Raw genomic sequence first — 144,179 nt, forward strand, 5'->3', positions numbered from 1 at the left:
TGAGGTAGGTTAGGCTGAAAATGGGTAACTGGCTAAAAGTCACCCAGCGGCAGAGTGGTGATTCAAACCTGAGTCTCCCAGATCCTAATCTGAAATTCTAACCTGGTCTCCCAGATCTTAGTCTGAAATTCTAATCACTGTACCAAATTGGCATGTGGTATATTTCAACTGCTGTTGAAAACAGCAAGAAGCCATGCTTGATTGAGTCATGAAAATCATATTATATCAGACTTCCTGGTGGTTCTTGGTGGGCCTGGCCCTGATGAATTCTATCTTAAAGGTCAGAACAGCCGTGAAAAGGGCCCTGCCTTTTACTGGTAGAAGCCAAGGATTGAAAACTGGCAATACTTTTGTGGTTGCGCAGCAACCCCTACAATGGCCACTGAGAGGACATTCATTTATGGCTACAGGCTCTGCCTCTATTATTTCAGTTTTGGGGGGATATGGGGTGGGATTAAATACCTAATTAATTTTTTTTTTAGATTTCAAATGTTTCTGCAGACCTAGGCATTTTTGGGGTTTGAAGGAAGACCTGTTTTGTCTGTTCATGGCCCCTGTCTGTGGATTTAATTATCCATAGAAATAGCCACATTGAGAATTAAATTTGATGATGATGTTGGTTTTTTGGTCATCTTGCATCCAGTTTGCAGATACTCAGCTGTTTCATAAAGCCTACCTGAATTACTGCATCTCTCCAGTAAAATCTGTAAAACTGAAGAAATGTTCTTTCCTTTAGGTATGCGTCGATCTTTTCTTAGGAGCCCTTTGTTGGTTTATCACCAACAAAAAATGAATGAACAGATGGTATTCTGTTCTTGAATGAGGCACTGTCTATGTTATCTCAGTAGTACCATTTTTACAAAGCAACTCATGGGTTGTAGTTGATTGGATTAGTCTGAAACTTTTTAGGATAGTCTGAATTGATTCATTTTACATGCTACAATCCATTCGATAGCTTTCAATATTTGTAATGCCAAGTAGAAGTGGATCCTTTTCAAAATTATGTAATCAATATGATGAGTAGAAGACTGTGTTTTTAAACAAGTAGATCTTACTGCTAAAAGGAATTTCTTGCAATGTTGATTGACACTGATAGCTATGATTTTGGATAATGGTTCTTTATTAATTCTGATAATTCTTATGGGATGACCTTGGTTCCATTTCTGGCACAGTGACAGTTAAACAAATTTGTCACCTGGAAATGAGCAGAATCTTCTACACCCTAACTTAAAGTTATGCCTGCACATTCATTTATGAGATATAATTGCGATAGTTGGTGTGGTGTGATGGTTAGATCATCAGGCAGACCGGATCTACATGTTTTTTGAGGGGCGGGAATTAAAAAATGATGCCCCCTTTTGAGCCCATTCTATATTATGGGCCCACAGAATAGAATGGACTCCATACTCCAATTTGGTGCCCCCCCTCCAGTGGCACCCAGGGCAAGCGCTTCCTCTGTGACCCCCCAGATCTGGCCTTGTCATCAGGCCAGGATCTGGAACTTGCAGGAACATTCCCCTTCCCTCAGGGAAAAAAGGGATTGAATGAAATAAAGATGTTTCTGAATCAGGTTCCCTGCGCTGAAAAGGTGTCTATTGTCTTCACTCAGAGTAGGACCATGGGATGATTCAGAAATATAATTTTCTGTATATGATGCATAGCAAGTGTCCTTGGGGATTCATTCAATTCAAATCCATCCTAGAGAACTGCAGTTAAAAGCACCTTTATTTTAAAAAGGCAGCTGTGGGCACAGAAATGCAGGAGCACGTTTAGTCCACATTAAGGGAGACAAATTAGTATATTATACTTCGTTCTTTTGTGGAACTCAAGGCATTGGTCACAGCCTTCTTGGGAAGTTTCCCTCCCTAGGCACTGACCAGACCCTGACTTGCTTAGCTTTAGCAAGACTGCTGTATTACATGCCTTCAGACTATTCCCCTAGGAACTGAGATGGCTAGAACAATTTGTGCAGAGAAAATTGTAAATGGCAGCCTTGCTCCCAAAGGCATCTAGGATCCCATACCAATCCACCTTTTGCTTCAGACTCCAAAAACAGAAGGGATTTTTTTGCATGTATATCCTGTCAAGGAGCACATCACAGTGTACACAGATTTCCCAAAATCCTGTGCTGCCATTCTTCAGACCCACTTAGTTTCAACAAGGTTGCTGTTTCATCTCCCCTCCAGCTATACCTTGGAAATGTATTCCCCACCTTTATTACTACTGCCTTTCTTGATGTGGCATACCAGCTAATACATGTAACTTGTGGGAAGGCATGTAAAGAAGCAAAGGCAATTGTTCAAAAATTATGGCATAAGAAGTTCTTTCAATTTTCCTCCTTTGTTCCACAGTGTTTATAATGAGAAAGTGGTGCCTAATGGAGAGGAATGATGCATTTGATGGTGGCACTGTTTGAGTTAAGCTTTGAATAGAAATCCCACGCTGCCCATTGAGATCTTTTGTTTGGTATTCATCCTGTAGGATGCAAGTGGCTGTATTTACCTCAGTCTACAGCTTTAGCACAGACTACCTTGCAGAATTCTGTTATTCGCAGCATACATCCACTTTCAAACATACACTCTAAGACACAGCCCTAAGCCATGCATCCTTGGCAACACTCTGGCTGTGTGTGAGACTGATCAATCCCTCGCTTGGCTTTTCGTGGCTTTATAAGTGGATGTATTGGCACAGAAGCAAAGTTTGCTGTTTCTTTTGTCTATTCTCTCTGTTGCTTAATGAAAACAATAAGAACTGTCCATGCTACTATATGAAAAGGAATCTCTGCTTTGGAATTGCTATAGTAAGCTTTCTCCCCATCCATTCCCTTTGCAGTTTTACTGTAAACTCTAACATATAAAAATTAAAAGACACATTTTATGGATCAGTTCCAAAGAGTATTTATTTTTCTCTATGTGATTGTAAAGTGACCTCTGTATCACTGTCCTGCAGAAACAAACATAAACCCACCCACATCTTAAACAAGTCAATGTATGCAATACAGCTTTACTTCCTGAATTTTCCAATATAAAAATGGAGGCTGTTCATAATGTACAACAGGCCACAGTGAATGATTTCAGCAATGTGTAATTAATTATAAATCTGCACACAGCTAATGCTGTGGCTCAGAGTGGTAAAGCTGCAGTACTGCTGCAGTCTGAGCTCCCTGCTCATGATCTGAGTTTGATCCCAGTGGAAGCTGGGTTCAGGTAGTTGGCTCCAGGTTGACTCAGCTTTCCACCCTTTCGAGGTCGGTAAAATGACTGGAGAAGGCAATGGCAAACCACCCCGTAAAAAGTCTGCCATGAAAACGTGAAAGCAACGTCACCCCAGAGTTGGAAACGACTGGTGCTTGCACAGGGGACTACCTTTTACCTTTAATGCTGGAATGGTCTCAGCAAAGGACCACCCTAAATCTTCAGAACTACTTTTCCCTAGACTCCCAAACTGCTAATTAAAATGCAAAAAACAAAAAAGAAGTTAGGGAATAAAAAAAAAGATTATACAGAATACTTACATTTATCTAGGACACCCATAGTATGCATATTATATAAAAACCAGATATTTTTAAAAAATCTCATTTGCACTGAACAGTTACCTCATGAGGGCAGAGAAATAATGAGGCAAAATAATAAACAATATGTAAGCCAAAATGCCCTCAAAAGTGGTTGGGGAATTGACAGGTGGGCAACTTTGGCTCAAAAGGACCTAGAATCTATGTATACAGGATTCCACTTCCAGAAATCATTACTTAAATTTACCAAGAATACTAATTAAGTAAAACAATTATGAATTTATTACAGAAAAATATAGAACACACATACAAGATAATAGATACGTATAACATACATACAGCCCTAATTAAAAAATAGAGAGAAATATATAGAGGTAACATAGGGATGGACAAACAGGGTGATAATTACCGATTGTATTCTTCAAGGAAAGCTCCAATGGCGACAAGCTAGGGAAATGGGGGAAGGGACCCTCAACTGATCAGGAATCGGGGATGTATCTAAACAGCAGGAAAGGGGCACTGCTAGATGCACACCTGGGGGGAGCTGGGTCAGAGGTTATAAGGACTACCTTGAGCCCTTAGGGGATGGGAGGTGTAGGGGTGGATGACAGGAGGTGACCTCAGAAAAATGGGAAGTTCCGCAATGACCATAAGGGCTGGACTTTTGCGGTGTCCAATGGCCAGTTTATTGGGGCACTTGATTGGGTACCCATACCTGACCAATGAGCATACCTGACCCTGGTTACCTGATTGGGCCTTCAGGTAACAATGGGAAAAGGGGGAGGCTCCAGGGTGACCATTAGAGAAAAGAATAAGTAAAATTATTGTGGTGGAAGGGATTAACAAGCTATCAAAACTTATCTAAAAGGTGACAATAGATGGCCAAATCACTACTTAAGGTAACACCCGATCTATACAAAGAAGCTTGGCTCTAGATGAAGATGTTCTTCCTCTTCTTCACTCCTCTACTGGCACCATCCTTTGTCTTGGGTTCTGTTGGACAAAAGCTTAGGCAGTCTGACAGGATCCACGCCTAAGATAAGCTTGATTGCCTTATGCATAAGTGACAGCTGTTGAGTATGTGAGCTTCTCGCTTTGCTGTTATGGTGTCTGGCACTGCAGGAAGATAGTTGCTGATGATGTTAGCCTACCAACATGGACTTCGTGGTCAAGGCTGGACACCATCTGCCCAGACAGTTCCTGGTGGTGCAACTTCTTCTGCTGCAACGGCTGAGATGGTGCGCGCACGGAGCGGCTGGAAACCCATCTGTTCTCCTGTTTAGCACTCTTCCAGAGATACTGTGTGTTGCTGCAATGTTGTGGCTGTTAGTACACACATAAGTCCCTTACATTCTGGTAGACAAAACCCACATTTTCCTGGCAGATGTGTGTGAGCTGAATCTCCAGGACCCCGGCAACTAAACGGGGGGTGATTATGATGTTCTGAAATTAGGGGTCTTTTCCTCACAATTCACAAACAATATATATTTTAAATCTACTTAGATTTCCATTTGTGTTATATACCTCATAAATAATCAAGACGGTGATGAATTAAAATTAACATTTTACCAAACCTCAAATGATATTAGTCAGAATAAAGAGACAGCCATTAGATTGGGTTTCTCAAAGGACCACTTTATTAACTACTTACATTTTTGCAGCAAGGGCAACCCCGAGTGTGGAATAGGCCATGGCCTGGGGTCACCCAAGACCCCTCCTTACCATATATTGGCTAAACCATCTTGGTTCCTGGAGCACACCATCCCTTTGGCTCACTACTGGCCAACATACAAACAGGGTGTCAGCCTGGAGTCCCCTCCCCCGCAGGTCATACAACTTAAAGGGAGGATCCTAGCCATGACTTTCCCCAAAAGGCGGTTCTCATTCCTTACCCTGGACCACAAAATCTGAAGGCTGATCTTGATAGACTCCTTAACCCCAAACAGGCCTGATGCCATGTGGTGCTTACTGGATCTACTTTCCCTTTTTTGTACTAACCTGCCAAGTGACCAACCTATTTTACATAACAATCCTGTCCATTTCCCCCCTTAATCCATTGACCACAGTTAGGCAAAAACACCCCTCCTTACATGCCAAAGGAAGGGCAAAATTTTCCTACCTGGTCCGCAAAAGGCAACCAGTAGAAGTCTGTACTGCATACAGGGTGGGATGGTGGGCCAAGCATACTGCAAAAGAAGATGGGGGGAAGGCAGACCCAATCCCTGCTAGGTCCGCTCTGCTCCATGATGCAGACATTCTGTGTGTCTTCCATTCTTTCTTCCTCCTTCTGGAGCTGGCAAATTGGCCCTGCCTACAATTGCTGTTGGCTCTATGGGCAGTAGGAGATCATATACCTCTATTGATAAAATAGAGAAATAATATAAAATTGTACTGCATATATTATTATTGTAAGAAAAATATATATTAAGTATTAACACTATCCCAATTCTTCACACTTCCAGTCTTGTACAAGTTCTTCAAATAAATCATATATTTCAAAATATTTATTTGCACATAACATCTTCAGTGAATTATATTCATTATTATGATATAAAATATGAATAATAAGTTTTCCATTTCTTCTGAAATTCTTTGATCAGTTTTCTATTTACATAGCTCATTAGCTTTGCCATTTCTGCATATTCTGCAAAAGAACAATGCTTACTGAGATAAATAAAATTAATGCATTTTCAAGAGTCTTGCATTTGTCCTATACAAATATAGGGCGTTCTTATAGCCTTAAACACAGTGGCTATAGTCTATTAAACATTCTAGTTGATAGTACACAATCTTCTTGAGAATGAATTCTCAATAACAAAGAATTCTCTGAAAAATCTCTATATGCCACAGATATATTCAATCATCAAAGTCGATTTATAAAGAATCCATTGACCCAACAAGTAACCATGTATGCCATGGGGCTTTGTATCCCTATGCCAAAATTTCCACTGCATGGTTTACTGTCTATTAGAACTCATCACCTGTCAATGCTATCATGAAACCAGCTGTAAGGTGGGGAGGGACTTGACTATGTTCTCCCTAATGGGAGACAGTTCTAAACATCAGCAATGAAAAAGATTGCAAAATAGCTGTTAAACACAACTACTTCTTATAGATTAATTCTCATAGATGAAATAAACAAGAGTCTTGACATGTCTTAAATAAATCAATATAGCATAAGGTTTCATAAGAAACATGATGCAGCTAGGAGTGAGAAATTTACTAGAGGGATGCTGAGCCCCATGATTAATGAAATATTAGAATAGCTCTTTACTTTGTGGAATTCAAAATATTCTTTGTTCTCTCTGGCTTCAAGTAGTTTTAAATCAGTCATCTGGATTTCTTGTCATGCATCTATTCCAGAACTGTGTAGATGTTTACCTTGTTTTTTCCCCTAATGTCCCTTTTTCTTCTAACTGGCTCCAAACCAGTTTGCTTATATTTGCTTTTTTTCTTGTGCAACTCCAATACTTGGTACCAGTGTTTCTTCTAAGCTGAGCTGGTGTGAGCTAGCTTGCAGGTTTTTGTCCTCCAGCTCACACATTTTTGTCTTAGCTCAGGAAAAATGGTCTCAGAGCAAACTAATTTATGCAGTAGCTCGCAACTTTAATGCAAGTAGCTCATGAAGTAGAATTTTTCTCACATGACTACACAGCTTAGAGAGAGTATTGCTTGATATCAGGGCTTGTAGAAAAAGCCCAGCAGGAACTCATTTTCATAATAGACCCCCCCCAATGTCACCATTGTTTCACACAGGCTTTTTTTGTAGAAAAAGCCCAGCAGGAACTTATTTACATATTAGGCCACATCCCCGAAACCAAGCCAGCTGGAACTGTGTTCCTGCTAAAAAAAAAAAAGCCCTGCTTGGTACAAACATTTAACACCTCCCCCTCAGTTTGGTGACTCTTTTGCAAAAAGTTCCCCCTTACTGACAGTCTTCAAATAGTTTTCAACCCCCCAAGTTTCAAATAGATTGGATTAGAGCATCCAATTCTATGAGCCCCAAAAGAAGGTGCCCCTATCTTCCATTTTTTCCAATTGAGGGAGGCATTTAAAAGGCATGCAGTCACTTTAAATGTGGTGGCTAGAACTCCCTTTGAAGCCTAGGCAGGGAAGATCTGTTCATGAACTGCTTCTGTTAGCTGCAGATCAACAGATCTATCCAAGTGATTGGTCTGCGGTTTGGTACTATAGCCTCCCAAGGGCTACAGAAATGCCATTTTCTGCAGTTAATCGAGAGCATTGTAGTGATTAGAGCAAGGGTGCCCAAGGTGGTGCCATCAGCATCTTTACTGGTGCCCACTAGGTGTTTTTAGAAAGTCTGTGGGACCAGGTGGGGCTCTTGCCTATCAGTGCTTCTGGTTAGCTGCTAGAGATCTGACTCTAGCAGTGGGGCAGTGGGACCCTTGGATGACCAAGGGGTAAAAGGATTACTGAAGAAGGATAGTGAAATGGCTGAGAAGCTGAATGCATTTTTGCCTCAGTCTTCACTGTGGAAGATGAGAAGTGTTTGCCTGCTCCAGAACCACTAATTTTGGAAGGGGTGTTGAAAGACCTGAGTCAAATTGAGGTGACAAGAGAGGAAGTCCTACAACTGATTGACGAATTAAAAGCTAATAAGTGTGTGTGTATATTGGCCACTGTGTGGCACAGAGTGTTGGACTGGATGGGCCATTGGCCTGATCCAACATGGCTTCTTTTATGTTCTTATGACTGGCTGTACAGATTAAAATAATGTTGTTTCAAGGGCAGCTGTCACCACAGTGTTGGTTTTATTAAGTCTCACTGCTCTTCCCCAGTGTATTTTTTTAAAAAATATCCCTCTTCTCCCCTGCAGCTGGGCTGTTTGGTGTGGTGGTTAAATGCACAGACTCTGATCTGGTAGAGCCAGGTTTGATTCCCCACTCATCCACATGCACCTGTTGGGTGACCTTGTGTCAGTCACAGTTTTTGAAAGAGCTGCTCTCTCAAGAGTAGTTTTCAAAAGAGAACTTTTAGCCCCACCTACCTCACAGGGTGTCTGTTGGGTAGGGGTAGGGACAGGAGATTGCAAGCCACTTTGAGACTCTGAGCGAAGGGTGAGGTATACATCCAATCTTTTCTCTTCTCTTCTTCACTGTACGTGGCTCTACCTCATGTAGAAACCATTTTGTGATTGGCTTTGCCTTCTGTGGCAGCCATTTTGTGGTTGCACCCACCATCCTATTCCTTTACTTTACTGTTACTTCTTACTGTTTTTACAACCTAAGTCATAGACATAATTCCAAAGGTGCCAACAGGCAGGACCAGCGCGTGGGAGTAGGCGAGGTAGGCCTAGGGTTGCCAATCCCCAGGTGAGGGCAGGGGATCCCCCGGTTTAGAGGCCCTCCCCCCGCTTCAGGGTCGTCAGAAAGCGGGGGGAGGAGAGGGAAATGTCTGCTGGGAACTCTATTATTCCCTATGGAGATTTGTTCCCATAGAAAATCATGGAGAATTGATCCGCAGGTATCTGGGGCTCTGGGGGGGGCTGTTTTTTGGGAAAGAGGCACCAAATTTTCAGTATAGCATCTAGTGCCTCTCCCCAAAATACCCCCCAAGTTTCAAAAAGATTGGACCAGGGGGTCCAATTCTATGAGCCCCAAAAGAAGGTGCCCCTATCCTTCATTATTTCCTATGGAAGGAAGGTGTTTAAAAGGTGTGCGGACCCTTTGAATGTGATGGCCAGAACTCCCTTTGGAGTTCAATTATGCTTGTCACAGCCTTGATCTTGGCTCCACCCCTAATGTCTCCTGACTCGACCCCCAAAGTCCCCAGATATTTCTTGAATTGGACTTGGCAACCCTAGGTAGGTCTCATACCCACAGCCTAACTTGTCTAACTGGTGGTTTAAAGGATAAAATGGAAGACAGGGGAATTATATAAGGCGCTATGGGTTCTCATTGGGAAGAAAAATGTGATATAAATACATTTTAAAACAACATTCTTTTGCATTTCTACATTTGTAGGCAACCATAACTGTACTGCTGACCTTCAAGCCTTCATCTCTGTTAGTAAAGGGAAGGTGGCAGGGCCCTTTCCTGGGCTGTGTTGGACTTTGAGGGAGGAATTATTAGGGACAGGTTGGTAGCAACTGTGAGCAACTTGATATCACATTTGCCCGACTCATAAGAACATAAGAGAAGCCATGTTGGATCAGGCCAACGGCCCATCCAGTCCAACACTCTGTGTCACACAGTGGCAAAATGTTTTATATATACACGCACACAGTGGCTAATAGCCACTGATGGACCTGTGCTCCATATTTTTATCGAAACCCCTCTTGAAGGTGGCTATACTTGTGGCCGCCACCACCTCCTGTGGCAGTGAATTCCACATGTTAATCACCCTTTGGGTGAAGAAGTACTTCCTTTTATCTGTTTTAACCTGTCTGCTCAGCAATTTCATCGAATGCCCACGAGTTCTTGTATTGTGAGAAAGGGAGAAAAGTACTTCTTTCTCCACTTTCTCCATCCCATGCATTATCTTGTAAACCTCTATCAAGTCACCCCGCAGTTGACGTTTCTCCAAGCTAAAGAGTCCCAAGCGTTTCAACCTTTCTTCATAGGGAAAGTGCTCCAGCCCTTTAATCATTCTAGTTGCCCTTTTCTGGACTTTCTCCAATGCTATAATATCCTTTTTGAGGTGCGGCGACCAGAATTGCACACAGTACTCCAAATGAGACTGCACCATCGATTTATATAGGGGCATTAAATCGATGGTGCGGTCTCATTTGGAGTACTGTGTGCAATTCTGGTCGCCGACTCACTCAGGCCAAGATGCTTGCTGCTGTTTAACAAGAGTCACCCCACAAAAGCCAATGTGATGTAGTGGTTGGAGTCTCAGACAAGGATCAGCGAGATCCAGGTTCAAATCCCCATCAGGCCCGTAGCAACGAGGGGGCCTCCCTGGGCACAGCCCCCTGACTTATTTGTGAGGCCCCCCTAACTTTCCAGCCCTACCTGGCTTCCTGACTTGCCCCCTGACTCTCGTGATTCCAATCACACGCGGGAAGAACAAGCGGGAAGAACAACAGAAGCAGTTGTTGGCTCCTCCCCTTTAATGTCTTGTTGATCAGCTGATCGCGGGTCCTTTAAATTGCACCAGAGGCTGGAGGCTGCCTCAGCCGCCCCCCTGGTGCATGATATGGAGGGGGGGATGCAGCCATGGATGGCAACAGCAACAAGAAAGGAAGGGAAGCTAATCGTGCTGGGTGCACAATTTGAGTGGCGGCGGGGGAGGAAGGAGGCAGTGGGAGCAAAGAGAAGGGAAAAGATTTGTGCCAGAGGCTGCCTCAGCTGCCCCTCTGTTGCGGGATTTAGGTGGCGGAGGGAGGGAAGGAGGAGGAGGCAGCTGTAACGAGACAAGACTCAGAAGGAACTTAGGAAGGGAAGGGAATTGCACTGGAGGCTGCCTCAGCAACTGCCCCTCTGGTGGGCGATTTGAGTGGCAGAAGGGGTGGAGGGAGAAGGCAGCCGCAACAAGACTCAGAAGGAACCTAGGAAGGGAAGGGAATTGCGCCGGTGGCCAGACTGCGGCCGCTGCCACCTGAGGTGCCTCTCCCATAAAGCCCTCTCCTCCCACCTCTTGGATACAGGCTTGGGCAGGCAGCATGGCTCATCCCCACGGCCTCAACAGACTCTGCAGCACAGAGCTGGGGGTGGGGAGGGGAAGCAAGGCAGTGGGAGAAGGCTTTCCCCAATGTGTGGCTGGGAGGTGCGCGGGTTCCTGCCTGCTGTGTGAGGATACTCCTGAGTTTTACATATGTGTAAACTGGGCCGTCCGAATAAAGTGGTGTGGGGACGAGCTGCCCAGAGGCAGTAAAGAAAGTACAGAAAATATATTTAGTAAAAAAAAAAAGATCCAAGCATCTCACACTTCCCGTTGTAGCTGGCAAAGTAGCCCTGCCCCAGCAAGGAGGAAAGTCCCACCTCCAAAGCTGCCTAGAAGCCAATCTATTGCTCTGTTGTGCCTTCCCTCTCTTGCTGGCAAGCCTTTAACTTCGCCTACCATCCAATCACACACTGGCGCTACTTTATTTGTTTGTAGCCAAAAACTTCTGTTGCCTGCTGACACTTTCCCTCTCCTTTCTCTTGCCATTGTCTCTAGTGGATAAGCCTGGTAAATTGAGGGTAGTCCAGGGCAGTGTAAACTGTACCCTAAGACTGTCTGTGGGGATACCAAGCTCCAGGTGGGACCTGGGGATCATCATTTAAAGAGCCATTACATTTCTACATCATCCTGGGGTGGTGGGGTTTGGAATGGAATGGGAATATGGGATGCTGCTGCCAGAGTTCTAGAGATCCCCTTCTCTGACTTGCTTTCATGGATTTGCTCACTCTCTCTGAGCTTTTGCCCACCTAAGAATACTGTTCTTGATGGACCAAGAGGCCTGATTCAGAATACTGCAGCTTCACATGTCCCATGGTAATAAGTGAGCTGATTATATAGAAAAATGTCAGACTGGAGGTGATCCAGTTGGTTGGTGAGGTCTTTAAATTGTTCCTGGAGGCTGGAGGCCACTCTTGTGCTACACAGCTCCAGAGTGATTTTTAGGTGAGGGGCGACTTTTTAAAAAATCAGGTGCCCCCTGAATTTATAAAATGCCCCCCCCCTTTAAATTTCTGGCTATGGCCCTGTTCCCCATTCTGATGTGGAAGCCTTCTGGGTGACTTTGGGACTCACTGGGTGACATTCTCAGCCTATCCTGCCTCACCAGGTAGTTGTAAGAATAAAATGGAGAGGAGAATAACATAAGCTGCTTTGGGTCCCCATTGTGGAAAAAGGTATGATATAAATGAAGTAAATAAATAATCAACATAGCTGAAGATAGGAAGGAGATAAAAAACAAGATCAGCTGGTAGGTGGAAAGGAGAGAAGTCACCAAGGAAAAGTGAGGATATGGCAGTTGCTAGAAGGGAAAGAAGAAATTGTGTGGGGAGAGAGATCTAGGGCTTTTTTTGAGTAGGAACGCACAGGAACACAGTTCCAGCCGGCTTTGCATCAGGGCTGTGGCCTCATATGCAAATAGGAAAAGGGAAGAGGGTATGGGTGTTTTCTGGGAAGGGATACTGTGGGGGGGGGGGATGAGATTCCCCCCACAAGTTGTTGCAGGTCTCCTGCTTGTTTAACCTTATTTTTTTAAAATTCAGCATGAACAGTGAAATAAACTAAGATAAAAAGAGACATATGCATGTCATATCTCAACTCTGTTAAAAGTTTAATTTTTGTTCCAGATGTCATTTTCACATGCTAGGCTGTTTGTATCACTTGGCTTTTCATCTTCATAATAAGAGCATCATGACCCAGAAAAGATGCTGAAGATTTCTTAATACGAACAAACATTGTCCACCTCTTTTCCTCAGTACTGTGAATGCTTGTTCCTTGTCCTGGAAGCTTTATTCATCCTAGTCTGTAAATCCACAACCTGACAGGCTAGCTTTGGATATGTCAACCATAAGCCATTTTGTGGAACACTGTGTGACTATGGGTGCTGTATTCCTGTACAGGAACACATCAAGCATTTACTGTGTACAAAACTACTGTTAGTTTTTGAACTATTTGTTAGAAACCATGTTCTTTCTGGCTGAGGATCTTGTAGATAGTGAACTGTGTTGCAGTATCTGGTTTCAAGGTAGTGGAGTAGGCAATGGACAACTGTAGAAGAAACTGGGATACACTTGGCAAGCCACTACAAACAAGAACAAGTGAAATCAGGGCTTTTTTTTTTTAGCAGGAACGCACAGGAATGCAGTTCTGACTGGCTTGGCATCAGGGGTGTGGCCTAATATGCAAATGAGTCCCTGCTGGGCTTTTTCTACAATAAAGGCCTATGTGAAACAATAGTGACATCAAGGGGTGTGGCCTAACATGTAAATGAATTTTAAAGTGTAAATAAAGAATTTAAACATCTTGGGGAGTTCCCAGATATTTCTGGCTAGGCTTGCCATCTGTTTCTTATTTCAGGAAAGTCTTCCTTATTCATTTATTTCAGAAGTACTCATTAAAAAAAAGAGATAAGCTATTAACTGCAAAAAACCGGTGGGTGCCATAGAGCAGCCACGGAGATTGACCACACCCCATTTCATCAAATGAAACCACAAGGGGGGGATGAGCCTATTCAGATACGGCGCAGGAGATCTAGCCAATCCGGGAGGTGACTGGCTGGCCAGGTAGGGCAGAAACACCATTACCGGGTCAGTCTTTCCCAAAGCAAGCTCTGAGGTGGGGACTGACATTTTCTTAGCTGATCTGCAGGGTGGTCTGCATGAACTGGTGGTCCCTGGTTGGCGGGAGGGGAGTTAAGCCAAGGCTAACCCCTCTGTGGTGGGAAAAGCATGGGTTAAAAGGATTTGGAACTGGCAAGCACCCCGAAATACCAGCTATGGAAGGGGGTCCTCAATTGGGCTACCTAGAGGCTTGGCAGTCCGGGTGGCTTGGTTGGGGGCCTCTTTGGGGTTGGGGGAGCATACGACCGGCCCTAAGGCTTCACAGTCGTGGACTGGGGGTATGTGCGCCCATCCCCTCTACGCACTGGTGTGCGGGCCATGATGGGTAGGGTCTGGAATTTTCCGGACCTGGCCCTGAGCCGGGGTGGATTTGCCCTGTCAGAAAACTTGCTTTGCAAGCTCAAGACAACCCGTGCTTTATGATGTATGTAATGGTGCAGATCAGCTTTTGTGTAAATAAAGTCCCAGTTTAACCCTTAACGTGTGGCGTTTCTTTTGAGGGGTGGGTGGGCAATACATGCTTTCCATGCTTAAAGTGGCAACCTCTGTTCTGGGGGCACATTAATACAAGAACATGGAGGCCCTGTCTTCTTGGCCTCTCTATGCAACAACTACTCACCTTCATAGGAGTTGAATTCCATAGCAAGTAAGAGATATATCTGCAAAAGCTTTCTGATATGCACATTGCAAGGGCTTTTCAACTAGGATTATGGAGTGCTTTTTTTGTTTTTGTTTTACAAAGTGGCAGGTTTTTTTTAAGTACATATTCCTATTTTTTTACTGTTTCATCAGAATAATTTTTTTTGCCTCTTGTGCATCCAGTCATAAAACTAGAGGCCTCAGGTTCTCTGAGTGTGGGTTTGAGTCAATAGCAGAACGAAAACAAGCCATGATGTTTGAATCCAGCCTCCCCCCCTTTGACTTAGATATAAAGGTTATACAGAACAACAGCTTCTGTAGGATGAAAGCCATAGCATCACATATGTGTTTGTGTTTATATGTTTGAACACTAAATTCAAAATGTTTTAATGTTTGAACACTAAATTCAAAATTTGGAAACTCTCCCTGGGGAAGATAAGTATCTTTTCTCTTGGCACATTTCTCCCTAAAGTTTCTCATGCGGCTCAGGGATGATAACCTTCCTGTGGGCCACTATATTCTCTACAGAGGTCCAGATTCTGAAGGGATGTTGCGTTCCCACCCCCCCATGTAGGAACAGGCTGTGTGCAACACATTTTTAAAATTGCTATTGGGCAAGACATATATAAAGCCCCAACAAACATGTTACATTATAACTTGAAATGTATCTCATGCAACTTAAATCCTCCTCGCCCCCCATTTGCTTCTGAGTGAAACTGTGGGTAATATAGTTTGTTACACTTTGATTACAGTTTTTTAGGTCTGAGAGAGAGATTGCACAAACCAACACTTGGTTATCTCTAATGGACTGAAGGCTTGTACTGATGTTTCTGCCATTCAGTATGGGCTACAGACCCTAATATGTTCATAGGGCTGGAGGACAGATGTCCTGCGGGGGGAGTGGATTTATGAATAAACTCTGTAGAATGAAAGTTGAATCCCAGTAGGCAAAGTGACATCTGAGTTCACAGCAGGTCTTCCAATGTATACATTTTGTAGGTAGAATCATCATGTATCCAAGCACCAAAAGAAGAAAAAAATCTAGGATATTTCTTCTCTGTACAATATTTGAGATCTTTCTTCTCTGTTCAAATAATTGAAGGAGATGATGATCACAAGCATTTCCTGATCAGAGACTATACAACTGAAGCACAGCAATTAGTCTCCACTGAGACCATAGAGATATGCTTTATTGCAGGATAGACGATTTTAGATGATTAACAGCTTGCTTTATCTCATCAGCTCCATGGTTGCTTAAGCCAAATTTACTTTTATCTGCTAACTTCTGAAGCTCATACTTGGAAGATTTCAGTGGTTCCATTGCTTTGTAGACATTTCATGTTGAGTCTTATCAAAATTATATATAAATGATGCATTTTTGTGGAGGTAAGTTGACTAGAGAAAAGTTTTAATTCAGGCTTGGCACTTGTTAGTTATTTAAGGTCTCCCAACCACAAGGGCAGCTAGATTTCCTGTTGCAGCCCTAGCCAAGGCTACTTTCTTGTGCCTCCACAGCACTGATAACATCACCAAGTCACAGATGCCCAATTCAGTGCCCCCAGATGGCCAGCACCCTAGGCACTCATCTAGTTTGCCTAGTGGCAGGGCCGGCCCTGGCCTAGGGTTGCCAACTCTGGGCTAGGAAATCCCTGGAAATTAAGATGTGTGTGTGTGGAGCCTGGAGAGGGGCATGAGTGTCTCATAAGGCCATTGAGTCCACCCTCCAAAGCAGCCATTTTCTTCAGGGGAACTGACCTCTGTTGCCTAGAGATCAATTATAATTCTGGAAGATTTCAAAGACCCACCTGGATGCTGGCAACCCTACTTGCTACTCATCCTAGCTAGTTTGGTCTCCTTGTATGGGCTAGGGAACAGGCAGAAACTGTTCAGGAGAGTAGAACAATTGTATGAATAATTTCCAAACACACAGTAGCAGATTCTGAAACACATTAATTACACTGGAGGAAATAGTGGAGGCAAAACTTTAAGCAACCCCTGGTCCTAAACCAAGCTTTCAAGAAAGCCTTGTCATTTGCTGTGCTTTGAAAGGTCTTGCTTTATAAAATTACGATTTTTTTTTCTCCTGACAAAAATGTTGGAAAGATACATGATTTTCAGGTGGGTCATGCAAAGCTTTTCTTGGCAATGAGAGGCAGAAGTGTCATCTGTTGAATTTTTGTTGCTCAGGTAGTTGTTCAGGTTGTGGCAGGGAAAATGAAGGTGTCAAACTTGAGATTAGCTTAGATTGTTTTCTTGCAATATGTAATGGGAGAATGTATGGAAAAGGGACATGTGCAGAAGTCCTCATGTAGTGAGCAGTGTTTCCTCTAAACTGAGTTAGCATGAGCTGGCTCACAGATTTTTAGCCTCCAGCTCACACATTTTTGTCTTAGCTCATGAAGGATGACCCCAGAGCACACTTAATTTATGCAGTAGCTCACAACTTGAATGCCAGTAGCTTACAACTTTAATACCAGTAGCTCACAAATTAGAATTTTTGCTCTCAAGACTCTGCAGCTTAGAGGGAACATTGGTAGTGACAGTGATGGGAGACATTCTGTGTAATTCAGTTTAGCAATGTGCTTTACAAAGTATGAGAAAACAGCCCATGGCTTCACAAAATCTCCTGCTGTTTTGGTCTCTAGCTGCACAAAGGCAGGACATTTTAAAGACTAATTATGGCTCGAGTCATATAGACAGCAGCCTACTCCAAAGGGATGATTGGAATCTGGCTCACATAAGTATAGTCACTGCATGGCAGGGATTGGGAGAGAGTCTGGATTGCAGAAGTCCTCTGTGAATAACCTGTGGTGGGAACTGGATCCAGTGCACAGTGGATTGAAGGAGACTTCTACTCTAGCAGAACAAAGCCCTATTCTATGTAATATGTATGCCTGGGGTAAGTGCAGAAGCTCAGGACCTGCTCCAGTACTACGGATAATGCAAGGGTGTATGTTGAACTATGCCTCAAATGTTAGCATTATTGCCATTTTTGAAATATTACAATCTACTTCATTCTCTGGCAGTGCAATTCACTATAGTTTTGTTCTCTTTTTTAAAAGTTGTAGTGGCTATGTCCAGCTTGGCTTTCGGCAGCAGAACAGTCGCTTAAATGAGCTTCTCAGTTCTGGACTTCGAAATGCATAAATCATTGGGTCAATAACAGCATTACACATAATCAATATGCCATTCACATGGAAAATAGACTGGTAGCAAATACAGTAAGGGTTGTGTGGACAGAATGTCACGAGGAGCATGTGAAGGACAAAGGGAGCCCAGCAGCAGAGGAAAACTCCAAGTAATATGGTTAAAGTGATAGCTCCTTTCATATTAGCTCTCTGGTGAATGGTACTTGTCGGAAGCAACGCAATCTTTCTGGCATGAGAGTGTGCCAGTAGGAACATATGGATGTAAAGGCAGAGGATAAACACAAGCATACAGCAAAACAGAATGCTGAAAGAAAGAACTGTGGCTGTTTCATGGGAGAAAATGACCATTGCTATGCCACTCCCAGCACAGAATACCCAAATCACCACCAGGATAATTAAAGCACACTGCAGTGTCATGATGTTGTGGTATTGCAATGCATAAAAGATGGTTATATATCGGTCAGCTGCAATGGCTGACAGACTGAAAATGGATCCTAATAATGACAAAATGAACATGAAATCGATAATGTCATCCACTGTCTTCTCAAAGTCCTCTTGACACCTCTTTCTGCAGAGGATGATGAAGATGTTCTCCAGAGTCTTGTACAAACTTCCTAGCATGTCTGAGACAGCTAAACTGCAAATGAAAACGTACATGGGTGAATGGAGATTCTTCTTCTTCCACACTGCTATCAGAACAAGCAGGTTTTCTAATATTCCAAGAAAAGCAATGGTGAAGAAGACTTCTTCTGGCATGATAATCTGTTTACAGTCTGTGGTGTTTACTGGGAACTCACTGATGTTTTCAGAAAGATGAATATTCTTCTGGCTTACAAGTCTTCTTATTTCAGAAGCTCGGTCAGTTCTCATCTTTTCAACCTTTTTTGGGAAAAAGTGCTACAGTTACTCCCTCTTGCTTTTCCATAGGAAAAAAACTTGTAAAATTTTTTTAAAAAAATTAATGGTGAAATCTTTGTGGGTATTCCTGCAATAACTGCTAATTGTTGACTGGTAAACAATGATATATTAAAGTGAAGTAAATAAAAAACATTTAGTTGTTGTAGATTTTCTGGGCTGTATGGCCGTGGTCTTGGCATAGTAGTACCTGATGTTTCACCAACAGCTGTGACTGGTATCCTCAGAGATATAACACAGAAAGATAGCGTTCTCTCTGTGTTAGTTAGAGGAAAGAAAGAAGTGGTAGGATTTTATATCTACTCAGGAAGGTGGGGTAAAGCTGAGTCATTATCTTGTCGAAATTTCCCAGACTGTGACATGTTCATGGAGGAGCTTTCCAGAGGAGGTTCTTTTGTATATTGAACCTTGCTCCATATACAAAAGAACCTCCTCTGGGAAGCTCCTCCATGAACATATCACAGCCTGGGAAATTCCTACAAGATAATCTCAGCCTACCCCACCTTCTTGAGTAGATATAAATTCCTACTATTTCTTTCTTTCCTCTCACTTTGACACAGAAATAATCTTTCTGTGTTGTACCTCTGAGGATGTCGGTCACAGCTGTTAGCGAAACATCAGGTACTACTATGCCAAGACCACAGCCATATAGCCTGGAAAATCTACAACAACTAATGAACTCCAGCCATGAAAGCTTTCAACAACAAATCAAAAACTGATAGTAAGTTACATATTCCCAACTTCTCCTTGCAATAAAAAGTCATTAGCAGTGTCCCTCACAGAGATATAAGAAAGAAAAGATATATCTCCACAAGGGAAGGAGTTAGCTACCCCCCGTTTATATAAAATGAACATTGGGAATTCAGAGAACCTGTTTAACATATCATTATAACTGTATGCTAATTTATCAATATTTTAATGACTTAAAAAATAAAAATGAAAACATTTGTCTTCAGGGAGGGGGGAGGAGAGCCAGTGATTTGATGATGACAACAGCCTGATCATTCAAAAGTAGACTGGAGATGGGTGAGGGAGAGGAAACAGACATAAACATTAAAGGTAATACCCTATGCAAGCACCAATTGTTTCCGACTCTAGGGTGACATCGCATCACAACATTTGCACGGCAGACTTTTTACGGGGTGGTTTGCCATTGACTTCCCCAGTCATCTACACAAGCTGGGTACTCATTTTACCAACCTCAGAAGGATGGAAGGCTGAGTCAATCTTGAGCTGGCTACCTGAACCCAGCTTCCGCCAGGATCAAACTCAGGTCGTGAGCAGAGCTTCGACTGCAATACTGCAGCTTTACCACTCTGTGCCACAGGGCTCTTTTTGATGGAAACATTAGGCACAAGGAAATAGGCAACTCAGAACTGTCATCTAGAAAAAAGATCAAATAAAAGTGGCCTCAAAAGATGTTCCCCCACCCCCCCAAAAAGTAGGGAGAAAACAACAAAAAAGCAACAATTAAAGGCACAAAAATGTGTGTAGAAACACTATAGGGCCAGAACTGACACAAAACAAAACAAACCCTGAAAAACTCTACAAACAGAAAACAAATAGAGGCAAACAGGCACTCCCCCAAGGCAGCAAATTCACTACTAGACATCAGATCCAGAGAGAAACTTCAACTGCTAATGGGTGTAGTCCTTGTATGACTGGTCATCAGGTTAGGGGCCACAGAATGATAGTTAATATTAATCTGATGACCATAAAGAAGTGCAGTTACAAGAACATTTCACTATGGAAGATTGAAAGGGAACCACAATTTAACCTCTTTCACACATCCTGTTTACAGGAAAAAATGCTTATGTACACAAATGACATCATGGGTTGGACTCAAAGTTCAGTTTCTGTTACTGAAAAATGCTTCTATCAATTGAATAGAATTTTTCTGGCTCGCTCCTTTTGCTGCAACCCAGTGAGCTTCCCAAAATGACCCCTTGCCTCCAGAAGCATTTTTGGCAGATCAGTGAGCTACAGCAGTAGACATGCGGAAGAAAATTTCTATTCCACTGACAGAAGTACCTTCCATTAAGTCTGAATTCAACCCATTACCCCAAAGCTTAACACATGCATTCATTGACAAAGAAACAATGTTTCATTTATTAGTTAATTACGTTTTAATCCTGCTCTTCAGATTAAAAAATTATTCTAAAGATGCAAAGAGGAAGTTAAAACTAGACCCAAGGTGATAGTTCCAGGTGCAATACAGAAATAAAATAAGGCTTAAAGTCAAAATCACTAGATGGACAGGAAGGAAGGAAGGAAGGAAGGAAGGAAGGAAGGAAGGAAGGAAGGAAGGAAGGAAGGAAGGAAGGAAGGGAGGGAGGGAGGGAGGGAGGGAGGGAGGAAGGAAGGAAGGAAGGAAGGAAGGAAGGAAGGAAGGAAGGAAGGAAGGAAGGAAGGAAGGAAGGAAGGAAGGAAGGAAGGAAGGAAGGAAGGAAAATAGATGGGGAGAGAGAGGTAGGGAATGGAACTTGACAGAAAAGGTCATGAAGGGAAATAGGATTGCCAGGTCTGACTCAAGAAATATCTGCGAACTTTGGGAGTGGAGGCAGGAGTCAGGGTGTGACAAGCACATTGAATGCTGAAGGAAGTTCTGGCCATCACATTTAAAGGGACCACACTTTTTAAAATGCCTTATTTCCTTTGGAAACTATGGAGGCTAGGGGCACCCTCTTTTGGGGCTCAAAGAATTGGACCCCCTGGTCCAATCTTTTTGAAACTTGGCATTTTCTTTGAGGAGAGTCACCAGATGCTGTGCTGAAAATTTGGTGCCTCTACCTAAAATAACAGCCCCTGCAGAACCCCAGATATTCATGGATCAATTTACCATTATATCCTATGGGAATCAGTCTCCATAGGGTGTAATGGGGTGCCCAGCAGAATCCCCCTCCCACTTTCTGATAACCCTGAAGTGGGGAGAGGACCTCCAAACCAGGGGATCCTTTGCCTCTAGCTGGGACTGGCAACCCTTGAGGGAGATCAGTTTCAAATGTCTGAATAAAATGATGAACTGTTGACAAACTTACATCCAGTTGGGTCAATTGATCTTTCCTTGACTTGATAGAGGTGAAAGTGCAACTACTTAGCAGCCCTTGGCTCTCTGGCCCACAGTAGGTCCAGACTTTCCTTTTCCCTCACATCTGCTCTCCCTTGATATCAGACAGTAGGAGCAGAGTACGTTCTGGCAGCAAAGGAGGAAGCAAGTTTGTTACTATTGTTCATACTTTAGCCCAGGGGGTGGCCAAACTTGCTTAACATTAGAGCCACACAGAATAAACAGCAGATGTTTGAAAGTCACAAAACATGAATGTCAGATGTTTGAGGGAAGGAAGGAAGGAAGGAAGGAAGGAAGGAAGGAAGGAAGGAAGGAAGGAAGGAAGGAAGGAAGGAAGGAAGGAAGGAAGGAAGGAAGGAAGGAAGGAAGGAAGGAAAACAAATAGATGGGGAGAGAGAGGTAGAAAGAAAGTAATTTTAACTTTAAATGGATTCTCCAAACCACCAGCTGGTTTGGCTTGGAGAAGCTATTTAAGGAGGGAAATGCCTTCTCCAAGCCAGCCAACGGGGTGGTGGGGACTTTGAGAGCCACACAATATGTTTGACCATCTCTGCTTAAGCCTAACAGCTGTGCTAGGGTAACTTGTCATGGCTATTTTTTTTCCTGAGAGGGATGCTACCTCTCAGTGGCCTGGGGTCCTCTAACTAATTATATAAGTAAAACACATTAAGCATTTTTAAGCTGCAGTAGACTTTAAATACTGATCCTAAACCTATAAGCAGTTTGAAATTATACATGTTTACTCAGAAGTAAGGTGTACTGAATTTAATTTGTCAAAAGAGGCTGGATAAATATCTCTTTTTTGCCATTGGCAAGCTTTAGTGCTCCAGGTTTTTTCCTTTAATAATTTTGGAATTTCTTACAAGGCTGATGATATTATTAGAAACAAATTAGAAAAATACTGAAGCTGCTACAAAGAGACTAATAAAGTACCTACTTACTGCCACAAAACCATCACAGTCCCTTGTTAATGTATGCTGAATATCAAATTTGTAAATATTGATGCAAGCAATTTGGGGATGCCAACTGACTGATCTTTTTAAAAATCTTGCCTTGGGTACCAGCTACTCCTTGAATGTAAATGTGTAACAAAGACCAGTGGTCAGCTTTTAGTAAATAAAAGCATTGGGGAGAAGCAACTTTACACAGAGAAATTATGGGGGGGAAGGAGTTGCCTAACATACTAACTGTCCAGCTGAAACCTATAAAGATCTAGTTGTCTGTGGCCTTGTAAGAGAAAAGGAACGTGGAAGGGAGTGGTGGTGGATGAGCTGTAGAAAAAATAGGAAATGGGTTAAGCATGCCCTCTCCCTAGCATTTCCCCCCCGCAAAAAGGCTCAATTCCAAAACAACTAAATTGGAATAATTTCAAGGAACATGTCATGGATCTGTGGTGAAGTTAACCAGTCTCGGTCTATGCACTCCCTGGATGGGAGATTGTCTAGGGACTTCATGCACACTTAAGTTATGTGGAACAAAGGGAAGGTATATTTCTGTAATAAAGCTTATATTTAGTTCAAAAATCTATACAACGGGGCCAGGTAGAAAATGAGAGGTGTTTCAACAAATGTGGGGGAATCTGTACCCATGTGGACACTACAATTCCAGTCCAGAGTTGTGTTTCCAAGATCTTGAAGCCAAATGCTTCTGAGAGCTCATAAGTAGGACATGAAGGTAAAGAAAGAATTTCCTTTATTTTCCCTCAGTACACAGTATTTGGAACCATACTATTTCCAAAGATAAAATTTTCATTTACTGATGAAACTGGGTGGGATCTGGCAGATCCATTTGATGGATCTCACTATCAATTTATGCAAAAGATCAATGTCTTTTTCATTTACAGACATTCAGCTGCTGGGATTAGTTCACAGGCAGGTTTATTTTATTGTTTTACTCACAAGAATGTGGCATAATAGGGTATATATGTTGACATCAAATTTGCTTGCTCAAATACTGTAGAGAAACACAACTTATTTAAAAAGTTCATGTTCTTATAGAAATGAAACACGTACCAATACTGAGTACAAGGGTGGCTAAACTGGAAAACATGCCAACAGATTGCTCAAACACAGAGCAAATCCCTCCTCAAGATTTAGTGCAGTGCTCATAAATCCAGTTAGCATTGTCCCCTCAGATCATTCTTTCTTCTATCAGGTCTATGCAGAAGAACCTGGTGAAAACTGCCACATATTTTTGAGGTTCAATTGATTGAATTCGCCTCCATTGTTCTCAATGAGATTCTGACATTAAGACATGCATTGTTGTGTTATTTCAGAATTCAGGAAAAAAGTAAACAAATGAGTTTCTTCACTTTTTCATAAGACCCTTGAACTGTTAGTTTTTTAAGCTATTGTCCCCACTGTATTCTCCCATCATCAGCAGAACTTTCAGACTTTGTGACCATCTTGGGTATCAAGAAAGACATCTGATTTGAAGGAGACTTTGCACACGTTAAAAGAGGCACCTCTGCTTGGAGCCTGGGTCAAAGAATGCAGGAATAGTTAGAATTCTCTGGTGATGGAGAGTAAACTGGAGGCAGCAAAGCTTTTTGCTAGCTCCATGCTACTCTGAGGAGGGACAAAGAACATCATAGAAATTGTAAGAGTTCAGTGAGATAGTACAGTGACCAAAACAATGGATTATCTCATTTAGTTTCTCACCAAGACACTGGTTGTTATTAATGAACAGTATCTTTCCATTCTCTTTGTCTCCATGAAGCTGAATGCTGATCTGAAAACATACATATCACAATTTGCTGATCGTTGATGTTGTGAGAATCTAGGCAAGTTATTAGTGCTCAATAAGAGATATCATGAACTAACTGACAAGCTGGGAGCTACTGTATTTCCATGGCATCTTCTTTGATGTTGATTCTTAAAAGGCTTTTCAACAGCTAATGTCAAGGGGTGAGTAAGAAACTCAAGTCCTAGATGAAAGCCAAAACAGTTTGAGGGTTTAAAGAGGGTTTAATGACGGGGAAGGGGTGGGGGTGGGGGAAAGCATGTTTTAATATGTTTGTTGAATAAAGAACATTTTCTTCATCTTCTTTCTTTGTTTGACCTGCTGGATCAATACATAATTCCTACTGGAACTGCAAAAAATCTGACTGAGAACAGAACCTTTTGCGTTAGGCTGGGCATTGGGAAAAACTTTCTGTGTTATCTTTTAACTCTCATAACAGACCAACTGCTAAGATAAGCTTAAAAACTTCATTGGTTTTAAAGGTGTCACTGGACACTAACCTTGTCCTAGGGCTGTCCAAAGTTAGTATTCAAGGAGACTAAAATGAGCATCTCCGCAATACAGATAAATTATTTTTTTCCTTATCCTTCTGTGCGAAATTGATAGCGTTCCTGTGACATGAAAGTAAGTGGGAGAATCACTGTAACATACAACTTTACTGGAAATTAAAAGCAGGGTTTCTGTTGTTATTGTGATGCAAATTAACAATGGCAGTTTTCTTCACAACTATTTTTTTTTAGGTTTTGCATTTCAGATGATAAAGAACTTTTAAACTGAGATAACTCTGAAATTTCCTTTTAGTTCCATAGAAAAACACACCATGACAAGAGGTAGCCGACCACATTGTTTATGGCATCCCAAGGAAAAGAGAATGAAGGTTGATCAGAATGAAGATACTAAAAGGTGGTTCATAGTGAAACTAAATGAACATGTTTTATACATACTGAGGAGTGAACATTGTGTTGTCCTAAGTCACAAAACAGTTAAGTCCTATGGAGTATCACCATATGCCTGTTTTTTGTGGTGGTCAGATTGCATAGGTATTCTCATTCCCACAGATGCCAGTTAACAAAAACTCTTTTAAATAGAATAGAGAGAATTGTATAAGGGTTGGAGCTTACTGCAATGATTTACATACACATCCATGAGAAATTGCACCTTAATGCTGTTGACGTTCACATTCACTGACTACTAGCGTAATCTTCCAGTGCCCTGTTTTGGGCGCCCCTGCCTTCTGAGATCAGGTAGGTTGAAACCTGGGAGAAGGCCTTCTCAGTTGGGGGACCCCTTCCCAGGGAGATTCATCTGTTCCCCTCTGCTGCTGTCTTCCTCCAGCAGGTGAAAACTTTTTTAAAATTTTGCTTGGCATTCCCTCAGGGACCTCTCCTTTCTGACCAATTTTGAATTGTTATTAAGAACATAAGAACTGCTGGATCAGATCAGACTTTTCAGTTTAGAAAAGAGACCACTAAGAAGAGACATGAGAGAGGTGTATAAAATTCTGCATGGGATGAAAGAGTGGATAAAGAGAAATTTTTCTTCTTTCCAAAAATACTAGAACTTGAGGGCAACCAATGGAACTGATGGGCAGTAGGTTCAGGATGGACAAAAGGAAATACTATTTTACACAGAGAGTGATTAAAATGTAGAATTCACCATCAGAGGATGTAGTGATGGCCATAGAAATAAACAGCTTTAAAAGATTCATGGAGGACAACTCTATTACTGATTGCTAGCTATGGCGACAATCAGTAAGAGTTGTCCTCCATGAATCTTTTAAAGCTGTTTATTTCTATGGCTATTGCTAGCTATGGTGACGAAGAGCCCTGTGGCGCAGAGTGGTAAAGCTGCAGTACTGCAGTCGGAGCCCTCTGCTCATGACCTGAGTTCGATCCCAGCGAAAGCTGGTTCAGGTAGCCGGCTCCAGGTCGACTCAGCCTTCCATCCTTCCGAGATTGGTAAAATGAGTACCCAGCTTTCTGGGGGGGGAAGTGTAGATGACTGGGGAAGGCAATGGCAAAACCACCCTGTAAAAAGTCTGCCGTGAAAACGTGAAAGCAACATCACCCCAGAGTTGAAAACGACTGGTGCTTGCACAGGGGACTACCTTTACCTTTACTTTAGCTATGGTGACAAGAGGGGAATCTCCACATTTAAAGGCACTAAACCTCTGAAACCCAGAGCCAGGAGGCAACATTAGGGGAAGGCCCTCAGCCTCTATGCCCTGCTGTTGGACCTCCAGAGGAATTGGTTGGCCAATGTGTGATATAGAATGCTGGACTAGATGGGCCATTGGTCTGATCCAGCAGCGCTCTTCTTATGTTCTTAAGCTGCTTCATACTGAGTCCAGTCATGAGGACCTCAGGCAGTTTTCCCAAGACTTGCTTCTTAGGCTTGTCATCACGCAAAACCCTGTCTTCCTCCAAATGCAGTATTTGGAGCTCCCAGGCCAAGGGAGCATGACTGCCAGTCAGCTCTGGAAGCATGATGGCAGCCAAGGCACCTTTTGAAACATCTGCTCAGCATACTTCCTCCTCTTGCCCCTAAGTGTTCAAAGCAGGAGAATGGCCCTAGCCCATCCTGCCTTAGCTGGGTCCCCTCCTTCCTCAATAATATGGCTTTCACCAAAGGGTTTGTGTTTGTTTCACTGCAGGACAGCACCAAAGTACTGCTTGGCTTCTCCGCTCTTGTGTCAGTCCATAACAACCACTGATCCAGAGAGCACAATCATGGTGGCACTCCTTGACAGCATGGTAAATGGAGACAATGTGATCTCAGAGGTACTCTTGTCACCCTTACAACAGCCTGGTCAATGAGTTTTTGCCATTTTATTAGGTGGTGTTTAGATATGACTTGTCAACTTCTATTGAAATTGCAACATATATTTGTATCTAAATATGGCCTTGAAGAATTATGTGTCTTAGAGCCCCCTTTGCTACTGGAAACTCAAATTAATGCAGAGAATGAAATTTGTTTATAAATATTTGATGTTGATTGATGAATATGATATACAGAGTCTCAGGAATAAATGGAATAAGGAGCTAGATCATTCTATTTTGCCAAAGCAATGGGATATAGCCTTAAAGTTTATACCTGTTCTCTATGGTGCTTGTGACTTATTCAGCAAAAAAACATATGGTTAGCATATATTGGACCCCACAGTGACTTTTTAGTAAAGGAGTGAGTAAAATGTTTAATTGCTGGCATTTTAATTTAATGGACACATCCCTTAAACATATGCTTTGTGTCCAGTCATTCATTTTTTTCCTGCGAAGATATTATTTGTATCAATTTTGTTTTAGAATGTTCATTGATTTTGGAGGATGCTTATGTACTTTTAAACTATCTACTTGTCTCTTGGAGATTTTCTTTGCCCATAATACAGTTAAACTGCTTGTATTACAGCCCTGGAGAAATAAATGCCCACCTTTGGTAAATCAATGGATCGAGTATTTTATAACTTTATCAATATTTGAATGCATGTTGTACAGACAACAATTGTGTATGAATATTTTTAGATATTTGGAAACCTTTTTCAGAAACGTATGCTCAGACCAGCCACAGCTGTTGTTATCTCTTATTTATTTATTTTATTTTGTCAAATTTATATCCTCCCCTCCCCCTAATAGGCTACATTATATAAACTTCTCCCCCCTTTTTCTTTTCTTTTTAAAAAAATAGTTGCTGAGTTTTTTCACCTTGTTCTTTTTTCCTGGTTTTTGAAAGAGACAAAAATGTGATTTTATTATGTATGTTTACATTTATTAGCCACTTTGGTGGCCTTTGTGAGGGCAGAAAGGCAGGATATAAATTATGTAAAAAATGAAAACAATTGGAGAATAAGGGTAACCCTCTTCTTTAAAAGGAATTACTATAACATTCCTTTCTGTGAACAGTATAAGAGTTAAAGAAAGTTAAGGTGGGTTTTATTGAAATAATTGTTCAAGTCAATATGCCTAGGTATTAGATGGGGAAAGACGGATTAAAGTTCAGAAGTAAACTCTTAAATATCCCACAATATGGAAGACTTTCATAACAATATGGATGTTAGTATGTTAAAAATCCTGGAGGCTGAATTTGACTGAACTAGATCATCAATATATGTATGCACATTTTTTTTTAAAAAACAACAGTTTATCTGAAATTCAAAGTGACTCACAACATATATGATCGGGGGCCTATCTATCTTCAGGACCGCCGTTCTCCACATGTTCCCCAGAGAGCACTGCGTTCAGGGATGCAACATCTATTGTCCATCTCTGAACCAAGGGAGGCCAGGCTGTGCTCTACACGGTCCAGGGCCTTCTCAGTGGCAGCACCTGAAATATGGAATGCACTCCCGGAGGCCATAAGGGCCCTGCAGGACCTCTCTCAATTTCGCAGGGCCTGCAAAACCGAGTTATTTTGACAGGCCTTTGGCACCTAAACTGGGAGAGGACTACCACCCTACACTACTGAGAAACTGGAATTACTACGGGTTCACTGTTAGTAAAGGACGATCCCGCCTAGGTTGTTGCTTAATGGCACCATAAAATGTTTTAAAATGTTTTAACTGTATTTACTGCTGAAGTTTTGAATGTTTTTAACTGTTTAATTGTATTTATTGTTTGAAGTTTTGAACCGAATGTTAGCTGCCCTGAGTCCGCTTACAGAGAGGGCGAGATATAAATTAAAGGTAATAATAATAATAATAATAAGCAACAAACACTTCTCGTTATTTAAATAAAGCTAGAGTCTAAAACTAGAAGCAAAAGCTAATGAAACTAGGGCTTGTTCTATGAAGTATAATATTGGTAGCCATGGCAACTGGATGCCATACTCAGGTATCTTACAGTACAATCCCATGCAGAATTTCTCAAGAATGGAAATGATTCCAAAATTATTTTTCATGGGAGTGTACTGCTGCTCAGTGTTCCAGTAGCCACTGTCATTGTCCAGGGACCCTGTTGTACTGCCCCCAATTTCCAGCCACTCTGATGTCCCTTGTCCCCCAGAGAATTGGAAACTATGATTGTGTGTGAGTGAAAGAGAGAATCAAGCATGGAGCCAGGTCCTCCTTCCTTCTGCTGCTTGGTCATTTACTAATCCTCCTTCTGTAACCTAATAGATCCATTAGCAGTTAGTGTGCAGGTGAGTTTCCTAAGTAGTCACATAGCCAGCCCATAAAACAGAGAAAAGGATATTTAATAGTTAAGCATACCATTCTACTGTAAGACACCCCCTCCCCCCCAAACCCTTCATCTGCTACAGTGGTATAGCAACATGATTGCAAGATCAAAAAAAGAAAATAAGTAATGGGTGATGCCAAAATAAATGGTAAGCAGCTCACAAAAAAGAAGAGGTGGCTATGTTATGAGGCACACAAGGGATATGGGTGGGACATTTAGAAGAGGAGCAAACTTCCCCCCACCCAAATGCATTGCATATGTTCCTTCCAGAAGCATAAGGTACAAAGATGGTCTGAAAAAACACTGGCAAAAGTTTGGAGGAAATCCACAGAGGAATGGCTGGCAAATGTATGTTTGGAGAAAAACTGATGCAGTTGGAGCAAAACTCCATCCAGAAATCATATAGCTCAGATACAGTGGATGCCTCCATGTTTTATTTATTTATTTATTTGATTTTCTTATTAATTAGATTTTGTATAGCAGCCTCTCAGTCAGTCAGTTTATTTATACATTCATAGACTAGAACATGTAAATAATTTAGAACACCCTTAAAAGTGCCTTATAAAAAGTCCTACAAAGAGTCTACATATTAAGATTTGAGGATTTGAGGGTTATAACAGTAAAAAAAAAATTACAGATTATTATTTAACCCTTTTAAATCTTTTAAAAATTACTTTAAAATTTGTTAAAAGATTTACAGTTTGGCCTATTTGTCTCGCTTGTTGCGTTCTTTATAAACCTTGGAACAGAACCTAACCACCTGTCTTGTTGTCTGGTGTTTCCTATCTAACTCTAATGTTATAAACACATGTGTACAGATGAAGCTGCCTTACACTGAGCCAGCCACAGGTCAAAATCTTTCTTTCTTTCTTTCTTTCTTTCTTTCTTTCTTTCTTTCTTTCTTTCTTTCTTTCTTTCTTTCTTTCTTTCTTTCTTTCTTTCTTTCTTTCTTTCTTTCTTTCTTTCTCTCTCTCTCTTTCTTTCTTGTTCACAGAGCTTTGAACAATGATAAAATAAGATACAGTGTTCATAACAGTATTAAAATTATAGTATAATTTAAGCTCTGAAATACTCATTACATTTTAAAAACAATTTCCAGATGGCGCATAAAGTTATCTTTAAGTGGTTCCAGACTGTATTGTCTCACAAGAAGGGGAAGGAGGAGGTGGCAGTAATGAAGGAAGAGAAAAAAAGGGGGGGGTGCCTACCAGATAAAACTCATTGCTGTCCTCAACTTAAAGCCTGGTAAAACCTCTCTGCCCTGCAGGCCCTATGGAATTGCATTAAGTCCCTCAGGGCCCTGGTGTCTTGCGGCAGAGAGTTCCACCAGATTGGAGCCAGGGCCGAAAAGGTCCTGGCTCTGGTCGAGGACAGCTCAATGTCTTTAGGGGGTATAACAGAGGAAATAGTCCCAAAGACACATGGGTTCTAGACTGGTCAAGGCCCTGAAGGTCACTGCTAGAACCTTGAACCTGACTTGGTACTCCACTGGGAGTCAGTATACCTGGTACAGCACAGGCTGAATATGTGCTTTTCTTGTCTCCTTTGATTGACAGAAGCTATCCAGGGTCTTTCTTGTCAACTGCTTCCTGTTCCTTTTTACTGGAGATGCCAGGAACTGAACCTGGGGTCTTCTGCATGCAAAGCAGATATTTTGCAACTGAGCCACAGATCTATCCAATATCAGACAAGCACTTATTTTTGCCTCTCCCTCCCCAACACAAATATAACATTTAAATAAATAAATGGTGATGGGAGGATATTTCCATTTCATTTTCTGCTAGCAACTGGGTCCAGAGATCACAAAAGTACTTGGGACCCCACCCCCATCTTAGTTGCGTGGCAACTTTAGTACTGATTCCACCCCTAACATTGCTGTTTGTCTTTTGTTCTGCCTCTCTCACTCTATCAATCTTTCTTTCCTCTCTGTTTCTTCATTTCCAGCTCTCTTTCAGCCCTCAACCCCGCCACTATTTTTCTCTCTTTCTTCCCCCACCCAACCACTCTCTGTCAAGCATGCTATTTCTAGGCCTTATTGAATTATGATTTCTTCCTCTCTAGTCAGAGCACTGTCCTTCCTCATAGCTGCATATCAAAGCTAAATCCTCCCTCTACTTTCTCACCTCCCTTTCTCCTTTCCCACCCCTCGGTAGCAAATGTTGGAATGCTGTAACTTTGATGATAGAAAGAAAGGCGGCGCCTCCCCTGAACAGTTCCCATCCATTGTTTATCAACTGTAGCAAGAATGCATGAGACCGAGGGAAGTTTCAACTGCAAGATAGTACTTTGCATAATTGTAACAGTTCACACATACTTGTTATGTCTTGAAGCTATCGTTCCTATACTCTTTGATGTAATCCTTAAAACACCATGCTATGAGCAACTCTGTATCACTTTCAAGGTGCTGCACCTTGAGAAACTATGGATTATCAATAAACTAAGACTTTGTATTCAACAATTGCTTGGTTACTTGAAACACGTATGCTTGACACTCTCTCTCTCTTGTCTCCTCCATCCTATCACCCTCTTTCTCTTTCATTCTGCCTTAATGGTGGTGGCAACCCTCCTGGCTACCTAGAAGCTTCTCACAACAACAGTGGTGCCAGCACTTCCAACTGCCAGCCCACCCAATAACTTCCTCTTGGATGCACCCCCCCCCATGGCAGCATTGACTTTCCCAGTTACTTGTCTGTTTGCAGCTTCACACAATTTCCCCTCCCCCAACACCAACAGCAGCAGTGACTCACCTGGCCACCCACTCATTCAGAAACTTCCTTCAGCTTCCCCTCTACACTAAGTGGCCAGTTGAGTGTAGCAGGTAGGAGCACAGACTCTAATTGGAGAGAATCCACTCCTCCACATGCAGCTGCTGGGTGATGTTGGGTGACAGTTCTCTCAGAGCTTTCTCAGCCCCACCTACCTCACAGAGTGTCTGTTGTGGGGAGTAGAATGGAAGAAGATTGTAAATCTCTCTGAGACTCTGAATGAAGGTATAAATCCAATCTCCTCTTCTTCTTCAATGGTGGCTATGACTCTGCTGGCCACCCACCCTTCTGCTTCTCTCCATGCACACCAACAGCGCCAGTAACTTCTCCACCTGCCTTCCTGGAGTTTTACCACCTCAGCAGGGGCCTTCCTGGAGCTTTGCCACCTTAGCACAGGCAGGTGCGGACAAATCTCATGTTTGGGGGAGATTTAAACCACTCAATGGCTGGGTACAGATGGGCAGCTTTGGGTGCACTGGAGGTGCCCCAAACTGTGCCACCCCAAACTGGAGCAGACAAAGAGTGATCAGATGCTCCTGAGTAAGGTCCCATTTCTTGCATGAGGGGCACTTCAGTGCAGATGGTTGTTGTGCACCATCCCCTCAGTGTGGTTTGAGTTTCCTTTTGTTCCTTACATTTTTTTTAGTGGTCATGCACACATACACCCATGTGCCTAGGGCAGCTTTTTTTTTTTAAGAATACTAGTGAGCACCTAGAACGGTGCTTGTGCTCTCCAGTGTTCAGAACCTTGGAAAGGCAGATGACATGGAGGAAAAGAATTTGCTACCACTTCATAAGTGGTAACTTTTTGAGGCACTTCAGAGCCACTGGAGGAAGTGGTGAGTACGGGAGCTGGACAGGAGGCAGATGTGCACATTTGGACTTGATTTTTTAATCCATCTGAGAACCATCCCTGCGTAAGCTTAAACTTCTGGTCTGGAGTGGACCCAGCCAATGTATTGTTTCATGTTCGCAGATTTTTCTGCAAAACATGGGGTCTTTCAAAACTGTAGAAATATGTTTTCTCTCAATGTGGGCCAATGTACAGGTTTAGATACCCACAGATTGACCCTCACTTGGCTATTAGATATATAGATATTTTAAAAGTTTTGCCAAAGAACAACATTAAAAACATTTGAAAACTTCAAGAACCTTTTCAACTACTGCATTTTTCATAAAACCATATTTTTTTCCACTTTCTTGCCATGTGTTTCTAGGGAAGAAATAATTTCATTGGTCCTTGAGAAAGATTCTCTGAGGCCATTATGGTTGTTATAATAGTTATTATAATTCATTAGTGTTCCTTTTTCAGTCATCCGTATACTCACATGTTAGAGGGGAGGGTCTTTTTCCTGTGTCTTTTCAAGAAGACAGAGAACAACAGAAGTGGACTAATCAGGAATTCCAGGGATATACATATGTACTATGAAAAGACTTCTTAATCTGCCATTTTGCAAGGGGAGTCATTGCCCTAGACAGAGAAGACTGTTCCTTTTAACTTAAGAATCACTTTCCCACCAAAGGGACCATATTGTTGTACTGATTCACCCTCAGAACACCGTCAGAAGGTCTTCTCCCTCTTGATATTGGCATGGATTATTTGGCTTTTATCATTTTAGGCATGCTTTGAATTATTTTCATCAAAATATCAGGAGACGTGTTTCAGCAGGATCAGCACATTTGTCATAAAATCTCAGAGGAATGCTGATCACTTCATTCTCCAGCTTCAAAAATAACCAAGACGAAAATGACGGCTTAGAGGCTGGCTGACCAGCTTGCTTCTGATTGCTCCCATGTAGAGCTGATTCAAGCACCCTCCAGGCTTTTGAGCTCCTTTCTCCAAGAGACCCTCTGCTGAGAGCTGGTTTAGAAATCTGCATTGCTTTACTTTCAGTTTTCCCAAATGATGGCAAATTAGCTTTTCTTCTGAATCCAATATAACAGAAGAATGTGACATATGCAGCTTGAAATCTCTGAAGAGAAGAGATTCTATATATCTGAAAAACTCAGGGCTTTTTTTTTTTTTAGCAGAAACGCACGGGAACGCAGTTCCAGCTGGCTTAGTGGCAGGGGATGTGGCCTAATATGCAAATGAGTTCTTGCTGAGCTTTTTCTACAAAAAGCCCCATGTGAAACAATGGTAACATCAGGGAGTGTGGTCTAATATGCAAATAAGTTCCTGCTGGCCCTTTTCTACAAAAAACTAATACCCTTACAACTATCATATCTATTTTTCAGCTTCAAAAAGGGAAAACAAGCTAAGAATTGATGTGATTATTGATGACACAGAGTTCCTCAAAATCAGCTTGACCTAATATTATGGAGCAATACAGCCCAAATATGATTAATGCTTTTATATATCCTCTCTTTATATATATCCTCTCTATCCATGAGTCTATACTGCTCATAGATGTAAAAAAAATCCCATCCCATCAGCCAGGATAGGCAGAGAACAATTGTTTGCATGATATGACCAAGGCAGCATTTAAAGTTTTGCAGTCTGAAAACTGGTCCATACTCCTTCATCCTATTGAATTCAATGCAATCATCAGTTCAAACAAGAAGAAAATGTGGGCATGGAATATGCAGTACACAGTGCACTGAAACCGTAGTGTGCTGAACGGTGTTTCATTCTTTATCCATTAAACGTTTCAGGGGAGTCTATTATGTTCTATGATTGGGCATAGTCTTGAATAAGGTACATGCAGATAACATAAAAAAACATCATTTACATTAAGAAACAGCTGGCAAACCTTTTATTTATGAATGATAATAGTAAGCTGGCTCCAATATTCTATTTCAGTTCTGTGTGGCTTTTAAAAAAAAAAGGTAGGGAGAACATGGTACTGGCCTACCGTAAAAATGAGAATAGTTTTGCAATGTGGTATAATGGAATGAGTGAGACATACTTGCCATCAAAACAATCAGTTCTGAATGGGCTACAAGAGTTTGCAGGCCATAGGGTTGCCAAGTCCAATTCAAGAAATATCTGGAGACTTTGGGGGTGAGGCCAGGAGACATTGGGGGTGGAGTCATGAACAAGGTTGGAACAAGTACAATTGAACACCAAAGGGAGTTTTGACCATCACATTGAAAGGAACTGCATGCCTTTTCAATGCCTTCTCTCCATTAGAAATAATGAAGGATAGGGGCACCTTCTTTGGGGGCTTATAGAATTGGCCCCCCTGGTCTAATCCTTTTGAAACTTGGAGGGTGTTTTGAGGAAAGGTATCAGATGCTATGCTGCAAATTTGGTGCCTCTACCTCAAAGAATATCCCCCCCACCAGAGCCCCAGATACTCGCAAATCAATTCCCCATTATTCCCTATGGGAATCATTCCCATAGGGAATAATAGAGTGCCCAGTAGACATTTCCCTCCTCCACTTTCTAAAGCGTGGGGGGGGGGGACTCCGAACCGGGGAATCTTCTGCTCCCTCCCTCCCTCCCTCTCTCTCTCTCACACACACACTTACTGGGTCTGGTTCCTCCACAACTTTACTTGCTCTGAAAATGAAAGCAAAACAAATGGAGGGTCTGTGCTTTGATGAAACTGCTGCTGCCCCTTCCCCATGAAGTGCTTCCTGTTTCCTGCTCAACTTTAAAGGCACACATTTTAAAAACGGACCTGTTTGCAGGTTTCTAAACCTGCTGGATCTCTAGAGGTACATGGTGACTTTGGGGGCAGGGCTTCCTCCCACTGGCCAGCTGGCTGGGGGTGGGGGGAAGCCTGCAAACCTGGGGGATCCCCTGCTGGGACCTGGGGACTGGGAAGCCTAGTAGACCATTACAGTATTCTAGTTAAACCATTTTGGACAATTCATGAAAAGTGAGAATGGAGTTGGCATTTGGATGAAGGCATTTGTCAGTATTAGCTTCCTAGAAGGTAACTGGGAAGACCCCTCCTGGGCTAGACCTGGATACAGGAAAAAAACTCCTTATTCAAGGATGACCCAGGGGCAGAACAAGAGTTCTAGGTGAACCTGACATCACTGGACTCCCCTCAGAACTAGAGCCCCTGGCAATCAAGGCCTCAGACAAGGGGCCTGCCTCAGAAGCCTCAGCTCCAGATAGGGTTCCAAACAGCCCTGGAGCAAAAGCATCATGCCACTTTAATAGAGGTGAAATTATGGAGATAGGCAGTTGAAGTATTTTATGGTATGAAGGTAAATAATATTTGATTAAGCCTCTGTTAAAGGGACAGGACACTGTACAATTTAGTCCTTCCTCCCACTGTGATATAAGAGGATCATGAGGGTTTTACTGTTGGGGAAATTGCTCTCCTCTTTCCACAGCAACATGGTTCAGATCTAATCTCCCCCCTAGTTGCTTTGTAGGATTAAATAAATAATTAGAATTTGTGATCATGGATCTCCCAAATAATGTACAGTCTGGTCTTTGGAATATAACATATTATAAACACATGTATGTAGGTGCCATGAACCAATTTATGGTGACCACCTTAAGAGCTTTCAAACCAAGTGAGATGGACAGGTGCTTTGCCATGTGCCATGTGCAGGGTGTACCCTGTTTAGCTTCTGAGATCTGAAAAGATCAGGTTATATCATGCAGCTTCCTATTACAAACAGCAAAGGGATTTAAATGCATTAAGGAAATAACAAATAGTGAAAATAGGGGTCTCAGAGATATTGGGAAATTAAGTACTTTCTCTCCAGAGGCCAATTCACTTCAAGTGCCCAAAGGAAACTTTATTTAATTATAACATGAGTAGTTATTTTAATAGCTATTTGTCTGAATAAGGCTGAACAAAATTACAATGTAAGGAGACTGAAAAGAGCATCTCCAGAATACTAATAAAATAATAATGCATTTAGTTTATCCTTCTGGGCTAGATTGACATTACTGCTCTGACTTGAAATTAAGTGGGAGAATCACTGTAGTATAAAGATCTACTAGTAATTAAAAGTGCAGGGGGAGTTGTTACTATTGTGATGTAAATGTATGCCACTTTGCTTCATAACTATTTTCCTTTTTCAGGTTTTGAATTTCAGACAATAAGGAGAACTGGAAGAACACTGAAATTTCCTTTTATGTTCCATAGAATAATAAGCCATAATAAGAGAAGTTGGTCCATTTGTTTATGGATGACTCTTGTCCTGGAATCCTAAGGGAAAGGGAATAAAGGTTCATCAAAACTAAGGTACTAAAGGCTGGTTCATAGTGGAACTAAACATTGAGGAACTAAACATATATGTGTGCTGATATACAGGAGTGAAAGCTGTGCTCTTGTGCTGTCCTGAGCTACAGAACAGTTAAGTCCTTTAGAATCTCTTTCACAGACTGTCTCCATCCCCCTTTTGGGTGGTGAACAAATTGCATAGGCCCACAGGTGCCAGTTAACAAAAAGTCTTTTAAAGAGTACAGAGAGAGTATATTTGGAGGCTGCTGCAATGACTTGCCTACAGATTCATGAGGAATTATACCTGAATCCTGTTGACATTCACATTCTCCAGGCAGTTGGTGACCCAAGCTCGATGCTGTTGCCAGCTCATAAGACCCCAGACCACCCCCATTCCCCCAAGTTCTCTCCCTCCCCCCAATTTGGCTGAAGCAGACAGTGGTCCTATGAGGAGACAGCACACTGACCAACCAAGTGCTGAGTAGCGGTGGGAGTTTCAGACTAGGATGTGGAAAAACCAGGGGCAAATTTGCACTCTACTCTGGAAGGATGGTGGGGCCAGTCACACACTCACCTTCACCTACCTAACAGTTATTTTGAGGATGGAATGGAGGAGAGGAGAATTATGTAAATTGCTTTGCATCCTTACTAGCCTCACTAGTGGATCTCTTGATGGCACCTAAGTTTTGGCCACTGTGTGATGCAGAATATTCGACTGGATGGGCTATTGGCCTGATCTAACATGGCTTCTCTTATGTTCTTAAGGCAAGGTATAAATAGATACAATTTAAAAAGTGATAGGCTAGTGCCTGTGTTGGTGCTACTAAACTTAGGCATGTATAGTGCTTTGCAGATCAAGGCTGGGTCACTCCCAGGAGTAGGTGGTACTTCATTCTCTTCAGGATATTTAAGCACTGGGTTAAGCAGAGAGCTTTACTAATATAACCAGTTTGCGTAGCCTGTGATTGAACTAGGGTTGCTAGACCTGAGTTAGGAAATTAATGGAGCTTTGGGGCTAGGGATGCCAGTCACCAGGAGGGAACAGGAAATCCCCTGATTTTTGGGGCTCCCCCAGAAACCTGCCAGCTGGCTGGTTGGGAAAGCCCCACCCCACAGTTCTCCATGGCCCCATGGGCACCATGTGTTACTGCCCCACAAGCTGCACATTTGTGGCTTGCAGGGCAGGTGCACTGTGGTACTTGCTCTTTCCAAGTGGGGGCCATGCACACCTACCCCACAAGCAATCCATTTGCGACTTATAGGGCAGGCATGCACAACATCTGCTCTTTCCAAGCATGCGCCACCAGCTCCTGCCCTGCAAGGTGTGGAAGGCAGGTGCACAGGGCGCCCACTCTATTCAAGCAGGGGCTGTGTGCACCTTCCCTGTGAGTGGTGAATTCATGACTTGAAGAACAGGCATGCAGGGAGCTCACTTTCCCCTAACCATTTAAAGGGAAGGTCCCTTTAAATAGTGGGGAAAGCAAGGGGGGGCACGTGTGCAGCGCTGCATCTCCAACATGATGATATTATTCTGCATGATGTCATTGCATCAGAGATGGCCCCTCCCCCTCCCAGAACACTGCCCTCCGGGGAGAAGATAGGACCTGGTATCCCTATTTTGGGCAGGAGGGGAAGCCAGGGGAAGACACAGTTTTGGGAGGGGAGGGACCTCAGAGATGTATAATATGGTACCACCTTTCAAAGCAGCCATTTTGTCCAATGAAACTGATGTCTGTATCCTGGAGACCATTTATAATTCTGGGAGCTCTCTAGTTACCTGGCAGCTTGGCAACCCTACTTTGAACCTGTACTCACCTTAATCCAGATTGTAACCTTGACCTAGCCTTTCTTAGTGGTGCTCTGAAGGCCAGACCCTGCCTCCAGCTACTAGGTGAATCCTTCTGCCTGAGAAGACATGACCATGCTGCTGAAGTCAGAGCAATGTCACCCAATGTCAGCAGCCTCTGAAACTAGCTTTGAAAGGTGTTAGGATTCATAGGGTTGCCAAGTCCAATTCAAGAAATATCTGGGGACTTTGAGAGTGGAGCCATAAGCAAAGTTGTGACAAGCACAACTGAACTCCAACAGGAGTTCTGGCCATCACATTTAAAGGAACTGCACACCTTTTAAATGCCTTCCCTACATTAGAAATAATGAAGGATGGGGCACCTTCTTTCGGGGCTCATAGAATTGGACTCCTGGTCCAATCTTTTCGAAACATGGAGAGCATTTTGAGGAGAGTCATCAGATGCTATGCTGAAAATTTGGTGCCTCTACCTCTACAGCCCCTCTAGAGCCCCAGATACCCCCAGATCAATTCTCTATTATACCCTATGAGAATGGATCTCCATAGGGAATAATGACGTGACCAGAGGACATTTCCCTCCCCCCCTCTTTCTGATGACTCTGAAGCGGGGGATTGGCATCTCTACTCACAAGTTGCTGAAGTTTCAACTTCTTCAAAGTAACACAGAGCAACTAAAGGTTCAAGTTTACCTTTCCTATGCAAAGGACCTCCAGAAAGATTGTGCAACCAAGGGAGGGTCTAGGCTGTTTTCACAGCCACTGGGAGCAGCCATGTTCTTCTGCCTTCTCCCCCCGCCCCCATTCAGCCTTAAACACACAGACACACCATCCCAAGAGGAAGCTTTTCTCAGTGGAGTCTGAAGCCTCCAGAGGTAGAAAGGCACATGGTGGCTGTGGGGGTGGGGCTTCCCCCCATCGGTCAGCTGACTGGGAGTGGGAAGGAGCCTGCGAAAGTGGGAGAATCCCTGCTGGGGCCTGGGGATTGGCAAGCCTAGTTAGGAATGGTTAGAAAAAGGCTTAAGGAAGGGCTGATAAGGAAAGGTCCCCTGTGCAAGCACCAGTCGTTTCCGACTCTGGGGTGATGTTGCTTTCACAACATTTTCATGGCAGACTTTTTTATGGGATGGTTTGTCATTGCCTTCCCCAGTCAACTAAACTTTCCCCCCAGCAAGCTGGGTACTCATTTTACCGACCTCAGAAGGATGGAAGGCTGAGTCAACCTTGAGCCGGCTACCTGAAAACTCAGCTTCCACCAGGGATCGAACTCAGGTCATGAGCAGAGCTTAGGACTGCAGTACTGCAGTTTTAACACTCTGCACCACGGGGTGATTAGACAATACATTAAATGCAAGTTGGGTTGCCAGTGGGGTTACCCCAACCCAACTCTCATTTAATGTGTCACCTGGCGTACACCTTAAAAACAATGTGTGTGGGGCAAATCAACTCCTGAGTACATGATGGCAGAAGAGGCTTTATCATTTTCTTCCTTCTACCCAGTACACTTTTGCTACAAGTGGGGAAGAATGGCTGTTTGTCTTACTTCTGGTTCCATGTGTCTGCCCAGGAGACACATGGAACTGGCAGTAAGACAAACAGCTCACCTGCATGGGCCTTTTATAACAATATCCCCTTGATGAAGAGCTATGCAGTGCTGTGGAGCATCCTTCAGTTTATAATGATAATCACAAGACACTTAGTACATTAGCTCTTTTGTTTGGACCCCACATAGATTCTATATTTGGTCCTCTACCATTCACTCATAGTATTTAAATTGCACAAGAAATAACTGAATATTTTTTATTGCTGATTAGCTTCAAACTGTGACAAGAAAACTCTAGTGAATACTTTGCTGTTCTTTCACATGAATATATCCCTTAAAATAAAAAAATATATTAAATTAAACAATTTATTAAATTAAATTAAATAAATGATGTCAATCTGCTGTAATGTTTCCAGCTCTATGACACACATGGGCTCTTTTTTTCTTTAGGCAAGCATGTACTCCTGAAGCTCACCTGCACACACTTCTTAGATCTGTTTAGTAAGAAATCATGAAAGAGAGTGAGCAAAGCCAAAGACTGTTTTTCCAACTTGCCTTGACATGTTTTGCTTGCTACCCTCTGTTAAAATCATAAGGAATTACAAGCAATGGTCAGCCGACAGCCGTTCTTATGGGAATCTTTAAAATATTAATCAAAGCACTGGGTTTTTTACCCTGTTGATGCATGGCAGGGAAAAGCAAGTGGAAATACTACACCGTTAATGTTCATTAAGGCTTCCCTGTAGAATGTTGGAATTGGCTTTGGAAGCTGAGTAGAGAAGAGGTCCACATACCTCATTAGACTGTCTGAAGCATACAAATACCTTCCCTTAGGCAAATATATGTATTCCAAATACAGAGATAGCACATGAATCTTCTTATTGTGGTGGTGGGAATATTTAAGGGGTCAGCTTTAGACATTGTGTAAGTGGGGATCTGCCACATTTTCTTATGTGTTTTGTACTAGGTCACTGAATTATGTCACCTAATTCCATATATACGGTATCTGAGAACTGGGGGTTATCGGCATAGCCAGCCCTGAATCTAAAGTTTGGAGTCCTGTTCTCCTACAACACTCTCAAGAGAGTCGCTAACCTTCAGAGACAGTTGAGGAAGAGAGCACTTATCACAACCTGTGTAAATGTCTAAAATAGGCTTTTGGTGAGCAAGCTGCTTGTGGTTTTGTACAATCCTATCCAGGACCTGGTTCAGGTGATATTCCTCTGTACAAACAGCATGCAGGGATGTGTGAGATAGTGCTTTGTCTCCTGTTCACCCACTTTGCTGATTTGAGTGAAATAGGCCTAAAATCCAATACATATAGCTCTGGATAGTGCAACTGATAATCTACTGCATGTCTAGGAATTACCATAGGACATGTGGCAAAGTATATTGGTTTTTACCAGCATAACCTCTGTTTAAACATTAGCTTGGATTCCATTGTATATTTCTGTTGCCGGAATGGACTTGACTCAGTGGAAAGGAATCTCCTCTTCTAATTGCTGTTTAAAATGATCCTCAAAATGTTGATCCTGGGGGACAGGTGATCCCAAGGAACATCAGGAAATGGGAGTTGACATGCTGCAGCAGGATGGATGGATGTGTGTCACAAAATCACTCATCCCTTCCATTAAGGGAAATTTTCTGCAGGATCCAGGCTATTATACTCCTGTATGAATATCCTGTGTCCTCAAAGGTGAGACAGGTGTGCAGGGAGAGAAGGAATTATTTATTTATTTATTGAATAATCATGCTCTTTTACCATGTGCAGGAGTGAGATGAGTGGGAAATATTATCTGAACATTATCACTAAAATGTTAGTGCCGGCTAATTAAAGCTATGTATAAGACAGCAACACAAGAAAAACTACAATAGTGGTAATGAAGATAGGAGAGACATGATTGGCAAAGAGTAAACGTGAGGTGAGGTTACTTATCCTTTCAAAACAGTTGTAGACACAAATAGATAGCTGACATTTCTGTGGAAAAGGAATAGTTTAGTCTGTTTCCAAGGTAATAAATCTGGAGGTACAAAGATGCAAGTGAGAAAAGGAAATTAAGGATGAAAATAACGGGACATTCCCTTGAGGTACAGTAGTCTTATAATCAAAAGGTTGGGTTGGCATAGTTCACCTGAATAACTAAGATTCTTGTGCCAAACTCAAAATAGAAGATTTTTCTAAACAAAGGAGGTCCAAAAGCAGAGTGAAAATGGGAGGGGAGGGAGAGAGAGAGAGAGAGAAACAAAGATGTGGAAGCAAATTATGGGGGTGGGTAGAAGAATGGAAGAAGTTATGCCAAGCCCTGCCTGTCTTGCAGAGCATCCATTGTGTCATGCTGTTGGAAGAAGGTTTGAAGAAAAAATCTACTCAAAATGCTGCAGACAAAGCAGTCTTTTTATACTTCATACTGGTGCCTTTTTCTGTCAACTCTATGAGTTTATGATTCTATTATTCTAGTGTAGAAAATCAGTTTGGGGACAGAGCTGAACCAGGATTAAAGGTCTGGTGCAGAATTGGCCTAATAGTCAGGGTACTTGATTAACTGAGAAGGAGGTGATAATGGGGCAGAAGATGACATTATTTTGTTGAGGGGCTTGATTAGAATTTATGGTGGAATACAGAATTGTTATTTTACAGATGCCAGCTATTCATTCTGGTGGATCCTGTGAGTAGGGGTATCCTACAGAGTCATATGAAGAGTCCTTGATGGGGTGGTAAAACACCTTTTTCATGGGAACCTAACTATATCACCAGAAGTTGCATTTTATCTGCACATAATCCTGATCAGGAGTAACTGTAGAAAAATAGGTGGTGGACCTCATCCAAGAATTGTTATGCAGCTGCACCTATTATTCAATGGACAAGGTGGTGAGGAGGAGGGGGAACCCTTAGAAAGGTTCAGGACCTGTGCTCCTGTGAACTCCTGCTGAATCCGAGGCCTGATCCTGATCATGATTCACTGCTCAGTCTAAGATGGAGGCTGTTTTTACATAGGATATTTGTTCCAGGTTTGATGCTGTTGAGAACTGTTTGTTTTAAGCTTTTGCACGGCATTGTGATGCATTTGTGTATATCCAGGGTTTTCCCCAGCTTTTCTCTAATCTTTTTCAAACCTGTTTTGTTGCACAGTTTTGGCAAACTCTACAGTAAAGTTTGGATGGCTGCTGTGTAGGTGGGAAAGATCAGATTTTTCTCAGTCCTGCCCACATGGCAGCCATTTTCTCTGGACCCATGATAACCATTTTTAGCAACCAAAATAATGTGATGATCAGGTCTCTGAATTCCCAGCTTTCAGTTTTTAAAGTAAATCTCTAGCTCCTTATTGTTGCAGAGATATAGCTTCCCCATTTTTTCTCTACAACAAATCCAAAAAATCTGATAATGTTATAACAATATCAGATGTTTAAAAAAAACCTTGAAAAAGCACTGGTGTAGTGATGGTGGGAAATAGCCAGGGAAAATATGGGGGAAACAGCTAGGCAGAAGCCCCTTTGCTTCTGCAGTGTATCAGCAACTACAGCAGAAACCACATAAGCTTTTTCCTATGTGGAAAACACTGGAATCTCCCTATATCTCTGGCTCAAGGTTGCCAGATCAGAGTTGGGACTATTCTTGGAGACTGAGGGAAGAGAGGGACCTCAAGCGGGATGTGATGCTGTTGGATCCACTCTTTGGAGCTGCCACTTTCTTCATGGGAACTGATTAATGTAGTCTGGAGACCAATTTTAATTTCTGGAGAACCTCAGACCCTGCCTGGAGACAGGCAACCCTGCCTGGCTGTGTACATTTCTGGGAATGAAGGGAGCGCCAGAAATCATGGCTTCTGTCAGGGAGGAGGTCTTGGTGTAATAACATTGCATTAGATCCAACCTGGCTTCTTGTTGCTAAAAAAAAGGGAAATGCTATATTGAAGATTATGGGATAGGGGGTATATTAAAGACAGCAATTAGGTGAGACTGAATGAAATATATATATATATATATATGGCTGGATGAAATATATATATATGACTGAATGAAATATATATATATATATATGGCTGGATCCAGTCCTTTATGCAACATTTGACTAAAACTACATATCACAAATATTTTCAGTGAGGGAAAAAACTTTACTTGGTTAAATATATGAACTTGAGGGTTGGTATGATATATTTGTGTAACTAATTATTGCCTAAAGGAGAGGAAGAATGTTCTGTGAGGTCAGCACAAAGAGTCTTTGGGGTTCAGTGCAAAATTAATCAAGAGGCCTTCAGCTGACAGCTCTGTTTGGCAACAGATTCTATTCTTATTTTTTTTCATTAGCCCATTCAATATTTTAGTAGAAGAGCTGACATAAAGAAACAACAAGGATGCCTTAACTTAAAGGAATCTTATTGGTGAAGGGACAGGAATTGGTAGTTCTGCCTAGCAGTTCCATAAATGTTGCTTTACTGTTTAGATTTAAGGGGCTGCTAGTACTGTCTACAAGATGGATGTAAGCAAATCATGGAGCCATGGAGAAATCTTATCATAGGGGAAAAAACAAAGAAACAGAGTTGCTTATTAGAAAAACTGAATACACATTTAGTGTTTAGAACTTGAGCAGAAAATATTCGCAAATAACCTACCAGTCCACTCAACAACATTTGAAACCTTCTTCTGTTTTAGGAGATTTATTCCCTTTTAAGCTTTAAGTGGCTTTTTCTCCAGAGAAGAGCCACTTAAGCCAGAGGCAGGCTTCTTAGACTGAAGGACATTTCAGACTTTGCTGATTAGTGTGGTAGGATACTGTGTCTGTGTTAAATATAGTAAATCCGTGTTATGTTATTCTAAGTCCAACCAGAATTCATCCCAATCTTGCAGAATTGCAGGATTCATCCCAGTAGTAATAGTTGTATTTTTACAGAAGTCAGAATATTTTGGAGAGGTATGAGCAGTGAAGAGAAAACAGGTCAGGAGTTTGTTATTTGTCAATGGGTGGTGGTAGGGTGACCTAGTATCTGGAAGTTCTAAATCCTCTTTAGTTTCTTATCTATCTGAAAAGGTTGTTTTCATATTTTAAAACATTGCTATGCAACCCAGAAAGCAAGATGTTTGCTAAAAGAGAAAACTTAACACTTCCAGGGAACAAAAAGCCTGTGCACATTTCAAACATCACTCTCTTTTAACAGGTGCAAAGATGGATTCCAGACACCTAACCATAAGATTGCAAAGAAGCAAAAGTCATCGTTAGAATTCTTATGGCATCTTTCCATAAAGGAAAAGCTACTATTCAAGAAGTTATACTGAGCCTGGGGGGCTGGAAAATGGAGAGCTGAACTGCTTCTCACAAGGGAAGCAGCTGGAACCTCTGTGTGGGGGTAGAGAAGGCAATTCAACTCCTACTACCTACTTTTCTCATCTAGAGAATAGTCCAAGACACGCTTGGGAAACTTGGAGGAGATTTACTTTGGCGGAAAGGGAGCTCTGGAGGGGGCTCCTTTGTAGCTTTGAAGGATCTCTGGCGACGAGTGCATTACATCGTCTGTAGAGGGTCTCCAGAGTCATTAAATTGACTTAAACTCACGAGGATCCAGCACCTCTATACGACAAATAACATCTGGATTACAACTAGGACAGTGTCCACTTGGATAGCTGCTGCTGAAGGTATTGATTTTTATCTTTCACTCCGGGACTAAAATAAGGATTTACAAAAATAACTAAAAGGTGGCAAAAAGACTATATCATGCTTATATAAAGAAGAGGAGGAGGGGTGAATTTGGGACTATTTAATATTAAAGAACAGAGTTTAAAAGTGAAAAAAACAAGAATGTTTTGAATACTTGTGGTTTCTGAAAAACACCCCCATCGTCACAGCATTGCTGGTCAGTATAATTCCATAGGAAGTGACGTTTTGTAGCATCGCATGATTTGATTATCAGTGAGAACGGGATTTGGAGGCAAGTAAAGAAGGAAGTAACCATTGGAAGAAGGTCAAATTGCAAGTCAGCCAGCCTACTCTAGGACTGAAAAACCATAGAAAAACATCGGCAGCCATTAAAGAAAGGGCAAAATAAAATATTATTTTAAAGTGTTTGGGACTTCAAAAATTGGTGGAATTGGCATATTTGGACATTATAAAGTTAACACTATTGGACAGTATTGTTGAAAGCAATTATAAAGGCCTGAAAAGAAAGAAATTGTTTTGAAAAAAGAAGTAAGAAAAGTCATGACCGCCATTTTGGATTTTTTTTTAAAATTGAAATATTAATATCTTGGCTTGGAGTGCCCCAGGAGCAGCGATTTTAGGCTCATTGGAAAGATCAAGGCTTGCTCTTTTAAATCTGATATATAGTTTCAATTTGCTGAGACCAAGTTTTCAAGTATTTTTTAATGTCAGATCACAAGGCAATACGTACAAGGGCCATGTCAATGGAAAAGATGCAGGAGCAGTTAGAGGCTATGGAAGCAAGGCTGATGAAAGGAATGAAGGAACTCAAGAAAGAAATTAAAAAGGACATTGAAGCTAGTACAGTAGCTTTAAAGAAAAAAATTGAGGATCTTAAAAATGAAACTGGTAACATCAAAAAAAGTGGATGATGTGGAGAAAAAAGTAAAAGAATATGGTTCCACCTTAAAAAGTGTGCAAGAGAAAGCTGTTTTGCAGGACTGTAAGCTGATGGAAAACCTGGTATGTCTGAGAGAAGTACCTGAGAATGAACAAGATCTGAAGGATGATATAATAAAAATTATTGTGGATTTTTGGAAGATGACTTAGAAACATCAAAATACCAATATGACTATGTATATAGAGTCAATTCTCTCTATGCTAAGAAAAATAAATAACCAAGAGACGTGGTAGTAAAATTTGTGACACGGGATATGGTGGGAAGAATTATAGTAAAAGCTTTGAAAAGAACTTCGTGGTGGAAGGCAGCGTAGTGAGGATTATGAAAGAGCTGCCAAGGAAAGTACTAACTGATAGAAAAGCCTATAAAAATTAACAGGAAAATTACAGGACCATGATATAAGGTATAGATGGATTCTACCAGAAGGTTTGAGCTTTGAACTCCAAGGATTACAATTACAAGTGTACAAGAACTGAGAAGATTTTTGGAAGAACATAAAGAATTTGGCAACACAGCTTAAAGAAGAAAACACAATGGATTACAAATTATTATCTTGGAATGTAAATAGACTAAATTCACCTCAAAAAAAGAAAAGCAACATTTCAGTGGATTACAAAGTAAAAATGCAACATAATTTGTTTACAAGAAGTTCATATTAAACAAATTATAATTTTTTATGGAATGAGCAATTGGGTCTGGAATTTTATTCGTTGGCTAAGCAAAAAAAGAGAGGTGTACTTTTCTATATTAAACAGGAATTGGAGCCAAAAGAAATTTTTAAAGATAATGATGGGAGATATTTAGCAGTGGAAGTAACATTAAATAAATAAATAAAAAACACTGCTGCTGGGACTATATGCATCAAATGGTGCGAAAGACTCTTTTTTAAAAGAAATAATGCAACAGCTTGATCAAGTGTTATATGATCAAATTTTGATAATGGGAGATTTTAATGGTACAATTAAAAATACATTGGATAGATTGGGGAGGAAAAAAAATAATAAGGAAGGGAAACTGCCAAAATCTTTTTTTGAATTAATTAAACAAGAAAACTTGGAGGATTTATGGATGAAGTTCAACTCTGAGGTACAGGACTATACCTTTTTCTCAGCAAGACATAACGCTTTTTCAAGAATCAATATGATATGGCATACAAAAGACTTAGGACTTATAACTAAAAACATAGAGATTCTTCCTAAAGTAAGAGCAGACCACAACCCATTAATGTAATCAACTAAGTCGATTAAAAAAACAAGAAGGTGGAGGTTAAATGAAGATTTACTACAAAACAAAGACATAGGGATATCTCTAGAAAAAGAAACTAAAGCTTTTTTTCAAATAAATGAAATGGAGGACATGGAATTTCAAATGGTATGGGATGCATATAAAGCAGTGATGAGAGGTATTTTTTAATTACATTGAATAATAAAGATAAAAAAAGAAAAAACAAATGCTAGACATTCAAAATGAAATAAAGAAAAAGGAAATGGAACTAAGGAAAAGACCCGGGAAGAAGAAAATTATTAGGGAGATTACAATGTTGCAGACACAACTGGGACATTTGTTGAATAAAGAAGTAGAGTGGAACCTGAAAAGACTGCAAAAGAAATCTTTTGAAGGAGCAAATAAACCTGGTAAATATTTGGCTTGGCAATTGAAAAGAAAAGAAAAGAAAAGCTAAAATTATAAGTAAAATAAAGGTTGGTGGAAAAGAAATTGTAGCTCAGGAAGGAATAAAAAGGGAATTTTTTTTAATATTACGCCAAATTATTTAAAAAATCAAAAATAAGTAAAGAAAAGTTGGAGGTATATTTGCAAACAATTAATGTGGCTCCATTGACAGAAAATATGGAAAAAGTCTTAAATGATCCGATAGAAAAAATGGAAATTAAAGCAGCAATAAATGTAATGAAAATGGGAAAAGCACCTGGTCCAGATGGATTTACAGTAAAATTTTATAAAGTCCTCAGAGAAGGGTTAATACCCAAACTGCACAAGTTGATGACTATTGTAAGAATGGAGGGGAAAGTACCGAATACGTGGAAAGAAGCAGTGATTTCTTTGATTCCAAAAGAAGATAGAGATGCCACAGATGTAAAAAATTACAGACCAATTTCATTTTTAAATGTGGATTATAAAATATACATGAGAATACTAGCAGAAAGACTTAAACAATTTTTGACGAAGTTTATTAAAGAAGAGCAAGCAGGATTTCTTCCAAGGTGACAAATAAGAGACAATATTAGAACTGTTGTAAATATTGTAGAATACCATGAAAGACATCCTCAAAAAGAAGTGGCGCTATTCTTTGCGGATGCAGAGAAAGCTTTTGATAATTTAAATTGGGACTTTATGTTTGTGGTGATGGAGAAATTGAGATTGGGAGAGAATTTTATTAGAATGGTAAGAGCAGTATACACTGAACAATGGGCAAGACTTTGTATTAATAAAGATTTAACGGAGTATATGAGATCAGCAAAGGAACAAGACAAGGTTGCCCTCTATCTCTGTTGTTGTTCATAATGACTTTAGAAATTTTGCTGATGCAAATACAGGAGGATACAGAGATAGAGGGACTGAAAATGAAGGGATTTTCCTATAAATATAGAGCATTTGCTGATGATATGTTCATAAATGAAAACCCATTAAAAGTAACGCCACGGCTCTTGAGTAAAATACAAGAATATGGAGAACTGGCAGGATTTTATATTAACAAAGAGAAATCAAAACTTTTGTGTAAAAATATGAGAATTGAAAAACAGGAAGAATTACAGAGCTTATCTGAGTGTGAAGTTACGACTAAAGTAGAATATCTACGTGTGGAAATTACCATGAAAAACATTGGCTTATATAAAAATAATTATGAAAAGTTAGGGCATAAAATGGAAGAAGATATTTAAAATGGAATAGACTCAACTTGTCATTATTGGGAAGAATAGCCGCAATAAAAATGAATATTCTACCAAGAATAATGTATTTGTTCCAAACAATTCCAATTGTGAAGGATAATAAACAATTTATTAAATGGCAAAGGAAAATTTCAGAATTTGTGTGGGCTGGGAAGAAACCAAAAATTAAAATGAAAGTGTTAACAGATGCTAAAGAAAGAGGTGGATTTCAGCTACCGGATTTAAAACCGGATTTCAACTACCGGATTTGAGATGGTGTGCTTGGTGTGGATAAAAGAATGGATAACTTTGTTAAATAAAAAACTTTTAGCATTAGAAGGACATGGAAACAAATTTGGGTGGCACGCATATATGTATTATGGTAAAAGTAAAATGGATGGCTTTTTCTTGCACCATTATATAAGGAGAAATATGTTAAATATGTGGGTAAAATACAAAAAATATGGAGATGAGAGAAAGCCGCTGTAGATAGTGCCAATGGAAGTAATAAAAATATATGTTGAAGGTGAAGGAAAGTTGCTAGCATATGGTCAAATATTGAAAATTCAAGGTGGTAAAATTGAACTAAAGATGGAAGAATTAAGTAACAAATATGATTGGTTTAAAATTCAACTAATTAAAAATCTGGTGGAAAGCGACATTAAAAGTGAAGGAATAAGAAAAGAGCAAATCGAATTGGAAAAAGTTCTGCTTGGAGATAATGAAAAGTTGATTTCAAACCTATATAAACTATTACTGAAATGGTCCACTGAAGATGAAGTAGTAAAATCTCAAATGATAAAATGGGCAATTAATGTTAATAAAGAAATACAGATGGAAACATGGGAATACTTGTGGAAGAACTCTATGAAAATTTCGACATGATATAGTATCAAAGAAAACTGTTATAAAATGATGTACAGGTGGTATATGACTCCTAAAAAGTTAGCAAAAATGAACAATAAGATGCCAGATAGATGTTGGAAATGTAAAAAGCATGAAGGTTCTTTCTACCATATGTGGTGGACTTGTGAAAAAGCAAAACAGTTTTGGCAAATGATTCAACAAGAAATTTCTAGAATCTTGGGATATGAATTTAAGAGAACTCCAGAGACTTTCCTATTGGGATTACAAATGGAGAAATTTCCAAAAGAAGATAGAACTGTAATTTGGTACTTGCTTTCAGCTGCTAGGACAATATATGCGCAGTTATGGAAGCAAGATAAAATACCAGAAAAATGGGACTGGATTGTAAAAGTTATGTCATGGAGTGAAATGGATAAACTTACAAGAATCTTGAAAGACTATGAATTAGAGGGATTTAAAATGGATTGGGATAAATTCAGAAGATATATAGAAAAAAGAATGGAAAGTAAAAGGAAATTGGGTGATTTTTGAGAATACCACTTAGGTTTTTAGAAAGAAGATGAACTTTAATAACTGGGTGGGACTTTATAAAGTATAAGAAATGGGTGTTTTTTATTTCTTTGCAAAATGATATATGTATATTTTCTTTTTTTCTTCTTATTAAGATTCTTTTCAAGTTAAAGATACCTTTTGATATTAGACTTTTAGGCAATTGGCACTGGCGGAAGTCAAGATTTGGGTGGAGGGGAGGAGGGGAAAGTGTAATGTATGGGGAAAGTAGTAAGTGTTTATTAATATTTTATTAGTATTGGATATAGTTACCATATATTACCAAATAAAATTGTTTAACTAAAAAAAAAGAAATCATACTGAGCCTATTAAGGGCCTATTGGTGGACTCCATATTGATGAAAATGGTAGTAAACACAACCAATTAGCAGCAAATTGATCCATTAGATCAGAGAGTGTCAACAAAGTGCAAAGAGGGTCTGCAGCTGACTCAGGCAAGCCAGAACAGAGGAAAATAAGGGATCCCCCCTCCCCAGTTGTCTAAGCAATCTGCACTGTTGTAAATTTCTATGCTTGCAGGGCAGGACTGGATCTACATGTTTTCTGAGGGAGAGCAAAATTAAAAAAAATGACACCCCCTTTTGGTCCCTTAGAATACAATGGACTCCATACCCAATTTGGCGCCCCCCCTCCGTTGGCGCCTGGGGTAAGCACCCCCTCTTGCCCCCCTGGATCCGGCCCTGTTGCAGGGAGATCTGGAACTTGGCAAAAAACAACAACAAAGACTGTGGAGAAATTTATCAGACCACAAGGCTATTTTGGTTGAATTTCATGGTATCCTATAGGAAAAAAAAGTAGAAGATTGAGGACCAAGAGACACAAAGGGGCCACTACAATAAAACACCTCATAATCAGAAAAACCACAAACCTGTGTATACTTTCACATGTATGTAAAATTTCCTTCTTTTCTCATTGCCATTAATTTTTATAATGGCATCATCAGCGCTGCCTTCGCACCATCCTCAACATCCACTGGAGTGACTTTGTGACCAACACTGAAGTCCTCAAGCGGGCAGAGGTTACCAGCATCGAGGCACTGCTGTTGAAGACGCAGCTGCGCTGGGCAGGGCATATTTCTAGGATGGAAAACCACCGCCTTCCCAAGATTGCCCTGTATGGCGAACTCTCCACCGGCCATCGAAATAGAGGGGCACCAAAGAAGAGGTACAAGGACTCCTTGAAGAAATCCCTTAGCACCTGTCACATCAACCATCACCAGTGGTCTGACCTAGCCTCAGATCGCAAAGCATGGAGGCACACCATCCACCAGGCTGTCTCTTCCTTTGAGAACGCAAGCATAGCTGGTCTTGAGGACAAAAGGAGATTGAGGAAGAATCGCACTGCTACAGGACCAACCCTAAATCAGACTTTTCCCTGCAGCCGCTGTGGCTGGACCTGCCTGTCCCACATTGGTCTTGTCAGCCACCAGCGAGCCTGCAGCAAACGTGGACTATTGCACCCTTCTTAAATCTTCGTTCGCGAAGCCAAGCCGAGAGAGAGAGAGAATTTTTATAGCATTAAAAAATAGTAGTCACACTAATTTTTATATGGGGATTTTATCAATAGATGTTTCACTTTTGACTTCTGTTGACAATCAAAAGAATGCAAAGAGAAGCATATGTGCATATGCATTTGGAAGGCCCAAGCAACCAGTAATGCAAACATGTCCCATTTGTATTTGACATAATTCTTCTATAGATTGTAGTACATGTGTTGGAAAAGAAGGGGTACATGAGAAGTAGTACTATCACCACTCAGAAGTCTGCCATTTTTATAGTTTGTCACATAGCCACAGAGAAGACAAAGCAACATGAAATCTCAACCTATAGTATCTCTGGCAATGGTTAATTAGGTAATAATACACAGGGACTAGCTAGCACTGTCTTGTCACTATGTCTATGCAGTGCAGGTTAGAGCTTTGCAATTCTCTTTTCAAGCTGGCCTACAAGACTAAAAAGGAGCGGTGGTGATCAGCTGCCATAGCTTTGTGGCCAATTTTGTATATGCAGGAATTGTTCCATATATTCAAGCATGGCAGTTTCCTCAACTGCAACCTGAAGGGGTTCAGTCCAGGAAAACCTTTATCATTTGATTCTGTTGAATGTGTACGCAGAGCATTTTATCAAAACAGAATGAAAGAAATAACATGGTTACCTGGAATAACTTTTTGACCATCGTGGATACTTAGGTGAATGTCTAATTACAAGTTTGGTAGAGGCTATTCTTTTCATCCATTGAACCCCATGGCACAGAGTGGTAAAGCTGCAGTACTGCAGAACTCACGACCTGAGTTTGATCCCAGCAGAAGCTGGCTCAGATAGCTGACTCCAGGTTGACTTAGCCTTCCATCCTTCTGAGGTCAGTAAAATGAGTACCCAGCTTGCTGGGGGGAAAGTGTAGATGACTGGGGAAGGCAATAGCAAACCACCCCTTAAAAAGTCTGCCATGAAAATGTGAAAGCAACGTCACCCCAGAATTGGAAAGGACTGGTGCTTGCACAGGGGACTACCTTTACCTTTTTATTCTTTTCACCCAATGGAAGATTTTACTGTTGTGACCTTCATTTATATTTTCCATGCTGAGCAAGAAAGGAAAGCAATAACCATCACCACTACCACAGAACAAAGTTTCTGACTTTCAAGCATGAAAGCATCACAGAAGTCCATAGGACATATCCCACAGAACTGCAGTATCTCTTTCCTCTTGCAGCACAGTTTGATCTGACTGTTTGAAGGCAGGAGTTCTTGATGATGAAGTGAAAAACTGTCCTCACATTCTTGAGGGGATTGTGGCTGCCCGTATTTTATGCCATCTCATTTTCAGTCTCTCCCCCCCCCATCCATATAAAATTCATTGACACTTGGGAATGACATAATAAGACAGGGGTCTGAAGAGGTAAATTGGAGAGAAATTGCATAAACGCACATCTACAGAAATGTCCATTTCTCACAATCTATTCTGCTAATGATCATAAAGGACAAATGCATGTAAGCATGAAAGCTCTGGCATTGTTTCTGGAGCTTAGTTGTTCTAATTGTTTCTGTAGGACAACTCTCCAGAAGTCCTGGCTACTGCTTTACAGAGTTAGAAACTCCTCGGGGAGTGCACAAGCTGTGCATTTGATTTTATTCCAGTTCCACACAGAGGAAGAAATTAATTTTAGCTAGCCAGCCAAATCCACTGGAAAAAGGTGACTATTGGTTATATATGGAGACAATTCTGAACATGCAATAAAAATAGAAACCGAGATAAATAATTATTTTCAAGAGGAAGAAAGGGAATGGGGAAGAAGAAAAGAAGTGCTCATATACACACGTACCTTCTCAATGAGAATAGCAACAGTCCCACAAAGGAGAGAGAAATGTCAGCAGAAGATCTGGCAGAGGAGAGAAGTTTGTGAAGCTTTCAGAGAGTATTAATCTTTTTTCCAACTTTTCTTTCTATAGGCCATGTTGCATTATGCTCTTATTTTCCTGTCCAAATGAAAGAAACAACCTTCAGGTCAGAACTACAGTAAAGCATGGTGGTAATTACCAGGAGGAAGATTGCTTATAAAGAAATGAAGTCAGCAGAGTCCTTGTGTGAGAAACAGACTAGAACATACAAATCAGAGGAAAGACAGGCATCATGTTATTAGAACCTTGGTGGAAGTCACTTTAAAATAAATTATCAGCTTTGTGCCAAATAACATTAGGCAGGCATAGGAGGAAAAAAATAAGCTAATGTATAAACAAGGAAAAGAAGATTAAGTCAGAGGAAAAGATTCACTTGCTTCTATCTGGTGGCTCCTCTTAATAGCACAATAATAGGACCAGTAGTAAAAAAGAATAGAGGGAGCAGGGTTCAGAAAGGAAGGTTCTGTGGTTCAGAGTACATGTGTTACATGAAGAAAGTTCCAGGTTCATTCTTTAGCATCTCCAATCCCAAGCTTCTCAAGTAAAAGATACTGGAGAAAATCATGACAGAGCTGCTGCTAATCAGAACAAACTCTTGGCAGCTTACAATATGATCAACTATGGTATCTTTCTGGAGAGAAGGGCTGAAAAAGGGGCGGGGGGGGGGAGACACCACACTTTAGTGATTCCACTCCCACCTTTACTCCTGTTTTCAGAGGCAGGGCAATGCTGTGCTTCTTAGTCCCATTGGACACGTTATGCAGCCCTACAAGGCTCTATTCTGCTCTCCTTGCTGTTCAGCATCAATCAAAAACAGACTGAGGTGATGTTGATCAATGACAAAATTGCACAGGAAATGAGAAACCAGCCTCTCCTGGAGATAGCTGCATTGCCCCTGAAGAACTAATTCAAAGTGGGTTTTTTGGAGGGGGGTGCTCCTGAATCCTATGGTTGGAGGCTCAAGTCTCCTCTGTGGCGTTCAACACCTTTCATCAGCTTTGGCCGACATATCAGCTATGGCCATTCCTTGACAAGTGAGATCTTTGCTGTGATCTAGGTTAGTGCGCAGGAAGCTGTTAGGACACTCCACTGGCATATTTCTAAGAAGCACGGGCAAAGTACCCCAGCAGTGCTGTACCCCGGCTTGGCATTGGTATGACAATATCAAGGAGCAATGTTGGAGCAAGCTGCTGCACTGGCGGGGAAAAGTTAACAAAAGCAGCATGTGAAGAGGTGAGAATAAGCAAGCGCCAAGAAAAGAACCGTCAACAGCTGATAAAAATGATAATAAAAGCATATTAAACAATTCTATTCAATATGTCTTCCCCCATAATTTTTCTGAAATTCAAAAAAATACATGCTTCTGTTAGGGTCATGCTGTTGCTGGGTCTTACATCCCTGTACACTGGTCCATAGTGTTGGGGGAGTGTACTGAGGGGTAGTAGCCATGCAGGCAGATGGTGATTGCCTGCACCCATGAATGCCACTTATGGGGGTATCTTTCATTGCCATTTTCTGAATAGTGGATATTGTTGGGGTTGCTACAGAGTGTAGCATGCCTCTTATGCCATCTGTGCCTTACAGTTTTTATTATTTCCCCATGTGGAATGTCCATAGGGAATGACCAGCAGCACCAATTCTGCATCAGCTGCTGGCTGCCACCTCTATCACACCCTCAGGATTGCACTGCCCAGTGCTGTAATATGCTTTCTGTATAGGATGCTTCTGGAAACTTCAATTGGTCATAAGTGTGGTGGTTAGCGTTGTCAAGAGCTAGATATTCTGAAAATCTGTACTGGCTGCCTGCAATGGGCATGATTCACAAATTAAATTCTTAAATGACTTAGCCCTGGAGTACCTGAAAGACTGCCTTCCCTGTATTGTCCAGCTAAGATCTTCATCCTGAGCCCTGCTCACTCTGCCCCCAGCTGCAGAAGTAAATGCATGCATGTATATCTTTATTTACTTCATTTATCAATTGCCTTTCTTCTTGAGATTCAAGGTGGATTACAGAACTACAAGAACAAAGCAATATAGAATAGTATAATAAAACAAGGGCAGATCAATCCTGAGAACCACCGGGTAGCTGCGCTTGAGTGTGGAACTAACTTAGGTGGCCATAGTTGGCTTCCAAAGGGGAGACATTATGCCAGGCTGGGAGGGGGAGCATGGGCAGATGAATGAGAGAGAAGCCATTGTCATGGTGATCCCACCCGTGTCCACGCCATTGGCCTGCTGCTGAGGCGGGGTGGGGGGAGGGACAGGGTTGCACAGGACCACAGGATTGGCCAGTTCGTTGCATGTGACTGGGAGGGGGGTGGAAAGCCTGTGCCTGAGAGGCCGTCAATCCCTGCACACCTTCCTACTGTCAGAGACTCTGCCAATGGCAAGCAGACGGGCAGAGGCACGTGCAGACAAACAGGAGGCACAAATTGCCGGACTTTGCTGCCATAGACAGCGGCCGGAATGTGTGTATGGGCACAACAGCCCTGTGGAGTTGGGCAGGCTGTGAGGCTGGCCAGGCTGAGGGGAGGCAACCCACCATGTGGATTCGGATTCTGCGCAGACTCGGAGGAAGGCAGACACTCCTAAAAACATTAAGTTGTTTTCAATCTTCTAACTTTTATCTTGCCTTGATAGAAGGAATTGTTTTTAAATAGTCTTATCTTATCACCTCACTTTTAATTTTTGGCGCAGCTGTTTCGTTTTTCTCAAGCTCTGGCTGTTTAATCAGTTAATAAGCTTCTGCGTTCGCTTTCTGACTCAAAAGCTGTTGCAGCTAACGAACTACAGCTGATGTTTTATAAAGTTTTACAAAGTCTTACGTTGTCCCTTAAAGACAATTTTTTAGAGCCTCTTAATTTGAACTGTGAATCTAACTGAAGGTTGAAATTAAGTGAAGAAATAGATAAAATGCAGCCCCACAAACAGAGGAGGGAGAGCAATGAATCTGTACTTCCTGATTCTAAACAAACTAAGATTGAGGACTTTTTTTCCACAGCCACCCTAGAATCATCAGATGCCTTCCAAATACCTCTTTCCAGCCGCTTTTCCTTGCTAGGAAAGGACACCGTTGACCTTTCTGAGAGTATATACTTTGATTTACCACCTGTAACACCCAGCAGTGGATTAATTAACAGCGATAATGATGCTCCTGACTCCTCCGTTATCCACTCCGAGGCAGCTTTTCTGGTCAACAAAACCCCTGCAGACTTGCTCCTCTTGGTGACTAAATCAATGGACTTTATCTGCGGAAGACTAAATTCCCTGCATTCAAAACTTTAGAATGTTGCTGAGTCACTATCAAGCTTAGTCAGAGACAAGGATGCTGGAAGTAAAAACAATTCAACTGATAAGCCCTCACCTTCACAGACATCGAATTTGAATCATCTTAAGCATGACCTCGATAGTCAAGCTACTACAAATTTGAGGTCATTTAGTTTTTATCATCAATAACCCAAGCAAACAACCGAAGACATATGGCAGCTGACTAGGCTATCTTATTCAGTTTGCTTGACTGTTTATAAATTCAGAGGAGCATTCCTGTCATGGAAGACCCCTATCCTGGTCAGGAGATACTTACATAATTTATTTGGCTCCCAAGCTGGAATTGTGGACTTAAGGTCGGTAGAATTGCTACATAGCCTATTTCCAACTCAAAGGGTCCTTTTATCATTTAACAGTTCAACCTTACCTAACTTAATTAGCCGCCCTGAGCCTGCCTCGGCAGGGAGGGTGGGATATAAATAAAAGTTATTATTATTATTATTAATTATTAAGGAAAAAGCTTAACTAAAGTCAAAAGGGATTTTTCCTACACGGGTCTTTTGCAATGCTAATATTGTTCCACTCATTCCTGTGGGCACAACTGGGAATTTTTCAGCTAGTCCCAATGTCATCCATAAAAATCTGCTACTGTTTTCTGAGACCCAACTCAATGATATCGATCCTTCGGATCAAGAAGCTTTTGATCAAGAGGTCCGGAACCTCTTTAGTGGGCTTCCTATATCTGAAAAGGCAGCGGTAGTTGATAGACTGGAAACAATGGCAGCCTGCCTGCGAAGGAACATTTCGGATGTTACAAACCACTCACCTGTTACACCATCATCCCCAGCAGACACCGCTAAGGACCCCCAACAAGCCCCTGAGAGGATCATTCATCTTTCAACTCAAGCTGAGATACATACTACTATCTTGGGGACTTCAGCAATAAGTAATTCAGCAAAACCTGCAAGGAACAATCTCCGACCTTCAAAGTGGTTTAGCCAAGGGCTGTGTATTCCATGATATGAACAACTCACTTGACCAACTTTCTGCAGCAAACTGACTTTCAATTACTCCTCCTCCAACTACATTAAAAATAATTTCCTGGAACATTACAGGATGGAGGTTAATGACATGGATTTTCTTAGTTATTTAAAAAGTTTTTATATCATACTTTTGCAGGTGCAGCCATGTGGGGGCAGCATGGCAGCTCATAGCCCTCTCCCCACCCATCCCAAGAACCAAGTGTGCCCACCCTCCAATTCCCTTGGGGAGCCCACTGACAGAGTGGTGGGGGTTGGGGGGACACAGGGAACATGTGGCAGATGCCAAGCAGAAGAGACAAAGGAGGGCACAGCTCAGACTTTATTTTTCTGGAACAGAGTGCAAAGGTATCCCCCAGTGCACATCGGGCAGTCTCGCCAAGGGTGGGGCTCCATTCAGAGTGGCAGGCAGGAACAGTTGAGGGGGGGGGGGTTAGGAGCATCATACACTGAAGCCTCTGTGCTGCATTCCCACCTGCAAAACAGAGACAGAGATAAAAAGCACCTGCAGGGGCGGCAGCTGGAGGAGTAGGCTGCAATTCAGCTGGGGGCTCTCTTAAAGGGACAGTCCCTGACCCACCTCCCTGGATTGGAGCAGCTGCCAGACCCACCATGCCCTGCTAGGGGTGGGAATGCGGCAGAAGACAGACCAAGGGAAGGGGGCCAGCAGCAGCACTGGGGAGCGAAGTCAGCAGCTGCCCCCTGCTGGAGCCCACTGCCTGGTTCAAGTGCTGGAGATGATTGCATACTACCTGGCCTTAAGCAAGGGGAGGAGGACAACAGTGGGGGTACACACTTGCACTTAGTCATGGCCGACCGTCCTCGCACACTGAGCCTCCTCGAGCTGGGAACCTGTTGAGACTTGGGAACAAGAGCAGTTAGCCCCAGGGGAGAGACCTTGCTCTCCCCCTCGCAAGTCAAAGATACAGTCTAAGCAATTGCGCTGTGCAATGCCTGTCACCAATGTCTCATGCTCTAAGTCCATGTGTCAGGGAGCTCCCCAGCAGAACTCCTCGCCCGTGCAGCTGTTTTTAACAAATGGGTCGTGCGAGGCCAGAGCGGAAGTATTTCCAGGAGGGGGGGAAATGACGATTGGGTGTTGTGGAGGGGGCTCACCCAGCCCAGGGCGCAAGGGAATTGGTGAGGCAATTACACAGCTCCCTAAGGGGTTTGCGAGCTCCCACAGCGTTGGGGGGGCAAACTTTGTTTTCGGTTTCAATGAGTGCTTATGGGATACGCCACCATTTCTGTGGATGTAACTTTATGCCTCTCAGGGGGCATGTCATGGCCCAAAGTCCTTAGGGAGTCGCCTAAGACTGGCCGCGCCCCCGATTCCATCCCCTCCTGCGTCAGAGCGGCTTGCTCTGCTACAATTCCACCAATGCTTGGGTGCAGCCCTCAGGCGCCGCTGCTCCTGGGCGGGGCGGTGCTTCGGCGTCCCCATGCCCACGTAAATCCCCTCCACCGTGGCACACCTGGGCTTACGCGGTGCAAGTGTGGCTTGTGCCAATGTGGGGGATTGTTTGCTCCCAAAGCACTTTCTCCCCTCCCTCTAAACAACACAACACAACTAAATTGCACAACTAAAATCTATGAAATAAAATACATCCAACAATATGGTATGAAGGAGAATACATCCAACAATATGGTATGAAGGGGAAGGGCACAAAAAAAAAACGCTGCTTGAAACTCTCACAGGCAATTAAATTTACATCCTTGTTACCTTTGTAGAAAATATTATCTGGCACAATTTTGTTTAACCACATCTTTATAAAAATGCACCCCCCCATCAGTTCCATTTTACACACTCTGGGGGAAAAATTGAAGAATGGGAGCCTTCCTGATTTCATCAGGCAGGCTATTCCATCTGGTGAGATCCAGAACAGAGAATGCTCAGTGAGGGTCAGCTATTGTTCTTACCCCAGTCCCCAGATCTCTCAGCCAGATGGCATAGTAGACCATATCAAAGGCTGCTGTGAGATCCAGTTACACCATCAAAGATGAACAGCCCTTGTCTACATTCAGAGATAACCGGCTAAAGCTACCAGTGCTGACTCCATACCATAGCCAGGTCTGAAATCTGAATGAAAGGTCTAGAGAAGATATGTCATACAGGAAGACCAGTAGTTTCCCCACCAATACTTTATTTCAGGGGTGGCCAATGGTAGCTCTCCAGGTGTTTTTTGCCTACAACTCCCATCAACCCCAGCCATTGGCCATGCTGGCTGGGGCTGATGGAAGTTGTAGGCAAAAAAACATCTGGAGAGCTACCATTGGCCACACCTGCTTTATTTCCTTGCCTACACAGGGTAGACTGTACAATAATTTGGCCATAACACTCATCTCCAGAAATTTTTTAAATTTTTTTTAGGAAAAACATTCTTACTTAGTGATTGATTTATAATGGTTTTTGGGGTTCACTCAGGGCTTTTTCAAATAGGAATGCACAGGAATGCAATTCCAGCTGGCTTGGTGTCAGTGGTGTGTGGCCTAATATGCAAATGAGTTCCTACTGTTTTTTCCTACAAAAAGCCCTGTATGGACCAATGGTAACATCGGGGGGGGTTTGGCCTAATATGCAAATGAGTTCCTGCTGGGCTTTTTCTACCAAAACCCCCCACCCTCGGATTCACTAATGTACTCCTTACAATATTTCAGTAACCAGGATGGATAAAAAACAGCACAAGTGGCAGCTTTTGTTGATCAGGAGTCATATTCCCTGTACCACATTCCTAATCCACCAGTTGGTATTACTACATTAATGCAATTTTTTGTAAAAAGTCTGTCTAAAAACATTTGCTAATTCTTCTCTAGCATTGCTTTTCTTGTCAAGAAGGGACATGAGGCTGATGACACTATGCAGTTTAGGGCCTGTACTGTGTGGATGAGAGACCAGTTGGGAACCACATATAACCTACTCTGATACCTTCAAGGACAGAGTAGAATGTAATTCAATTTCAAATCAATAATTCAATAATTTTGTTATTGGAGTTCTTTTCAGAGAAGGGAGATACTATCTTGGGGTCCATTTAACCAAAATATAATACTTAAATAACAAGACAGAACAAGTTCCACTGCTGTGAATTGTAGGAATCAAAATGAACTGTGAGAATCAAGATGAACAGTGACATGGGAGGTTTAATACTACAGCAACAGAAAAGCATCAGTAAAATCCAGAAGATAAACTGCTTTTTTAATGGAGACAACAGTTGTAGGTGTGAATTTTTTAAATCAATCCCCACATCTCTGAACAATTCCATACTAGGCATGAGTATGAACTGGCTCACAAACTAAAGTCTGTCATAAATTTTGGCCACTACATGGTTCACAAAGTGATGTCCTTGGCAGTTCTACTATTTTGAATTTTCATGAAGTTTTAGTGCAGTTAATGGCAGTTCGTGAACGGAGACAGGTTGGCACTTATCAATTAAACTGTTTACAAAATTCCAAGGCAACAATGGGGGCAGAATTCTCCAGCCTTGGCAACACCAGTAGGAGCCTTCCAAAGCTTAACAGGCACTGCTGACTGCCAATAACAGAGTTCCCATTGTGGTCTATGGGCTCAGAAGGCTACATATTGAGTGAGTGTTCCTCTCTCCCACTCCTTTGTTGACTGGTGAAATGAAAGAAAGAGATGGAACTAGCAAAGCTAACTCATTGCTTTGTTTTCTGTTTGCTTAATCTGCTGTTCATTGCTGGGGTTTGGGATTAGGGTGCAGTGGTGGACTCTAGCCTTTGTCTTTCAGCATAGGGGCTTAGTTATTGTGCCTTCCCTCCCTGCCACCTCTCCTGCTAGTGATCAGCTGTCCTCTCTGTTGTTAGGATCTGGAAGTTTTCAAGAACCAGGGATATGTTTCTGTCCTTCCTGCACTCATGCTGAGCACAGAGACTTAGCTATTGGATGAATTTCAATCCCTGCCCCCCTCCTGCTAGGGATCTCTTCTGCTGTCTGCTGTTGGAATTTGGGAGGTTTTTCGATTCAGAGATTGGATTGGCATTTTGTTCCTGCCCTCACACCAAGTACAGGGGCTAACTACTGGGTGCCTTCATATCCCTCCCTCCTGCTAGTGATCTCATCTGCATCTGCCCTCAAGATTTGGGAGGTTTCTGGAATCAGAGATTGGATTGGCATCAGTCAGTGAAGGCCTCGTTCTGTCATCTTGTTGATCAAAAATCGTGTATCTTCCTCTTCATCTCCTTCTTCATGCCCTCTCACTTAGGGGCATGACTTACATAACCTGTTTTCCAGTTCTGACATTTAATTGACTGATCTTCTCCTCTATAAAGTTTTGAAATTTTCTCCTGTATATGAACCCACCTTTTGAAGAGGCATCTGCTGTGGGCATTTCATGTGTTTTAATAATTACCACCTCCTCATTTCATCACTCACTCTTTCCTTGAGATAACAATGCCAAATTGTTTTCTGAATAAAAAGTAGTTACATTTTTGAATTTACTGCCTACTTACAACACATTTAATTATGCAGACACCTAAAGTCAGGGATATTACAGATTGATGGTGAAAGAAAAAGAATGGATAACCAATGGATTTTCACAGGCATCATGGAACTAATGTGCTTAGATTTCTTAGGGATTTAAAATTTACTTGTTCTGTGTGCTGAGTCTGAAATCATATCAAACTGCAATTAAATGCAGTTTAAATCTTTTTTTTGGGGGGGGATGATGGACTATTTTGAATAAAGAGGGTACTTCTGAGGCAGTAGGCCTGAAATAATCTGAAATAAGCAGGGCATAGTCCTGGAACTCCTTTTCAGTACTTTGGCTCAACTATCTATTTTGCAAAGCTCCCAAGGCTTCCCCCGCCCTGGAAAAAGTGGTGCCAGAACTCTCAAGAGGAGAATGAAGGAGAGATTAAGGTGCCCCTCATTGCTCTTTAAACATTTTTTTGAGAATTTTGTTTCCACAAAGAGGTTCTGGAACTCTATTCAACAACATTCCCCCAGAAAAAAAGCCCTGTTCACTTCCACCCTTTGTTGGCATTGCTATTTCTGTTATATAGAATCAAATGAGAATAGAAAATAGAATCCTACATGGAACACCATAAGTATAATCATTGGCCAAATAATGTACTTCAGTAAATAGAAGAGCTACTTCCAGAATTTAAGTTTCAATGAGTGTCAGGCAGGGAGAGTGGATGGAAAGTTGTGGAATATATGGTCCCCATATTCCCTATAGCTGTAATCTCGTCTATTCTACCTGCTTTCTAGTTGGACAGGTATGTCGCTAAGTCTTTGGCTCATGTGTATTGGAGTGTATGGCTTATAGACAGGACTGAGCCCTGTCAGCTTTCATTTTACATATCAACTAATGAAAAGAGGATGAGCTGAAGACAGAAAAAGGCATTCTATGTTGGCTTTCTTCCTTTGCATAATCTACTACCTTGAAGCCTTCTCAATCTCTTAGGTAAATACATGAGCGAATGGATGCCTTCTCAGTGGAGAGGTCTGTTGGCTCTCATGGTGGCAGCACCTTTCCTTCTAGGAATTTACCTAACATCCAAATCCAAGCAGGGGAGAGGAGTTAAGAATCTGGAGGGAATAAATGAATGTTTTCTGCTTTTAACAAATTCCCTGCCTCTCTATTTACGGTAACTGCAATAGCCAACAGAGAAGATGGCATGGAGCTGAGCATATATATAACTTTCTGATTCCATAGAGCAGAATGGGAGCTCTGTTATTGGCAGCCGGCAGTGCCTGTAAAGGTTTGGAGAGATCCTATTAGTTTCAAGGCTGGAGAATTCTGCCTTCCCTGTTGTTGTGGAATTTTGTAAAGAGTTTGAGAGGAGACAATCTGTCAGGAAATGTACCCCATTCATGAACTGTCACAAACCACCATGAACACCACCAAAGTTCATGGAATGTTCATGCTAATTGCTGTTCCCTAAGCATCACTTTGAGAACCATGAACTGGCCAAAATCCATGACACACTTTACTTCGTGAGCCAGTTTGTGCCCATCCCTAATTAGATTTCTTTCTTGGATTGCCATGAGAAAGGACAGAATGATCCAGCTTTTTAGACAGAACACCAAGACACCTCTTTAGAAAAGAGCCTTTTACTGAAATTATTCCAGCTGAGCAAGTAACTTTATAAAACATTTTCATTGAATAAATATGGAAACATAAAGTACTCCTTAAATAATCTTTCTTCCCAGAATTTGCTTTTTAGTACTAGATAGACTTTTGGGATTGGAGATTGGACCCCGCATTTAGGAGATCATAATTTTGCAAGAAGTTTATTTTTGATGTGGTTTCGGCTCAAAATCTATGTGCGGAACTCACGTCAATGTGGTGTCAAACTTCTTGCATCAGTAGAACACACTCACATAACTCCACGCCCATGATTCCGCCCAGTTATTTCGTCATACTTCCTTAATTTTACTCCCTTTGAAAATTATCCAATGTTTTCCTGAAATAAAGTAATCTTTTTTAAACAAATCACGTTTCGCGTTACAACGTGAAAAATATATAACGATGTAATGCGATTTTCTTTTACTGAATACATCCCTTGCTTCCACCTGCCCCCATTCTTTATGGTATGCCATGTGATTTTGATAATGTGTCATTGCATTGTGATTACTTTCTTCCCCCCTCCGATTAAAATTGCTCCTGACTATTATAATTTTTTTTTCCAAATAAGATTGTTACAACGCAACTAAATAAATAGCAATGTTACACGAACTACTTTAAAGATGTGCGATTGCCACCTTTATCGATTCTCCCCCCCCCCCCGGTATGGCCTCAAACGGGAACGGGAATTTGATTTTTATAGGTTTACATTTTTGATAGGTTGGGGAAACTTTCTCCCTTAACCCCTTGGCATAAATCTTCCTCCCCACACCTTCATCCATCTATTTGTAATTTGTTATAGCTTTTAATGGAAAACTGTGTGCTTAACATTCAGCATGTGTGGATTAAAACGGTGGATTGCTGACTCAGATTTCTCAGGCTTAGATAACCTGCCAATGGCAGGGTGAAAGGAAAACACGTGACTTTGCCAGTGTTATGCCTCTGGCATTAACTTTGTAATGCAAACAAAGACGATTGCGTTGTAACGTGAATGTGCATGCACGTTAAAAAAAAAAAGGGAAACGTATGAGGAATGGGGAAATTGCTACGATTGTGGGGGAAACTCCAAGAGCCGCAGTAATGCGAAATCAGAACACACGGAACAGATTGAATCCGGGAGAAATCCTCTAGTGCAATATCGGGAAATCCTCTAGTGCAATATCGGGAAATAACACCCGCATGGAATAACCATGGAGCAAAAGGGAGGCAAACGCCAAATGCGGAATCAGCCTGGGTCTCATTCCCTGCCTGCACCACAGGCATGACAACTGTCATCATTTGTCCCTAACCCATTTTCTGGTTTGGGGCATAAATATCTCCAGTATTTAAAAACTTTACTTCCTAGTCTTATTGTGCATTGTTCTCCAGATGAAAAAAGTTAATTCTGTGGTTGATGCTTTTTAGCTCCTTCAAATGGGTAGTGAATTATGAGTATAAGTCATTTAATCTGGTGGTTCAGTTGTTCATTTTCATTATGACAAAGGAGACTTTGAATATTTCTTTCTTTATTTAGAATACTGTAATGCCTGCTCAAGATTGACTCAGCCTTCCACTCTTCCGAGTTTGGTAAAATGAGTACCCAGCTTGATGAGTGTAAAGTGTAGATGACTGGGGAAGGCAATGGCAAACCACCCCATAAAAAAAAATCTGCCCATCACCCCATGGGTTGGTAATGACTTGGTGCTTACACAAGGGACTACCTTTACTTTTAATTCTTTCCACCAAATTTAGAGCCTCTGGGGTAACAAAAATAATTAAAAATGTTAGAATATCTTTAAAATATTATAAAACAAATTAAAAACAATTAAAACATATAAGTAAGAAGAAAAGTCAGTGAGGGAATGCCAGATGAAATTGTTAAGTTTCACCTGTAGGTAGAAAACAATGATCAAGAGGGAAAAATGAACTTTCCTGGGGAGTAAATTCCTTAATTTTGGTACCACACTGAGAAGGCCCTTTCTTGGGTTGCCACCCATCTGGCCTCAGAGAGTGAGGGCACTCAAAGAAGAGCCCTGAAAATTACTTTAGTGATCAGGTAGGTTCATATGAAAGTAGGCAATCTTTAATATTATGCGGTCAAATGAAGGAAAGATAATGGGCAGATTGGAAAAAAAAACATATTACCATACTTTAGAGCTGGTACCCAAAATCATTGTGAAGTGGTCTTTATACAAATGAGTTTTTCCCCTTTAAGAAGTCAGAAGTCAACCATATTTTCCATCAATATTTCCCTTAAATCTTGAGGCCTCCCTGAAGTCTGCTACTGGCTTTTTTGAACAGAGCCTTTAAGATTTCAAAGAAAGCAGTAAGCTAGTGTTTAACAATGCAGTCCTAAGAAGAATTACCCCTTGGATAAATTTTAATTCTGATACCAGTCAGAGTCAAGTAAAATGCTGATGAAGGTGCCATTTTCCCCAGTACCTGTCTTTGCTAAGGGAAAGTCCTCAGTGCTCTTTTCTTTGACCCTCAGAAATGAACTGCCTTTGACCTGAAAGATAGGCATGTTAAAATAATCTCTGATATTTTTGGCATTCTTCTCCATATTCTTCTTTGTTTTTTTTTTTTAAAGAAGCAAGTAATACCTAAGACAGTTCAACCTTGAGGTGAGGGCTTGTTTAGGAAATATATGCATTTCAAAATGGTGGAACTGTTCAAATCAATTATTTATTCCTTTCTGTAATTTAGAAAATGTTTGTCATTTAAAGCAATGATTTAAATTGCCTTGATTTAAAACAATCCACCCTGCATTTGCATTCCAATACAAATATAAGCTCCAATAGCCCAGCTCGGGTCAGACTCATCAAAGTTTGAGAGCTAATTAAGGTTGGCCACAGTTAGTACTTGAATGGTAGGTTACCAAAGAAAACTGAGGTTGCTAGGCAGAGGAAGGCAATGGCAAACTATCTCTGCTCATCTCTTGCCTGGAATACCCCATGGCTGGGGCCATCATGAGCTGGTTACAATTTAATAGCACATTATTATTTTTCCATGCTAGGTATGTGTGTGCTTCTCCTCTATATCACCTTTGTTATATTCGAAAGTATCTCCATAGAATGTGGGCATTGCTTTTCCCAACCTGATTTTTTTTTGGCTGGAAATTACTGAACGAACTAGTATAAAAGAGCTAATTATCTCTTTGTATTATATAATTAGAAATAATAGTGCTCCCTCCCCTGGATCATGTTAAAAAAAACCCATTTTACTTTCTCATCTCACTGGGCAGGAGACTGCCTGTTATTTAGACACTTGATAGAATTAAAGAGCACTTTGCCTTTAATGTTGCTGTTTGGAACTTGAGTATTTTGGAAATTTACTAGGAAAGGGCAATTTTAATAGGTAATATTATAATTGGCAATCAAGTGCAATGTAATATTTTAGTGCTCGTCATTATTAACTGTCAGATTGTTATTGCATTCTTCTAAAGCTCTGCGAAATTGCAGCCCTTGTGAGTGACGTATCAATTAATCTTTCCATGATTCATATGGGATCTGGGGTATGATTAATGTTAATTATTATTATGCAATGGTGAAAGCAAAGCAGATGTCAAATGGAGACCTCTAACCAGGAAGATTTCATCGCTAATGCACACTTAAAAGTTTGCCTAAAAGATAGACAGCCTTGAATGCAGGCCTGAGCAGAGAGGTCCATTCAGGGCTGAAAGCGTCTTTCTGCTTAGTCCCACTCTTCTCTATGCCTAAGGTACTAAAAGAACCTCTGCCTTGTAGAAGGACTGAGGTCTGTCCCCTCAAACTCATGTCACATGAGATTTTTTTTTACAGTGCTGATCTATCATTTACACTATAGGCTACAATCATAAAAACATTTACTAGGGAGTAAGTCCCATTGCAGCTGCTAGGCTGCTGTTGGGGCTCCCAAGATGGGAGCACATACAGCTGGGGCTGCGCGGACTGCACTGGCTGCCAGTGGTATACCGAGTTCGTTACAAAGTGCTGGTTATTACCTTTAAAGCCCTATATGGCCGAGGACCTGCCTACCTGAGGGACCGTCTCTCCCCATATGAGCCCCAGAGAGCGCTGAGGTCAGCTGGAAAGAACCAGCTGAATATCCCTGGGCCAAGGGAGGCCAGATTGAAGGCCACCCGGGATCGGGCCTTCTCCTTTGCAGCTCCACTGCTGTGGAATCAACTCCCGGAGGAGGTACGGGCCCTGCGATATTTAGATCAATTCCGCAGGGCCTGTATGACCTACCTCTTCAAAATAGCCTTCAACTAATGACAAGCTAAGAAAGTGCCGCTGGAAATGTTTTTAGCTACTGAACCTTACTGAAGATTTAATGTTTATAGCACCATAATGTTAATTTTAATATAACTTGTAAATTGTTTTTAATGATGATTTTATAAGTATAACTGTTGATGTATATTGTACTTTTATGTTGTAAGCCGCCCTGAGCCTGCCCTGACGGGGAGGGCGGGATATAAATAAAAAGTATTATTATTATTATTATTGAATTCAATTAGATTTACATCTAAGTATCCATGCTTTGTATTGTACTAACTACGTGAAGAAGAGAGCTTTGATTCTTAAAAGCTTATACTCTGGAAATCTTGTTGGTCTTTAATGTGGTTCTGGACTCAAATCTTGCTGTAGGATTTTACTAATAATAACACTAATTGTAAGCAGCTTTGGAGACTGCTTTGTGGGTCAGAGGTTGGGATGGGCTGAACTGGCTGATGAGCTAAAGCTTGTCATTAATTTTGGGTGGTTTGTGGTTCACAAAGTGATGTTCATGAATTGAAGAGCCATCACAAATGTCCATGAATTCTGATGTAGTTTGTGAAGAGAAGAAAACAACACTTTTTGTGGGGAGCAGAATCCAAATATAACAGGCCTGGATTATTACAAGTCAATTGTTGTACAGAATTTATTGTTTCAGATACAATATCTTTTGAAGTTTGTTTCTTGTTATTTTTATGAATACAAGTGTCATAAGATGGGATCACACCGTCATAGATGTGAACTCTGTTAGTTCTTTAATAAAAATATAAATATAGATTTCATTGATATTTCTCTCTGAAACAAATAGAAGTTACACGTGCACCATGAGACCAAGGACAGGATGAGGCCACAGATATAGACCTAATTCCCACTACAGTTCAGTTAGTAAGGCTGTGCCTGACTTCTTCCACTTGACTGAATGCTTTCTCATAGTAAAATAGTATAATGGTTATAAACAGGGGTGGAATTCTAGCAGGAGCTCCTTTGCATATTAGGCCACACACCCCTGATGTAGCCAATCCTCCAAGAGCTTACAAGGCTCTTTTTTTGTAAGCTCATGGAGGATTGGCTACATCAGGGGTGTGTGGCCTAATATGCAAAGGAGCGCCTGCTAGAATTCCACCCTGATTATAAATCCTGTAATGATTCTATAACCTTCCCTTCCCAGCTAGGTCAGAGACATGCATGCTGCCATTCCTTCTTTTGATGACCTTTTAGTATGCCTTAATCTTCTTTTCTACATTGTTCTGGTGGTGGGTAGGAACTGCTGCAGCATAAATCCCTCCTGTGTTTCCCAGGAATGTTGACTAGTATCATAGCCCATGTGATAAGGCACCAAACATCCCAGGATTACAATTCCTGGGAAATGGGGAATGGTTAGGAGCATGGAGAAGTTTTACCTTGTCTGATGTATCTCATGTCACCCCAACAGGTTAGAAGAAGGTGGCCTGAAGTGATTGTGTCAATGTAATGGCAGAAGGTGGTTTTTAAAGAGCCACAATATAAACAGTGGATACTTGAATAGCCCCAGAGGCTTACGAATGGTCTGGGAGGAGTGCTGTAATAGGCTATGGGTTGTGCTGGCCTGAAATATGTTTCCAAAACAAAACTGGAGAGAAATTATTGTTTTTAGAAAAAGAGAATTCATCTCCTAGTCTTATAACCAGAATAACACTTAATACTCCATTATTATTCTCTGCATGTCCATTGCTGAAACTGCAGTCTGTTGCTTAATGCACTTTCATAGAACTGGAAATAACAGACATTTCCATCTGAGGACTACATGCCAACAGTAGCTTGAAAGTGCAATCCTATGCAGAGTCTGAGACCACTGATTTCAATGGGCTTAAACTGGAGTAAATCTGCATTGGATTGCACCTTTAGTATTGCTTCTGGTTATACCCAAGAGAACAGTTCCAACAGAATTTTATTTTCAATGGAATTCAAAAGAAATCCCATGTGTCCTCCTAAAATGTGTGAATGCATGAATTGTTCAGATAGTACCATGATGCTGTAACATACTTCATATTAAGAAGGCAATGTAAGCTTTTAAAAGGGTTTATATTGTTTTTTGTATGGTCCCATGAGTTTTTAAAGCTACTAAATATCATTATTTTACAAAACTCTGGAGATTTTGCATACTTTCAGTTTTCCACATTATGTAATTAAGAGGCAACAAAAATACCAGTACAGCTAGAAAGAAGGAAAATGTGTAGAATTATTAAGAACAGAGATTTTGTAATGTAAAATTGATGCATGTATGCAAATTATTTATTCTATTTATTCATTTACAGAATTTATATCCTGGTATTCTGCACTCACAAAGGTCACCAGGGCAACTAACAATTTAAACCCTACACAATAAAATCAGATTTTAACACCATTAAAATCAACCTCCCAAACACATATCATTTAAAAAAGCAGAGTTAAAATACATACAATACATAAAAGCAATTAAAACATTGGTCAAGAAGGAGGAATCAATGAAGGAATGCCAAATGAAACAAAAAAGTCTACTCGTTGCCAGAAGACAGCAACAGAAGGGGACAGATGAATCTCCCTGGGAAGGGAGTTCAAGAGCTTTGCCCCCCAAGTCAGAATGAAGAGACTGACACAGTATTTTGGTAAAAATGGGCCCTTTTATTAAACAACAACCTTAAAGTAAATTATGCAGCAAGGGTTACCTGACCTGGACAAGCCCCAAGGTCAACACCTGACCCTTCCTTGTCCAGACGTGGGCAAGCCACCCTGCCCCTGGCATGAGCCACGATTTTGGCTCATGGCAGGCCGGCCTGGCTGATCAACCCACCCCACATTGGCATCATCACCCAGGAAGAACCAATCTTGTGGGGTGGCTTCACAAGATCGGCATTATGCGACATTGAGCTGTAGAGCCCATCTGCCACTCATGCCGTTTGCCTGCACTCAAATGGTGCTGTGCCCTGGGTGCTCCCCTGGGTTTACATAACCCCTTGCTCCTTCTGCCAATGCCAAGCCTCTGCTTAGGCATTAGCACCCCAACAGGCAGCCTAGAGCTGCCCAAAGCCCTTGCCGTAGGTCACTTAAAAAGGCCTGGTTACCTGCATCTGAAAGATACACTCCATCAGGTCTATACAACCTGACACAGTCGGCTCGAATGACGGGTGAGGCAAAAAATTCCCCAAACCCCCTTCCCATGCCTTTTGCAGGGCCTGATTAGCTTTCCTCCTAGCCCTTTCGATGCCCGCTGGGTCCCAAGCCCCTCGGCAGACACGATGAGGCAGGATGGCAGACCACACTAGGTGGACCCCAGGCCACCTCCGCATGATGACCTGCAGGTCTGCCACCACGTGCAGAGAAAGGGCCCTCCCTTTCATCCACCCAAGGTCATTACCACCCAGGTGTATGACCATTATATTGGGAGGAGGACCCCTCTTCCCCTGAAATAAGAGAGGCAGTAAACCTGGCCACCGAAGCCCATGGCGACCCTGCCACTCCACCACAGCCCATTCACTGAGATCCAACTGGGAACCAACAGCAGATCTCTGTGCATAGTGGGCAGCCCAAAACACAAAACTGTGCCCACAGACGAGGATCTGCAGCCTCTCCTGACGAGCAACAGCATCTGAAAAGAAAAAACAGTCAACCAAGAACCAACTTGCCCAACAGAGGCATAACCATGTCAAACAAGGTTCCTTCATTCAAACTGGAGGAAGCAAAGGGCGCACGTAAGAGCGGTAGGCTGCCGAACGCCATCGACCTACTCTCTGTATTACAGGGCCGGGGCACCCCATTGCCTCCACCGTGGATGCCGCCCCAATCCTGAACGAATGGGTGGCAAATTTAACCCCTTTTAGACCAAGTTTATCCAGGGTCCGTGCAGTTACCGCCCAAAATTGAAATTTGGTAAGCGGGGAACTGTCCATGTGATGGAATAACGGTCCCTCAGAATCCCCTCTAACTGCCACGAACTGCCATAACACCCTAACTGGACACAAACCGACCTCCCCGCAAGGCCCAAGAGTAACTATTATGCCTTTTCCCGACTGATCTGTTTTAGATCGCCTAACCTTGGTCACCTTTAAAGGTAACGTCACCGGACTGTAATGCACGGTTAGACTGATCCTTATGCAACTGTAACACCAGTTCGCTAACCCTGAAAGTCCCCAAAAAGGCTGTCAGCGCTGCTGCGTGAAACACGGCAGCTTCATACTGTGAACAACACACCTCAGGCCAAATCTGGCCCAATCCCTTAAGTAGGGAAGGGGAAATAGGCTGCTGTAGGTCCGTCCTTGTCCCCCTTTCCCGAGACCAACCCTCCAGCATCTTCCGGACCCTAAAGTCCCCTGTGTTCTCTACCAATCCCTGGGCCGTACTCACAAAGGTGATGGCCGCCAGCTGCCTTCTAATGGACTTAACTGCCAAGCCCCTTTCCTTTTTGTGTTCTAAAAACTGCATCAAATGCAGCACAGGCATGGGCCAAATGTCCCGCAACCCCCCCGCAGTTCTAAATAACCTGAATTGCCGGACAGCCCTCTTGTATGCTCTTCTGGTACTTGGAGCCAAGGCTAAACTGATTGCCCTACCGGCTTCGACCCTCCAAGCTGCCACAGGTCCTGAGGCATCCTGACCAGCCATAGGTTGGCTTCCGGAGCCAGCTGGCAAAAAAGTGCCATCTGTTGGTCCGCCACACCATTACAAATGCCAGGCACGTGCTTAGCCATAAACAACAGGTTCAATTGAAGGCAGCGCAATGCAAAAGCTCTAACCAGGTTCATTACTGATACAGATCTGGAGGACAAGGAGTTAATCACATGGACCACTGCCAAGTTGTCGCACCAGAATTGCACCACATGGTTGGCTAGTTGATCTCCCCGGAGCCACAATGCCACTACAATGGGAAAAAATTCCAAAAATGTTAAATCCCTGCAGAGCCGACCAGCCAACCATTCCCTGGGCCACTTCTCAACGCACCAATGCCCCCTAAAAAATACCCCAAAACCAATAGAACCCACAGCATCAGACATTATCTGGAGGTCAGCTTCAATCCGCATGTCATCCCTCCAAAAGGAGATCCCGTTAAAGTATTCCAAAAATTCCTCCCACATCTCCAAATCTTTTCTCATACCTGCGGTTATCCTCATTCTATGATGAGGCAGATGAAGGGAAGCCATTGCATCACATAGATGCCTCAGGAATGCCCTGCCTGGTGCAACTACTCTACACGCAAAGTTCAAATGCCCCACGAGCTGTTGAAGCTCCAGAAGAGACACCTTACGTTGCCCTTTAATCATTGTAATGCGCCTCCGCAGTCACTGGACCTTGTCATCCGGAAGCTGTGAGGCTTGCTTACAAGAGTCCAACTTAATACCCAAAAATGTCAACACAAATGCCGGGCCTTCCGTCTTTTCGTGTGCCAATGGAACCCCTAGCTCGTCAGCCAATTGGACAAATACGTCTATTAGTCCGGCACATCACCCTGAACCAGCAGGACCCACAAAAAGAAAGTCATCAAGGTAATGAACCATTTCAGTCAACCCTGACTTCACTTGGAGCGCCCATTCCAAAAAGGAACTGAATTGCTCGAAGGCTGCACAAGAAATCGAACAGGCAACATTCGATCCATGAAATACTTACCATCGAACATAAAACCCAGCAACTCAAAGTCCCTATGGTGGATGGGTAACAGACAAAATGCTGACTTAATGTCACATTTTGCCATTTCAACCCCTTCCACATGCCCACACCACTTTGACTGCCTGGTCAAAGGAGGTGTATCGCACAGAACAAAGCTGCTCAGGAATGGCATCATTCACGGATCCCCCCCTTGGGTAAGATAGATGGTGAATAAGGTGGTATTCCCCAAGCGCCTTCTTAGGCACCACTCCCAGGGGGATACCTTGAGGTTGGGTACGGGAGGAGCCTCGAATGGGCCAATCACCCGACGCTCACGGCATTCCTTATCAATTTTTTCCCTCACTATCTTCTCCATGCCCTTAACAGAATGAAGACTGGATGCCCGCTCATCCTGATATGGAATCCTAAAACCATTAGTAAAGCCATCCAACAAATAAACTCTATCAACCGCTAAAGGATAACCCTCTAATAACTTTTTAAGTACTCTCAGCCGAATGGGGCTGGGACCCTTTTCCCATCTGTGGCAGGTTGCCCCCACTCCCTGCTCGCTTGGTGCCACTCCTTGTCTTGTGGTACAGGCTGAAAATGCATGAGATCCCCCACACAATGGGCACTCATGCTTAAATTTACAAGCTTTCCTTGAGCAAACAACTTGGGAAGTGAATTCCCAGCATAACAGTCGGGGTTGAACCGACTGGCCCGCTATTGCAGGGGCTCCTGACGTGCTCTGTAGCTTGTGCACAAGGTGGCTGCTATCTGCCCGATCACCCGCATTGGGTTTAGCAGGAGACATCAATTGGAGTCACAACTGTTCCACGGAAGGGCCGGGTTAATCGCTGCCCTCATTCGGAAAGCCTCAGCGTACTGCATCCAGGCTGCACTGACGAAGTTGGTAATTGCCCGATAGATAATATCACAGTACTGGAACAATAACCCCAGCATAAATCAGGAAACCTGGCAACCAGTTGGCCCAGCTCCTGTCAACCTTCCTACGTTTCAATTTCTCTTTCTCGTCAAGGTCCTCTTTCTCCTTCTTCTCCAATTCCCTATATAGTAGGCTAAATACATCCATGTATTCGCCCTGCAAAATTTTTTCCCGCGTAGCAGGTGTCAAATGGTCCCCCAATGGCATCGCAGTATCTCTGAAGGGGAGAGCTTGAAAAGGCTCCCAGTTCACTGTATCCCCAGCTTTTCAGAAAGTGGTTTTGCCATGGACTTTACCTCCACCTTGCTTCCAAGCCAAATGGAATTCAAAAGCAGAACAGATTCCCTCAGATGTCCCTCTCCCTTTCTCTGCCCTTTGGAGACCACTCCCCCATTGTTTCTTCCACTCTGCATCTTCCACCATTCTTCCTCTATTCATCTGTGCTTCCTTTAAAAGTTTTATTTTTTTAAAAAACAATTTTATTTCGTAACATATGGTAACAATATCTATTTCTTGCATCGTTAATAACTTCTTTTTATCTATCCCATATATTACTTTCTAACCATCCCTCCACCCGTTACTTGACCCCCGCCGATGTTATTTACTTAAAATACTAACATTTAAAGGTACCCTTAACTAATAAAAATAAAGATTAATATTCTTCTTCCTTCTAAGACTTAATCATTATCAAAAATTGTCCAATGTCCTTTTATTTTCCACTCTTTTTCTACGTATCTTCTAAACTTTTTCCACTCCATCTTAAAAACTTCTAAGTCATAGTCTCTTAAAATTCTTGTTAATTTGTCCATTTCACTCCATGTCATAACTTTTACAATCCAATCCCATTTTTCTGGTATTTTTTCTTGCTTCCACAACTGTGCATACAGTGTCCTAGTAGCTGAAAGCAAGTACCAGATTATAGTTCTATCTTCTTTTGGAAATTTTTCCTTTTGTAATCCCAACAGAAAAGTCTCTGCAACTTTCTTAAATTCGTATCCCAAGATCCTAGAAATTTCTTGTTGAATCATCTGCCAATACTTTTTTGCTCTTTCACAAGTCCACCGCATATGGTAGAAAGAACCTTCATGTTTTTTACATTTCCAACATCTATCTGGCATCTTATTGTTCATCTTTGCCAACTTTTTAGGAGTCATATACCATCTGTACATCATTTTAAAACTGTTTTTTTTTAATACTATGACACATTGAAAGCTTTCTAGAATTCTTCCACAAATATTCCCAAGTTTCCATCTGTATTTATTTAAATTAATTGCCCACTTAATCATTTGAGATTTCACTACTTCATCTTCCGTAGACCATTTTAAAAGTAATTTATATAATTTTGAAATTAATTTTTCATTGTCTCCAAGCAGAACTTTTTCCATTTCTGTTTGCTCTCCTCTTATTCCTTCAGTTTTAATATCATTTTCCACCAAGCTCTTTATTTGTTGCATTTGGAACCAATCATATTTATTATTCAACTCTTCAGCAGTTTTCAATTCTATTTTGCCACTTTGTAGTTTTAATAGTTGATTGTATGACAACCACTTTTCTTCACCCGTCTCAGCTGTTAATTTTATTACTTCTGCTGGCACTATCCATAATGGTTTTCTCTCATCCCTATATCTCTTATATTTCATCCAAGTATTTAGCAAATTATTTCTTATATAATGGTGAGAGAAAAAACCATCCATCTTTTTTCCCCCATAGTACATATAAGCGTGCCAGTCAAATTTATTTCCATGACCTTCCAACGCTAAAAGTTTTTTGTTTAACAGCATCACCCATTCTTTTATCCACACTAGACAAACTGCTTCATGATATAATTTTAAATCTGGTAACTGGAATCCTCCTCTCTTTTTTGCATCAAGATTTTCATTTTGAGCCTTGGTTTCTTCCCAGCCAACACAAACTCTGAAATTTTCCTTTGCCATTTATTAAATTGTCTACTGTCTTTCACAATCGGAATAGTTTGAAACAAATACATTATTCTTGGCAAAATATTAATCTTAATTGCAGCTATTCTGCCAAGCAATCACAAATGAAGTTTATTCCATTTTATCATATCCTCATCCATTTTATGCCATAGCTTCTCATAAGTGTTTTTAAACAAGTCAATATTCTTCATTGTTATCTCCACACCCAAATATTTTATCTTAGAGGTAACTTCACATCCCGTTATCTTCTGCAGTTCCTTTTGTTTGCTTACTTGCATATTTTTGCATAGAAGTTTTGATTTTTCTTTATTAATACACAGTCCCGCCAATTCCCCATATTCTTGTATCTAAGCTAACAACAAAGGTGTATGGGATTTTCATTTATAAACATTATATCATCTGTAAATGCTCTATATTTGTAAGTAAATCCTTTTACTTTTAATCCTTCTATTTCTTTATCTTCTTGGATTTGCATCAGTAAGATTTCAAGAGTCATTATAAAAGATAGTAGGGAAAGTGGACAGCCTTGTCTTGTACCTTTGCTAAATATCATGTCTTCTGTAAGATCTGCATTTATACATAACCTTGCACGTTGTTCAGTATATATTGCTTTTATCATCCTTATAAAGTTTTTCCCCAACTCCATTTTCTCCATTACTGCAAACATAAAGTTCCAGTTTAAATTATCAAATGCTTTCTCTGCATCCACAAAGAATAATGCTACTTCCTTTTCTGAATGTCTTTCATAATATTCTACAATATTTACAACAGTTCTAATATTGTCTCTTATTTGCCTTTTGGGGAGAAATCCCGCTTGATCTTCCTTTATAAAATTTATCAAATATTGTTTAAGCCGTTCTGCCAAGATTCTTGTATATATTTTATAGTCATTATTTTATAGTTAATATTTAGTCATTATTTAATAGTGAGATTGGTCTATAAGAACATAAGAGATTCTGCCAAGATTCTTATATATATTTTATAGTTATTATTTAGTCATTATTTAATAGTGAGATTGGTCTATAAGAACATAAGAGAAGCCATGTTAGATCAGGCCAATGGCCCATCCAGTTCAACACTCTGTGTCACACAGTGGCAAAATTATATATATATGTGGCTAATAGCCACTGATGAACCTCTGCTCCATATTTTTATCTAAACCCCTCTTGAAGGTGGCTATGCTTGTTGCCGCCACCACCTCCTGTGGCAGTGAATTCCACATGTTAATCACCCTTTGGGTGAAGAAGTACTTCCTTTTATCCATTTTAACCTGTCTGCTCAGCAATTTCATCGAATGCCCACAAGTTCTTGTATTGTGAGAAAGGGAGAAAAGTACTTCTTTCTCTACTTTCTCCATCCCATGCATTATCTTGTAAACCTCTATCATGTCATCCCGCAGTTGACGTTTCTCCAAGCTAAAGAGTCCCAAGCGTTTCAACCTTTCTTCATAGGAGAAGTATTCCAGCCCTATAATTATTCTAGTTGCCCTTTTCTGGACTTTCTCCAATGCTATAATATCCTTTTTGAGGTGTGGTGACCAGAACTGCATACAGTACTCCAAATGAGACCGCACCATTCGTGACATCTCTATCTTCCTTTGGAATCAACGAAATAACAGCTTCCTTCCATGTATTTGGTATTTTCCCTTTTATTCTTATCATGTTCATCAATTTCTGACGTTTCGGAATTAACTCCTCTTTGAAGGTTTTATAAAATTTAGCTGTATATCCATCTGGCCCAGGTGCTTTTCCATTTTCCATTGCATTAATTGCTGCTTCAATTTCTATTTTTTCAATTGGATCATTCAGGATTTCCCCCACATTTTCTTTTAAGAGTGCTATTTGAATCTTTTGTAAATACTCTTCCATCTTTTCTTTCTTTATTTTAACACCCTTAAATAATTTGGCATAATACTTAAAAAATTCTCTTTTTATTCCTTCTTGATCTACCACCTTTCTTCCCTCCACCACAATTTTATTAATAATTTTACTTTCTCTCTTTTTCTTCAATTGCCAGGCCAAATATTTTCCAGGTTTATTTGCTCCCTCGAAAGATTTCTGCTGCAACCTTTTCAGATTCCATTCCAGCTCTTTATTTAACAAATGTCTCATTTGTGTTTGTAATATTGTAATCTCCCTCATAATTTTCTTTTTCCCTGGCCTTTTTCTCAGTTCCCCTTCTTTTTTCTTTATTTCATTTTGAATGTCCAGCATCTGTTTTTATTTTGCCCTCTTGTCTTTATTATTCAATGTAATCAATATTCCTCTCATTACTGCTTTATAAGCATCCCACACCATCTGAAATTCTATATCTTCTTTATCGTTTATTTGGAAGAAATCTTTAGTTTCATTTTCGAGATATGTCACTATTTCTTTATTCTGTAGTAAATCTTCATTCAATCTCCATTTCTCGGACTTTTTAGACAATTTTGTAATCCACATTAGTGGGTTATGATCGGCCCCTATTTTAGGTAAAATCTCTATTTTCTTTGTTATAAGGCCTAAATCTTTAGTACCCCACAATATGTCAATTCTGGAAAAAATTTTATGTCTTGCTGAAAAAAAGGTATAGTCCCGCACTTCCATATATCCTCCAAATTTTCTTGTTTGACCAATTCGTTTATTATCGTTTATTTGGAAGAAATCTTTAGTTTCATTTTCGAGAGATGTCACTATTTCTTTATTCTGTAGTAAATTTTGTAATCCACATTATTGGGTTATGATCGGCCCCTATTTTAGGTAAAATCTCTATTTTCTTTGTTATAAGGCCTAAATCTTTAGTACCCCACAATATGTCAATTCTGGAAAAAGTTTTATGTCTTGCTGAAAAAAAGGTATAGTCCCGCACTTCCATATATCCTCCAAATTTTCTTGTTTGACCAATTAAAAAAAAGACTTTGGCAATTTTCCTTCTTTATTATTTTTGTTTTTAATTGTTCCATTAAAGTCCCCCATTATCAAAACTTGATCATATGTCACTTCATCAAATTGTTGTATAATGTCTTTTAAAAAAGCATCCTTTGCTCCATTTGGTGCATACAGTCCCAATAACAACTTTTTTTTTTTTGCATTTAATATTATTTCTACCGCTTCAAATCTTCCATCTTTATCGGGTCCAATTCTTGTTTAATATAAAAAAAATCACTCCCCTTTTCTTCTGTTCAGCCAATGAATAAAATTCTAGTACCAATTGTTTATTCCATAAAAATTTGTAATCCTTTTGTTTGAAATGTACTTCTTGTAAACAAACTATATTACAATTTTGCTTTTTAATCCAATGAAACGTTGCCTTTCTTTTTTGTGGTGAATTTAGTCCATTTACATTCCAAGATAATAATTTGTAATCCATCATGGTGCAAATTCTTTATGTTCTTCATAAAATCCACGCAGTTCCTGTGTGCTTGCAATTGTAATCCTTTTTCCTTGTAGCTCAAAGCTCAAACCTTCAGGCATTATCCATCTATATCTCATTTCATTGTCCCATAATTTTTCTGTCAATTTCTTATATGCTCTTCTATCATTTATCACTTGTCTTGACAACTCCTTCATAATTCTTACTCTGCTGCCTCCCACTATCAATGTCTTTTCAAAGTTTTTATTCATGATTTTTCCCACCATTTCTTTTGTCATATATCTTATAACCACATCTCTTGGTAGATTATTTTTTTTTTGCATCTAGTGAGTTCACTCTATAACATAGTCATACATGTTTCTAGTCCCTTCAGGATCTTCCTCCAAAAATTCTGCAATTATTTTTATTAAATATTCTTTAAAATCAGTTTTTTTATCCTCAGGTACTTCTCTCAGACGTATCTGGGTCTCCATCAATTTGCAGTCATGAACTGCCACTTTTTCTTGTATTTTTAACAAGGTGGAATCATGTACTTTCACTCTCCCTTCCACCTCTTGCACTTTTTTTGATGTTACCAGTCTCATTTCTGAGATCTTCTATATCTTTTTTTAGCTCTTCAATATCTTTTCTAATTTTTTTTTTTTGGAACCAGTAATAATCTCCTTCATCCCTTTCATTATCCTGGCTTCTATTGCATCTAATTGGTCCTGCATTTTCTCCAGTGAAGCAGTCCTTTTACGGGTTTGCTTATGGTCTGACATGTAAAAACACTGAAAATTTTGACCTCACCAAATTAAATTTCAACTATCAGATTTAAAAGAGTGAGGCTTGCTCTTTTCAATAAGCCTAATTTCACTGTCCTCAGAGCCTCCTGGGCTCAGATATTAATTTTTAAAGTTTTTATTTTTTTTCCAAAATGGCGGTTGTGACTTTTTGCCTCACTTTAAAGAAAATTTCCTTTTTCCTCTAGAGGCTTCTAAAATAGTTATTAACAGTAATGTCCAGTAGTATTTACCTTATAATTGTCACCTCTGTCGGCTCCACCAATTTTTAATGTCCTGAACACTTAAAAAATTTTATTTAATTTTTAGCCTCCTAGCAATGGCCGCCAATGTTTTTCTATGATATTATAGTCCTAGAGTAGGCTGGCTGCTTCAATGATTTCCCTTTTCCATCCGATACTTCCTGCTTTGCTTGCCACCAAATCCCGTTTTCGCTGGTAGAGAGATCTCACGATGCTTGATGTATTTTCTGTGTTGGCTGTTGGAGCTGCAAGTCTGTGACGATGGGGCTTTTTCTCCAAAACCACAAGTAAACAAAACAATAAATTCCTTTCCACTTTTTAGCACTGTCCTTTAAATTTACAAAGTCCAAATTTAGCCCCTTGTCCCCTTCTTCCAAGCTTTCTAGATTTTAATTTCCCACCTTCTGACTTTATTTTGTTTAATTTTAATTAGTCCCGGAATAGCAATCTGTACCTTTTCTGTAGTTATTCAGATCAACACTGGTCTTGTATAGCTTTAGATGTTTAGCAGTATCAAAGAAGATTAGGATCCTGTCGAGCTTATGTCAAATAAATGACTCTGGAAACTTCTATAGATGATGAAAATGCAACTCATCTCCGGAGATCCCTCAAAGCCTCAAAGGTGCCCCTCCCCCCGCCAGGATTCCCTTTTAGCCAAGGTAAATCTCCTCAAAGTTTCCTGTGCATATCTTGGACTGATCTCTGACTGAGAAAAGTAGGCAGTAGGCATTAGATTGCCTTCCACTACCCCGAACAGAAGTTCCAGCCTGCTCTCCTTCTGAGAAGCAGTTCAGCTCGGCATTTTCCAACCTCGGAAGTCTAAAAAAATGTTTTATTTTTTAACAAGTATGATGAGTTTAATTATAGGATTGTTAGATTCTGATTGATGGGGGAAAAATACTAAACTGGGAAGGGGGTCTGTGTGTGTGTGCGCCCAACAGAGCTCCCTCAGAGCCGATCGTGCCAGAACTATCTCCATGGGTTTGGCTGTGGCTCTCCCTGCAGGCTCGGTTCCCGAGAGAGCTCTGCTGGACAGTCTAAACCAGGCTACCCTGCAGAATCCCAGGTGAGCCTGCAAGAGAATCCTCCCAGCATGATCAGCTCACATACACCTCACAGTTCAATAATTCCCCTACCCCCTGATCAAAGTTTACTGATAAAATCCTATCATTAAACTCATATCCGAGCTTTAAATAAATAAATAAAAAGGTGGTGTTTTGAAGTATAATTAATTATAGTTCAAAAGGCATTGTGGATGTTTTGTACCCTACATGTTTAAAGGGAAAGTCTGAAGGTAGTATTGAAAAGCTTCTATTGCCCTATTTGCTACTGCATAGACAAATGACAATTGTATTCATCATACAATGGTTGTTGGTTCAAGTTCTGTGGTGGGCTTAAATGCTTTTTGCAAACCCCCCCCCAAAAAAACGTCTGAAGGTACTATTGAACAACTTTAACTGTCCTCTTATAAACATTTTGAAAAATTATTTAACACTCAATAGCAGTAAGCAATATATGCAAAAACCCATCTGTGGTATCCCTCTTCCCTCGAAGCCCTAGACATTCAATAGTACCTTCAACAGTATTTTAAACAGTATCTTCTGCCTCTCCACCAAAAAAAGAACTTCCCCACATGGGACTCAAATCAATAACCCTGGTATGATGAGTACACTGCTTGTCTATATAGAAGCAAAAAGGGCAACTGAAGTTGTTCAATTGCACTTTCAGACTTCACCTTTAAACAGCCAAGGATAAAACTTCTGCAGCTCCTTTTAAATTTTGATTAAACTTTAATTGATCAAAGCTGTTCAATAGTATCCTCAGACTTTCCCTTTAAACATGCAGGAAATTAGGTGATGATGATGATGATGATGATATCCATCCAAGTCCCTGTGCTGCAGTGCTCTGTCCCACCATTCACAGGAAGGAGCTTGCTGGACACTACTGCACTGCAATAGGGTGATTTCGTAAATTAAAAAAACAAACAAACCTGTGGCCACCCCCCCCCCCCAAGTCACAAGTGATGTTCCAGCTCAATCTAGAAAAGCATGGTTTTTAAATTGTACCTGTAGAATAAATACACCAGATGTTGTAAAACTGATGTGGACGGCAAGCACAGAAATTTGAAATTAAATTTAAAGGCTTGATTGCTGGGATGCTGTCCGGTAAGTTGTGAGCACAGAAAGGGCTGTGGATTTGCAGCTGTCTTTTTGTTACGAGAGTTCTGGCCTTTGTCCTTAAAGTATCAGAATGTTACAACTCTGCCTGCCTTTCTTTTATTTATTTATTTTTTTATTTATATTTACATTTATATCCCGCCCTCCCCGCCCAGGCGGCTCAGGGCGGCTAACAACATTTCACATATTTAACAAAGGATAAAACTTTAAAATTTAACAATTAAAGAAATTAAACATAAAAACCAGTTAATTAAGTTAAAATATTTAAAATACATAATTCATTACATAGAATAAATCTGGCAGCAGTAAACTTGTTTGGCGCTGGTTCTGCCAGTTTAGATGGTTCCATAATCGTATAGTAGATGGCGGCTCCTTATTCTTAGCAACTCAGCAGATATCAGCATAGGCTTGCCTAAAAAGAGCGGTCTTGCAGGCCCCGCGGAACTGGTCAAGGTTCCGCAGGGCCCGCACTTCCTCCGGGAGCTGATTCCACAGTACAGGAGCCGCGGCTGAGAAGGCCCGAGTTCTGATATTTTGAAGTTTGACCTCTCTCGGCCCAGGGATAGTCAATTTATTTTTGCCCATCGACCTCAGTGCCCTCTGGGGTTCATATGGGGAGAGACGGTCCCTTAGGTAGGCTGGTCCTCGGCCATATAGGGCTTTAAAGGTAATAACCAACACTTTGTACTGGACTCGGTAGGTAATTGGCAGCCAGTGCAGTTCGCGCAGTCCCGGCCGTATGTGCTCCCATTTTGGGAGCCCCAATAATAGCCTGGCCGACGCGTTCTGCACCAGCTGCAGCTTCCGAGTCCGGCACAGAGGTAGCCCCAAGTAGAGGGCATTACAGTAGTCCAGTCTTGAGGTGACCGTTGCATGGATCACTGTTGCGAGGTCGCGACGCTCCAGGAAGGGGGCCAACTGCCTTGCCCGCCTCAGATGGAAGAATGCTGACTTGGCAGTGGCTGCTATCTGGGCCTCCATTGACAATGAAGGCTCCAGTAAAATGCCCAAACTCTTTACCTGGCGCGCGGGTTTCAATAGCGCGCCGTCGAAGGTTGGGAGAGCTATTTCCCCTCCTAGAGCGCCGCGATCCACGCAAAGGACCTCTGTCTTCGCTGGATTCAACTTCAGCCCACTCAACCTGAGCCACGTCGCTACAGCCTTAAAGCCCGATCCAGATTCCCCGGGGCGGAGTCGGGCCGGCCGTCCATTAGCAGATAGAGCTGGGTGTCATCAGCATATTGATGGCAACCCAGCCCAAACCTCTGGACAATCTGGGCAAGGGGGCGCATATAAATGTTAAATAACATTGGGGAGAGAACTGCCCCCTGAGGCACCCCACAATCAAGTGTGCGCCTCTGGGATCGCTCCCCCCCAATAGCCACCCTTTGTCCCCGACCGGAGAGGAAGGAGGAAAGCCATTGCAAGGCCAACCCCCCAACCCCTATGTCGGCGAGGCGGCACTTTAGCAACTGATGGTCGACTGTATCAAATGCCGCCGACAGGTCTAGTAGCATCAGTACCGCAGTGCCGCCCCGATCCAGATGTCGCTGGAGGTCATCTACCAAGGCGACTTGGGGTGCCAAGTACTTTGCTATGCAAAAATTATCATCTATGAATCTGGAACCCCTTTTCTGTCATTAGAAAACTGGCAGGAAGGATCCCTTGGATGAACTAAACACGGAGAAAATTTTTTCCAAATGATAGAATTTATCTATTTAACAGAAGATAATATAATAGTCTGCATATAGGTTTGTAAAGTCAATAACAGAAGTGAAAGCAGCTGGGTTTGGGTTTCCTTAGGATTTGTTTAAATAATAACCTGCAGATAGCTTTCAGATACTGTAATCATATGCTCCGATTAGGAATTAGAAAATGATTTTCCTAGTTATCATGAACTTTTCCGTTTTTTGAACCGGTTCATGGCTTATTTGGTTCAGGAGGTGGCAGAATAGCCCCCCTCACAAGTTAGAGACACCAAACTCACAGGGAGTCTTTAGCAGGCTCTTCTCCAACTGCCCTCCAAGTTTGGCAAAGATTGGGTTTGGGATCTTAAAATTAAAATTCCCTCAAAGCAGGTGCCCCCAGGAAAGCTCAGTTCCAGCTTCAGGTTCAGTCCCTGAAACCACAGCAAAGTGGTTCATTTTTGGGTTTGGGAATGATATGACCAAAAGAACTGATTCAAAATGAACCATGAACTGGCCTAGTTCATGCTCGACCCATGATTCATTTTTTAGTTCATTCCCATTCCTAGATAACACACAGTTTTGTACTTGGTTGCTTTTACAACAAAACATTTTACCAAATTCTTAAGCTACAAGGAATCATTTTACATATTCTAGAACATTTTTTCATGTTGTAATGAGCATTCAAGGCAGCTCACAATAATAATAAAGAACAGTCCATTGAAATACTGAAGTAAAATAAACACACCAGAGATGCATAATCATTAACCTAAATTAAAACAGCAGCTGGCATTCAATTGTGTACTAAAGACCTCAATGCAAAGGATAAAATCAGTTCTTAATAGCTCTCCAAGAATAAGCATGTTTATATTTTTTTGGAAGTCAGATTGTCAACAGACCTGGGGAAAAAAATGCCCTGTCGTTTAAATAAAGGGTAAATGGACATTTATCAGTTGATATTATATAACTGCATGCCATGATGATCTTTTCTCACATATTAATCCTCTGTTAATGGGACAGGAAACTTCTCTGGACCTCCTGGCAACCTTAGATGGAAGGCAGAAAGAGACAGGACAAAGCATGTATCCAGGTATTTTGTACCAATTGAACTTTCCAGATAGTCTTCAAATTCTTCTCCCAATAGAGTTTGTGACTAATCTATTTCAGATGTTGCTGAGGCCTGTGTGACAGTGGCCTCTAGGTTCACTTTATTCAGGAAAAGCTGCAGCTAGAAAACCAGCCTAAACTGATAAGAGGCTTTTCTGGCTACTTCTGTTAACTGCATATTCAAGAAGTGACAATTTCCAAATTGAACTTGATCTTTGGTTTCATATTAGTTAAGTTTCAATTTGTTCAACTACATCCTTCAATGATTCCAGACCCCAATTCATGGCAAGGAAAGGTATAGCTGGCTAGTCAACTTTTTTGAGACCCCAATCCAGATTTCCAGATTACATTCTGAATAATATTTAATTGGTCTTAAAGGTGCACTTGTCTACTGCTTTGTTCTATTGCTTCAGACCAACATGGCTGCCTACTGGGATCTATCTATGAGGAACATTGTAGTACTTCATAGTCCAATTATCATGGGGCAGAACAGTACTCTTCTAGTACTACCATATGAGACATGCCTAATTGCCTCCTATTTCCATCATGGTTTAGCTCCCCAGAAGTGCACAGTGACATCAAAGGCAGAACAAAGAGATAACTTTCTCTACCAGTTAGTAATGAGTGTCATCAGTCAGCATAACCAAGGTAGTTTCTGTCCCATTCCCAGGACTGAATCCAAATGAAAAGGGTGCAGATAATCCATGTTATCCAGATTCAACTGGACCCAGGAAGCCCCTGTTATTTCACTACATGGCCTAAAATTGGAAACTGAAAAATAGTTTAGGCATCTTAGATAGGTGAGGGTTTCCTTAATAGGAGAGTCATACTGGTGTTTTGGGCACCAATTGTGCTGATATTTTTATTAGAGTTAATAATCTGGTTCATCCAATAGGTTGGCCAACTTCTGGCACATTTCACTAGTCAGGATAGGCAGCTGGCAAGTGAATAGGAATGTGGGTCTTATAGCTCTAAATACTCTCTTCACTAACTGCAGAGTATCTCTGTATGAACCTGATGAATGGAAATCTCAGGGAACTTAATCTGTCCTTTAATAATTAATATGGAATCCAACAGTTGATGATAAATCTATTATTGCTGAGGACTATTCAGGTTATGATATTTTTTCTGGTCAGTTACATATCTATATATTTTATAAAATCTTATTGTTTTTATATCCAAATGTGCAAGGTGCCTCTGTTCTGTACCTGTGAAAGAATTCCCTGAGTTTATTTGCTTAGATGTCTAGCTCTTGAAATGCTGTTGTATTGATTATTTATTTCATATACACAGCTCTTTCTGTCCTTTAAAAACGTGCCTTTTAATTAACTTTAAAGGTTTTTATTCTTGTATTTACTTCAGGAAGCATATGCAAAATGTGTAGGAATTTCAGAGCTGAATTAAAATTAATTATCCCACTGCACCAACTGCCTCTTGTGCATTATTCTGACTTGGTGTATCAAGTCAGTATTATCTATTCATTCTGATTGCCAGCGCTTTCCAGAGTGTCTGCTAGAGGTCTTCCACATCGTATTACCTAATTCTTTAAAAAGGAGAGGCATGTGACTGAACCTGAGACCTCCTGAATGCAAAGCAGAAGCTCTACCATTCAGCTGGACCCCCATGTACTGTATATGATAGACATCCTTAATTCTTGGAGCGTTTGCTGTGTTTGAGCCTTTCATGCCTCACTTCATATGTGCTCACATTCAAACTACTTTAATCTCTTGTTTTTCCTTAAGCACAGTTTAAGCAACTTCAATAGTTTCCTATTGAAATGAAAGCTGATCCAGATGCCTTGATGGCTTGGATCATAAGCAGAACTGACAGGTATATTAAAGATGTGCTATAGCTACAAACAATTCTTTCATTAGACAGGGATCATTCTTTACAGGGCAGCAAACAGGTATGCCATTCTATCTAATTTCCTAATGTAATTGGTAGGCATTGGTCAACCCAGACTCTGGGCTGCTGTGGCATTTCTTTGCATGCCCTGTTTAGAAAATGAGCTAGAAACTAGCATTTCTCCAATTATACTTGCAGCCTATTTTTATTACTTGTTTTCAACAATTCAGTTTTGCATAGAATTCCAATGACAGTAACAAAGAAGAGGCGGCATTTTAATTACTAAAAACGTGTTATGATATGAACTTGTGCATAATCATTTTTAAATGTATCATGGTGACAAAAGTTCTAAGTCATTAGCTCAGAACTGTCACTGCACAGCTCCCTATTAGTGTTGTGCATACTGCCCATTGTCAATATGTGTAAGATATCCATTTAAATGTTTGCTGCAAGATAAACCAAGTTAATTGGCAAATGTAAAAAAGCTAATTAAAAAGCAGCAATGGCAACAATGCCAAATGCCTTTCCATTTAACTTCATATAGCACCAAATGCAAGTCTCCCTGCCTCCAGTTCCATGTTCCTCAACAGCTGGAAAGGCTTTGTTGAAGTAGGCAAACAGCAATTGGGGGAAATATGCCTGGCCAAAAGTAGAGGAGGAGACTTGTTTGCATAGTTGAGGGATGTTCCCATGTTTAATTGACTGTTGCTGTCTTCCAAATTTAATTCTTATCCAATTTGCATTTATCTTGGGAAACTGCAAATTGTCCATGAACAGCTAATGCAGCCATGTAATGTATGCACTGCCCAATCTCTGTACTTTACTATGGTAATTTCTACTCCTCCAAGGGTAATTGTGATTCATAAAATTGTGGTTCACTTCTAAATCTGCTTGAACTTCTGAACAGTAATCGAAATATTCATTGACACATTTCCTGTATGCTCCTATTTACATAGGATAAGGAACTAATAATGCATTTTGAATAAATGTACCCTCAGTAAAAATGTGCCTTATTTCTATGTTTGTTTTTCATTGATCATGTGAACCTCATAAAATTCTTGACTGGTTTTGAAAGTACAATGTCTGCCACCAATAGGGTCAGCAGTACTAGAAGTTAGTGTCACAGATATGGGGATCAAACCTTTCAGCCCATTCAAGAACCTTCTTCCAGAACAAGAGGGCCTACTGTTACAAAAGGCAGAAAGGCCACCTCTTTTATCTGTCAATTTTAAAAATATATACAGGGTTTTTTCTTTCTGGAAAGAGAGGTGCTGGAGGGAAACAAACGAGAAACACATGGGTTCCCCTCGTGAACTTTTAAACATTATTTGAAATTAGCTCCCCAGCAAAGCCCATGGGGAGACCTCTACCCACACGATCAGCTGTTTTGTGGGCTCTGCTGGGCTGTTCAGTTGAAGCCAGGCAACCCAGCAGAGCCCCAGCTGAGCCCTCTGGGAGACCCCTCCCTAATCTTTCTTCCCTTCCCTGGCTGGTCTGCCAGGGCTGGCTATGGAAGGGAAGACAGATCAGGGAGAGAGTTGCAATTTGGGGAGAGAGTGTGGCTTCAGAGCACTATTCCCTCTAAGCTATGGAGTCTTGTGAGCAAAAATTCTACTTTGTGAGCTACTGGCATTAAAGTTGTGAGCAAAAGGTTTGGCTACTGTGTAAATTAATTTGCTCTGGAGTCATCCTTCCTGAGCTAAGACAAAAATGTGTGAGCGAGGGGCTAAAAAAATGTGAGCTAGCTCACACTAATTCAATTTAGAGGGAATACTGCTCTAGCAAAGGGGTTTAAAGTTTAAACTTCTTCCCAAGTCATGCTGCAACAGTGGCACAATCTTTCCATTGTACCCTTTGGGTCCATAGGGTACAATGGAGAGATTTATGGGCTGAGGTATTGTTGGGAACCCCTAACATCATCAGCCCTTGCCTCATTAGTCTCAGGGCTTGGGATGATGGGGACCTGGTGAACCTATATCCCTTGGTATATAATCCTCTTTCATTATTATTACATTTCTTGCTAAGGTCCTACTAGCGCCTTTTGGCACTGGCAGGTAGCTATTCAGGGAACAAGAAGATGGAAGTGATCTACCTGTGTGAATGCACTGGATCCAACCCTAGCAACGCACTAGATCCAACCTGGAACAGCTCTAAGACAAAGCAGCAGACTAACAAATGCCTCTCTATATTGTTCGTGTGTTAGTGGAAACCAGGGCTTTTTTTGAGCAGGAATGCAGCAGCTCTGGCTGGCTTGGCATCAAGGGGTGTGGCCTCAGGGGTGGAGTTCTAGCAGGAGCTCCTTTGCTTTGTAAGCTCTTGGAGGATTGGCTACATCAGGCCTAATATGTAATGGAGCTCCTGCTAGAATTCCACCTCTGTGTGACCTAATATGCAAATGAGTTCCTGCTGGGTGTTAAGCTAGGCCAACTTGCTTGTGTGGCAGGAATAGGGCAGGTTGCTCAGCAGGAATGTATTTGCATATTAAGCCATACACCCAATATCACCATTGTTTTGCACAGGGCTTTTTTTTAGGAACTCATTTGCGTTCCTATGGGTTCCTGCTCCAAAAAAAAAAAAAAAAAAAAAAGCCCTTCATTTGTTCTAGGTTATATGCTCTTGCAAAAGACAGGAAATCTGAATTTGTAAACTATTCAATGGGGATAATTCCTCATGTGTTATAACTTCAGACCAGAACATTAACTGCAGATAAGTGCTTTTCCATGGCTTTTGCTAAGAGTACTTTTCAGTCTACCATCTACTGGACTGGTGGTTGTAAGCTGAGGGAAGTCTCTAACGAGTGGTCCAGCAGCATTCATAGCAGGGAGCCTTGTTGCCAGTGACAACTCTTTTCATTCAGAGCTAGCAAGCTGTGGGAGTCAGATGTCCTCCAGGCTGGCCACAGCAAGGTATGAGAGCAGCAGATGAACATGGGTTTTATGAGGTAGTTGTTTTCAGTGCATTTCTATATTTCACTGGATTATTTGTTCTTTATAAACAATGCAGATAAATGCCAAAGTGAGTGTAGAAATCAAATTGAGTTGGGTCTAAAGAACAGTTTGTGGAAGAAAAATAGCAGCAAAAATAGCAGCAGTTGTTCTGATTATTTTTCTATACAACCTTGCAGAAGCTTTCACCCAGTGGTAAGAACTCTCTTGTATGAATTCTGATATGTTCTTGTCCTGATCCCCCCCCCCCCCACCGATGACATGGATGACAGAAAGTGGGTTCAACTAGCTCTTATTTATTTAACATTATTTACATTAATTAAACCGCTGAGCTATATCAGTGTTTATTTCAATAAGGTGATGATTTTGAGGGCGGGTGGCACTGGCACCAACCTGGTCTGCCTTTTGGACAGATCCATCTTGGCTTCAAACTCAGCTGGCACTTCTGCTTATCACTGCCTGCACTGCCATATGTGCTGAGAAAGTGTCAAGCTTCATTGCTTTACCCTGAAGTGCTGTAAGGCTCCTACCAGGTTCAAAAGATGCTGTTCAGTACCAAGGGCACTCTTTTATAGTGCACGCCATCACAAGACACGTGGTGGCCTATTCTGGACACTCCCCAGACATCTCAAGGTGCTTGCCAATTAGCCCTACCTATCCTGAGCAACGTGCCCTATTCCTGCCACATAAGCAAGTTAGCCTAGCTTAACACCTCTTGCCCCATCTGCAGACTATAACATCACAGAGGTCTGGATGAAGATCTGCAAATGAAAACCACAGCCTTCCTAGGAAAGATGCATTCCCCACTGTTGAACAGGTGGCTCGCCATTGTGGGCCGCTGCTTGCAACCCTGGTCTTCCTTGGTGGCCTCCAATCTAAATATTAACCAAGACCAACCACGTTTATCTCCCTAGCTCTGATGAGCTCAGCCAAATTTGGGCTACTATTAATTTATTAATTCATTCATTCTCAAATCTTTTCACCAATGGTAGAAGCCTTACCACAACATACATGCATGCAAAAATGCCACCTTATAATAAACTAACTTTAAAAAAGAAAATTAATTAATTTTCTTTTTTAAAGTTAGTTTATTATAAGGTAGCATTTTATGCATGCATATATGTTTTGCAAATTTGTGTTTTGTAAGTTTATTTTGTAAATGTGTAAGTTGTACGCATACACACACACTTTTACTAATAAATCATGATCAGCTCAAGGATAACTCTGATTTTCAAAACACAATCAATTTTAAAGGGGCTGCTGCTTAAAATCCCCTCTGTTTGTGTCTGTGCAAATGGCTGCTGCATCCGAAAATGGCAGCAGCAAGAGCAGGAACAACTGCTGGCTCGTGCCTTTAATTGACCCTACAATGTGAAGCCCGCTGCTGTGCCTGAAGCAGCAATGGGGCTGTAGTCTAAAAAGCCTGTTCCCCTGTTTACCAGATTTACGGGGAAAGAAATGCTCAATGCATAATAACAGTTATTGTGTAAAGTGCAGGGAAAAACCCACTCCTCCTCCATCCTTTACTGTTCCTGAGCAGCCAACTGCCACTTGAAGTCAAATTGGCCACCGGGGATTAAAGTGTGCGACAAAGTAAAACAGACACCTAAATGCACCCTAGGTTCCCCTTGAGAAAATGGAGTTTGTGGAGTGTGTGTGTGTGTGGAGGGGAGGGGTAAGACAAGTGACCGCCCCAATCCAGGCAGGCTCCCACAGGCCGGAACAGCTAGTTGACACTGCAGACTTTCAGCAACTAAAATGGTGAGGTTCACTGTGCCTTTTTTGTACATTAATTGATACCCCACAATTGGCACCTGCGACACTGTTGAACTCTAGATACTCTGTGCCAGGCTTGGCACACAAAATGGAATCTGGCAGCATATTGGTCAACCTGCCCCAGTTCCAAACACGCTGTGACCTCAGGCTCAGCACATACAAGCACTGAGCAGGAGAAGATGGGTATGCATTAAATCCCTTTGTCTCTGGCTAAGGTAGCCCTGGACTCAGAGCAGACACCTAGCTAATCTCTTCATTCTTTTCAGTTTACATGGAATGCACAAACTAAGATAAGTCCTTTTCACTACAGTTTCTGTCTTCTAAAACTTTTTGTTGGTATCAATAACACTTCTGGATGTGTCAGCACCACTGTTTCTTCTGCCTGTTCTCCTGCCCCATCTCAGAAATGAATAGCGTTCCTGCCTCCATTCAAATATTCTAATCACCCCTTTTCAGTTCTTCTCACTTTCCTGGCAATGGGCTATCAACACTTAATAGACACATCCCCAAACCCCTCACCCAGGCTTCCTGAGACCCTTTGTTTGTCTCAGCAAAACCCATCAGATAGATCCAGGTGGGCAGCCGTGTTGGTCTGAAGCAGTTGAACAAAGCAGGAGTCAAGTAACACCTTTAAGACCAACCAAGTTTTATTTAGAACATAAGCTTTCGTGTGCTCTCTAAGCACACTTCATCAGACAAGGGGATTACTTTTGCAGATTGTCTCACAGCTCCACCATCCTATCTAACAGTGTTCCAAGGAACATCCTGCCCCAAGGTTACATTTTTGCCTACTTAAGGAGACACTCTGGGCATTGTCAGTGTATCTTGACTTGGTGCCTTCAGACTTGCACCCCCAAACATTGTTTGAGTACCTTCCATAGTGGGATGCTGGTCATTCTGCTACTGTTCTCCATGGACTTCAACTCTCCAGGACACATAGATATGACTTTCCTCCACCAACTTCACCTCCTAGCCACTCTACTAATCCCTATTTTCTGGTGTTCTTGTATGTGTGTTAGTTAAAATTCTGCTTGAGTGTGTGTTAACCAGTTTGGTGTAATGGTTAAGTGCATGGACTCTTATCTGGGAGAACTGGGTTTGATTCCCTACTCTACTTGCAGCTGCTGTAATGGCCTTGGGTCAGCCATAGCTCTTGTAGGAGTTGTCCTTGAAAGGACAGCTGCTGTAAGAGCTCTCTCAGCACCACCTACCTTACAGGATGTTTGTTGTGGAGGGAAGGGGGAAGGAAAAGGAGATTGTGACTGCTCTGAGAATCTGAGATTCAGAGTATAGGGCAGGATATAAATCCAATATCTTCTTCTTAAAATATTATTCTCCCTTCAATAAAATCTCTTTCTTTATTAAAATTGGCTTGGTCATTTCAAGTTCTCTCTCTCTGAAGTCATTACTGGTATACACTTGGTGAAGATTCCACTCCATAAGAATTCTGCCTGGGTCTGCCTCTGCTAATTCCCCCATAAAGAGAGGAGACTGCCAGCATTTCTAGTAACATTGTCTGTGTGTTTTCTAAATATCATTTCTAAATATATAGGAATGAAAAGTCACAGTGATGTCAGCTGTTCAATAAGCACAGGAAAGGCTCTCATTATAGATGGTTAGGGAGGGGATCAGTGTGAATGATTCTAATAGTGCATTAACAAAAATGTGTGGATTCTGCCATAGCTTCAGGTAATAAGATCCTAATTCCATTTCCATAGGTGGAAATGTGGTTTCTCATTAGGTTATAGTGGGCAAAAAAGTTAGTGAGATCAATGGAACATGCTCCCTAGAAATGCGCATTGGATGGTTGTGCAATAAACATTGAGAGGTTTGAGAACTATCTTTCACAAATAATCCCTTAAACTAGTAATTATTGCAATGTTATTAGCAAATGCTGTAATTTTGTGAAGTACTGCTTTGCGGTAGTTAGAATATTGCATGTGTCTAAGTAGGGAGCCCAGTTTCTTACTCTAGTGGAAGACCTCCGGTTCTGCCCACTAGGTGGTAGAAGTAACATGATGGAGGAATGTGGCTCCCATCCAGAGGCAGGCTGCACAGCCTTGCATCTGGGGGCTGTTTTGCCTCCTCGCAAGGAGGAGGAGTGGGCAGGGCATCATCAGAGGTGGGGGCAGAGCAGGCATGCCCTAGAGGCGGGCTCTGCTTCCTCCTCTCATTTTTCGCCTCGTGCTCGGGGAAGGCAGAGCGTAGCATGTGTGCTCTTTCCCTGCACAAGGCCTGTTGCCAGTCACCATGAACTTTTGGGCCGCGGTGGTTGGTGCGTTGGACTTTGCTGCGGCTGCTTGTAGCGAGCCACGGTGGTCTTCAGAAGGAGTCTCATCGTGTCAGGAGCATCTTCGGGAGCATTTTTGACATGGCGGTTTGTCGCTGGCATTTTTGTGCTTCCCCTTTTTGTTTTAGGGTATCTTGCGGTGCCTCTCCCCTTTTGAGGGTGCTGTTTGGCCCCCCCCTTTTCCCTCTGTTAAGCCGGCTGAGGAACCAACTCCTTCCACCACCGTTTATATAATCTTCTGGGGGAGTGCATAGTTACTTCACAGTGTGTGGGGCTGTTCTTCCAGACAGTGCAGTTTGGAAGGAGGCCTTAGCTAATCGTGGGTTTAATTGGGTAGCCATTTTATTGGAGCTGTTTGATTCTTCCTCCCTGTTGCTGGGCAGAAGAGTGGCCGTTTTGTAGATAGCTCGGGGCGGCCATTTCAAGGATAGCCTTTTTATTCTTTCTCCTTGTTGCTGGGGAGAAGAGCGGCCATTTTGTGGATTGCTTGGGGCAGCCATTTCGAGAACAGCCTTTTTATTGGGATTCTTCCTCCCTGTTGCCAGGGAAAAGAGTGGCCATTTTGTGGATAGCTTGGGGTGGCCATTTTGAGGATAGCTTTAACGTTCATCACCTACCTTCGGTAGGGTGGGAGCCACATAAGTGAGGGCAGTAGACAGGCTTGTCATTGTTATTGGGCACATTATCATGCCTAAGGGACAGGGCAAAACCAAGGGCAAGTGCCCTGCACCAAGACCACAGCGGCCTGTTCCTAAGCGGTCAGCATCTTTGCCTTCATCATCTGATGAGGAGGATGGCACTTTCGAGCAGTCTGTGTTAGCCAGAATAGTCGCTTTAGAGGGGTCGAATAGTAGGTAGCCAGTCATATTGGGTGTAATGGGACTGACTTCCAAGGAAGACAAGTGGGCTACTAAGAAGCGCTTCCAGGAAGAAATCCTTAATCGTTTGTCTTCCCTTGAAAGCAGGTCTTCTATGGACAAAATGGAGGATGTGTTGCCTCTTCCAGTAGAGGTGCCTGATGTGGATGTTTTGCAGAGTTTGCAGTTGGGTAGTGGTGGGTTTGCACAACACACTACCACAGCTAGGCCCTGGGGGCCGTGGGAGGGAGTCAGCCACCTTTGGGCCAGTTGCCAATAGCCAGCCTACAGCTTTTAATAATTCCCAGCCTTGGGCTTGGGGCTTTAACCTGGCTAACCCTTGGGGTCCTTGGGAAGGCCTGCTCAGCAAGTTCCCAGGAGCGTCCGTGGCACCCTATGGTGGCTGGGGTGTTTCTTATCCTTGGGGTCCATCGTACTCTGCTGTGCCAGCTAAGGCTTTACCTTTTGGTGATCTGGCCTTACCTCTTGGGGGTCACTTGTTGCTGGCCACCAAGGATAAGATACTGAAAGAGGAATTTGTGGACCTATTCTCTGCTCTATAGGGAGTTGGAGAAAAAGGATAAAGAGGATTTGGATGATAGGGAAAAGGAGAAAATCAAGAAGTGGAAAGTTGACAGGACATGGGAGAACTGGGTGCCTGGGTTCATTATTTACGCCGGAATTATTGCCAGGTCACAGCCATGGAGGGCCCTTTTTCAGTATTTCGACATCATTTACAAAAGCTATACTAGCTTTACTGACCCGGCCTGGCTTCAATATGATGAGGAGTTCAGAATGAGGGCGGCTTTGAACCCAGCCCTTCAATGGGTATCAGATTCAGCCACAGCTGTGGCTGCAGGTTATGTCTCCAGCATGACCTAACCTGGGTGATAGGTCAGACAGTGGACATGTTGTTCAGCGCTTCTGGTGCTGAACAACACTGCTTCTGGTGCCTGCAGCACTGCGGGGCAGGTGGATCAACCCCGCCTGCTTTGTTGAGAGTTTGGGTCCCAGGGGGTGTGTGGTAAAAAGAACTGCCCATACAAACATGAGTGCCCTCTTTGCGGGGGGTCTCATTCCTTCACAAATTGTTTCAGGGGTAGATTCAGGAGGGGACAGCGCAAGCAGGGCCCGGGCGGTGCAGACAAGCCATTTGGTAAAGGGTCTCAGCCCAATAAGGGCAACAGTGCTTGAGGCATGGCTCCGTGATTATCTAAGGGATGAATATCGGCTTTATTTGTTAAATGGTTTTAAGTTTGGGTTTAGAATTCCTTTCAGGGCCCCAGAAAGCTGTTTATGGCCAATTATTTGAAGTTGGTTGTTGGGATGGAGCACATAGTTCGTCAGAAGATTGGGAAGAAATTAGCCGAGGGTAGGGAGATTGGCCCATTTTCCGCACCCCCTGTGAGTACCTTGAGAGTCTCCCTGTTGGGCCTGGTGCCTAAAAAGGCCCCAGGTGAGTTCAGATTGATTCATCATTTATCTTACCCCCATGGGGAATTGGTGAATGATGCCATACCAGAATTTGTGTACTGTGTGGTATACATCTTTTGACCAAGTGGTGCAGATGGGGTAGGGGCTGAGTTGGCAAAGTGCGACATAAAGTCTTTCTTTCACCTCCTACCGATTCACCCTTTGGATTTTGAATTGTTGGGTTTTCATTTTGAAGGGCGGTTTTATATGGACAGGTCCCTGCCCGTGGGGTGCTCCGTTTCTTGTACGGCCTTTGAGTGCTTTAGCTCCTTTTTAGAATGGGTGGTGCATCGCCGGGCTTGTTTGGGCAATGTGTTGCATTATCTCGATGACTGTCTATTTGCGGGACCCTTAGGCTCTGGCCAGTGCGCCCATTTGATGGAGGCCTTTGCAGCGCAATTGATGGAGCTGGGCGTTCCTCTAGCCCATGAGAAGACGGAGGGCCTTACCCAGCGATTGACGTTCCTGGGGGTTGAACTTGATTCATTCCAACAAACTTCACACCTCCCAAGGGACAAAATTCTAGGTCTGCAGGAAACAGTTGCTCAGTTTTTGCTGCGGCGAAAGGCGACCTTGAGGGAGCTGCAGCAGTTGGTGGGTCACTTAAATTTTGTGTGTAAGGTGGTAGCTCCTGGTTGCCCCTTTTTGAGGAGGTTGTGTGATGCAATGGCTGGATTACACCAGCCGCATCACCAAATCAGGATTTCACGCAGCATGTGGGAGGACCTTTTACTATGGAAGGAGTTTTTAGCCTCCTTTAATGGTGTCTCCTTTTGGAGGGCTGAGTTACAGCTGGAAGTGGAGCTGCAAATTACATCAGATGCAGTGGGGTCCCTTGGGTTTGGCGTCTACTTTTGCGGACACTGGTGTGCAGAGGAGTGGCCCCAGGAATGGGTAGATGCAGGGTGGAACAGAGATTTGACTTTCTTGGAGTTCTTCCCAATCTTGGTAGCCGTTTGGTTGTGGGGGAATGAGTTGGCAGACCACACAGTCTACTTTTGGTGTGACAATTTAGCCGTGGTGCATGTTATCAATTCCCTCACTTCCAAATCCCCTAGAGTGATGAGGCTGGTGCAGGCCTTCACTCTCTGTTGCCTGAGGCTTAATGTTTTATTTTTCGCCAGGCATGTGCCTGGGGTGGCTAATGGGGTGGCTGATGCTCTCTCCCGCAAACAGATGCAGAGGTTTCGCCAGCTGGCCCCAGATGCAGATCTTCTTCTGACAATGATGCCCCCCAGGATATGGATGATTGGTGGGTCGAGGCTGGCAGAGCAATAAGTCTCACCATTGCTCCTGGTACCAGAAAATCGTAGTATGCTAGTTCGAAAGTTTTAGGAGCAAAGTTGGTTACCAAAGGGGATGGCCCCTTCTGGTGGAGCAATTACTCCACTATAGTGTATCTTTATGGCACAGATGATTAGCAGTTCAATCTATTCGGGGCCGGCTGTCTGCGTTTGCCTTCGCTAGTAAGGCTTTGGGTTTCCAGGAGAATACTGGTGACTTCTGCATTAAGAAAATGTTGGAAGGTTGATCTAGAGAAGTTCGGCCCAGGTGGGAACCTAGGCAACCGATTTCTCCTGCAGTTCTTAGGGGTTTACGATCGGTCTGGGGCCAGGTGTGCGTGTCCGAGTATGAAACACTGTTCTTTCATGCCGCCTCTCTCATGGCATTCTTCGGGGGCTCTCCGGGTGAATGAGCTGGTGGCTCAGTCCAAATGGGACGTTTCAGGGAGGGCCTTGATGGCCCAAGACATTCTTCTGGCTGGTGAATCTGTATATTTTACTGTTCGTCATTCCAAGACCGATCAACTTCAATGGGGGGATACTATTAGTTTGGGTTCCTGTTCTGATGTTGAGATCTGTCCTGTAGCGGCTTTAATGCGATACATGCTTGCTCGTGGTTTGGGTGCTGGCCTTTTGTTCTGTCACGAGGACTGCAGTCCCCTGATGAAGCATCAGTTTTGGACAGTGACGTGCATGCCCTTGCTATGCTGGGCCTGTCGGGAGTTAAGTTTGGCACCCATTCCTTCCGTATTGGAGCAGTATCTATGGTTGGTGCCCTGGGCTACTGCCCGCCTTCCATTCAGAAGCTTGGTAGGTAGCATTCCTTGACCTATAAGGGCTATGTTCACCCTCTTGCACTGCAGTAATTGGCATCGTGTTATTAGGGGGCTATGTTATTAATTGTTTCTTCTTTTCTCAGGTGCTGTGGTCCGTGGAGAGAGACAACGCATCCTCATATGCGGACACAACTTCATGTTTTGGGCTGCCCATCGGGCCAGGAGGACTTCGTCCAGGTCACAGCTGGGGCTCAGCAAGTGGGCCACCATTGAATGGTGTGGTTGGCGGGGTCTCCATTGGTCGGGCCTGTTGCCCCTCTTGTTTGAAGATGTGCACGTGTTGCCACCACATGTTGTGGTGATACATCTGGGTGGTAATGATTTGGGCCTGCTCAAGGGGGAAGTCCTTGTGTTGCAGGCCAAAGATGACTTTAGAGTCATCAAGAGGCGTTGGCCGCAGGCTTTGATCGTGTGATCGGCTATGAACCCACACCAAGTATGGCATGCGGCTTGGGACCCATGGGCAATTGAGAAAGCAAGCCACAAAGCCAATTTAGAACTTAAAAGAGCCCTTGAAGGGAATTTGGGCCACTTTCTTCCTCACCCTGAGATCCGGGCTGATTGTGCGGATTTATACAGGAGCAATGGCATACATCTTTCGGACAAGGGTAATGACACCTTTTTAGAGGACTTGAAACTTGGGCTTAAGGAAGTGTTGGGTGTTTAGTGGGTGCAGCTGCCTAAGCAGAGGTTTGGCCTTGCGGTGGCTGGGTTTTGGCCTAAACTTTCATTATGCAGCTTGGTGAGCACCTGTAGCACCCCAGTTTTGGGGCATGGGGTCTCGCTAAATCATTCCTGGACCATGTGGGACGGTTGAGTGATGAAGTGGACTGCCTTGGGTTTGCATGGATTGATTTGCCCGTTAGCCGTGCGGTTGGGGGTTGGAACTCCAAGGCATAATCTTTGTTAGGCCGCCCAGGTATGAGCTATGTATTCTGGCTATACCTAGGTGCAGGGTGGCTCGCCCATCATGCGGCAGGGGAGGGGTATTTTGTCCCCTGGACCTGCCTTGCTGCCTGTTATTTTATAGCCCTTGTATTAATGTAATAATTAAAAAAGTGGCCCTTTAGTTACCCAAACCCTTATCTCCGTCTCTTCCTTCCGTCTGTGGGGGGGGGGGGCAAATGGGGAGATCAGCACTCTGACATCATAATGACATCACTTCATGGTCAAACTATAGAGTTTGGGGCAAATGGCAGAACATTGCCCCATGCAATGATGTCACTTCTGGGTTGTGCCAAAAGTGATATCACAATTTTGCTGGTGAGCCACTCCCCATGGCAAGATTCCTGCTGGTTGCTGTCAGGACCTCGAGTCAAGGAATAACACAGTCCAATAATTCAGCAGTTTATTCCATACATCATAAGGCAGTACACCATCTTGGCTAAGACTAACATCTTAGCTCAGTGACTCTCTATTTAACCTGTCGCCTCAACCATTATAATTCAAGTGAAAAGTATGGCAACTTTTGGTGGGACCCCCTCCCCCACAAGTCTTAAGAGTCCAGGTGTTTATTTGTGCTTCATTAGTGACTGACCTTGGTCGGCAGAAAAGGCTTCAATAATAAGTTCCTCAGATAAGTGTGCATAGCGAGGGATGAGCTAAGCAGGAATGCACCCAAGTGAAATGATAATGTTACAGTACAGAAAATATGGCAAGAGGGATACAGAGAGAATATAACTCTTGACAGTTGCCAGCTTGAGACTGGCAGTCCTACGTTTAACAGACACCACTTGGCCAATTCTCACTTCCCAGAAGGCTTCATGGTGGATTTTTCTTATTTCTTCTTTATTGAGAGATGAGAATTGTTCAGTGCTTTGCATACCAATACTTGTTGAATGATTAGAAATTACTAATAATGATAAAGAAATCCTCTGTCATTTCCTAATCATGACCACTGTGTGGTCAGTTTGCTAGAGAGAAAACTGTCTGGAGCAGTCACTTGTATGAAAATCTCATCATAAAAGTATCTTGGGAACAACATGGTGCAGTTATTGGGAATTTATTGCTGAAGTTACTGGCAGTGGGTGATTATTAGCACACAAGAGGAACAAAGTTGATCAAAAGAGAGAAAATGTGGGAAACATGAAAGGTAAAACTTGAAAGCTGCTGTGAGTTAAACATACTAGTCATCCAAATTTTTATAGCATCATTCATTTCAAAGTAGTGTCCATAGCCAGTTTACCCATCTTTTTATCAAGCATAAATTATTGCTCTTTGCGGCTTGTTCCATCAAATTTTGTTGCTTAGAACTGCCAGTAATTTTGCTATAATGCTGCCAGTAATTTTACTGTAGTGCTAACTATGGATAATAAAATGTTGGGATGACTCAGTGCCCAAAAAGGAAAGTCAATGAGAGCTTTTGGACTGGATTAAATAGACTCTGAACTTAATGCACAAAACACCACACTGAGCACTTACTGATGCCATGTAAGACTATATGCTCTTTAGAGATAAGTTTTGATGGGTTGTACTCAAGACTGTTCATCTGTCAGTGGAAAGCTCTACACAGAATGGAGTAGCCAGAATGGAGTAGCCAGTAGCTGGAAAGCTAAGTGTTAAAGATATGTACAATTTTGTAGAACTGACTTTGTTTTTTCCTTGGGATGTTTGTCTTTTCTAGGAAAAAAAGCACTTAACTGTTGTGTGTGCATTCATATTTCTTAGTCCAAACCCATATTCATTCTTCTGTACTGCTGCTTTTATGTTTGGCCTTTAACTATGTGTTTAAAGCAATCATTTTGGTAACAGCAGTTGCTATGATGGATAAGTGTAACAGCAAATCTTTTGTTAAAGAAATGGTGCTCCTGTGGCATCATGAAGATGTGCCAGTAAAGTAGATACTTACGAATATCAAATGTGCTGAGAGCAAAATAAGACAAAATAGGGAAGAGAGAATAATATATGCTTATTGCTGAGCTTTTGTAAAATCTGCTTTTGACTCTGCCTGTAAGTGCACTCCATTTTCCTCACAGTATATTAGTCCTGATATCTACAGAAAACCATAAGAATGATAGTGGTTCTCCTATAGCAGGAGTGTCAAATGTCTGGCCCATGGGCCAGAACCAGCCCACCCAGGGCTTTAATCAGGCTCGCAGGGTTCTTTTCTCCCCCTTCCCCTTTGAAGCTCCTGGGCTGCTGAAGTTCCCAGCTCATTCTTCCTTATCTTTGCAGGCTGAAGCAGGAAGCAATTCTGTGCTTGCGAAGCTGCAAAGAAAATGCAGAATCGACTTTCCCCCATTCTGTGTTTTCCTTGCAGTTTTGTCTGTTCTGCAATATATTTTAATAGAGTGGAGCTCAGTTTTACTTTTCAGCATTTGAAGAGCAACGATTTCCCAGTTGAATTTGTAAAGAACTCTAGGTGCGTGCCTTTTCCCATTAATCCTAGAAACTATCTATTATTGCCTCTGTTAGATTCCAAAAAACACCATTTCCAGTGTTGGTGTCTGTTCTACATTTTCTATGGTGAAACTGAGTTCCACTCCATTAAAATATATTGCAGCATGATGCCACAGGAGCACCATTTCTTTAACAAAAGATTTGGTTTTACACTTATCCATCATAGCAACTAGAGTTGTGTGACCTTGCAAATAAAGAGTTTATGCTTTGAGCCAGCATGTATCTGCTGATTGGACCTTAGAACTGGTGCCTAGTGAGTATTCTTATGTGGGAACCTACAGCTAATGGGGGATATTACACTGAAGAGCCATTGTCACTCTGAGTAGACCTAGTGGCAGGGGGAGAAGCTTGCGATGCCCAGCCACTACATGTTTTCCTAAGTCCGGAGCATTTTATATTTTTGGTTTATGTTTTTAGTTTCTGCTTTGATCCTTGTGCTTTTTCTTGATGCTTTATTTTAAAATTGCATTGCCAAACTCCTCTATCCTCCCACCTTTCCATTTTAAATAAAACATTGCAAGAGTTTTAAGCATGTTTGTATTTTAAGTAAAAAATAATTGATATATTTAATTGTGTTTCTCTGTGTCTTTTATAAGGTTTATATCTCCATTATCTGGCATTACATTTTATGATACACATGGCCTGGACCCACAAAGTCCCATTTATGTCAGATCTGGTCCTTGTAACAAATGAGTTCGACATTCCTATCCTATAGAATACTGTATAGATATATTATACATTTTAGCCTTTTTGTTTAACAGTGTAATCCTAAACATAATTATACCCTTCTCAGAGAGTGTAACTCTGTTTAGGATTGCACCATTAACCTACTTTCAGACTTAATTCACATGTAATATATTTACTATTCCGTAGTAAGCTAACTGAATGGAAGTAGCTATTGATACTCATTTTCCAGTGTGACTCACAACAACTCTCTCTCTCAGTTAGTACATATGTATCTACGCGAGCCATGGTTCCTTTATATGCCCTGAAACAGCAGCTAACCAGTGGTCCTGGTTTTTTTGAGGGCAGCCATTTTTCAGATAGCCAAATCGATTTACACAGAGTGCACACCCCTATATCCTAGTAGGCCTCAGAGCAAGTAGAAGAGTAGGAGGGACTCAGTGCTTCTCTTCTCTGTTCCTTGCTAGCAGCCTGCAGGAGTGCAGGGCCTACTAAGAATCTGCAGAACCAGGCCAGGACAACCCAGATATGGTCCCCATAATGGAGAATCAATCTTGGGGTAGCTGGGGCTCTGGGGAGGTTTATTTTTTTTTAAGTATATGCACCAAATTTGGAGCAAAGCTGCTGGTACCTCTCCTCAACCCCCCGCATTTCAAAAAGATTAAACCAGGATGTCCAATTCTATGGGGCCCCCAAAAGGTGCTCCATCCTCCATTGAAACCAATGGAAGAAAAATGTGTTTAAAGGGATTGTGTCCCTTTATATGTCTTCTCCAAGCCATGTGAATGACATGATTTCCAAGGTGATTAATCCCTTTAAACACTTTGCAGCTCAGTTTAAACTGAGCTGCAAGAGGAGTCAGGGTGGTGGGGAGCTGAAATTCTCCCTCTCACCCAAACCTACGACAGTAAGAAAAAAATTAACAGCACTAGCCAACTAATACTAACGATGGGTGAAAGAAAATAACCTATCAATTAACTCTATCTAATTTTAAAAAGGGAAAGGTAGTCCCCCGTGCAAGCACCAGATGATGTCGCATGATGATGCTTTCACGGCAGACTTTTTATGGGGTGGTTTGCCATTGCCTTCCCCAGTCATCTACACTTTATCCTCAGCAAAGTACTCATTTCACTGACCTTGGAAGGATGGAAGGCTGATTCAACCTAGAGCCGGCTACCTGAACCCAGCTTCTGCTGGGATTGAACTCAAGTTGTGAGCAGAGCTTGGACGGGAATATTGCAGTTTACCACTCTGTGCCATGGAGCTCCTAACTGATTTAAAACTGTCCTAATCCTGAACAGACAAAAACATGGGTCCAATTCAGTCCAGTACTGGAAGGAATCCAGAGTCCAGGTGCTTAGTTCTATTGGGCCGATCTTTAAAAGTTTCCCAGCAAAGCCTCCTGGGAAGCCACTCTCCAAGAGTCCAAGGAGAAGAACCCAGATGATAGTTCCAACCAAGGCCAGTAGAGGACCAGAGACAGTTGATGGATTAGATGTTGTCTCAGGAGGATAGTCTAAAGTACCCAAAACTGGGTCCAGCTAGAGTCTACCACAGCTGATTGTTATGTTGTGTAGGACATCTTACACCCCCCCCCCCCCCCCGCTCACTGTGCACCTGCTTTGTCAGCTTATTCTTCTGAAACAAATTTGGGTTTATGGATACCTCACAGCGCAGTCCTAACCAGTGTCAAGCATCCAGGATGGGGCCAATGGATACCAACATAAACCAAACTTACGTTGGTAAGCACCTCAAATTAAGGTGTTTTTTTTTAAAGTCAATTGAACTTAGGTTAAAAGCACATGTGTTTTCATCTTGGTCTGTAAAAGAATGTTCAGTGTTTATATCAAAAAAATACTGTGATCATCTCATTCTTTCCATAACATAAAAAGTGCCTGCCTGAAGTTGTACAAACAGATTTAATTTTGTGTATAAATGCAACTTGTACTTCTTTAAATCTCTTGTATCTGACAGAGGAAATCTGCTACTCACAGAAAATTTGGTAATTTAATTAGGGCAAGTATCCACCTGACCAACAAACTGTTTTGCATTCTGTCTGGCATTTTACAAGGGTGGCTGCATTTAACACATTCTACTAATAAAGCTGTGTTTCCTACTAGTGCCCATGCACAATAGTTCTTCAACTGTGAATGCAACAGTACTGACAGCTGTCCCCTGCTGCAAAGCAAAACATAATGAACATGCCTAAAAGTACGTGTTTGACATAAATGCAGCATATATTGATCTGTTAAATAGATTTTGGAATAGCAATATGGAGTTTGCAGCTTGTGGGCAAAGATTTCAATGGGACTGCACTGCTGATGCAAAACCCTTTTCTCAGTCTATTGTGATAACAGTGCAATCCCAATCAGTTACACCCTTTAAAACCCATTGAAGTCAATAAGATATGAAGGGTGTAATTCTGGTTAGGACTGCACTGTGAGCAGGGCCGGTGCTGTAGGAGTAGGCCAAGTAGGCAACCGACTCGGACACCATTTGGTCTAGGGGCACCACGAGGCGCCTCCTCTCCCCATGTCCTGCTGCCGTCCTGACTTTGTGGAGGCTTCCCGAGGCTCGGGCAGCCTCTGCAAAGTCGGGAACGGGGGCAGTGCTGGTGATCTAAGCGTGCTTGCTGCCTTTGGGACTTTGCGAAGGCTTCCCGAGGCTTGGGTGGCCTTCAAAAAGTCAGGCGGGGGGAGGAGCACTTTTTGGAGGCTTCCCGAGGCTTGGGTGGCCTTCACAAAGTTGGGTGGGGGGAGTGCTTTGTGGAGGCTTCCCGAGGCTTGTGCGGCCTCCTCAAAATTGAAGTGGGGAGCACTTTGCAGAGGCTTCCCAAGGCTCGGACAGTCTTTGCAAAGTCAGGTGGGGGGAGCGCTTTGTGGAGGCTTCCTGAGGCTCAGGCGGCCTTTGCAAAGTCGGGAACAGGGGCAGCACCAGCACTCTAAGTGCACCTGCTGCCTTCGGAACTTTGCGAAGGCTTCCTGAGGCTCAGGCAGCCTTTTCAAAGTCAGGCTGGTGGAGGAGTGCTTTGCGGGGGCTTCCTGAGGCTCGGGTGGCATCCGCAAAGTCGTGTGTGTGTGGTAGTAATGTCATCATGACGTCATCAGCACATGTGTGCTGTGCACATGCAAATCGAGCAAGGGGGGGGGGGCGGAGGAGCAACATCTAGCCTGGGGCACTGGAAACTTCAGTACCAGGCCTGACTGTGAGGTATCCATAAACCCACATTTGTTTCAGAAAAATAAGCTGACAAAGCAGGTGCACAGTGGGGTTTTTTGTTATAAAATGTTCTACCCAGCATCTCACCTGGAAAATATGTCCAAGTAATTATTACCTTTTCCTTTGGTCTGGAAAGCACTTGTTAGATGTAATAATCCCAGAGGGGAAGCTGAGTTCATCAGTTGCAGCGAAAATAAACTGGAGTCCTGTGGTTCCTTGAAGACCAACTATTTTTATTTTTCTATAAACTTCCAAGGATTAGAGATCACTTCTGCTCTGTTCCATGAAGTCTAATGAAGTAGACTCTTGTCACAAACACTTATGCTGAAATAAAAGTTGGTGGTCTTTAAGGTGCCACAAGACTATGGATGCTAAGCTCCAGGTGGTGGCTGGAGATCTCCTGGGATTACAACTGATCTCCAGGTGATAGAGATCAGTTCCCCTGGAGAAAATGGCTGCTTTGGAAGGTGATCTCTATGGCATTATTCCCTTCTGAGATTGCTCCCTCCCCCAAATCCTGCCCTCCTCAGGCTCCACCCCCCAAATCTCAAGGTATTTCCCAACACAGAGCTGGCAAACCTATAGAAAGACTCCTACTGTTTATATAATGTAAACAAATGTCTGTTGCCAAAACAGTCAACTTCCTTTTTCTGCAAGGCTTGTCCATATCTTTTCTATTGGGTTAAGGCATCTGAAGACACATGCCTTTTGTACCCATTGTTAATGTATATGTCTGCTTGTGTGGGATTTGGCAAACAGCATTTTTTAGGCAGGTCAAATAGAAGGCAGAGGGACAGCACTTTGCTCGACTCAAAAGAATAAAAGGACACAAATCTAATAGCAAACACTGCAAAGTTCAGAAACCAGAGGGACTACACTTCATTAATCAGGATGCTTTGCTGTTGACCTGAAAGTCACCTGAGCAAGATTTTTTTCCAGGTAGCTTTTTAGGGTCTTGAGTCTATATTTTCCTCTCTCAGTGCAGGCATTAGATCAGTTTACTAAAGCTAGAGAAATTATTGTCATTTATTGCTGTTATGAATGGTCACTGTGCTTGCCCTGAGTAAAAGAGCTTGCCAGTGAAATGTTAATGTCTGCTCTTCATGATATTTTGCCTCCACTGTTTACTGTTTTTTTCCCTTATGCACACGTATGTATACCTAAGTATAGATTGTGTTCTGGTACATACACGTTTATGGTGCTATAAATCTGTTAGTCTGCTGCTGAAAAAAAACATGAAATGAATCTTGCAGAATCTTAGAGACTAACATAGCTAGCTACCTGTCTGGAATTAGTTACCCTGGCTTCAAAGGCAGTAAAGCAAAACCACCTAGCCACTGGCAATTTGTTAATATATGCTGATCCTAAATCAGAATATTAAATTGGTTCAGGCCCTTTGCAGTAGCTTCCACACAAAACTCTTGCTCTGCATTCGTCCCCTAACTGCAGCAGATTTTTTTCCACAGTACAATTTCCCCATCTTCTTAGTTTTTTCTGATTTTGTTCTGCAGTTTATGTAAAAATTATATTCAAAGTGGGTTTGGTGAGAGTGTGTACATGAAGGTTTGGATTTCTGCACTACCTGCCCACATCTGGTATCATTTTCTAATAATTTCCCTGCAGTTTCCCTTCCCTGCCTGTCAATGGTGGATTATTTGCTGTTTTTAAAAAACTACTAGTAGATATAATACTGAAGCATCCTAGCTGCTCCCCCCCTCAGAAAAGCCCCCACGAGAGGCAAGGGGGGAAACTCCTCTGTGGAGTTTCTGTTGCCACTGTGAAATCCTCTCACTTCAGCAACACGGAGGGCAAAATCTGCCACTGGTCCCCATCCCATACTCACCGTGTCCTCCAGCCTCTGGAGAGTGGCTCAAAAAGCTACCACTTTGGAAGTGGTAGCAAATTTTAAAGCCGTACACCAGTCACCTCCTCACCATCTGGAAGCGAAAGGGCACAAGCGAAGCACCTTGGCGTGTGAAACCACCAAACTGCCCCAAGCTGCTTCCAGCTTTTTTCCCTCAAAAACTGCCCCCAAGTGCTTGAGCGCATGAGAGCTTGATTGCTTAACTTGTTGGGGGGAGGGGGAAGTGGTCTGGTTTCTGAGGTGGCCTCCGTCTGATTGCACCAAGCTGCCTCGTAGACAGGATAGGGCTGCCGCACTGGGGAGTGTATGAAGGCTTCAGGACGGCTCTTTTTGAGCTGTCCCGATTTGGAACACCTCCAATCTGCCCCACAATGCCCATCTGTTATCAGCCCAGGTGTTTTAAAATTAAATTTTTTTTAAAAAAATTACAATTAAAAAATAACAATATATTTTATTTAACATCTAGGGGAAAGTTAAAATGAAATCATGCACAAAAATGGGGGATCCTGGGAGTCTGAGAACCCTACCTCCAGTTCTCCTGACTGCTCTCAGCTAAAGCTGAAATCAGACTGCCAGTACTCAATTCGGTCAAGACAGAAATTTGACTGAATTTATCCTCAGCATGCAGCTCTCTCAAGACTTTCTCATCTTATCTGATGCTAACCAATCAGATTGTTTGGAGCAGCCTGTCACTCAAGGCTCTCTAGCTTCTGGGAAGAATTAACCCTTCATAGTCCTTTGTCTGTTTACACTGCACTTCTAATTTTTAAAAGTGAAGTTCATCACACCCTCCTTGTGAAGCATCCTGTTTGAAAAAAAAAAGGCTTGGGGATTTTTCTGAACAGGAAACAGGAAGTCCTTCAAAGAAATGGAGCCATTTATATGATGCTGTGCTCATTCTAAGTGTGATGTGTGGTGTTCTTAGGGATTTCACCTTACCGTGAAGTGATTTTCTCATCAGACTGGGCGCTTTATATGAAGCCACCATGAGGAGAGGCATGGAGTTAAGCTTCATTTTCAAAACAATATGGGGAAGCTTGCTGTAGTGCATCATTCCCACTCCACTGGCTCAGTTAGAGAACATATGGTTTAATTCCTAGCATCTCTAGTATCAGATACTGGGAAAGATTTTTATCTCAGATGAGTGCTAGCAGCAGTCATAAGAGACTTGGCAAGATAAATGAACATCTGAAATTGTTTCATACCATTTTGTACCATGTTTGGGAAGCCAATGCATGCACAAGCTGATATTCAAGGCAAAGTAAAATTTTGCTTTGTAGAAACTTCCCATTTGCACTGGAACCAAGACCAGCTCTCCACCACAAACAGATCTGCATACACTGGGATTATCCCCATGTCAGAAGAAGTCACAGCTATAAAGGCCTTCATTAAATAAAAGGCTGAGGTAGCATACACGTTGTAGATTAAAACCTGCTGTTGTCTGAGCTTGGTTCAGCTGTGTTACAATAACTTCTGCTTGGTGTTTCTGTTCTGCTGGAGGGGAACCTAAAGTTAGACTGAGACAGAGAAACTGGAATTTTGTTGATTGCCATTTAAAGATCCTACAGTATTTTTTGAGCATCTTTGGGTCCCCCCCCCCCCCAAATTAGTTTTCCTGGATATATACCCATTGATAAGAACTATACTTAATTTCAATTTCCATTGTAATTGTTACATATAACATTTTAATTAAAACAGTCTCATCACTTAAAATGACTAGGTGGGTCCTGGAATGGTTCTAATGGTGAAAGCAGTATCTAAATTGGAACTCTCAGGAAGGAATGTACATTAAAGGCTTTATGTCCCCCTGCAATATTCCCTTACCCCAGTAAGTACCTACTCTAGCTTCAAAGGGTGGAAAGAGATGTCCCTGCCACCAGCTGTGTTTCTTGCTGCCAGACTAGATAAGTGGCTGATCAGCTATCCTAAGTTCTTCTTCTTGTTGTTTTAGAACAAAACAGCTGCAGGTGTGTGTATGAAATGGTCACAGAAGAGGCACTAATGGAGGATTGTTTAAATCGTCTGCCTGGACTGTTTTTCCAATCTGCCTAGGACACATAACAATTCTGAAAGGGGAGATTTAGATAAGAAAAATAACAGGAACATTGATTGCCTGATCTGATTCACATCCTACCCCCAGTTTCTATGAACAAAAACAGGAGATATAATCAGAGTTTTCTTGCTGAGTTTGTATTACCATTTTACTTCTTTTTAAAAATGTGTACGTTGTCTATCCGAGCAATGCAGTTTACAAGAATCCATAAAATGCTCAATAACCTCTAATATAAAAATATAGTATACATCAAGTCTGATAGAAATCATATGCTGTAGAGCAGCCATTCATGTCTAGGGGAGAAAATAAAAACTTATTTATGGATGCCACTGCGGAGTGTAGGAGGAGTGAGTTCTGGTCTCTGCTCCTGCCTGGCTTCTAATGGTACATTATTTGTGCTCACTCACACAGGATCTCTGGGTGTGGAGCAAACAAATTACCTGTACTTTCAACCTCAAAGTTGTCCATGTTCCACAGGCCCCTTCTTCCTTTGTCATAACAAGCACTTTGCTATAAAATAAAACTTACTTGTTAGTGAAAGTTGAATGCATTTTTACTGTGGTAGCGCAAACTCCTTGAAGTGAACAAACCTGACTACCCCCACAGAGTGAAGCAAAGCAGCATAGCAGTGACCTTTTAAAACACAGCAGACTTTTTTTTCCGCCCTCACAAAACAAAATCCCCCAAGGGCTCCACTGTGTGCTCAGAAAGATTGTAGTCCGTAGGCGGTCTGTGTTCCTCTGCTTCCTAATAAACTTCTATTGAGGTCACACAGATATTAGCAACTCTGTAATTAAATCAGTACTAGGCAATTGATAAAAGCATGTCTGAATTCTTTGTTAATCAACGAGGATGTATCCCTTTGTAACTTAATTATTGCTTAATTATGTTCAGAATTGAAGTTGCGGCTTTATAGGAATGTTGCTATAAAAAAACCTACATAAAATCTAGTTTTTATGGTCATATATGGTGCTGGTTCTTTTCCCCTTTTACAACCCTTCATGGCTTGGGACCTGCATTAGGGGTGTGCTTTGGGTTCGGCTGAACCAAATCAACCGCCGAATCACCCCTGATTCGGCTATATACGGAATCGCATACAGCCGATTCCAATTGGGGCCCATTATGCGGGAGCCGAGTATAGCTCCCCGTATACTTCCATATAAATATTCGGAAGTATACGGAAGTCAATGCAAAAGGTGGGAAAGGGGCTTCTGCAGCCTCAGGGGAGCTGCTTGCCTCCTTTCCCGCCTTTGGTAGTCTTTTCCCACCTCTCCCATAGCCTCCCTGGGATCAGGGAGGGGAGGAGGGGAAAGAGGAGCCCCAGCAGCCAATCCAAAGCATGCATTTGCAAAATGCATTGTAAATGCATGCTTTGAAGGGCTTTTGTGTAGCTCATCCTCCAGCCATCAGCAACAATGTTGTTCTTTTGTCTGGCCAATCACAGAGCAGTGCTATTTTTTTGAAACTGCTCTCTGTAGGGCTAGAGAACCTTTTTAAGGAGTCTGCCTGGCTGGACTCCTCTATTGTTGCTGTGTTGGTGTGAGAGATTGTGCTGTGCTGCTGGCTGGCCCTTGGCCTCAGCCGCTGCTGCTCTCTCTCTCAGCCTTACCAGACTTCCCTGGAGTAGAGAAGACAAGGTAAGACAGTCTTGGGGTTCTTGTTTTTATTTTAGTTGGTACAAGGACTTTTTAAGACTCAGAGTCCCTTTACTTATCCAGATTTGGGTGGTGGTGGGTAGCTTATTTGGGGTTAGGGGTTTCTGCTTGGGGAGGGGGCCTGGGGTGGGAGTTTTTTTTGCCTATTTGCCCATATCTTACTTTAGTGAGAGGACTTTTAAAAGTGCAGTGTCCTTTTACTTTTTCTGATTTGGGTGGCTTGGATTTCTTGGGGTTAGGGTGAAGGGTTTTTTTTTTGGGGGGGGAGGGGTTGGTAAAGTTCCTGTATTGTTAAAAATCAAGTTTTTTACTGCTTTAAAAGGATTCTGTGTTTGAGTTGTTGCTGCTGTGTTGTGCTGGTGTTGTTCCTTTTCTCTTCTGGTTCTGGTTCTTGGGGAGGGGTTGCTAATTTTCATTGTTTAAAAGGCCACTTTTTTAACAGTTGAGTTTCTTGGTCTTCTCCTGTTGTCCCTTTTCCTGGTTCTGTTTTTTTTTTTTTTGGGGGGGGAGCTGGCACCTGGGTGAGAGACCCAGAACCAGCAGGCTTGTTGTGCTTCACCAGCTCTCCCCGTGTTGTTTGGGGCAGGGCTGGAGAGCTGGCAACTGTAGATTGTGTTTTCTGTGGCAGGGAAGCTGGCACCTGGGTGAGAGACCCAGAACCAGCAGGCTTGTTGTGCTTCACCAGCTCTCCCTGTGTTGTTTGGGGCAGGGCTGGAGAGCTAGCATCTGGGTTTGCTGCAGCCAGGTCAGAGCAGCCTTGAGAATTATTGTGTTTTGTGTGGCAGTGACGTTGGCAACTGGGTTTATATTGGTTCCAAGCCTGCAGGGTTCATAGAGTAGGTAGAGGGATGTAGTGCATTTGGGTCCTATAGAGATTATCTGGTGTGAAGTTAGGTTTGGCTTTGGTGCCCCAGGAATTGGGCCCCCTGGTCCAATTTTTTTTTGGCCTTGTGGGTTTTGTGTGGGACAGTGCCCTGAAGCTGCACAGCAGTTTGGGGGGCTCTCCTCAAAACCTCATGCTCCTCAGAGCCACTTTTCCCACGACAATTACAGTGAGGAAGTGGCTCTAATTGGTTTTTTCTCACCATTGGGAGTAGTGTTCCTTTTAGGGTGCCCACAGATGGGTGCAGTCTTTTTGGGCCAGGGGGGTTTCATGCTGGGGAGTCCCCTGAAGCTGCCCTGCAGTTTTGGGGCCTCTCCCTCAAACTCCCCTCTAGCCAGAGCCACTTTCCCCACAGCAATTATAGTGGAGGAAGTGGCTAATTGGGCTTTCCCCATCATTGTTAGCAATGGGCCTTTTGGGGAGCCCAAAGACTGGGACCCCCTGGCCCAATCTTTTTGGGACTTGGGGGTTTTGTAGGGGAGAGTCCCCTGCAGGTTCCCTGCAGTTTTTGGGGCTCTCCGTCAAACCCCTGCCCCCCAGTAACCTCTAATTATGCCCTATGTTGCCATTGATTTCAATGGCCCATAGGGTATAATGGTGGAATAGGGGCACCCTCTTTGGGTGCCCCTGGAATGGGACCCCCTGGCCCAATCTTTTTGGTACTTGGGAGGTTTGTAGGGGAAAGTCCCCTGCAGATCCCCTGCAAATTTGGGGGCTCTCTCTCAAACCCCATCCCCTCCAGGTGGCTTCAAATATACCCTATTTGCCATTGATTTCAATGGCCCATAGGGTATAATGGGGCTGTATATTCGGAAATAGCCGTGCATCTACTGAATATGCGGCTATTCTGACTATGGAATTCAGAAATATACGGGATTCCGTAGTTCTTTCCCCCATATACTTCCGAATCCGTGTACTTCCGAATTTTTTTTTTTGCACATCCCTAACCTGCATGCTTGAGGGATCATATATTTTGATATATCCCTCCCTATATGATAGTTCCAAATAAAAACAACCAATATTCCATCTAAAATCAGAGGTGGGGCTGGGGAAGTGTCCAATGCAAATGACTCTAAGCAGACTAACCATAATCTCTTCTTTGGTAACACAAACTATGGTAACATCACCATTTTATCAGAGCTTGTGCTACCAAAGAAGAAAATTAATAAATTGTTCCAGCCAATGTTGTGTAATGGCTACAGCACAGTAATCAGTGCATGTGCAGCTTCAAAATGGGGCAAATAACTCTCCACTGTGGTCACTTCATCTTAGGAAAAGAGCACTGTGGGGGCCCACAAGCTGTAACCATGGCAGTGCACAAAGGGCGTGGTCTCACCAATAATATGTCATGCCCCTCCAATCAGCACTAGGGGTTCCAAAATCTGTCACAAGTCTTCTGCCAATGAGAGAGGGCATTTCCCTCCCTCCCTCCCTCCCAGGATTTGCCAATGAGGGAAAGATTCTCCTTCCCTCTTCCCAACTCGTCAGGTTTTGCCGGTGAGAGAGAGATTCCCTTTCCATACTTTGACCTCCCTCCTAGGCCTTGCCAAGGAAGGAGAGTCTCTTTTCCTCCTCCCACCACCCTCCCAGGCTTTCCCTTTGCCTGGGCTCTGAAGCATGTGATACAGTCATTTCCCTGCCTTGACTTGTTAGCTCTTGTCAGTCATGGATTCCTGTAATCAGCAGCATTGTAGTGCACAAATCATAAGGGGTTTTTTTTGGGGGGTGGCCCTCTATTTTAGCCCAGGTGATGAGTGCTCAAAAGTGGTTGGAAGCAGAATGGGTGGATGGCAGCAGCAGTCTCTGTATTCTGCGTTTCACAAGTGGACACATTGTGACCATTTTACAGTGTGTGCTGATGCCCATGTAGCTGTTTTGGCCCTTGAAAACACTTGGGGTGGGGGAAAAGAGTTCTGCACCACAAACCCACTGTGGATCAGGGCATCACAGCATTTTAAAATCACTGTAAAATGGTGGTAATGAGTTGTTGCTGTCAACAGTTTTGCCTTCTTTTTTAACTGGGCTCAGTCTCTGAATCCATAGAGAGGAACCTCCCTGGCTTCTCTTCCCATCTGCGTGAAGCAAAGAAGCCACCTTTCTTCTGCTTGCCAGGCAGGCTGCAGCTGCAAAAGAAAAGTGTATGTGCACATATTCACTAGGGTTGCCAACTACATGTTGGGAAATTCCTGGAGATTTGCGGGGTGGGGCCTGGAGATGTTGGGGGAGGGACATCAATCAGGTATAATTAGAGTCTATCCTTTGAAGTAGGGGAAGTGAGCTCTCTAGTCTGGTGATCACTTGTAATTCTGGGAGATCTCCATATATCACCTGGAGGTTGGCAACCCTATTGCATTCCAGCCTGAGTGCACATAGCTGCCCTTAAGTCCTTATAGCAAGTTATGTAGAGCCAAATTCTAGAAGGGTTTGGGTGTGTGTGTGTGAATTCAGTGGAAGATGGTGTTGTGAATCAAAGGGCCATCCATAACCCCTCTCCCCAAATGCACTTTCTTCTGTGATCTCTGTTGGCATGGCTTCATTTCATGCCCAGAGGAAGAAACAGGCACTTTTATGGTGATACATTGGGGGAGGGATTCCCATTTGGCACACTGCAGCCCAGGAAAGTGGAAGTGGGACAATATGGGGGTGGAGATCTTCATGCATTTACAGGACTTTGTTCATTATATGTAAATAAAGGAAAGGAATATTCAGTCTAAGAAAAATGGATTATCATTATCTCTTGAAGAGACTTTGCACTACATCATAGCTCATTCATAATAAAGAAAAAAAATATTGATGTGCTCACCACCACTGGACTCATTTCCCTCCCCCAATAAAAATTTCCTGGCTACAGGCCACACTCAAGTTCTGATCTATAATGGGCAATCACAGACTCTTGTAATTTGCCCCAAGAGTTGGGACTAGGGAGACCAGTCTTCAAATCTCCATTCTGCCATGCTTACCAGATAACCAGTTTTCTAAACAAGTAGGATGACACTTTGTGTTTGATAGCCTTATAATAAACATATGAAACCTCTGCTGAAAATGCAATATAGTTAATGCAAATTATGTTAATGGTCAAAGTATTAATCACAGTAATGTGTTCAGTGAAAGGTTACTATACTTATGGCAAATAAAACTGATTGACAAATTAAAAACTAATAAGTCACCAGGTCCAGATGGCATACATCCAAGAGTTCTGAAAGAACTCAAAGTTGAACTTGTTGATCTTCTGACAAAAATATGTAATCTTTCATTGAAATCTGCCTCCATTCCTGAGGACTGGAAGGTAGCAAATGTCACCCCCATCTTTATTTTTTATTTATTTATTTTTTAAAACGGGTTCCAGAGGAGAACCGGGAAACTACAGGCCAGTCAGTTTGACTTCAATACCGGGAAAGTTGGTAGAAACCATTATCAAGGACAGAATGAGTAGGCACATTGATGGACACGAGTTATTGAGGAAGACTCAGCATGGGTTCTGTAAGGGAAGATCTTGCCTCACTAACCTGTTACATTTCTTTGAGGGGGTGAACAAACATGTGTACAAAGGAGACCCAATAGATGTTGTTTACCTTGACTTCCAGAAAGCTTTTGATAAAGTTCCTCATCGAGAGTCATGGAGTAAAAGGACAGGTCCTCTTGTGGATCAAAAACTGGCTAATTAATAGGAAGCAGAGAGTGAGTATAAATGGGCAGTCTTCGCAGTGGAGGACGGTAAGCAGTGGGGTGCCGCAGGGCTCAGTACTGGGTCCCATGCTCTTTAACTTGTTCATAAATGATTTGGAGTTGAGAGTAAGCAGTGAAGTGGCCAAGTTTGCAGATGACACTAAATTGTTCAGGGTGGTGAGAACCAGAGAGGATTGTGAGGAACTCCAAAGGGATCTGTTGAGGCTGGGCGAGTGGGTGTCAACGTGGCAGATGAGGTTCAATGTGGCCAAGTGTAAAGTAATGCAGATTGGGGTCAAGAATCCCAGCTACAAATACAAGTTGATGGGGTGTGAACTGGCAGAGACTGACCAAGAGAGATATCTTGGGGTCGTGGTAGATAACTCACTGAAAATGTCAAGACAGTGTGCGATTGCAATAAAAAAGGCCAATGCCATGCTGGGAATTATTAGGAAGGGAATTGAATACAAATCAGCCAGTATCATAATGCCCCTGTATAAATCGATGGTGCAGTCTCATTTGGAATACTGTGTGCAATTCTGGTCACCGCACCTCAAAAAGGATATTATAGCATTGGAAAAAGCGCAGAAAAGGGCAACTAGAATGATTAAAGGTTTGGAACACTTTCCCTATGAAGAAAAGTTAAAACGCTTGGGGCTCTTCAGACTGGAGAAATGTCGACTGCGGGGCGACATGATAGAGGTTTACAAGATTATGCATGGGATAGAGAAGGTAGAGAAAGAAGTACTTTTCTCCCTGTCTCACAATACAAGAACTTGTGGGCATTCAATGAAATTGCTGAGCAGTTGGGTTAAAATGGATAAAAGGAAGTATTTCTCCCAAAGGGTGATTAACATGTGGAATTCACTGCCACAGGAGCTGGTGGCGGCTACAAGCACAGCCAGCTTTAAGAGGGGATTGGATAAAAATATGGAGCAGAGATCAATCAGTGGCTATTAGCCACTATATATATATATGTGTGTGTGTGTGTGTGTGTGTTGGTCTGGATGGGCCATTGGCCTCATCCAACATGGCTTCTCTTATGTTCTTATGTTCTAAATTTGAAACAACTGTTTTTAGGGAATTTCAAAGATGCCATGGTTATTATTTAATTATATGATGATCTCTTTCATTGAACAGCTTCACTTTGATGGAAGGGTAGATGGTATGAAGTCACTCTGACACAAACTCATTGAATATGTCATTAATTTGTTATCACTGAAATAAGGCTTGCAATTTTCTTAATGAGACATGCGAACAATGGCCAATGTGAACCTTTATTAAGTAGAATAAAAAACAATTTGTTGGGTTAAAACTTCAAAAGTTTTGGCAATGGAAATTAGATTAATATCATAGAATAGAATCATAGAATCATTAAGTTGGATCATTGATTAGTTTTATAGTTTTATACAGTTGTATACAGAATAATACAATATTATTACTAAAGTGAATGATGTTGTAAAAGGGATTGTGATGGTGAACTGAAGACTTGCTTATTCAAGAACTACTGAACAGTAATGATGAGGCTTGGCTGCCATTATTTATTTAAACATTTATATGCCACCTGTCCACCCAAACAGAGTCCCCAAGGTGGTGAACATCAAGGCACTGAAACGTTTAAAATGCTAAATCAGGATTTAGAATTTAAATATAATAATTTACTAATCCAATTAAAGGATATGAGACATAAAACAGCATGCCTAGTTAGTTGTTCCACTTGGACATCTAGCAAGGATGGAAACTTTGCCATGCTAGTATACAGTCTGGCTAAAAGGCATTATTTTAGTGATTGTGTGGTAGACAATGTAATATTATCCAGGTTTTCCCCCCTCATAACACTTCTAGGTTATGTCCAAAGAGAAAGACCATTTAGTAAGCTTCAGACCAACAATAAACTTGACCCCAGGTCTCCCTGGCCCCAGCTCATACACCATCAGATCTACTGCATGCTTATGGCTCCATCCGAATTCTATTAACAATTATGAAATCTCACAGAACACAGATAGCATATTGCCCTGTTTTTCTGTGATGTATGTGAATAGTTCTGTGTCATTAGTTGCTTGATTAAGTGTGGAGACTATCTGTAGTCTTCTTGTTTTATATTTACCATGTAGATTTTGAATTTCTTCCTTCTGATATATTTTATTGTATAATTATTAATGTATTTTAAACTGATTTTGTTAGCTTTTGGAATTGTAAGCCGCCCTGAGCCCGCCTTGGTGGGGTAGGGCAGGATATAAATCGAATAAATAAATAAATAAATAAATAAATAAATAAATAAATAAATAAATACATAATACAGATGATGACTTAGATAAGACACATGAGAGTCAGGGGTGGGGGGTGTTCCCCTCCCAGAGGATACCAAATCTGATCTTTTTAGTTATATATAGAAAAGCAATGGACCTTAATAAATGGTTTATGCATATATCCCAGCCACAAGTAATTGGCATCTCTTAGGACCACTGTAGACTAGAGAGGAGAAAGTTTTTGTTGGTTATAACTTGCTATGAAGGTCCAAACTACATGAGATCCGAAGAATTCTCTAAATGCATGGCTGCTTTTTTAAAAAGGGAAACAAATCCTTTGGGAGCTCATTTACAGAATTCTTTTGTCTCCTATAGTTTGACCTTAACTGACACCTGAATAGAAACCAATTTTTCTTCCAGTCTCAGAACTTTCTGGAGGAAAAAGAGACAAAATTTATTTATTTTCTAAATTTATAGTCCTCATTTCTCACCAAGCCCCAACACAGATTACACAATGTAAATCAATACAATCAACTTGAAGAGATGCAATAAGTCATATACTAGGACTATAGAAATCTGAATTTGTGTTATTTTTGGCATAATACACAGTGCAGATATACTCAGGGGTATATTTTTTGTAAGAGCCTTGTAAGCTCTTGGAAGATTGACTACATCAGGGGTGTGTGGCCTAATAGGCAAAGGAGCTCCTGCTAGAATTCCAGCCCTGGATATAATGCATAAAAAGTATTAATGATATCAGTAGAAAACAAAGCAGTGACAACAGTGCAATGCCTGCAGAAAACTTGTCCTGAAATATAGTGGTATAGTCTGCATTCCCTGTCCTCCATAAAGCATTCTCCTGAACCATTCTGTTATAGTATGGCCCTATTCCCTTTATAGAAAAGCCTTCTTGAACAACTATAATTAACATCTGGCTCTTCTCTATTCTCATTTTTGTTACTTATGTGTCCTTATTACTTCATTTTTTTCCTGCATGTGTTTTGCTTCCTTTAGTAGTTGATTTGATATTATATTGCTGTGTGTCTGTCATTATCTCCCTGCAGATTTAAAGAGCAGGCTTTATGTCAGACATGCTACAATGTGATATAGAATCAACCACTAGAGGGAGCAAAACATGAGGGGAAAAAAAGCACAAGGGACATACAAGCAATGAAAAAGAGAATGTGGAAGAGCCCTAGTTTGAGAAGTGAAGAAGTGTGAGATCATTCCTGACCTCTGTGGCCATTCCACAGAGCAGGGGCCACAAGAGAAAAGGTACACGTATGGCGGTTGTTGATTTTGCCTGATTGTAGGACGGCACTTGCAAGAGGCCTTGATCAGATGAACAGAGCTGTTGTGGTGGAACACAGAAGCTGTTGTCTACCCTGTAATGTTGTGTGCTTGCTCGTGTGTAGAAGAAACCCAAGTCTGATTCAGTCTTGAAGTTTACTGGGTGACCTTGGGCCAATCAATTCTCAGCACAATCTATCTCACAGAGGTGCTGTGAGGCTAACATGGAGGAAAGGAGTCCAATGTATACTGCTCAATGAATATCTTGGAGGAAAGGCAGAATAAAAAATGTAATAGAAAGATACAAGTGTTAATAAAAATAAATCATTTTCTCCTCTAATTGGATGAGTAAAATGTGTTACGCATTTTCTTTCAAAAACACGAGCTCTTGAATTTTCCTTAATAACGAGAGAACTTCACATCTCATTTAATTTAATGCATAGCCTGATTTTTTAAATAATGTGCTGCTCAGCTACTAAAGAACATTAGGCTAATAATAACTACACAAGTTGATTAGATAAGAACAGAATCTTCCAAACTTCAGTGCTTAGTGCTTTTCCCAGATACATAGAACTGAAAGGAACTCATGGGATCTGCAATCCAAGGGTCATATGTTACTCTAGCATTTCTATTCTATGCTTATTTCTGTGCCCTAAGGAAATGTGTGTTTCATTATTTTCTAGAAGACATCCCAGGAAGATTATCACCCTCCCTGCATCACTGTGGGTGAATCAGTTCTGAAGACAGTCCAGCAGTTCAGCTACCTGGGGTGCATCATCTCCTCAGATGCCAAGATCAACAAGGAGATTGACAACAGGCTGGCAAAGGCAAACCGTGCATTTGGCTGACTGCACAAAAGAATGTGGAGCAACAAGCATCTGAAAAAAAGGCACAAAGATCAATGTTTACAAAGCGGTTGTGATGACAACCCTCATCTACGGCTCCGAATCGTGGGTTTTATACCGTCATCACCTGTGACTCCTTGAGCGCTTTCATCAGCGCTGCCTTCGCACCATCCTCAACATCCACTGGAGTGACTTTGTGACCAACACTGAAGTCCTCAAGCGGGCGGAGGTTACAAGCATCGAGGCACTGCTGTTGAAGATGCAGCTGCGCTGGGCAGGGCATATTTCTAGGATGGAAAACCACCGCCTTCCCAAGATTGCTCTGTATGGCGAACTTTCCATCGGCCATCAAAATAGAGGGTTACCAAAGAAGAGGTACAAGGACTCCTTGAAGAAATCCCTTGGCACCTGTCGCATCAACCATCACCAGTGGTCTGACCTAGCCTCAGATCGCAAAGCATGGAGGCACACCATCCACCAGGCTGTCTCTTCCTTTGAGAACGCACGCATAGCTGGTCTTGAGGACAAAAGGAGATTGAAGAAGAATCGCACTGCTACAGCACCAACCCCAAATCAGACTTTTCCCTGCAGCCACTGTGGCTGGATCTGCCTGTCCCGCATTGGTCTTGTCAGCCACCAGCGAGCCTGCAGCAGACATGGACTACTGCACCCTTCTTGAATCTTCGTTCACGAAGTCAAGCTGAGAGAGAGAAGACACCTGACCAGCTCCCTTCTCCTGTTCAGTTCTTCTTTATTCTTTTGGCAACACAAGCATTCAGGCTGAGGAAATAAAAACCAAGTCAGAGTGGGACATATTTTTGTTTGATTAAAATTTAAATTCATTATTTGAGTGGTCAATATGTGATGTCAGTGTCAGTTATATGCAAAGCCTAACAGTTTCTGTGCACATGCTGGGAAAGTGAAAGTAACTGAGCTGCCAGGTAGATCATCTAAGTGACAGAAGGTGGCTGGTTGCCAGATTGCATCAGCCTGGGCAATGTCAGCATGACTCAGCAGGCAGCTGATTGGTTACCTGGCTGGACCTTATGTATAAATGTACAAAGACACTTTACTGTGTGTGGGATATGTATGATAGAGGTGCAGCGGAGCATTCTGTCGGATTGGAGAGTGGAAGTGTAAATAAATTGTATATAGTGGTTTTAACACTACTGTGTGCAAGCCTTCATTCTTTGCGTCACTAAAACCACCCTCACTAAGCACAGGCGCATCAACAGAACAATACTCAGAATCAAAGGGGGCAAGGCTCGACTTCCAGCCGTGCTATCTGCAACTCAGCAGGTGGGTCTGTGATACTTAACAGAGTTTTCAAAATCTAAGAATAACAAAAGCAAACTATTAAGAGTATTGCTTTTGCCTTCTGGGCAGAAAAAAAAATCTTGAAAGAGTAGCATTTTGCAGAACATGCTGACAGCAGAAAATATTATGCAATCAAGAAATTCTTTGTATTGTAATAGTAATCTTTATATGCAAGGGAAAAATTTAAAGTCATGAATAGAATTATTCAGAGTGGTTTATAACTAATTTATAACAAAATAACTAATGTTGCTTCTGTTTCCTTACTCATTTCCATTCATGTATTTAGAACCTCCTCCTTTTCCCATATTTTATATCAGCACAGGTTTTTTCATATTTTCTATGCATCAAGAATTTTTATGGATTCATTTTGACTGTTGGTGGTTTGCATAGTTTGACTTTGGGGATATTGGTTTGGATTTAACCAATTTGATATTGGATTGTATATGAACATAACATTTACAAAGCAGTGGATGTATTGAATATTGCTGCCTATACTTTGTTTTCTTGCCTTGGTAAAACATCTTTGTGGGATCTTACATGCAAACAAGAGCTATGATAAACACCAGCTCTGTCTCAGACTGTCTGGACTGCAGTCTCCCACAGACTTTTCTCAATCTGATCTCCACTGGAGCTAAACTGGAATTGAACTTAACACCAGCTCAGTCTGCTCTGAACAACTCTTTAGGGGGATATGGGGCTCATGCTGAATCATTCCCAGATCGTGTGGACTGATTGAATGAGGATGCTGACTGCCTGCGGATTGCCTGGATCGATATGCCCTTGCACCCTGTGGCTGGGGGTTGGAACTCCAGGGCTTAGCCCGTTTGCTATGCTGGCTGGGTATGAGCCATTTTTCAGACGGCTCAACCTAGGGGCAAGGGTGGCGTGCCCATTATGTGGCAGGGGAGAAGTTGTTGAACCTTTGGCCCTGCCCATGCCACTAGTTATGTCAGTACCCTGTCCCCTTTAACTTGTTACATTGGTTACCATGGAGGTGGTTAGCCAATCACAGTGAGTGTCTCAACTATCACTCATGCAGATTGCTTTCAGACCATCACAACAACCTTAATAAACCAATGGTTTCACTGAGTAGAAAGCAAATTTATATGTTTGAAGAGAGTGAGTTACAGCTATGCAATTACTTATTTACTCTATATTTTACTTGCATTTCTTCCTTTTAGAAAATCCATGCTTATGTTTCTAACTGAGCTGCTCAAGCATGATTTTAACAGTCATCAGGCTGGCACTCACTGGCTGGTCTACCAGGTCACATAGGGCTCTAATTTCTTCTGGAAGGGCATTCCACCATGTGGGGGCCACCACAGAAAAAGCCCTGGCCCTGGTGGTGACCAACCATTCTTGGTAGTGACTTTCCAAAGATGGAAAGTAGATTTTTTTACCTTTCTGTACCCATAATGATCAAGGCACATACCATGAAAAAGCACCTGCAATGCATTGACTAGTTGTGGCAGCTGTAACAAAACTGATTTGATAGCATCTACTCCAACATGTAGCACTCAAAGGGCGTTTTCGCACTGACCTTCAAGTGGTGCGACCACCCTCCTTACGCCGGCGGATCTGCAGGGATTTCGCACCAGAAGCGCCGGCGCACCCAAAAGAGCCGGCGACTTCCGTCGCGAAACCAGCTCAAACGTTTTCCTGCTTCTTGGCGGTTTCCATTTGAGCTGGTTTCGCGACGGAAGTCGCCGGCTCTTTTGGGTGTGCCGGCGCTTCTGGTGCGAAATCCCTGCAGATCCGCCGGCGTGAGGAGGGTGGTCGCACCACTTGAAGGTCAGTGCGAAAACGCCCAAAGATGTTTAAGACAGAGCTTTCAGTTGTGGCAAATGCTGTAAGGCCACTTCCCAGCATTCTGCTGCTTTAGAAAAAAATGAATACATGTGATGTAATATTATTAAAAGATTCCTTTGCCAGAATTGTCTGCAACATGTACAAACACAAAATTTCAGTTGTGGAAAAAACAAGGTACAAGAAATGCCTGGAAGTCTCTCCCCCCCGCCCGAATAACAGTTTGCTCTTCTGTGGCATCGTTATCACAGTATTGGCCATAAATATTAGACACCAACAACCCATACTTTTCTGTCACTCTGCCCAACATAATGTTTGCAAGACCCTTCTCCTGTTGTATCTACGACATGCAGAAATTCCAAAAAATTCTCCTTGATGTCCACTATTTGGTGCTAACACAGAGGGGTGTGTGTATCATTAGAATATGTGTCATTGGAGTGGGAAAAATGTCCCTTGGCACCTTGGTGAGAGCTTAGCATTCATTTGGTGTAGTGGTTAAGTGTGTGGACTCTTATCTGGGAGAACTGGGTTTGATTCCCCACTCCCCCACTTGCAGCTGCTGGAATGGCCTTGGGTTTAGCCATAGCTCTCACAGGAGTTGTCCTTGGAAGGGCAGCTGCTGTGAGAGCCTTCTCAGCTCCACCCACCTCACAGGGTGTCTGTTGTGGGGGGAGAAGATATAGGAGATTGTAAGCCACTCTGAGTCTCTGTTTCAGAGAGAATGGTGGGGTTTAAATCTGCAGTCTTCTTCATAACCACAAAGTAATAATGTTGCCATTTCCACTTTATTGTGTGTGAAGCTTGCAATGAGAGTGTGGGAGATGCACAATTACTTCACAGCAGAGCTGGACCTTGGCATGTGCTACACCTTGCCCACAGATGACGTTGACACGCTGGGCAGTGTTCTGTTTGGACGAGGTGCAAGAGCAGCAGTGGATGCCCAGTCTTCTTCTGCACTTGTAGTTCCTTGGAGTGTAGTTCTGTTCTTTTGCATGCCAATAATAATCTAGTGTAACTGGTCCTTAAATGGGGATTTCAGTATTGTAACAGTAATTGTTATTTGCAACCAAAACACATTAAGAGATAAATCGTATGTGATGGTGGAGATATGTGATCATATGTGATTTATGTATTTTATTTTAATTTCAAAGTAGCTGTGTATTAGGTGTGGGGGGCATACTACTAATTAAAATGGAAAACTTCCAAAACAACTGTAATGTCTGCTCCTTCCCCCCCACTACAGACTCATAGCAGTGGTGGGGCTCAAACTGAGGAAATGTGTTAAGCAGCAGTTGCTGCACAGCTGCATTCCTGATCAAATAGAAGCTTCATGCCATAACTCTGATGTTTAATCCCCCACCCCTCTTCGCAGGAGACTTTGATCATGGATTTCCCTTGGCAGTTCTAAATGGAATCTTGAAGTGGTGACACCTGACAAATACTCAGAGGCATAACGTATAGTGCAAAACAATCTGCTTTCACACACGTTGGATAATGCACTTTAGTAATAGTTTGCAACTGAATTTTCCTGTGTGAAACAGGAAAACTCAATTGCAAATGATGCTGAAGTGCACTGAAAGTGCATCATCCCACATGTGTGAAAGCATGGTTAGAAACGACTGTAATTCAGAACAAAAAGGAATGCAAGGAAGTTATTAATCTGACAGTGATGCAGTTCGTTCCTTTTTTCCCAGTGTGGAGAAGATATGTCTGTCTTCCTTTCGGAATGCCAATTTTGTATTCAGTTTCTGTTATGCTGCTTAGGGATAGTTTGAGCTGAATCATTTTCTTTGGTGCCATTTAGCAGAATGGCAGTGGCACCTGAAGCAGTGCTGGGGATGAGGATGAAGTGCTTGAGGCAAAGTGAAAAGGCATCCTCTGGCTCTTAGAAGGATTTGTTAAAAGAACCAGTTTTGATTTCTGCCTGCTGTCATGGTAACAATGAAAATTTGCTCAAATGTATCTTAACTCTGAGTTAAAAAGTCAATATCAGGCTTTCTCCCACACAAGAAATAACTGCAGGGGAGGGAAGACTTCCATTGAAAGAATTCTGTTGACCCTTAGGTGTCAGCTGTAGGGCACTCTAGCTTTTGAATTGTGTCATAAGGGAAATACTGCTCACTAAAATGTATATTTTGTTTAAAACAGAAAAAACTTTATGCTTTGAAATAACTAAAAACTAGCTGAACTCTTGTGGCTGAGTTACCTGGTATTGCTGCCTTTAGGCTAGATCAGCGATTACTGCAGGGCCCATCAAGAGAATCAGGTCATTTTTTAAATGTCATATTTGGAAGTACAGTCCCTGGTGCAGACTATTCATTGCCATTCAGAGGCAGAATTGTCATTCACACCCACCCCATCTAACTGTAAATATTCTCCTTAGCCCTTTTTAGAATTTCTTAAGGTAGGATAATGAATATATTTGTTGAAACACATCACTAGTTCACATATGCATACAACTCTCCAGGGCATCCAGATATCATTAGATGTAGTCTGAAATCATTGATTTTTCTCATATCATATTTACAAGGTGAAAAAAACAACAACCCAACAACAGTCGTACAGAGAGGCAGCTGCTGCAAACAGCCTCAAAATAATCAGATATTAAGATTTTTTTGGGGTGGGTGGGGAGTCCACTGCTGCTTTTGAGACAATAAAGGGAGAACAATCAGTTTTTGTTCGACCTGTCATAAAGATGAAATACCGTTTGCTATTAAAATCCCATGCAAACTCCAAAGAGTAGAGAATTTTATATTGCAACATATATATTATTAAGAGTGATACATGACATGTTGATATCTCTGTCACCAGAATTTCAATATGGCTATCAGTGTGAAGAAGCATCATATTTTTGTATTTTCATGTGTGTGTGTGTACCTGATGATCTCGTGACTGACCCTACTGGGGGCCTGAATAATGCCTGCTCCACCTCCCAGCTGTTGGCATTCCAAGGAGGTCTCCCATCCAAGTACTTGCTAGGGTCGGATCTGATGAGATTGAGCTTGCCTGGGCTATCCAGGTCAGGGCAACATCGTTTTGTTTTGTTTTAAGGCAGTGGCTTAACAAAAGACAAAGAACAGATACTGTTAAAAAAAATCAGCTTCTGGGTTAATGAAGTGTTTTCACTCTGAATTTCTTGTATTTTCAATCCCTTTACTGACCCAGCCAAGGGTTCAGAGCCTTTAAAAAACTCTCACATGCTGCTGCCTTCTTAAGGGTTTCATGTACCTCAAATATGTTTATTTGGTTTTTAAGTGACTAGAACATCTTTTAAAAATATTATTCTATAAGATGTTAAAATCCTATTTCAACAGGAAATATCCTGGTAGGTATAACCAAAATGTCACCGCAGAAGAACCGTGGTGTAGGCACAGATTTATATTGCATAAATAAAATTATTTATTGTAAAAGACAAATCCAGATGCCATGTGATTTTTTTTTAAACATAGAAAATATATAAAGATAGTGAGAGGTAAGAAAACTGAAAAAAACAGAGATATTTCCATAGGATTTGAAGACTACTTACAGATAGTCCTTTGTGATTTCTCCAGCTGGATGCTCTCAGGCACATTGCTAGGCACATTAGTATTGCCAGCCTTTCAGGCTTGATTTCTGTCAGCAAAAGGCAGGGCTGTTCTTTGAGGGCTCATGAGGCCCAGCAGTAGATCATATTGCATAAGTTACCCAGGCCCAGCACTTGCTTCAGTTCAACAGCAGCAGCTCCCCAAGCATGGTGTAGAGCTTAGAATTTCAGATAAAGATCTTGGAGACCCAGGTTGGAATCCCCATTCTGCCATAGATGGTCATTGTATGATCTGGAGCCAATTAGACATGCTTAGCTTGACCTATCTCATAAGGTTGTTGTGCATATAAAATAGGGGAGAGAATGCTCTAAACATTTTGGATCCCCATAATGGAGAAAAGTGACGTATAATTGACCTAAATAAGTATAGCTGAAGATAGGGGGCAGATAAAAAGTTGGTTGGTGGGTTAGAGGGAAGGAGAAAAGGAAGCATGGAAAGGTGAGGACTGAGATTTTCAGGAGATGAAAAAGAAGAAAAAAGTGTGGGGAGGGGGATAAAGGGGAAAATTCTTGCAGGTTCTTCACTGCACATTTGGCTATGCCTGACAGTCTCCTTTGTGCAGCTGCCCCTGGGTCAGCCCAGTACTGGGAACTGCAGAGTTGTCCCATGGAGAGGCTGCCAGGGGAGAAAAAGGAGGGAGTGCTGGAGACAGGGGGCAGATAAAGGTACGTTGGCTGGTGAGTGGGAAGGAGAGAAGGAAGCATGAAAAGGAGAAAGAGAAAATAGTGGAGGAGGGGAAAATGAGATGCCTTCCTACATGTATTTGCCAGTCCCTCACTTGCTGATTTAAAATATTGATGTCTTATCTCCTTATGCTAAAGTTAGTTAATGAAGCAACACCAGTTGCAAGGATACAAAAACTAGTATACTGTTGAAGCAGAAGAGCAACTAAATCTGCCCAAACAATTTACCCTCCATCCAAACCCTCTGGAATAAACCATTTTGAATGTAGAGAGTGAAGGTGCCTTTGCACCTATGTGGTTAGCCATTCCAGAAGTCTGACCTCACTACAGAAAAAAAAGTCTGTGACCTAACTGTTGCTATATGGAAAATTTCAAGAGAGGGCACCAAAAAGAGAAGACTGTCTGAAGAATGTAGATGGCATATGGAAATACACCAAGGGATATGTTCTAGCAAGTATGATGGTCCTAGAGCATGAAGGGCTTTAAAAGTATCAAGAACTAAAAAGAGAGACATCTCCACAATGAGTGAAACATTTACACCAAGGCAGAATTCATACATAAGACATTTCACTATTCTAATCGTTCATCTCCTTGATATTCCTGTGTGGGCAAACCAATTCAGGGGGCGAATAATTGCAACAACACACAATGACAAACAAAAATAAAACTGGAAATTTCAGTGCTCATTTTGTAAAATTTGCCATTTAGCTCTGTTATTCTGAAAAAACACACAAAACTGATTGAACTGTGCTGTGTTTGCTCAGAAACTTGGCTTGCAAGGATAGTACAGCCTGATAAAATTATTAACTTTCAGCATAATTTTGAATAACTTGAAACCACCGGAGAAAAAAATATGAGATTTAAATCCTACATTGTAAAGAACATATTAATATAATATGAGAAATTTCTATTTGCACTTTATCCTGTGATCTTTTTGTACCCTCTGTTCATACATCCTGTGAAATATTATTCGATACAATTTTGTTTAACAAAATACTTTCTTACTAATTAACTTAGCCTTTAGAAATGTGTTGATGATTCACAGCAACAAAGGACATATTATTCCATGTAAAATGTATTTTGATTAGTCATTTATTGTAGAAGACATTTTGATAATAAAAGAATTTTCTGGAAAATATCTTATTATTTTGAAAAAAAAAAGACAACCCACTCTCTGCAATAGTGGAAAAAGATAATGTTTGGCTATAGCTTAAAAACTTGCCCTACCAGATGTTTAAGCAGAGAAGGCACATCTAAGCTTAGTAAGTTACAAAAATGTTCTAATGATACATAATTGCTTCAGGTTTCCTGCATCCAGCCAGGCCCAGCCACATGGTCAAATATATCCTCCAAAACCTCACCGGTTGAATTATCACTCTCACACAAAAAGTGTGTAAACAAACATTTAGTGCACAGTTTATAATAAGTCCATACAGCAAAATAATAGAACGAACACCCACACGATGCTCGCCCAGACTGTTTTCTAAAGTCACGTCTCAGAGGCACTGCCTTCAGCTGCTTCTTGCAGTTCAGAATCTGGGTGGAGACAAGGACATCGCTCTGTACAACTTTTCATAAAGAGTTCAAAAGATCGTATTTCCTGGATTTCCTACGGTTTCATTGGTTTCACCCTTCGTCAGTCTTCTCTCAATGCTGTTTTAACTGGAGCCACAGTACTCCACAGTACTGTGGTACAGAACACAAATATTTCATTTTACAAACCACACAGGAATATAAAAAAGAACTAAACAAGATTACAAAGGAATTACCACTGAGTATTCAGGAACAGATCCTGTCAGACACTTCACAGGACCCTCGACTAGGTACTTTTTATCTTCTACCCAAAATAAACAAACCAGGCAATCCAGGACGTCCCATTGTGTCAGGGATAGGCACCATCACTGAGAGGGTATCTGGATATATGGACTCTATTCTAAGACCCTATGCCACCAGTACTTCCAGTTATGTTCGTGATAATACAGATTTTCTGAGGAAAATGCAATCTTTGAACAACCTTCCAGAGAACACTATCTTAGCCACCATGGATGTAGAATCTTTATATATCAACATCCCACACCAAGATGGATTATAAGCTGTAAGTAATATAAAAACACAGCTGACTGCCACCAAACTGTGCCATTTTGTTTTCACCCATAACGACTTCAGATTTGGCAATGAACTTTTCCTACAGATCAATGGTACAGACATGGGCACCCGCATGGCCCCACAATATGCTAACATCTTCATGGCTGACTTGGAGCAATGCTTCCTAGACTCCCATCCACTCCTACCTACCTTATACCTGTGTTACATTGATGACATTTTCCTGGTCTGGACAAATGGTAAAGAAGCCCTGGATACATTCCATCAGACATTCAATTACTTTCACCCCATCATCAACCTGACAATGAACCCGTCTACATAAGAAATACATTTTCTGGACACCACTGTTAAAATGCACAATGGATGCGTAGACACTACCTTATACCAGAAACCTACTGACCAACAAACATACCTGCATGCCTCCAGCTACCACCTCAAACATACCAAATGATCCATTGTATATAGCCAGGCTCTATGCTACAACTGCATTTGCTCCAATCCTGCTGACAGAGATTCTCACCTGAGGGATCTACAACAAACCTTTTTGGAATTAAAGTACCCACCTGATAAAGTCAGGAAACAGATTAACAAAGCCAGAATGATACCCAGAGAAAACCTGTTACAAGACAAACCCAAAAAAGACAATAACAGAACACCACTGGTGGCCACACACAACTCTCAACTGAAAATGGTTCAACGCATCATCAGCAACTTACAACCTCCATTGAATAGTGACAGCTCTCTTTCAAAAGTACTGGGGGGTAAACCTTTTCTTGCACACAGACAGCCCCCTAATCTCAAACAACTCCTCACCCACAACAATACATCTCATCTGAGCATGGACACTGGTACTAGAGCTTGCAATAAACCCAAGTGCCAACTTTGCTGACACATACACCCAGACAACACAATCACTGAACCTAACAGCATTAACTACATGGTCTCAGGCTCATTCACTTGTTCATCTTCCAACATTATATATGCCATTAAATGCCAACAATGCCCTTCAGTTCTCTACATAGGGCAAACAGGACAAACCCTCTGCCAAAGGATAAATGGACAGAAATCTGAACTCAGGAATTACAGAACTGAGAAACCTGTGGGGGAACACTTTAACCTCCCAAAGCATTTAATTGGTGACCTCAAAGTAGCTGTTTTACTGCAAAGGAACTTCAAGAACAGATTGGAGAGAGAAATTGCTGAATTACAAACTATTATGAAACTTGGAACAAACACCTCTTCAGAACTGAACAGGGATATCGGGGTTTTTTTTTAATCTCAGTACAGATGCTAAACTCAGTCTCTCTGAGTATAGTTATACATCCACAGAATTTTAATGTGTTTCTCTTTTAGAATTGTGTATCAGAATAATTTTTTTGTATTGACATACTCAAAATAGGGATATTGGCTGTTTATCTCATTACATAAACTTTACCCATTTGCACTATATTTTATTGTATTCTTTTTTTCTATGGCAAACTAGAATGTTGCTTACATGTTAAAAAGTAAATTAGGTGGACTAGAACATCACTATCCAATGTATTTCTCTTTTAGCTGTATTGACACACTCAAACAGGGATACTGGTTGCTTATCCCATTACATATATTGAACCCATCTCCCACTAAATTTAAATGTATTTTTCTCCTAATGACAAACTATATGTATGTTACATGTTTAAAGGTGGGTTAGTTGGATGGGAAAAAATAATAATTTCTTCCTTTTGATCCAGGATCATAGCAATAGAGTCATTGACAGACACTCTCACATTTTGACATACTACTGTTTTGTTGCTTTCGCATGCTCATGCTACTCAGATCAAAGATTTGCTCAAAGGTTTACTCAATTTGTTAATTTTACTATTCTAAATCACTGCCTACCAGATAATTTTACTTCACTGTCATTGGTTCTTAAATCTGTACCATTTTGCATTCTGGGCCACTGTCTACCAGCTATGTATGGCTTTGCTCACTGTGCCAAATTCCTCGCCTGATGAAGTATGCTTAGAGAGCACATGAAAGCTTACATTCTGAATAAAACTAGGTTGGTCTTAAAGGTGCAATCGACTCCTATTTTGTTCTACTACTTCAGACCAACACGGCTGCCTACTTGAATCTATTTATAATTTGAAGCATACTGGTTAGTTTGTTATAGGTCTAAAAATGTATTCTGTTAGATGCCCCAGTATTTAACTAATCTTTGACTATGCAGGGGAGGGAAAAGGAGGATAAGAAGGAGACCAAGCCATGGCTGTTGCCACTAAAAAGGAAGAGGATGCGGGAATGGGGAAGACTGTCTACAATGAGCATATTGACTTTTACCTATAGTACCATATCAGAAGCTTCAGAATTTTCTGGCAATTTCTCTTCAAAGACTGGGTGCTTTTTAAAAGGTAGAGGGACTAGTAATGACATAGTGCCCACATCTTCCTCTGCTCTACCTTTGTTGTTCATCCTTTGCCGCTGATTTCCTTTTTTAAATGCACTAATTAGTGTATCCTGTCTCTAAGTACTACAAAAGCATGAAAGTGGCCTTTTTATCATCAAATATAGGTTGTTCAGTTTCTTAACTTCTGTATAAGACCCTGTGGGAAAAAAAAGGCATACATTTTGGATTTTCCCCCAAGCTGCCCCCCCCCCCCGCAAACTACACTTTCTTCCTTTCCTGAATTGCAATATATTTCATCTGATCCCAGGCATCTTGTTTTTGATATTCACATTTCTGCCTCATCTGGGCTTCTACTTTTCCAGAATCTGTGACTAGATCATTAACATTGGCCTGTGCTCAGTTACTCTCCTGTGCAGGTGTTGTATGCTTCACCCATTCTTGTTGCTTGAAGAGTAAGTCACATGGAAGCTTTGGTTTAGGAAGTCCAGAAATAAGTTTGTAAGGTGAGTACTAGATTGTTGAATGTTTGCCAGTGTTATAAGTGAACACAGCATACAGAACAGTTAAAGCCCAATCCTTCTTGTCTTCCCTCACCAGAACTCTATACATGGAACCAATTGTGCTATTCAGTCTTTTCACTCCGCTATTTCTGGCAGGGTTGGTAATAGGGATGAGCACAAACCAGCTTATGAACTTAAGTTTGTAATGAGTTTTGGCTGGTTCATGATTTGCAAATTGAAGTTTGTGACATGTCCACCAGCACAAACTTTACATGAACTCTTGTGGATGCATGGTTCATACAATGGTTGATTGTTAGCCACCCTGAGTCCACTTGTGGAGAGGGTGGGTTATAATTTAAAGTAATAAATAAATAATAAATAATAGATGACAGTTTCAGGCATACTGTCTCCACTCAATCAAAATGTTTACCCAACTTCTTGTCAGTTTCAAAAGCCCCCTGCCCCCACTGGTGTTCCTTTGTGTTTTCTTCCCATTTTCTTGCACACAGCTTGCAAAATCCTCCCCCTTGCTCAGATTTGTGATTCTGTGCTTTGAGAGCAATCCTTTTAAGCTTCCAATGCCAGTGGCACTAGGTCCTGCTGGGCTTTATGTGCATTTTAATTGGTTGTGCTGGGCTTTAAAAATCACCCTACCCCCTTGCTTGGATTTCTTTTGACTTTGCTTCGAGATCAGTCCTTTTAAGCTTGCTGTGCAAAAGTGGCACTGGGTTCTGCTGGTCATTTTGTATACTGAACTGGTTGTGCTGGACTTGCAACCCCCCCCCCTCCGCTTGGATGATGATTCTGTACTTCACATCAGTCCTGTTCAGCTGGCATTGCCACAATGGCATTGTTTTTTTGCTGCTGGGCACTATTAAGTTGGCACTGGTTCTGCTGGGCATGCAAAAATATCCTCCACCCTCAGTTTCTATTGTAGAGATTCTCTGGTTTGACCTTAGTCCTGTTTGGTTTACACAGCCACAGTGGCACTGGTTCTGCATGGCACACTGTTGGCTTGCAAAAATGCCCCCCTGTATGGATTATGATTGCGCTGGCATTGTCATATTGGTGCTGAGTTCTGTTGGGCATTAGTACTTAGCACTGGTTCTGTTGGGCACCCACCTCCCTGCTTGGATTGTGATTTTGTGTTGACATTAAACTTGTTGAGCTGGCATTGCCACATTGGTACTGGCTTCTGCTGAGCTTTCTGTGATTGCACTGTTATTTCTGGGCACTCTGTACATTGCACTAGTTTTGATGGGCTTGCAAAAATGCCCCCTCAGCTTCAGTTTCTACTGCAGAGATTCTCTGGTTTGACCTTAGCCTTGTTGGGTTTGCACTGCTACAGTGGCTCTGGTTCTGTTGGGCATATGGCACTGATTCTGCTGGGCTTCGCAAAAATGCCCCCACTTCAGTTTCTACTGCAGAGATTCTCTGGGACTTTGATTCTGTTCCACTGGACTTCTATTTCCCTTGCTATTTTTGCTATTTCCTCCTGTCATTGGAAGTGGCACTTTCAAGTCAACTAGAATGAATTCCCATGGTTTTACAGGTTATGGCATGCTGGTGTGTTCTTTTGTTGGCAAATGAGACAAGACTGCATCCATTCGTCAACATCCTTTGCCATACCAGTAAAAAAAAATCTGATACGCTATCCAGTGTCTTTTATAGAGATGCCAATCACAACCCCATTTCATCAGACACTTCTTCCCACTGCCCAGCTGAGTGGAAGCAGGCAACAGGAGCTGAGGCAGGAGATGGCAAGCCTATTGTATAAGCTGTGTTGTGCACAGGGAAGCTGTAGGTAAAATGGCTTGACACCTTCCTCTAAAAACACTGCCAGATACTGTGCTAACTTCTGATCACTCCACTTACTGATAGAGAACAGAAACTCAAAGTCAGCCAAGTATTCATATATTTCACTTAATACAGGTCTACTCAGAATCCTACTCACATGAGTAGAGCTAAAACATGTGAAAGTGTTTGTAGAATGACATTGCCAAGCAAATTCCAGACTGCACTCCATACCAAAACAACCTGGCTAAATTGGAAAAGCTCTTCCCCAGCATAAATATATTGTGGATTGGGTGCTTGGAAAACATAACATTCTCAAATATTGCCTGTTAGTAATGGACAGTAAAATTAAAAGTTGCTAACTTTTAATTATCCGTTGATTCTTAATTTCAGGCTACCTGGTAATAGAATATTTTTATATTAATAGGTAAAAAGCAGCCAGGTAAATTTTCTGTCAGACATCCAAATGGTTGTGCCTTAATAGATAACTAGTTTCTTTAGCCATTGCCTAGAGGCAAATGGTGAAGGAATGAATATTTACTATTTATAGCTTCAGCTCTCAGGTTTGTTTTCTGGAAGCAGCTGTGCTTTTAAAATTCAACAGGTCAGGACAAGATAATTGTTTCTCTTACAAAGAAGATAAGATGCCTCCATCTTCCTTTCCTCCTCTTCTGTTCTGTCCTCATAAAAAAAAATCCACCTCCATATTAAAAAAAACCAAAAACCAAAACTGACATGCGGGGGGCAATCTGCTGTCTGTTGGCACTAAAAGATCAGAGACCTTCAAACACCATCTATGCATCTTTTTTGAAATATAGTTTGATGACGTTTGTGTCACAACAGTAACCTTAATGCAGACAGTTGCATTAAAGCATGGCTTACCAAAGTCTCTGTGTAAGGGAATCTCATATATAGTAGGAAAAAGGATATATCTAATGCAGTCTGTTCATGGCTTTCTTTTTAAAAGATCTCCTAGTAATTTGATATAATAGAAAGCACCTTGCTTGTGAGAACAAGCTTTCAATATTCTCTAAAATTTCTGTGCTGAACTTCTAATACAATTTATATAGAAAATGCATTGTAAGAATTAGGAGGACGACATGTGTATTTCTTAAGTTCATCTAAAGTTGCTTTTCCTTCTGGTTACATGCCAGATGGAAATTTCCTTTTATAGCAATAAGATAAAGAAGGGGCTGCCATTTTTCTTTTCTTCTCTTCTAGTCTGCCCTTCTGATAAAAATATCACTTCTTTACTGTTGAATGCAGTAAGCCACACTGACAGGGTTGCTGGGGAGAGGCTGACAGCCAGAATAAGGATGTGGTGGGAACATGGGGACATGTGACATCAGCAACATTGTTGTGTCATTTCTATAAAAAAGCTAGAAATGACTTATGGTAGCTCTGGGGATTGCTGGGAACTGGTAAAATAATAGCATTTCTGTGAATTCCTAGAGCTACCTCATGTCACTTCTGGGGTCTATGGCCAGCACAGCACACACTCACACCCGTCCATTTGGCAGATATTGAGAGGGAGCAGCCGAAGACCAGATGCAAGTGAAGATGCCATGCTTTGAGTTCAGCAGTGCTTGAATGGTCTTGCAATGGTGGCTACTGGCCACCATGATCAGCTGGTGGCTGTCACTGGGGGCAAGGACAGGTAGTAGGTGTGCATCAATGTGCATCTTACAGAGTTGTCAGTGGGACTACATGGACTTATGGTGGCCCCTAATCCTACACCCTCCTTCTGCTCTTCTGGTGTCAGTGACTAGGATTCCTGGGACAGTCCCCAGGGCTGGGCTCTCCAACATGCTTCTGGTTGAGGTGCCTCTCTGCTAATTGCTGGGGGCTGATGGCTAGCCCTGTGACCCTGGGATGGTGTGCAATTGACTGAGTCCAGACAGGCCCAGGGGTGTAGCCATGTTTGGGTGATGGTGTGCAGGGTGGTGGGGCCTTTCCCCTGCCATATGTTGCTAACCACATTTTTTTTGGTGGAGGCCTATGTTTTAAACAGGGAGTGGGTCATGATTTAGGTCCGGCACTGAGCAGGCTCACCTTTCCCACCCTTCTCCTCATATGTCCCTGGTTGGTTCCCTTTGGCTGACACCTTGTGATTGGTTTCCGGTGTGTCAGCCAAATTGCCTCGCGTGTCACCAGTGACACGCGTGTCATAGGTTCGCCATCATGGATGTAGGCTTATCATGTTGGTTTGGCTTTTTGTCCTTTGACACTGGTTTTGTTGATCTGGCAACATTGTGTTCTCTGCTGAAACTGCTTTACAGTGGGTTTCAAGTCTGCATTGGATTATCTGGTTCAGCAATGGCTTGGATTATCAGGTTGTATATTGGCTTAGATTCTCTGATTTCACAATCGTTGTGTTAGACTTGCTACATTGTCTCATGCTTCTGCTGGGGTTCTACATTAGTTCTCTGGGCTTGTTGGTTCTGTCCGCTTTGAGAAGCTTTTGGCCACCAGCTGCTTTGCTTGCTCTTTGGTTATTCTTTGCACTGGAGGAAACATAGAATTCACACCCCCATAGGAAACAACAAAGGATGGCTGGGGGCACCTTGTTCTGGACACCAAGAGGTCCAGTTCATTTGAAACTAGGTGACTAAGCCAATATTTGGAACCCAAATAACCTAATTTTTTTTTTTTGGCTCTCTGGTATCTGGATTTAAAATTTTCCACAGGCTGAGTTTTTCTATCAAGAAACAGAAGGAGCCAAGTCTATTTGCTTCGCTTTCCCCTTCATCATTACAGCCTCAGTTAAGTTACTTGGTTACAAAAGAACATTATTATCTCAGGGATTTTTGCCTGGATTTCTTTGTTAGCAGACCAGAGATGATAGATAGCTGTTTCAATGTAGGCTAGTCAATATTTCTTTTTAAAATTCAAATCTCAATTTTCTTTTGTTAATACTGTGAATGCAAGTCTTTTATAGCAGGATATATTCACTTTTTTTTTTGCCATCAAGTCACAGATTATTAATGATGACCCTGTAGGGTTTTCAGGAAAAGAGAGATTCAGAGGTGATTTGCCATTGTCTGCTTCTGCATCACAAGTCTGGTATTTCTTGGAGGTCTCCCATGCAAATTCTAGCCAGGGACTAAGCACTGTTTAGCTTCTGAGATCTGATGAGATCGAACTAGTCTGGTCTATCTAAGTCAAGGCTGAGGTTCACATTATCTGAAAAAAAAATTGCTGAGTACATATTTAGCTGAGGATTCACAAATATTCCTGCTGGATAATAAGAAACAAAGCACTATGCAAAAGAAGGAAAACTGCTTAATAACTCCATCAGCATTGGACAATGTAACTGCATTCATGGTTCTGGAGCAGGACTTTTTGGAATCTCTCTGTTCAATATTACCTTTATGCAAAAGGTGCAATACTTAAGCAGTTCATAGACTGAACAGGGCTAGGTTTTTTTTAAAGTAGAACTGCTTCATTGTGATATAGTGACACCTGCAGTTGTGAGAACTGCTTCATTGTTTATTTATTTATTTATTTCATTCGATTTATATCCTGCCCTACCCCACCGAAGCGGGCTCAGGCTTCATTGTGATATAGCGACACTTGCAGTTGTGGCCACACACAAGGAGTGAATTCGCTACATGTAATCTTTTTGATATGCTAAATCAGTATTTCTTCCAAAAGGGGCAACACATGGTTATTCTGCTTCAGTGTACACATATCGGATGATAGATTAATCTGAGATCTGGGATGAATGTTCAAAAACTGAATATATGCATGTTGCCCTATATACATATAGCACATGTAAATGTCCCATATACACAGCCAAATGTAACAATGGAAAATCATCCAGTCCCTGCAATATCAGATCAACCCCGTTAGGGGTTGTTAAAAATTGTTTTAAAAAATAACTTTAGTTCATCATTCTACGCTGCAGCATTGACTTGAGAGAAGGGCCTTCTGGATTGAAATTAGATATTGTGTGGCTGCCATTCAAAGTAGCAGCAGCCCCATTTCTTTGGTAATGTATACTATACCAAAAAACAAACAGTGGTGTTATCATGTTTACAGCTTTCCTATTGCTGCAAACAATGGTCAAAGAAATATAGTGATGATAGGGCAACTCTCAGCATGATGATACTTTATCCAGGGGTATGAATTGGCTACAAGGAAAAGGAGAAAGTACAGCTTTGCTTGGACAGCAGCCAAACTATCTCTGCAGCCTTGATTATCCTCTTGTGAAGCAGATAGAAAAAGCAGTGTGGAAAAGGCTAAGTGGGTGACGGCTACCAATTAGTATTTTGCCAGATTTGAGCTCTATTGCCTGTTACATAATAATATGTATTATTATCCTGATTTTAAAGAACAATTGCTTTCAGATATCACCCATCAGCCCAAAAGCTTTCAGTTTTGACCAAACCAAGGGTTTTATTGTGTCTATATGTACCGGTGACCACATGTTTGACCCATGGCTGCTGATGCCATTTTAGGAAAGAATTTGACAATTTTAAAAAGCTGTAAAAGCCCAGTCCTGATTAAGTACTGAAATAGTCATAGTTTCCGTAAAGTGACATTGGTGGCCACAGGTCAAACCTGGGTCTGTTGTAGCATGTATTTATTTATTTGTAAAATTTATAGCCCGCCTTTCTGCTATTTCAAGGGCTGCCAAGGCAGCTGACCATTTAAGACATATATGACAAAACTACATTATAAAACCATTAAAATACCCTCCTCCAAACATACCGTACCTAATTAAAACAACTGTAAATAGAGTTAAAGAACAGAGTTGAAATACATATACAACATTGGCCATGAAGGAAAGATCAATGAGGGAATACCAAGTGAAACAAAAAAAGTCTTTACCTATTGCCAGAAGGGGGCAGATGAACTCCCTGGAAAGAGAGTTCCAGAGGTTTGGTGCAATGACCAAGAAGGCCCTCTCTCAGGTTGCCACCCACATAATCTCAGAAGGACAGGGCATCTGAAGGAGGGCTTCCAGAGATGACCATAGTGCTTCTGCAAGTTCATAGGGAGGTCTTTCAGTAATGTTGGTCCCAAGTCATATAGGGCTTTGAAGGTCAATAAATAAATTGGAAGCCAATGTAGGTGGGCTAAGATTGGAATGATATGGTCCCTATGATCCACTCCAGTCAACACCCTGCCTACAGTGTTCTGTATCAGTGGAAGTTCTGAACATTTTTCAAGGGCATAGAGCTCCTTGCAGTAATTTAATCTAGATGTAACTGCTGCTTGCACCACAGTGGCCAGATCTTTTCTGTCTAGGAAACGCCACAGGTGACTAACCAGTCTAAGCTGATAAAAGCTTGGTCCTAAGCACAATAATTTTGTGGTAAAAGAGATGCCATAGAACATTAGCACAAATCATTTGCATGTGCCATACACCCCTGACATCACTGGAAGGCGTACTAAATTATGTCACCTCAGCATCTACCTTAAAATGTTTCTTGAATTACAATTGACATAATAAAACCTTATCCATCATACTTTTTAAATTACTTTCTCCTATGTGGTCACAGTGGCATGATGGAGATTTCCATCTGTCTGCTTTATGTGTTTTGGGTTTTCCCCCCCATTTTTGTGGGGGAAAGTATTAGAAAATTTGTCAAACCTTAGAGTTCAGTGAAATTCTCACAACAATGATCTGAACAATGGAGCCCAGAAGTAAGTATTGGGGGGGGGGGGGGTTAAGGGAAAAAAAAGCACAACAAAATTTAGAGGTTCCAGAGTTCCACTCCTGTGAGCTCTTGTCCAAAATGAGGCCTGGTCCTAAATAAAATGTACACCAATTTTTTTCCTAGTAAGTTTTTCCTGATCTGAGAGAAATGTTATATACCTTTTGAATTGACTCATTGAACATTAGTGAGTATCCAAAGTGCATTGTTTGCAGCAAGCAGGGTAACTTAGAGTTTTCGGCCATGCAACTTGTGTGAATAAATTGTGTTATGCTTAAAATAAACCCCAAAACAAGCAGAACAGCTTTGGCACAATTATTCTTTTGGAGATTATAGCTTTAAAGAAATCAAATTAGAGAGTTTAATAAAACCATGTGAGGCTCATGTAATTTTCCTATATGGGGCACCAATACTTTTAAACCCTGAATCTCTCAAATGTTTGTTTAGGTGAGAGTCTCTTATAGTTTTTGCATAGGCTTGGGCAAGAATTTTAGAAATTGCATTTATTTATTTATTTTTATTTATTTGGTTCACATATATTCCGCCCTTTCCCAGATGGGCTCAGGGCTGATCATATAAAAACCAGTCACATATAATAAAATCAATAACTACAATAAATACAATTTAAAACAACAGCATTACATCAACATTAAATGGCAGAGGTGGGTGGCACATAGTGCAACTTTAGGTGTAATTCAGTGGCCCGGATATAAAAAATTCAGATGACAGATCACTGTGAGAGAGGGGGCAGCCAATGGTATAGGCAACAATCATCTTTAAATGCAAGCTGGATAGGAGAAGAGATGACATGTATGCCTTTAATTATAACTGCATTTACATAAACCAGTGTTCTCTGAATAATTATATTTTTGTTTACTTAATCAGTTCAAGAATACTTAGATTGACTTTAAATAAAGTTCATAGAAGTCAGAATTCAGTCATTTGTGGAGAGCCAGTTTGGTGTAGTGGTTAAGTGTGCAGACTCTTATCTGGGAGAACCGGGTTTGATTCCCCACTTCTCCACTTGCACCTGCTGGCATGGCCTTGGGTCAGCCGTAGCTCTGGCAGAGGTTGCCCTTGAAAGGGCAGCTGCTGTGAGAGCCCTCTCCAGCCCCACCCACCTCACAAGGTGTCTGTTGTGGGGGAGGAAGGTAAAGGAGATTGTGAGCCGCTCTGAGACTCTTTGGAGTGGAGGGCGGGATATAAATCCAATATCTTCTTCTTCTTCTTCTTTATTTTAAGTAATTCCCCAAGTAGGATAAAACAGAAACCCTGGTGTTTTGTGGCATTTATTGAACTGAAAATTGAATCCTATTGAGGAAGATACTCCCCTTTATGCATGTATACATGAAATCCATAACCAGATAAGATCTGAAATTAAGTCAGTGAGAGAGGCAGTTTCAGAATTGGCAGCTGAACTCAAAGACACACAGAGTATTGCTGTTTCAGCTAACGAGCTTGCTTTATCTAACAAGCAGAAAATAGTCCAGCTGAATACGCAGATTACAGAACTCTCTGACCGTAACAGAAGAGCGAATTTGATTCTGGGTGGAATTTCAGAGGAAATAAATAATAAACTGCTGGAAGGAACTCTTATAGACTAGATGGATGAGCAAGGAGTTACTCTGCAATCTCAGGACATTGAGAGGGCTCATAGACTGCAAAGGAGACAAGATGGTGGTGCCCCAAGGGAAGTCATAATTAAATTTTTAAGGGAAAAGACTCAGCAGACAGTTTTCAAGACTTTGAAAAAAAAGAAAGACCTTTCTTTTAGAGGAAGGAAAGTTT

At 41.8% G+C, this 144,179-nt stretch overlaps 1 protein-coding gene across 1 annotated transcript; it reads right to left on the minus strand.

Moving 5' to 3' along the window:
- Positions 1-17,389: 17,389 nt before the first annotated feature.
- On the minus strand, positions 17,390-55,091 carry MC2R (melanocortin 2 receptor). The gene is made up of 2 exons (XM_060242983.1): positions 54,918-55,091; positions 17,390-18,422 (listed from the first exon to the last, which is right to left on the minus strand). Exon 2 carries the CDS (start codon positions 18,411-18,413, stop codon positions 17,466-17,468), a length of 948 nt encoding a protein of 315 aa, XP_060098966.1. The 5' UTR covers positions 18,414-18,422; positions 54,918-55,091; the 3' UTR covers positions 17,390-17,465.
- Between the last annotated feature and the right edge of the window lie 89,088 nt (positions 55,092-144,179).

This window comes from Heteronotia binoei, chromosome 7 (assembly GCF_032191835.1).
Source record: "Heteronotia binoei isolate CCM8104 ecotype False Entrance Well chromosome 7, APGP_CSIRO_Hbin_v1, whole genome shotgun sequence".
NCBI lineage: Eukaryota > Metazoa > Chordata > Lepidosauria > Squamata > Gekkonidae > Heteronotia > Heteronotia binoei.

What these genes read in the sequence shown, in the direction of transcription:
- MC2R (XM_060242983.1), bottom strand. Translation starts at nt 18,413, where the DNA reads ATGAGAACTGACCGAGCTTCTGAAATAAGAAGACTTGTAAGCCAGAAG.